The sequence below is a fragment of the Pyricularia oryzae genome, chromosome 7 (genome assembly GCF_000002495.2).
Source record: "Pyricularia oryzae 70-15 chromosome 7, whole genome shotgun sequence".
NCBI lineage: Eukaryota > Fungi > Ascomycota > Sordariomycetes > Magnaporthales > Pyriculariaceae > Pyricularia > Pyricularia oryzae.
Window position 1 is genome coordinate 3,241,553 of NC_017854.1, and position 134,871 is coordinate 3,376,423.

Below are 134,871 nucleotides of genomic sequence, written 5' to 3' on the forward strand. Positions count from 1 at the left end.
CGACTCTTCTCCCTCGCCTCTGCTGCTAGATTGTCCTGTGTTAATTAGATAGCCTCTGCGCCGATGTAGATGTCGTATTTGGGCCTATTGCGTTAGTTCTGGGGAGTACCGGGATTGCATTGAGACAATCGGCCATCTCTCCAGAAGTAGTGAGCAAACGGTGGGCGCCGAAATGCGTCACACCAGAGCAAGCAAAGTCTCGCTCAACTGTGCCTGGCCTACGAAGGTTTCGAAAAGGTTAGCATGTCCCTCTCGATTTCCTTCGATCCCAATTTTTCCAGCTCTGATCGCCTCATTAACCAGAAAGGGCTTCATGTGACATTTGGCGAGCTCTCGAGATCTCTTTTTAACCGGAAGGATTTGAACAAACTATTGATCCAAGAAGACCATTGCCAATAGTCCACCTGCAGGGTCCTTTTTACTCCAGATCTTGACATGCAAGGTCCTTTTGCAGCCGTAAAAGTAATACCCTCGCCGCTGGAATTCCGCGGGCTCGTCAAGTCTTACGTGATGTTATTACAATCTTAAGCAAGTAACAAAAGAAAGGTATTTTGTATCTTGTGGTTGTCAAGGCCATTCGCAAATTATATCAACGACCTTCATTTTCACTCCGTGCTCTTTGCTTCTAGTCGATTCACCGTCACAGTTCAGTATTTTGTTCCACTTGGTAAAGCCAAGTTATGTAGAGGGATAGGGACGGGCCGTTTACTTAGCCCACCAACGGCGTGGGGGTTTCAGCAATAATTCCTCACGTTTGTGCTTACGAACAAGGTGTGGCATGAGCAGAAGGAGGCAGGATCGGCTTCAGGAGGGTTTATCCACCAGTAAGAGCATTTAAGGGTGATAGCGCGGTGTCAGCAAACCGGTACGAGATCCTTCAAACGATTTTTCTCCAGACTGGGTGCTCAAGTCTGCAGTCTCTTTCAATCGAGGGATAGACGCATTTCCGTAAATGCCCCCTCCCAGCCTCGGGACCGAGCTGAGACGACCTTCCTGGATGAGAAGTCCAATGAGCCAACTAAAGATACTCTCACTTGTGCTCAGGGGAAGTGGAATTTCCCTGGGTTGGTGACTGTTTAGTAGTTCCTCTGGTTTGGCGGCGACACAGGGACATAGACTCGAATATAAAAGCCGGGCGTCTCCCTGGTTTAACATCAGTCTTTTATCCTCTTGTTCAACAACAACAACAACATCGAAGCAATCACAAACATATCCCAACGTCCCTACTCCTCACCCAAGAGCCAAGATGCGTTTCACTACCTCCGTCCTTGCCACTCTCATCGCCGTCGTTGCCGCAGCGCCGGCACCCGAGGCTGCCTCCGTGGACTCCAATGTTCAGCTCGCCACGAGCCTTGTACAAGGTGAGTCAAGTCGCATCAAAGTTGTGACCTCGAAGCTGCTTGTTTCCAGTACTAGATCCTGATCTTCCTTTTATGCTTGCATCAGAGAAGCTCAAGGCCCAGGGATGCCGGGATGAGAAGACCTTCCTACAGTGCTTGCTCAACGGCTGCCCGCCCATCATCCCACCTGGAGGCTGCATTTCCGAGATTACCTGCTACATCATCTGGTGTACCTAGGGGATTTGGTCACATTGAAGGCTCTGCCGGTTCTGCAATAGCACCGGGGAGACTGCAAGGCGGTAGATGGTCGTCTTGGCCTGGGGTCCACTGCACTCCAGCCTGTTTCTCTTCTCATCACTCATTACCAGTATTTTTACATGACGGAGTTTCCGACTACAAGACGGCAGTGCGCTTATAATCTAGCTTTTTTTCTCGTCCGAAACAAACCATGAAGTATATTAGAATATGCAACTAATTGCCCACGTTGATATGTGCCCAGTCTTGTTGGTTTCGAATGCTTATCTTCGACACCTTCAATCTTGGTACTAGATACCCTTATCTAACCAGGATCCCTGAGATTGTGAGACCTCCGTCACTTTCGAGACTTGGCGTGCTAGGTCCACCCTGTCTAACCACTTTATCAAGGGGACATGGGGCCGGAATGGCCGTCAATGCTATGACTCGGCCCACAATCCATCTCTCCCTCCAGGGTCCCCTTTCCTCGGAGTGCGGCTACTGCTGCTTCCTGGAGATCCATGGCACATGTGACTAGACTTTGCTGGCGGCATTGAGGTCAAAGCTAAGTTCAAAACGCGAGCAACTGATGGGCAATAGGGACCCTCAGTTCTGGAACAAAATAAAATCTACGCTGGACTAGGCCACTTTTGTTCGCCAAAAAATGCACCTCATGCCTCGTTGCCTCTGGCCACGGGTCGCACCCTGATCCTTGTGCGTAGCAGAGCCAGCAGTTGTCCGCAGTAAATCATGTGGTTAAATGTGTTAGTGGAGTCTTCGACGCCCTTACAGCCGTGAGGTTTTAAAGACAAAGCTGACATAGCTAAAAGTTTGCGTACATCCAACGAAGTACTTGAACCGATGTTAGGGTGATATGAGACCCTTTTCGAGAATTCTTGGTCAATAGCATTTTTGCGTGATCATAGGATCCGGCCTAAGACTGTCAAACCGCCTTACCTCGTTATATAGGCCATTGATTATAAGAGTAATCCTATAAAGGACCGCATTAAAGGGCATTCTTCCATCGCGTACAACTTCTGGAGTCAGACATTCTGGCAAGGAAATGAGGTATTATTCAGAAAGCACGCGTTATGCACATATTGAGTTTCATCAGTGTCCAATGACCACAGTCCTTGGCCCATATTCTAGGGAGAGAAAAGAGACAAACGATAGTTTAGATGTTGATATACAGCCAACATGAGCTGCAGAGTGCTTGGTGGCTTTACGCTTTGTGGAAGACCTTGATATTTGTAATTTTGATGGTCTTGAGAGGTCTGTCCGGAAGATTCAGTGCATTTGTTACCTCACCTCCAGTAGATTGAGCGATCTTTCTAAGACTATTCTTCGGTCTCTAAATGACCTGCTGCTCTTGAGCACAGTCGGCTTTCTGTTTCAAGCTGTATGACCTTGGTTCTTTCTGCTTCTTGCCATTTCGGCAGCTGCCCACACGCTTACGCAAGATATTTTCCCTCCACACCTGGCATGCAACTCCGCAAAGCTTGGTCGATTCAATCCCTAGACAAATACGCATGTACGGCAGTTCGCCGGATATAACCCCAGTCGCACAATGCCGAGGTCCTAACCGTAAAAGGAACCCATCCCCGCATGTATACGCTCTACCCCGGATTTCCATCGACATCATGCGGGGTAAGTGGTACGTTGTGCGAACGACGGGGAACCACTAACATGCGCGCCAGGCAGCGCGAGGCATGACGGCCAAGGTGACATTGGATGCCACTTGTAGGTCATATACCAGGCGACTGTGTGATTGATGAAAATGCCCCACCTACACATTCGGAGTTGTTGGGCCTCTTGCATGAAGGGAAATTGGCTTTCAAAAGCTTTTGGCTTATTTTGGAGTTCTTGTCCGGACTTCTTGTCCCCATCGCCCCAATCGTCCAACCCACACCTCCTTTCGCCGTTGCTGCCCTCACAGGTTTCGTAACCATGTCTGAGCGACCAGACGAAAAGATGACAGCCTCCAAGCCCGACAAGCCCCTAGGGGCCAGCGAGATTGAAAATGCCGCCAGCAGAGACGATTACGCCATCAAGGACTTGGCCATGGCCAAGCAGGCGGCCGACGAGGAGCACAATCTTGGCTTCAGGGAGGCCATGCGCCGCTACCCGCAGGCCGCCATGTGGTCGGTCCTGGTGTCGGCGTCCATCATCATGGAGGGCTACGACATTGTGCTCATCTCGTCCTTTTTCGCCCAGGAGTCTTTCCGCAAGCAATATGGCGAGTACCTGCCCAGGACCAACACGTTCGAGATCACCGCGTCGTGGCAAAACGGGCTGAGCAACGCCGTGAGCGTCGGCACCATCATCGGCGCCTTTGCCAACGGCTACTTTACCCACCTGTTTGGGTACCGCAAGGTCCTTTTGGCTTCCCTGGCGTCCATCTGCGCCTTTATCTTTATCTCATTCTTCTCGCCCAATCTGCCCGTCCTGCTCGTCGGCCAGTTCCTCTGCGGCATCCCGTGGGGCGTGTTTGCAACCACCGCCCCTGCCTACGCGTCCGAGGTGTGCCCCATGGCGCTGCGCGGGTACCTCACCGTGTTTGTCAATCTGTGCTGGGCCCTCGGCCAGCTCATCTCGGCGGGGGTGCAGGCCGGATTCTCAGAAAACAACACGCAGTGGTCCTACCGGGTCCCGTTCGCCATCCAGTGGGCTTGGCCGGTGCCTCTGTTCGTCGTGATCTGGTTCGCGCCCGAGTCGCCGTGGCATTACGTGCGGCTCGGCGACTACAAGCAGGCCGAAAGCTCAGTTGTGCGCTTGGGCTCGGCAGCGAGCGGCCCTCGCGCCAGGGAGCGAGTCGCCATGATGATCCACACCAACGAGATCGAGACGGAGATGGACGAGGGCACATCCTACCTCGACTGCTTCCGCGGCGTCGACCTGCGCAGGACCGAGATCGCCTGCCTGGCCTTTGCCGCGCAGCCCTTTTGCGGCTCGGCCATGGGCGGCACGCCGACGTACTTTTTCGTCCAGGCCGGGCTGCCCAACTCCATCTCTTTCCAGATGGCCGTCGGGGGCCTGGGCATCGCGTCCGTCGGCACCATCCTCTCCTGGTTCCTGCTCCACCGCTTCGGCCGCCGCACCCTCTACCTGTGGGGCCTCGGCGTCCTGACCGTCATCCTCCTGGCGGTGGGGTCCGTCAGCGCAGGGGCTCCAGAGTCGGAGTCGGCAAATTACGCACAGGCCGGGTTGATGCTTGGCTGGCTTGGGGTCTACTACCTCACCGTCGGGCCGATCTGCTACGCCATCATTTCCGAGGTTTCGTCGACCCGGCTGCGCAACAAGAGCGTGTGCCTGAGCCGCATCGCCTACTACGTGGCGCAGATCATATGCAACGTCATCAACCCGTACATGCTCAATCCTACGGCTGGGGACTGGAGGGGCAAGACGGGTTTCTTTTGGGGAGGCTGCGCCTTTGCCTTTTTCCTGTGGACGTACTTTCGGCTGCCAGAGACAAAGGGCAAGACGTTTGAGGAGCTGGATATACTTTTTGCGAGGGGAGTCCCGGCGGCCAAGTTTGCTTCGTACAGAGTGGATGCCTATGCTGATGGGCATCAAGTTTTGAAGGAGGGTTGAGTTGCTATGGCGGTAATGATGCAGTATGTATTACAGGCGAGCACTGCACTCCGTTGGGAGTCCGGTTCAACAGCATGGTTGCGCGTGTCACAGGCCCAAGCCCAGCCATATCGTTTATTCGTATTATTGCGTATTCAGTTCTTGAGATCTATTCTATTCACTTGTGCTGCCCAAAGGCAAACGGAAGCCGCTCCTACTACGTAATGAAAATGGGAAATTAAAATTATATGGTTACACCGGATGAGTCTCGATGCCACATTTCTCGTGTCTCTCCCTTGATCCTAGGTCCTCGGCATGCATTCCCCAAAATCCGTCCCCTTCACGTGCGATCAACTTGCCGAATTGCGCCTTCGTCAACAGGCCCCTCATACCTTTTGAGACGCCTCGTTTTCCGGTTGGGGCGCGTCTAGGTGTTCTCCGCATCCAGGTCGCATCGACGGGGGGGGATTTGCCCACGCAGGCTTCCCCGCAAAGTAACCTCCGACGATCTCCTCCCAATGCCGACCTTGGAATGCACAGGGGGGAAAACAAGATTCACAGTCCGTGAGCGGCACAACGTTGCGTCGATGGATGCCTGGCAACAGAGGTTCAGGTCGGGTGGGGAACTAGGCAAAAATACAGCTGCCTTTTTTGGAGCACACACGACGTCATGATGCTTCAGGGGTTGTCTGGCCAAAAAAAAGCTATAACACGTATCATGGAAAAGCATGATTGCCGTTTGTTCAGGAATCAGAACTCGGCACCTTCACGTTCCAAAAGACTTTCGTCCCCCTTTCAACCATGACTTACCTCGCGGCCCTCTCCGTCTTCTCTGCCCTGTTCATCGGCCCGGCGGCCAGCCTGGCGACGAGGCAATCCCCTGCTGGGACGGCCACCGTCGACCTCGCGACGTCCATCGGCCCAGCCAAGTTCCTCGGCGCGGGTTTCATCTATGGCTGGCCCGACAACGGCACCAGCGTCGACACCAGCATTCCCGACCACCTGGCCCGGGACATCAAGTTCAACTCGTGCCGCGCGGGGGGCGCCCAGATCCCCGCGCCCGGCTGGGCCGGCGGCTTCGACGGCTACGTGGAGCGCTTCAAGTCGGCGCTGTCCAACTACCGCACCACGCGCAAGTTTGGTGGCGACTTTATCCTGCTGCCGCACGACCTCTGGGGCGCCGACAGCGTCCAGGGTGCCGGCACGGCGTTTCCCGGGGACAATGGCAACTGGACCGAGTCGGACCTGTTCTTGAAGCAGGTTGCTGCGGATCTCAAGGCCAATGACATGCTCGAGGGGCTTGTGTTTGACATTTGGAACGAGCCAGAGATCTCGTCGTTTTGGGCGCGGTCGTGGGAGCAGTACCTCGAGTTCTACGTGCGAGCTCACAAGATTATCAGGTGAGTTTTTTTTTATCTCGAGCCCACACTAAAGTGTACTGTTCTTGTCTTGCCGACTCGACATCCGATTGACCTTCTTTCCCAGGGCCGAGCTGCCGCAAACTCTGATCAGCGGCCCCTCGTTTGCCGACGCCCCGACCCTCACTCATGACAAGTGGAATTCGTGGTTGTCGGCCGTCGCCGGCAACAATACGATCCCCGACATTTGGTCCTGGCACCAGATTTCTAGTGCTGTAAGCAGCAAGATATCTCACATTCTACACGTCCGTAAACCCTTCCCTCGGCCGCCATGCTAACAGCTTGCAGCGTGACCTCGACCTCGTCGTCCCAGACTTCAACACCCTCCTCGTCCAGCACAACCTCCCCAAGCGACCCATCGACATCAACGAGTACGCGTGGCCGTCGGAGCAGACCCCGGCCCACAGCGTGTTCTACCTCTCGCAGCTCGAGCGCCACGACCTCCGCGGCCTGCGCGCCAACTGGGGGTCCGGCGCGGCGCTGCACGACAACATGGCCGACCTGGTGTTCCACAACGCGACCACCGGCTCGTACAGCCCCAACGGCGAGTGGTACCTGTACAAGTACTACGCCGACATGGTGGGTGAGCGCGTCGCCACCGCTGCGTCGGCCGACGCCAAGTCGGACGTCTTTGCCGTCGTCGAGGGCAGCGGCGCCAAGATCCTGGCCGGCACGCGCACGGTCCAGGGAACCTACGAGGTGGTGGTCTCGGGCTTGAGCCGACTGGGCCTCCCGACTGAGGGGAGCGTCCAGGTTCGCACGCACCGCTTCGACTGGGCTGGCGCCAAGGTCGACGTTGGCGAGCCGGTCGATTTGGGCGTGGCTAATGTGGATTATTCCTCCGACACGGTGAGTGACACTTGCACCCCTTCATTTCATCTGCTCTTTGAGAGTGGGACTAACAGTAGTCCCTGCAGCTCAAACTTTTGGTCACTTATCCTACAAACTCGACGGCATTTGCTTTCGAGCTTCATGGCGCAAATTAGTAAGCCTGTTGTGTAAAGAGGAGGTATAAAAGACCCGATCCCCCGCACCGAGTCCATGGTTTGTTGTGACCTCCAACTAGGAGAACCGCATTTTATTATTTCTCGCATCAATCTATACAGTGTGCATGATTTAATAGCATTAGAATTAGCTATTCAATTCTATTTATTGGCATAAATACTAGTACAGCTCTAATTTTAGCTCTGGGGAAATTAATCAATTACAAAGTTACTTTTTATTATTATCTCTTTCACCCCCAACACGCCTCTTCTCTCCTTTTGGACCTGTCCTACTTATTTTATTATTCCAGTCTTAGAATGAAATCCCTGCGATTCGTATGCAGCCCGAAATACAAAGGCAATGGTTATCCCCCCTCCCCCTATACTTCGTTTAAATACGCCGTAAATGGATACGGTTACAGTGCTATTATCGAAAATACAAACTGTCACCAAACTGCGCGCGCGAATGGCGGCTTTTTACTGCAATGTACCCGGGAGCCAAATCTGCCGATTGCATAAAAACGGAGATTGCCGTATATATTATAGATTAAACCATATTAAAATGCAAACCTGCGACGATGTTATGACCTCAGACTACTATTATTTGCCGCAAGGAAGCATCGAAGTGAAAAATAATGCAAAGCATATATACATGCTACTTTACGCCGTCGTACTCGCGGCTTACCTTCAACCACAACAACACGTGAGCCTTGAAATCGGATTTTTTACATTGTTCTGTATTACCAAAACCTTTCTTGCATGAATTAGCGATATGCGCCCCTCTGCAATTTTCAATCTCGCTGCCATTCTGGCCTTTGGGCCGCAGGTCTTTGCTCAGCCTTTGAACCTTGGAAACGATGCCCAAATCGTCGATTCTTCCAAAGACAAGCTCGACAGTCTTCAAGCTCGCACTTCGATCCCTGGAATGGTCAAAAGGTCGGAACCTTCGCCGAAAAAGAGCAAACCGGACGGCCAATGCTACTTTTGCAAGGGGGTTGGTGGGTGTAAATCCGGTTGTACAGCTGTGGATTAAAACACATGTTCAGGCGTGGCAGGGAAAGATGTAAAAAGCCATTGATAGCCAAATCCTGGTGCTATTTGGGGCCGACTGACTTCTCGTCATATTATAAGGAGTTTTATATACTTATTTTGGAGAGAGACTGCACGATCTATTGCACCGGTAGATTTTGGAATTTTTGCATTTGTCCACACAATTAAGGGCTGAGGTGAGGACCTCCTACTGAGCTGAATATTTGAACCGACTGTTTTGAAACAGGTTATATGAGCGTGGCGGGTAAAACAGTAAGATTATTGGGATGCATGTATATGTTGAATCCCGCCTGAGGCGGTTATTAGCCGGGAATAGGAACTTAAATGTCTCTGAAACAGACGAGAATCAAAAACCTAGTAACTGCATAATTAACAATCTCCGGGCCTATGCCATTTTATCGAAGCAGGACGAGCCGCGCTCTGGATCCCAAGACTTGCGGGTCGCGCAAATACCCTGACCTCGGAAAAGAGGCAGCTTTGTGACAAAATTCCAAGGCTTCTATTGCTGAATAGAGGTAAAAGACAGCAGGACCACTAGGTTTTTATTACCGCGATTCAGCTAGCCTTCACAATAGGCGCTGCTCCAGGGCTGGTTGTACCGCAGACGTCGACGCACTTCTGGGGTCGCTTGGATTAACCAAAAATTGACAAAACAATGCAGTAGATGTTTGCGGAGCAATTGTCCCAAGAAATAAAGGGTCACGCAGAAGGTGATGGTCGGATACATTTTGTTGCAGTGTTCACTGGAAATTAACCAAAGAGTCCAGATTAAGGAAAGGTCTATTGAGAGATTAAAGCCAGAAGAAAATCAAAAAAAGCCAAAACTAATAACCAAGCAGCAAGACTGACATGTAGAGCATAACCCGAGCTCCAAAAGCTTGAGCTCAAAATCACAGCCACCACAGTCGCTTGCTAGGACAAAATACCAAATGCGCCCCAAGCCATGCTACCTCTTTCTCACCCAAAACCCAAGGAGCGCCCGTTTCCTGCAGTGCCCTCAGAGAGAAAACAAAAGCGAAAAACGCGTTTAGTGAGCCGCACCATTAGCCTTGGCGGCGAGGTCACCGGCCGCGCCGGAGACGGCGCCCGCGGCACTCGCCACACCATGGAGGGCGGCGTCCTTGCCATCCTTGCCGAGCTTCTCGCCGGCCTGGATGGCAGGAGATCCGTTGACGAACGCGGTGCCGCCGGCCTTGAGCGCCGCGCCGGCGTTCTTGGCCTCGGCGCCAATCTCACCGCCGACGGCCGCTGCGCCTCCGACGACAGCGCCTCCGACAGCCGCTGCGCTACCGGCGACGGCTTGTCCGGCACTCTTGATTCCTTCCTTGGCCTTGTCCTCGGCATGCTCGGCCTTGTCGTTTGCCGAAGTGGCGGCAGCACCCAGCGAACCCAGGAACAAGAAACGCTTGTGGTTCCCGTGGCCGTCGTGGCCCATTCCGGATGGGGCCGCGCGCGGGGCAACGTGGGTGACATCACCCTCCATGGCCAGGCCGGGGCTGCGAGGCGAGAGGGGCGCGGCGGCGACGGCGGTGGCGGCCGCGATGGTGAGGAAGACGGTCTTGCTGAAGCTAGGCATCTTGAAACTTGTTTTGGTGAAGTTGGTTGTTGACTTGAGATTGGTTTGTTGTTGCTAATTGGTTTGGCGAAGCCTTGCTTGATAAGAGTTCTTGAGCGAAGGAATAAAGTGTGATGATGTTGTTGAAATGACTGTGGTACTAAAATTTAATAGTAGTTGTGGTAGCGACTGCTGTGCTGAATGCTGAATGTTGATGATGATGATGAATTGAAATAAAATTGACGAGAAGAAGGACTCAATCTCTTGTACTTATAGAGAATCTCCTCTGGGGGAAAACAAACACGATGGATGACCTTAATTCTTTATCTCGACATCCTGGTCAGGAATCGTATCGAAATTCGTGATGGGACGGTTTTAGGCCCGCCACTCCTGTCAATCTATTCTGGATCCAGTTCCCTTGCTATGCTTGCTCCTCGATTCTATTCTGGGGTGGTTTTGGGATTGATTGATCTCCCCAGACGCGTCAACGCTTAGCTAAGCTTGTGACTCGGAGCGAGTCAACCAGGGGGTCCTGCCGCGGCGCCGTGCCAAGGGGATGCCGGCTTCTTTTATTTGGCATTGCCGCCATCGGTTCGCTCCGATTTTGTAAACATTCTTGGCAACATTTCTTGGCATACACTTGGGACGAAAGGAATGCAGTTAGCTCTTTAAACAAATCGAGATAAAGTTTATCGTATTTTTTCTGCCTCTAATGAAAATATCTATTCTGACCGCATCCTCGGGACCGTGAGACGCTCGCAAACTCGGCCATCTACTACGCTTACAAGTCAGGCAATTATGGACAGCTCTACCAACCTGAAAGTTGAAACACAGATTACGAAGATCCGCGAGTACATTCTTTTTTCACGGCAGTCTAGCTTAGATCCTTTAGCGCTCTTTCTTTTCTCAGCCGCTTCAAAACTGAACTCCAGAGTCAAAAAAAGACATCTCCTGAACAACTCGACTCGGCGCTGGATGACGAGGCAGGACTGTCGTAATCCCTCCCCGTCTTCTCAGGATAATCAAGACAGAGTGCGCGAGTTGATGACTCGCGATGGTCCCCGCATGCGTCCTTTGAATTTCGCTGGGGCGGACATCGCCGCTTCGCTCTCGTTATAGGATCACATACCATAGTATAATTGAGGAAAATAACAAAAATACCCACACAAAGCAAAATCAAATACGGGCGTGCTTGCATGAACCTGGGGCTAAATTTAAATGCCCGCTTCTATACCTAGACCCCGCTACCCTACCCCTGCGTGCCTGTCTGTCAATGCTCAATTCTAACAGTCCAACTACATTTAACCATTTGACGTTTACCAAACTGCGACAGATGTCGACATTTTGGCGTGTGCTAAACTGTGGTGCTCTGTGCAGCCGCACCTCCTTTGTACTTTCGATAATGTCCAACCCTAAGGATGGAACCAAGAGTTGCGAGTAAACTCGGCGTACGTGAGCGGCGATCGGAGGGACATGGGTTGCCAGTCGACTGAAATGGCTTTTGCTCACAGTTTTTACTCGGGCATAGCCGCAAAATAGTGCCAGCTTGTTTATAAGACGAGTCGACCTAGTGCAGATGACTCTTTATTTCATTTACGACACTTGTATTACTTCCTTCTACTGTAGAAGCGTCACGACAAACAGAGACAGTGTTTCACGTGTCGTCTGGCCCCTTGAAACGATGCATTGGTTGACTTGTTGGTATGTTGCATGGAGAGTGGCTTGTGTGTTATCTTCAGTACTACCTAAGTGCTCTTCATTTAACTGGGGCTTCGATACTTCTAAATGTAATGCGTTGTTCTATTGTCTCTCTTGTCTTTGCACCCTTGCCTCCGCTGGCTTTCCGAAGTGTCCCCCACCACGCCTTCATCTTCCTACCGATATGAATCCTGGCACCATTGCGTTGCTTGATGGCTTTCCAGCAGCGGGTGGTTCGAGGCTTTGGTCAACGAATTATGCGCTCGCCGAGTGCTTCTCAAGAATATCAGTGGCAGGACTGGCAGCGAACGAACTTTTATTTATCAGCTCTCCACCTCGGGGCTTCAGTCCACATTTTTCCTAACGCCGCCTCTAAGAGATCGTTGGCACAGCAATAGGTCCCCCTTTCACATATTCATGTTGTCCTGGGGCTTGATCTGCAGTCAGGAACCATGAAAAGATTATATTTTTTCCTGAAGGGACTGGGGAATCCTAGAGACTTGGACGGAGATTTCGAGTAATTAGTCAGGTGTGCAAAAGATCTAGACTCCGACCCGCAAACTTCCACTTTGGGCATGCAGGAAGTCGGTTCCTTTGTCTCCGGGACAACCAGGCGGCACTGTGCAACCAACACCAGGTGTTTAATATTGCTAGGGGATATAGCGAGGAATAATGTCAGGATCATGCAAGTGTTGGGCAGGGGTGATTTCGGTGCCTCCAAATGTGTCCAAGTAAGAAACCTGGCAAGCAAAGAGTAGTCGTCAGAGTAGTTTGAAGAACCTCACCACAACGGCCCTTGAAAGCGCTTCGCACGTCTTCTTGGACTGACCAGCTTTAATAAAAGGCTACGCTCTTGCGGCGGTCTTCCTCGGGGAAGGTGAGCAAGATACCCATGTCATTTACTCATAATTCTGCACAAACTTGCTGGTATCAACTGTCCGAGTTTCTCTCCTATCAGCCAGTGTACGGAAAAGGTGCCTAGGAACCACGTAAAGAGAAATCCAGGATGAGTTTTGTTCCTCCAGGGGACAAGAATCTGTGACAGTCTGCATTTTAATCATCTCGTCAATTGTATGCGTGCATTGCCAGATTCGACCTCCAGGCTACAGCACGACTATCCCCGTTGGGAAGCGGCTTGTCACAAAGCTCAGCGACTCTGATGACGTGAGCAAACTCTGCACGCAATAGACAAGGAGAATGATAGTGAGGTCTAGCTGCCGGGACCGACTTGAACAGGTGAGCGAGATTTTGCAAAAGCTTCACTTGAAATACGGGTAAAGTGTTGACTAATCTAGAGGTAAACCTTATTCCTGAGTAAAAGTCGAGGCGTCATTGTTGATATAAACCATTTTGCTCCCCTCTTAATATTGTCGTGGGCGGGGAAGCATGACCGCGCGCATTCCCAGCGGAGGAGTGATACACAGCCTCACGGCAAGTTCCGTCTTTGGTCAAAGGTTTTTTTCTTCTCGGGCCTATTCAGCGGGGAAATCGTTAGAGACGCCAGCCACAAAGAAGTCCCAGTGATGATGTTATACATCACGTGAGACAGAGCCATTGCTAGTGCGGCATAGCTGTCAACCCCCTTAGCGCTGGAGTAAAATGGGGATTGAGTTCAACCAAAGATTGACAAGTTCACGAATAGAAGAAGGAACCGATGCGCTGGCTTGTGAAGGAAGATCCCGACGCTAGCCAAGGCACCGACGGATGACAGGTGCTTCCAGTCAAGATCATTCGCCAAGTGGCGGCCCTTTATTACCGGCACTTTGGTTTCCGGGCCTTTTGTGGCTTGAAGATGACTTGAGGAGTAGCCGGACTGGCTTCAACGTGACTCGCTGGTGTGTGTTTGGACTCTGGTCAACTGTGCGGAGATTAGCGCTTCCTCGCACATAATAAATATACCATGTAATAACGCCGCGTATCGCCCTTTGTGTGGTTCCTTTGGTCGTTTTATACCAACATTCTCGTTTTTCTTTTTGAGACGCAACAGCAAAGCAACCCACAACATGCGTCTACTCCCAGCTCTTGTGCCATTACTGGCTGCTTTTACCATGCGGTTGCATCTAGCCTCGGCAGGCAGCAGCCTCATTGATGCAGCTCAGGCGCTTCCACAGTGTGCTGTAGGTAACAGAACATGATCCAGTTCGGGAGAGCCGTCAAGTGTTCAGCATGTGGTTAAGCATGTAGCTAACACCGGATCCGAACCTCTGCCAACAGCTACAATGTGCCCTCCCAGCTGTCCAGGCATCCTCGTGCTCCCCAACAGACAAGCAATGCCTTTGCAAAGACAGAAAAATGCTGGCCAGCGTCGGGTCGTGCATGTTGACAGCGTGCAAGCCGATGGATAGTCTAAGTGAGCTTGATCCCACGATACTGATCCATACATATAAAACAAAACGCAGTTGCCCTGGTCCCAAAGCAAACAACTGACGGGCGAATCGCCACCCACTCTTTCCCAGGCACCCAGAGAACCTTCCACGAGCTTTGCGAAATGCCCGCACGCGACAGGCGGCTGCAGTTCAAGGCCACCTCTTGGGCGCTCTTGGGGATCTGCATCGCCGCCGTGCTGGTCAGGCTGATGCACAAGTTCGCACACGGGATCTCGGGCTGGCGCCTCGGCCCCGACGGTCAACCGGTGGGTGCTGCGCCGCCCGGGCTGGACGACCTGACGTTCGCGCTCTCGGTGGCCACGTCCATCGCCTTTTGGGTCATATGCATCTGCGGCATCGACCCGACCATCGGCAACCCCATCGGCACCGACCTCTGGACCCTGTCGCACGACCAGGTCACGCAGTTCATCGTCATGATGCTAATCCTCGAGATCCTCTACATCACAAACATCTTCCTCCTCAAGACGTCGTTTCTGCTGTTCTACCTGCGCATATTCTGCCGCGGCGGCGCCGGCGGGGGCACCGTCCTCGGCGTGGACTTTGGCCGCGTCGTGCAGGCCACCATGTTCGTCAACGGCGTCGTCTGGATCGTCACCTTCATGCTGGTCGTCTTTCGCTGCTGGCCGATCCAGTACCAGTGGACCGGCTGGGACAGACTGCAGCAGGGCCACTGCAACATGGATGCCCACCCGCTCGTGTGGGCGCATGCCATCGTCGGGTTGCTGATCGACATTTGGATGATCTACCTGCCGATATCGCAGATCTGGGGCATGAAAATGACCTTGGGCAAGAAACTCGCCGTCTGCAGCATGTTTGGCGTCGGTGCCTTGTATGAAGAATCACCTGTCTTTCTTTCCCCGAATATCTATGGCTCACGCCCTACTGACACCAGCATCATATACAGCGCTACTGTGGTCAGCATCCTGCGACTGCGTCTGGTCTTCCGGGCCTCGAGCGACAAGCGGAACTCGACCTGGGACGACTTTGATCTCATTCTATGGTCATCCCTCGAGCTCGGCGCCGGCACCTTTTGTGCGTGCATGCCTAGCCTTCGTCATGTCTTTATGGCCTTTATCCGCCGCGGCGCGGACAGCCTCTCCGGGAGGACGTCTTGTTCAAGCCGCATCTCTGATCGGCGGTCGCAACCGTCGGAGAAAGGGTCGAGAGGACGGGCCGATACCACAGCATCAGCCAAGACATGCTCGGAGACGACCACGGGGTCGGTTTCCCCGTCCGAACTCGAGGAGGGCGTCATCGACCACGACAGACAAGTCTCTGGCGGTCGTGGTTGGCAAGGCTGCTGCCCTCCAATGTCTGACCGAATGGTGGATGATCCGATTTCCACAAGTACGTCAGAGCTCCGTCCGAGTTGACGGAAACTCCATGTTTATCTGGACCTTGGCCACAAAAGAAGCCGAGGCTGGATTGTAGCGAGTTATGGTTCATGGTACTAAAATAAAAGCAGAGAAAGAAGCTTTAATGTTGGACAACTTGGAATCGTTCGTAGCCGGAAAAGGCTAATCGTAAAATTAACACGCTATCTAATGAAGTCTATACCTATTCAAAACAAACCCGGTCAAGATCAACTCCGTGAAAAATCCCCGCCGTATTTTCCCCGTACCCTTTGTCCCCCGGATTTTAAAAAAAGCGCATTAAACACTAGCGACGAAAGTGGCAATCTGCGTCGTCACGTTCTTGGCGCCCTGCCACAGGGCCCAGTGGGAAGAGTCGACGGTGCCCCTGGTCAGCTTGTCAAAGTACTTCTCCATGCCGACCGACAGGCTGGCCGGCAGGGCGGTGTCCTGCGTGGCGGTGATGAAGAGGGTCGGGACCTTGATCTTGCCGCCGGCAGCCACGAGGCTCTGCTCGTCCTGCCAGTTGAGCTTGGCGGTGCGGTACCAGTGCAGAGGCGCGGCGACGGTGTTCCTGGCGTACTCGTTGACGTAGTAGTCGAGGTCTGCGGCGGACAGGAGAGGGGTCGAGCCGAGGGTGGGCAGGTTCTCAAAGATCAGGCCCTTCTCGGCCGTGAAGCCGGGCTGGCCCTGCGGCGTCTGGGCTCCGTAGAACGCCAGCAGCATCTGGCGGATCTGGTCCCTGGTCTGCAGCTTGGCGTCGAGGGCGGGGTCGCGCATGGCCACCTGGTAGCCAAAGTTGGTCAGCCCGGCCTTGACGGCGTCGGCCACGTCGACGTATTGTGCTGTCGGCGCCGAGTAAGGAGTGGTGACGGCGATGAGGCCCTTGACGAGGTCCGGGTTCCAGAGGGCGACGCGGTAGACCATGGCTGCACCCCAGTCGTGGCCGCCGAGGATGATCTTCTGGCCGGGGGCGATCTGCTTTGCCAGCCCGGCGAGGTCGTCGGTCATCTTCTTGAAGGTGTAGGCTCCGAGGTCCTTGGGCGCCGAGGTGCGGCCGTAGCCGAGCATGTCGGGGGCGACGACCTGGTAGCCGAGCTGCGTCAGGGCGGGCATCTGGTAGCGCCAGCCGTACGACAGGTCGGGGAAGCCGTGCAGAAGGAAGATTGTTCCCTTGGGAGTGCCGGCCGGCTTGGACAGCAGGTAGCTGTAGGTGTTGCCCGACGCGACGGTGGCAGAGTGGCGCATCGCGTCGACGCCGGCAGGGGAGCTGCCAGTCGTCTGGGGGAGGGCCAAGGCCAGGACGGCCGAGGCGAGAAGGGCGATGATGGACGAAGGGCGCATTTTGGCGGTAGTGGGTCTTACTCGAAAAAAGGAGTGTCCGAGTTGTTTGTCTGTTGTGTAAAAAAGAACGAGTCAGGTCCTCAAAGAGAGTGACCAGTTGGATTATGACAAGGAAGATAAGAAAAACGAACAAGAAAAGAAAACTAAAGAATGTTCAGGTAAGACCGCTGTGAGCGTGAGTTGAGAACATTACAATTGTGCTTCAAAGCCGGACATTGCAATCTTTTATAATCCAAAGACTTCGTTACGGCCTCGCCGATTAGGGCAGCGATCTATAAGCTTTGGACAAAAATAGTTTGGCAATTTCGCTGCATGACGGGGCCGGGCGAATATACACGCCATTCAGGAGAGCAAACGCGAGAACCCTTGGCGTCCGGAGTTGCCAGGGCGCAGTTCATTCCTTTTACGGGGGGTTTTCCGCTGCTACTTTGACGACCGATCCCGTCAAAGCTGCGTGCGGGGTATTGGAGAAGTGGACAAGGATGAAGTAGAAAACTATGCACAGCCATGGGTTCCCATCGGCGAAAAAAAAAAAGACAAAGATGTTCCTGTTGCCGCCCTAATAGACGCGACTCGAGCGTGTGTCAACAAAATAGCCGAAGGGTCCAGCCCTCATTGGCGAGAAGAATTCACAGAAAGTCAAAACTGAGGGGCAGCTCTGTCACGCCCAAAACAGGAGGTCTCGACGTGGGTGGATAGCCCCTAATGGCTCTACTGCCCAAAGAGGTACATATACGGCAACCCCGACCGTTGACACGTGAGGTGCGACTCTTGCTGCAACCTCCTGCCTTTTCTACCTACCTATCGAGGTACACGTTGGGCCTGACGCCGATTTCAGAATTTTTTACGTCCTAGAATTCAACTGAATGAACCTCGGCAATCATGCACATCGTGTCTAAAGAAAGTCGGTATGGTTATATCAGAAGACGGCTCGCTAGCCCTTGCGCATGTGGACGAGAGAAATATCTAATATGGACTACACAAAAATTGCTTTGGGACTTTGTTGAAGAGTAGGTATCGGAGACCCTGTACACCTGAATATGTGTTAAGAGACCCTGTACACCTGAATATGTGTTAATATCTGCAAATATACCAAGATGCATATTGTTTGCACTCGGAAGGTAGCAGCACTTTGTATTCAAAAAGGACTTAAAAGCCGAGGGAGGCTTATGCAGCCAATCCGGCAAAGCGTTCTCCCGAGGCCCTGCCTATATCATGCAAGGACGAGAAAGGATCTTCGGACCCCAAGCGGCCCAGAAAACTCGGTTGACAGCTCTTAGTTTGTTTCTGCACGATCGACAGAGAATATTTCTTTGGCTCAAAGATGAGCCCAATAAAAAGAATGGCTCTCTTACCAGGGCAAAACATGATATCGTCGAATGAGCAGGCAAGATTCTTTTATTGCAGTCTCGAACCCGACCCAACCTTCAGTAAAAAAAAACGCTGTTCTAGCTTGTACAAATGTTTCAAGTCGCTCTCTGTGTCCAAAAGAGATGGTCATCAAGAAACACTAGTTTTGCTTTTGTTCAAATATGACTATGGTGAGATAGGGGGTTGCAGGGCTCTAATTCATGCCATCGGAGCTGGCATTAAGCAGCATGAGGTCTCTCCACCTGGACCTGGGGATTACGGGATGATGCTTGAGAGGTAGCCGTGTAGCTGCAATGCGTGCTGTCACACTTATACCTGCAAGTCTTCCAAGTGGTCGACTCCTGAGAATATTTTCTGTGTTGGCACGGATACATTGCGGAACCAGTGACATGTAGTGCGCCTACCGGTAGGTGCAAGAAATGTCGCGAAAATGACATGACACATCCCTGGAGAACAATTTGATATCGATCTACGAGCGAGTGAGCTTGAACCCTGTCGGAGCTAAGATTGACTTTACCCAGTATAACTTTAACCCGATTTGCGCCCTCGCTTGTAGCTGCCTATATTATCAAATCCGTTTGACCAATTCCGCTTCCCAAAATGTCCGGTCGGTGAGAGTAAAGCACCGAAAGAAATGGTTCCGTGAAACCTTTGCTACCTGGACCCTGAGGTTTTTTTTTGTTTTTTATCATGTCCTATAGGCTCAATTTTGTCGAATCGTGTAGTATGTTGCAGCGCAGCGAATTGTAGCACCAGCACAGTATCCGTAACCTGTGCGACACTTTATCCACTGCCGGGGATGTCTCACAAGGCACGTCGGTGGCGCGCGGGGAAATGCAAAGCAACGAGACAACAGGTCGGCGCAGTATAACGGTTTCGTTCCCGAACGGACACAACCGGTGGCTGAAGCTGCATGTGTCCTGGCCTGTCCACCTTGGGTATATACACATAACTCGGAGAATAGGTACAAGCTTCTATGCAATTGGCAATGGAGTTCGGCTGCTGCCGGTCCCTGTTCATGCTCGTCCCGGAGTAACTTCTCATTGCCCACAACGTCCACGTTGACAGCAACAAGCATGGAAAATCGAGGTCCTAGACCCACCTTGGCTCGCTTTGGCCCCTAAAAGTTCAGCCCTACAAGAAAAGAAATGGTATCATTGATACAGACAAACGTCTTCAGCGTGCACCGAAGAGATCTTGAGTCTGCATGGAATCTGAGTGACGGTTGCTGCAGAGGAGGGTGGATAATAATTGTGCCTCATCAATTTTAATTTTTTTGTCGAGGCGGTGCAGAACGATGCGGGGTGAAGATCACCATATTTGCGCGTTCGTTTGCGCCCCGGTCTTGGTTGTGATCGACCCCACGATCGTTAGCGGAGTAGGCCGAGACATGGCAACCAGCACCGGCGAAAGGCTAGCATGCCTAGCGTAGTGGCTAGTGGAAGCAGCTAGCGAAGACAGAGTGTGAAAACCTGCCAGGGCTCAACGTCATCCGTTGCCGGCCGGCACATTTGGCTCCGGTCGGTACGGGCAAGTGCTCCGAACGGATGCCCAAGGTGGCCTCACTTTGCAGAATTCCTAGCTATCCTAATTAGACTAGACTAGTTCTAGTCAAGAGCGAAGGCGTTTTGCTCAACTTTTTTTTCTTCCTTCTTCTTCTTCTGTCTTTCGGTCAGCAGGCATGGAGCTCGAACGCCGATCCAACCATACAGGGCCACTACAACAGGATATACCGGTATTACGAGGTATCTGGTATGGAGAAGATAAGCATTCTTCTGTACGTAGTAAGATACTTCGTACGAAGTACATACAGGACAGTCAGTACAGCAGAATAATTAAGGGCCTGCCAAATTGGGCATGGCGTCATCATCGCTTGGCATGCCAACCGAGTCATGCGGGCCTTGATCTGTGGGTGAAAATTCTCACGTTTAATTTCGCGACCTCGTACTCGCACCCCTGCAGCACACATGCCATCTCGTGTGCAGAACCAAACCCCTCAATTAAACTTGACGATCACGATCTTGCGTTGTATTGATTCATTCAAGATTTCTCAAATGCCCTACTTATTACCGGGTCTCTGCCAAGTCAAGTCAGTGCATTTCTCGATCAAAATCAGTGGCGTCTCACTGTCATGATTGAGGGGCGGACCAACAACCCACCATACTTGCTCGGCCGACACGCAGCGAATAGCGGGGGAGCAAGCTCCGGTGCTCAAGATCCAGACCTCCAAGGAGAAAGAGTCGTGGTTGCTAAAGAGACGAAGAGAAAGAAAAGAAAAAACAAGGCGGTGCGCCTGTTTCGTTCGTCCCAAACCCCGAGGCATATGATTGGAGAAGCAGGAACATGCACGGGTCACCACCACCTCCATCTTGCCCCTATTGCCCGCATTTCTTCAACGAATTGGTGAGAATTGTCGATTTGAAACTGTTAAAAGAATGGTGGAGTTGACGCCTCGTATCCTGGCAGTGGAGTTGGGCTCAAATTTGCATGCTAGCCAGCTAGCTGCCCTTGCTGCATTATCTTATCTCGTGTTTTTTCTACTTCTGGGCCAGATGGCACGCAGCGCAAAGGCAGCGAGCGTCGCTCAGCTGGGGGATCTTCAAATTCCCCCCCCGTGCCCACAATAAATAATTAAACCCCGTTCATGCCAGACTTGGCAAAGAATTCTTACCATGCAGCCAAGGCAGGTACAGAGCTCTACCGGGAAAGCGGCCGCGCTAAGGTGCGCATGGCTTCTTTTGTCCACGACGTTCTGTCCGGCACCATCATGTAGTTATAAACTCGTCGCTGGGGTTTCCCCCGTGATGACGGTCTTGCTTCCCCCTTCCCCTCGCTCACTCGCCTCCACGCTCTTTTAATTGTCATTCGTTTTTGTTTGCTTGTTTTTTTCTTCCTCGGGGCAAAATGAAGTTTCTCGCTCTTGCCAGCCTGGCCACCTGCGTCGCGTCGGTGGCAGGCTCCGGGCCCGCTGCTGACGGCGCCCGGGCCGAAAAGCGCGAGGTCAGCGGCTCCTACATTCCCACCAAGGCGCCGTATGACAATCTCTGGCTCAAAGTCACCGACGAGGAGGAGAGGGATATCATAAGCTTCATCGACCGGGAGAGAAATGTTTCCATGTATGTATTTGCGAGTTTTCAGATTCGGTGTGATGAAAACGAAAAATCTTGCTAACGGAGAGAGACACGCAGTCCCTTGGGATTCAACTTTGTCCGATCCTCCATCTGGCTGCTGGCCCCCAACAAGACCGAGGCAAGTCTGTACCTGTCAGGCCAGGGCCAGAAGCCGAAGCGGTATGCGCGCATCATGGGCGACGGTGATTGCGTGGCCCGCGAGTACATGATCGGACCTCTGCCCGTCAGCAACGCGACGAGGGCCACTGCTCTCGACTACATGTACCGCGGCAACGCGACGCTGGTGAGCAACTCTCAGTGGTGTACCGGGTCGAGCAGCAACAGCAAGCTCCGCCGCGACGCTGCCGAGGAGGCCCGCGCCAGCAGGGAGAAGAGGACCCTGGAGCGTCGCGAGCCCTCCAACCCCTACAACGAAAAGATGGGCTGGAACGGCGACGAGCTGCCGCACGACGACCAGTCGCCCCCGGTGGCCATCCTGCCCAACGGCGCGCGCCACGAGTTCGACCCCGAGCAGAACTACGTCTCGTGGATGGACTTTACCTTTTACGTGGCCACGGGGCGCGCGGGGCTTTCCGTGCACGACATCCGATACAAGGGCGAGAGGGTCGTGTACGAGTTGGCCATGCAGGAGGCGCTCTCGCACTACGCCGGCCCCGACCGGGCCCAGACGTATGCTTCCTACATTGACGTGACCATCGGCTTCACGGGCTTCAACCTGATCCCCGGGTTCGACTGCCCGTCCTACGCGACCTACACGGACGCCTTTTGCCTGTTCGAGTTCCCCAAGGATTTTCCCATGAACCGGCACTACAACCGCCAGTACCGGACCTACGACGCGACCAGCAACACGGCGTTTATGCTGCGCAGCGTCAGCACCGTCGACAACTACGACTACATGACGACGTACGAGTTCCGGCACGACGGGTCCATCGAGGTCATCGTCCGCGCCTCGGGCTACATCCAGGGCTCCAGGGCCGTCAACGAGGAGAAGGCGTGGGACTACGGGTTCAAGATCCGCGAGGACCTCTCGGGCTCCATGCACGACCACGTGCTCAACTTCAAGGCCGACCTCGACATCTACGGCACCAACAACAGCCTGTTCAAGACGCAGTTTGTGCCCCACCAGGAGGTATACCCCTGGTCCAGCGGCGCCGTGGTCAACACGATGAAGGCCGAGCGCAGCTTCATCACCAACGAGGACCAGGGCAAGATCAACTGGGCCCCCAACGCCGCGGCGTCCTACGCGGTCGTCAACAGGGACAAGCCCAACGAGTTTGGCGAGTACCCGGGCTACAAGATCTACCCGTCCACCGGCTCGAGCATCCACGTCACGGTGCAGAACTCGACCGTGTTCCCGCGCGAGATCAACTGGGCGACGCACCACCTGTACGCCCTCAGGCGCAAGGACTCGGAGCCCGTCTCGGCCCACCCCATCACCGCCTGGGACAAGGCCAAGCCGCCGTTTGTCGACTTTGACAACTTCTTTGACGGCGAGTCCCTGGAGCAGGAGGACCTCGTCGTCTACTTCAACCTGGGCATGCACCACATGCCCGACACCTACGACCTGCCCGTCACCGTCTTCCAGGGCGCCCAGTCCGGCATGACCCTGCGCCCGCAGAACTACCAGCGCAGCGACGGCTCGCTCTCCACCAGGCAGCAGATATACGTTGACACCAGGGAGGTCAAAAAGTACGGCAGGGAGGATCTCGAGGGGTCGTACGACCTTGCCAAGGCCAACCCGCCCTTTTACCCTGGCCTGGGCAGCTAGCCTTGACGTTGACATGTTGGGGACGTTTTGTTTCTTTTTGTTTTCCGTTTGATGTCTTGTCTACGAGCGCTTCGGTTTGTGTTGCAGGGCTTGTTCTCAGGGTTGGGTTTTCATCGGTTACGGGCTGGGGTTGGATATACGATGTACTTTAAATCAAAGTGGAGTTGACCATGACGATCATTTTCACACTCCCACGTCTTGGTGCAACCGAGTTTATGCACACGGCGCCCTGTATACAACTACTGCTCAACTTGATTTGATAATATGTTACATGATACACCGTGAAAACAAAAGGCGGGATGGGATGCAGCTGATCATCAAGGCTCGACTGATCAACACTTGGGCTCAACTGCCTTTGGTCATCATAGTCATGCGATTTCGCAATCGCACCATAGGTCAGATTCGGTACCATTTCCTTACATTAAAAAGGCCAGCGTGTATCAAAGCTCTGCGCGGGATTTCCTAACAAATACAGGCATCCAATCCAGCGGCGAATCAACCTCGATGGTTTGCCCGCCTTCAAAGCTCTCGGCCTGTCCATTGTCGTGCTTGAAGCTGACCCAGCACTGACCATCCTTGAGCCGCGGCAAGTATACTCTGGCCACACGAGAACCTGGACTCAGCACCGGACAGCACAGATAGGCATCTCCGTACATGTACTGCTCGGCCCCCATCAGCCAGCACCTTGGATCGTCCGGGAATTCGTAAAAGAGCGGGCGGATCACTGGGCTGCCGCGCTCGTGCGCCTCCGCCATGCGGCGCCTGGTATAGTCCCGCAACGCCTCCCGGACAGCCAGGTACTTTTGGCAGATGCCGTAGACCTCCTCGCCGTAGGACCAGACCTCATTGTCGGCGCCGCTGCTGCTCGGCTCGGTGCCCCGCTTCGGCTCGCGATCGCCGTGCAGCCTCATGACGGGACAAAAGGCGCCCCACTGGAACCACCTCACAAACAGCTCCCTGAAGGCCGGGTCGTCGGGGTCGCCGCCGTGGAAGCCGCCAATGTCGGTGGTCCACCAGGGCAGGCCGGCGATGCCCATGTTCAGACCCGCGGCCAGCTGGTTGCGGAAGCTGGCCCACGACGAGGCGATGTCGCCGCTCCACACCAGGGTGCCGTACTTTTGGCTGCCCGCCCAGGCGCAGCGGATCAGGTTTACCACGTTTTCCTGCCCGGCTTGGGTCTGGCCCTCGAAAAAGGTGCGGGCGTACTCGCGCGGGTAGATGTTGCCGACGGACAGGTTCGGCCCCAGAAAGTAGCGGTAGTTGTCAAAGTCGTAGATGGAGTACTCTGGCTCGGCCTCGTCGAGCCAAAACGTCTTGATGCCCTTGGCATAGTAGTTTTCCTTGGCTTTGGCCCAGACGAACTGTCGGGCAGCCGGGTTGGTGGGGTCAAAGTAGACCGTCTGTCCTTGGAACTCAAAATTCGTGCGGACGCCCCTTTCCGTGCGCACCAAGAAGCCATGTTCCATCATGTGGCTGAAGTTGGCCGAATGTTTGTCGACGGTCGGCCAGATGGATACCATGAGTTCAATGCCAAGCTCTTTGAGCTCTTGGACCATCGAATCTTCAAAGTGGTGTCAGCGAGGCAGTCCACTTGATGGCGACAGAGACTTTTGTTTTCGCGGTGCATAGTATTTGGCAGAACCTACCTGGATCAGGCCAGTAGCGCGGATCGAATCTCCATTCTCCTTGGATGGGCCAGTGAAAAAAGTCTATGACTATGAGATCGAGCGGGAGCTCACGGCGACGATATTCCCGAGCGACTTGGAGCAGCTCCTCCTGCGTCTCGTACCGCAGCTTGCACTGCCAAAACCCCAACCCGTACTCTGGCATCATGGGCGGCTTCCCCGTGACGTTGGCATATTTTCCCACAATCTCGGCGGGCGTATCCCCAACCACCAGCCAGTAGTCCAGAGCCTTGGTCGAGTAGGCCTCGTAAGAGGTGGTGTTCTTGCCAAACACGACCCGACCGACCGCCGGGTTGTTCCACAGCATGCCGTACCCCAGCGACGACAGGGCAAAGGGCACGCTGGCCTGCGAGTTGCGGTGCGCGAGCTCCAGGTCCAGCCCCTTGAGGTCCAGGAACGGCTGCTGGTACTGGCCCATGCCAAAGATCTTTTCGTCGGGCGACTGGCTCTCGAACCTCGCCGTGAGGTGGTAGTCGCCTCCGCGCAGGGGCTTGAACTCGCGCGCCTCCACCTCGATGGCGCTGCATTTTGCGTCGAGCAGGTCGCGTCGGTTTCGCGCGTACTCCTCCAGCACGACGATGCCGTCTGCTTTGTGGATTGTGATCTTGCCGCGGCTGGTCACCACTGCTTTGACTTTGCCGTTTCGGATGGTCGCGGAGCCGTTCTCCGCCGTGGTCATCTCATGGTCGGCTCCCTGCGGTCTTTCGTCAAGCGCCCATGCCTCCAGTGGCATTGTGTGGTTCTTGGTAGCTCGGATCCGAAAGGCGTCAGGGCCCCATGGCTGGATCCATACCTCCTCTCCGTCGTATTTGTACACGAGGTGCCCATCCTTTTCGTAAATCATGGCTGTTCAAGGGCAGAAAGGATCACGTTGAGCTGCAAATCGGTGCAAGACCAAGTCACCAAGGTAACTCCGGAAAATGGGGGTTTCTTTCCGCACCTGGATGGGGGCAGATGGGCAAGAATAATATAGGTGAAAGTGCGGATATCGCCCCGCAGGAATAGGTGCGAGGAAAAGACTCTCATGTGGGAGTGTCGGTTAAATGGACAGTCCCCCGCAGAAACCCCTCAGCGGCTGTCCATCATGTCCGCCTTCTCCAAGTTTTCCCCTCTGCAGCTCTCGGACCTCTGAGCACAGCTACCTCAGGCTTGGAATTGCGCACAGTAGCTTGATGAGGATGTCATACGGTATATCAAACCATCCTTCCCCTATACACCGCGCGATTGGATACAACAAAGCCAGTCTATACTGCATTAGTAATACTAAGTATATCGGCGAACCCTTGCATTCACCATTCAAAGGTCCTCCTACAACGCTGCAGCAATAATCCTCCATGGTATTTCACAGCGAAACACCCACTGTCACGTTCTGAACTTTGCAGCCATTTGCAGGTTCAAGTTGCCGTCCGTCCAAGGCATCGGAAAGCCACTTCAATGCTCTTCTACCACCACTTATAGCCTCATCCTCGTGACCTCCAACTGTATTTCTGTCATACAGAACGTTTGCCCCAACACCGCATATCCTGGCTACGTGTTCATCTGTAGTTCGAATGTTGGTGTTCTCGTCATGTATCGCCTTGTATGCATACACCGGCATCTGGGGAATGCCGTCTAATGAATGGGTTTTGTTAGGATCGTTTTGATAAAAAGGGGGCAAAACCCAGGGCAAGACAACTCACGATAGCTCTCATGCCAGTTGTTACCAAACACCCGGGCCAGCTCAGGTGCTCTCATGATCTCGTCGCCGTTGGTGAAATAACCAAATATGTCCTGACCAGAGAAAAGAGCAATTGCTTCCGCGGCCGGGATGTGCAACGCACTGAGGAAGCTGGTCGCGTTATGTGTCCCCTCCTTGTGGAGGTGATCGACCAAGTATTGCCGCGCCTCTGGATACTGAGCGGTAAGACCGAGGAGCGCATACGGCACAATCGCAGCTACCGGTGACCCCGTGACGTTTTATATGATCTGGGTGAAGTTGGAAAGCACACCTCCGATGGCTATGCCGGCAATGTCGAGCTCGGGCGCGTACGAGGCCTGCAGCTCGCCCGCAAAGCCGCTGGCGAATGCGCCGCCCGAGTAGCCCCAGAGCGCATAGCGTGCGCTGTCTGGCTCCGTGAGATTGGTGAAGGACAGGACAGCTCGCACAGAGTCGAGGACTGCATGGCCGGCCTGAGGCCCCGCGGAGAATGCCGCCTCGGGTCCTTCAAAGTCCGGCACGCTCACGATCCAACCCTGACTTAGACCTTGTCGGACGTCGGCCATGATGTTCTCTCCGTATATGGTCGAGAGGCCATAGCTCGGGCTCTGGTCAACGTCAAGAGTGTTGTAGGGTATCTGATAGGAGAGCAACGCGGGTTTGTTCCTGCCAGCTCTGCTCTCCTCGGTTGGGAGGAAAACAGTCGTCACTGCCCACGACGGCCTGTATAGGGTGTCTGTTGAGCGAAACAAGAGCTGGTGCGCCTCTACTGAGTTGTTGGCGAGAGCGGTGATGTTTGGGGGCGCCTGGCGAGTGCGCAGGATTGTTCCCGGGGCTTTGCTTTCGAATCCGGGTGGTGCTGCGTACCAGGGATCTTGGCTCGGTGGAATCAGTTCCGTGGCTAGGACGGTGGTCAGAAGCCCATAAATGGGCATCCACACATTAGCAAACCTGCCCATGGTGAAGAATCCTTTTGGGTCGTAACAGGAGCCGCTGCTGTTCACCGCTGGACAGCTTCGATGGTAGAAGAACATTTCAACCGGGTCGATGCTGATAATCTTTATAATGCTGAACGCCTTCTCTTCCACACTCGTCTCCACGAGCAGGTTTGAGCAATTTGCAACATCCTGCAATATCCAGAGTGGTAGGTGGTGCCGTGAGTCGGATACTTTTTGGCCAATGATCAAGGAGTGCAAGCGACGGTGCGGCTTGGCGCTGACCAAAATCGCGGGGGCGGGTAGGTAGGCTGCAGAATAATTTGCATACGCGCAAACGTTGTCATTGCGTGACTAGGCACCCCCAAACATATCATTCATAATGGCAACTTGTTTGCTGCTTCCCAGCTCTCTGTCCTTGACGACCCTGAGCGCCAAATAATTCCCAGTCACGTAGATTCTGCCGTCATCATGTTCCACCGGTGAGTATTTCACAACCACACCGTTTGCAGCTCCAGCATATGTCACAAGTGCGAACCATCGGATGTTTTTGCCTTGCAGTGTAAGCAATTTTCCGCTTCTCAAACAGCGCAGAGGCAGTGGCTCGTCATGCGCCTCCTGAGCCTTGATATCCCGGATTTTCAAGCACAGGAGCCCATCCACCACGGATGCATGGCAACTGGAGCTGTCTGCCCTACCGATGCTCGGAAGGCCTGGCTCCTGCTTGTCGTACGAAGGCACCCAGCTGCACTCTCCATCCCACTCGAGCTCTCCGCAGCAGGCCAGGATGTTGGTACCGATGTGGCCGTCGTTTATCAGCTGCGTCAGCAGGTCTTTACGTGTTGTGATGCCTTCCAGAACTAGATTGAGCTTGATTCCGGCCAATGGCAGTGCCGCTCGGAACACCTCGTCTGGACTCGTGCTCTCTCTGGTCAACAAAGCATCCATGACGTTTCCGATTTGGACTATGCCGAACTCGAGCGCCTCCAGCCCTACACTGCCAAAGGCTGTGGGTGCGATTGCGTGGCACGCGGTAATACCACGGCTCTTGCCCATCAGGCATTTCCTGCCCACCACCCGTGACAGTGGCCCCAGGCTCAACATCAATGGCCAGGCGAACCCTTGAGTCTCCGTGTGCTTCCGACACTCGGCGGCCACCTCGACGAGGGCGGCATCCAGGCTGATGGATTCGCTGGGTCCCTGTATGAGCACGACGGGATGGTGGCTGCATGCCCCTTCTTGGTAGGTCCAGGCCCTAGTGTGCCACGCCGCCTCTTCCCAGGCCCTTCCCAGGTCGTCCCAGCCCTGGGTCACCGAGATGTCCTGCTGCGACTTGACCAGAACCAGCGTCTCGGCGGCTCGGGCGTATATATGTACCATCTTTGCCAGCTGGTCTGCCTTTTCCTCGTCGTCGAACTGGTTTATACACCACCTGTCCACCCAAAAGATCCCTTGACCGTCGGCGGCGTACCATCTCAGCTTGGCCCTCAGATGGTCGTCATCCCATTCCTTCCACACGTAGGACACCGCGCAGTACGGCGCCCCTCCTTCATACCTGCGGATCTGCTCTGTGGCCGAATCGTATATCCTGAGAGGTTGAGCTCCGTGGGCCACACTTCCCACGGCGCGCAGGCTGGCGCAATAGTCCGTCTGCGTGGGGGACATGAGTATCGGGCATTGCAGGGACTGCATGCCGCCCCTCGCCAGGACGTCTCTGGCAGCCACGGCTAGGTTCTTTGCCGCATCTGGTATCGGCTCCAGCATGCCAACCATGGTCACCACAGGCAGCGCCCCGCCCCAAGCCAACATGTCGCCCAGATCCTGGGCTCCAAGGCTGCCTTCCAGATGCGCCAGCCACCTACGGGCGAAGTCGCCCAGGGCCGATGTGTACTTTTGATAATCCTCGCCGGCGCAGGTCACGGCGACCAGCGCAGTGCTGAGCAAGGCCGCTGCTTCGGCTGCTGAGCTTTCCGTAACGATGCGTCCGCTTCTGCTCTGGGTCACGTTGCAGGTCGGGAAATAGCCGTTGAGGCCCACCTCGGCCACGCTTCCGTCTTGTTTATAGTCCACATACACGCCGCTTCCGTGGGGCATGGAGCATATCGCCCCGTCCCTCATCCTTCCCCATGACGACCACATGGCGTCGCCCAGCATGTCGTCTCCCCACGGTCTCGAGCCGAGTATCGTGATCAGGTCGATTCTGTGCTCCACCTGGAGCTTGTGCATTGTTTCCCTTCCAGCGTCAGGACGATCCGACATGATCCTACTGAGCAGAAGGACCATCTCCTTATGATGACCGGCGTCTTCTTCAGCTAGCCCGGACAGCATTCGCCGCACAGGGGCACGCCGGCCCGTCCTTGCAGCCTGGGAAGCCGTTTGCACCGCGCCAAACGCCCATCTTTCCGATTGCATGCGCCTACCCAACAGTCCATCTCGATGGCCGGGGAGCCCCGGTACCAAACGCCGGTGATTTTCACGACGTCTGGAGGGGATCGAGAATTGACCGTCGTCCGTTGCATCCATGATTGTTTGCTAATGTGAAGAATAATGACTCGCGCATCATTTCATTCAGGTCAAGGATGTGATGGGACGAACAAAGGAGGTGTATTAGTATGGCTGATTGTGCTCATGCAATCCACAAGTCGTAAAAAACACAACTCCCTTGCAAAATGCCGAACGAACGCATCCGCCCACAACTCCCAGGCCCCCACGTCGTACAACGGCTCACTCCCACCTTATCAATAAATACCTCTTATCTGCAAGTGGCCCTCGCACTTCTATGAAAAAGCGGGGGGTGCCCTTGGAGCGCCACGCCGTGACAAAAGATGCTGGTTCGAAGGCTGCTAATACAGCGGCTGTTGCAGCGTTATATTAGGTACCTTCGGGAATTCTCGGCTCATATGCTCGCGTCACCAGCGACCGTCTGCAAGGCCATAACAAAATACGGGCTTTAGCAATCCTTAATCATACGACTACAAACATACATTTGAAATGCATGAAAGGCGCAGCGCAATTCGCGGGGGCTAGAAAGGTCAGCAAAGTGCGGGGTTGGAATATTTTACCAACAGTTTGTTTATTTGCGCATGTGCGTACATGCGTGTTGAATCGTCACGTGCACTGCGGTGTGATCCCTAAATAGACGGAATGAGCGAATAGATTTGTTGCGATTAATCACGCCTTTTGTGAGCTCCCTAGGAAACGACTGTACTAAACGGCCATAGGGCCCAGTTACCAACGGACTACTCACCACTCGGGTTATACCGCTAGTCAACAACATCCCTGTCAGTCTCGGCAGTGCCTACGACCGCAAAGGGTACACGACGAACAACGAACAATACCAGGCTCGACAGCCTGACGATATAGATCTGCAGGAGCCGCATACCGTTTGGGAACACGCGCTTGAGGCAAGTATCGAGGATAGTTTCACCGAATCATGCCTGAACCACGGAAAACATAACCGATAGCCAGTCGAAGTCCCAAGGTACTGAGGCCGAGGAAGTGGAACTGGCTGACTGGGGAAAATTCTACCGTTAGGCGGCGCGATTGTATCAAAGTTTGCGGGAGTAAACTTGAACTGAGTTGTTGGAAAGTTGATGATTTATTTAGTCTCGGCCACGAGACCGCGGTGTGCTGAGTAGTAAAGAATCGCACGCACGCACTACTCGCGGAAGGAACTCGGCCCGACATTAGGCAGATCCCTGCTACCACGCGCATGACTACCTAGACACCAGGATCGTTCCTCGTCGGAAAATACGCCGGGTACTCCCACACGTCCTTCCGGCGTGTAAACAGCCGGACAATCCAGCGGTAAGGCAAAACAGCCACAAGCACCAAGACAGCTACTGCGAGCATAAAGACCTTGACCCAAGCGAGCTCATCCATGGAGCTGCGGCTCTGCGCCCCCTCATCGTTCCCATATTTCTTTCCTAGCGTCTTCATGTCGCCAGCGCTGAGTGCCACAAAGAGAAGTCCCGTAGCAAAGACTGCAGCACCCAAGGTGGCAGCTAGCCTGATGATGATAATCCCGTTCCCGATTACGAGCCTCGCACCTTTTGACTGACTGCCCGATCCGACGGAGTGGGTGGCCTGGAACCCAGTTTCGTCCAATATCTGCATGGAAAAGTGTCAAGAGATCAAGAACAAGCGCCAGGACAAGTTGGGGGGTTTTTTTTTCTTTTTTTAGGAAAGTGGAAAGTTCGGGAGATTGGACGGTGGGAGATCCCCAAAAAGATTAAAGTTTTCGGTAGATGGCCGAGGAGGATTTTGCAGGGGAAAAAGAGTGGGCAGTGAAACTCACATGCGAATCGGCAAACACCCCAAAAGTCAATCCCTCGAGATTTTGGACGGCGTCGGCAGAGTGCCCCGCGTACTCAAAGGCCTCGGTGCCGTCGCTCCCTACTACATCCTGGAAAGCATCTGCGCCGCCTGCAGAATCGTCGTGGAAGTTTATCACGTCGTGCACTGATTCTGTTCTTGTCAAAAATTTCCGTTTTGCATATTATAAAAATGCTGCGGGGTGGGATTTACCTCTGCCTTCAATGAAGCCCCAGAGGCTTTGCTTGCTCTGGTGTGTGGCGACCTCTGTCGGCGTATATAATGGCAAGCTCCCGTCGTTGTGTGCTGCCATGGTTGCGTATGATGCGACAGATTGGATCTCACTATTTGGAGTGCTCCGGACAACTGAGCCTTCCAAAGGCTGCTGTTCTTTATTTATTCTCCTCTGTATGCAGCTAGCAGGGAATCTAGTCACTCTGCCGAAAGTTTAGAATCAGGGAATGATTTATCTTTGAACCCAAACAAAAATAGCGTTCAGCGTCTGTACTTGTGCTGCTCTGTGGTTGGCCAAAGTAAATTACCAAAATAGGACGGGAATCAGAGCAAGTAGTGAAAGCTGTTATTCCGCTTCGATCAAAGTTAGTTGGCTAATCACAAAGTTACCAGATCCGCGGGATCACTACAGACGTCCTCCGCCAAGTTATCCGGACTAGTCGTTTTTACTTTTCCCAACATGGACTTGGTTTCGTTTTTGCAGCAACGGACCGATTGTGAACAAATACCACTGTTTATTTCTACACTACCACCCCAGCTTGCTCCTTGAGGGGACCCAACGCCAGCAAAGACGTTCTTTGGATATCAAGAGGACGGACTGAATGACTCGGGCTAATTGGGCCTCGAAAGATCTTGCTTGGTAGCAGCGAACTACCTACCTATAAACTACTGTGGCCATCCGAAACGAAATTTGTGTTGTGCCACACAAGAACCCCGTCCCGATCCGGTATTGCCATATTCGTACACTCGTTACAGGATCGAGATAGGTAACCCATGTTTATTTCAAATTACATCGTTGACGAAACTGTCAACCGGTCGTTGCTAAAGCATGGAAGCCGAGTTATTACAGTCGGAACTGGCTCGGTTACATCCGAGCGGAGCTTGAACACATGCCTTTTGTCCAGCCAACGACCACGATATATTAGCCTGGAGAACATCACCGATTTGGAAGCCCTCAAATCACGTGTAGGAGAGGAGTTTGGCGTAGTCCAGCCATCAGGTGAGTCTTTCTAGGCTGGTTGAATTCGCTTTTTTATCCACCGGGCGCGGGGGGTGATTAACATGTATTAATTGACATAGAAATCACCTTCCACGCCGGAGATGGGACACAGCTTCACTGCCTTGGCGACGTATCGCGGTGCAGGTCCACCATTGACATCCGTATCGCCAAGATTCCCATCCATTCTCCCCTCGCCTGTAGCCGCGACGAGTTATACCCAAACCTTTTCGGCAACGTGGACCGTCTATGCGCCCGATATGGTGCAAAGGTGATCAAGACGGACAACATGGGGATGGTGGCGTACTACAGCAACGACCCGGTCATCGCGCGGCATGTGCTGCAGGAAGGGGGATTTTTCTCCAAAAGGACGCCGGACCCGGGGGACCCGCTGCATTTTGTTTCCGATAGCGAGGCCCTGCTCGGCGACGGCGACTCGCCAGCCTTTGGCCCGTCGCACCACTTCATACCACCATGCGTGGCCCCCAAGGCCGTCCGCTATTACACGCCGTCGGTGCAGCGGTCCGTCGAAAAGGCCTTTTACATCCTGGACGCCATGTCGGACGGTTCGCTCGCATTCAACGTCTACCAATACATGTTTAAACTGGCCGGTCAAATCGTCTGGAAAACCGTCTTCGGCGCCGATCTGGGCCATTTCAACAGCATCGAAGCCAAATCCTACAAAACCATCCACCATCTAAGCGAGTACCTGGCCTTGAAACAACGTTTATCCCTCAGGCCGCCCTGGTACGCAAATTTGCCATTCGGGGACCCGCGGCGGATGCGCGAGGTACGCCACCTCCTCTGGGCGGGTGTCGACGAGGCTATCGAACAGTGTTGTACGGATGCCTGCACGGATGAAAAAGAATCCCAGCTGTACAAAGGGGCGCTGCACACCAACTGCCTGGCCGCCGATTTGCAGAAAGCGGTGGACGGCAAAGGCAATAGATTACCACGCGAACATTTGGTCAACAGTTGTCTAGTACTATTTGGGGCCGGGTTCGTCACCTTATCAACGTTGTTATCGTGGTGCATATATGCACTGTGCCGGTATAATAGCGTGCAGGATAGGCTTTTAAAGGAGCTTTTGGACCACGGCGTTGCGGAAGACAAGGCGTGGACTATGGATGAGCTGAATGATATGCCATATTTGGATTGGTTTGTCAAAGAAACGCAGCGGATATATAGCCCATCGCTGCAGACCGCGCGAGTCGCCCAACGGGATGTGGTTCTCCCCGGTGGGGTAATGATATCCGAGGGTTCGGTCGTCATCCCAACATTATCGCACCAAGATTCAGTCAGTCGGGACAGCCCCGTGCGGTTTGATCCGGAGAGCTGGGAGACCAAGGCCGCGAGGACGCTGCCCCAGTCCAGGGGTTGCGCTGGGTTCAGCCGGACCTTGTTGGAGGTCAAGATGGCGATGGCGCTGCTGGTGTATCGGTACGAATTTTCCCACGCCACTGTGGAGCCCGTTGTTTATGATGCCGAGCTTTTGGCTGTCCGTCCGGTGAACTTGTACGCGAGAACAAAGAGACGCACATGTTGGCCGGGGCCAAGCCCTAAAAAAGAGGACAGCTTCTAGAACTAGTTGGGACTAGGACTAGGCGAGCCTGTCGAAACTTGAGCTTGTTGAGGGCATTTAACTTGTAATATTATATTTGCGTATTTTTGCACCCAACAATCTGTTCAAATGACCCGTAAATGGATACCATCACTATGCTGTTATGGAAAATACAAATTACTCCAGCGATTTGAAGTATCTGTATATATTATTTGCACGCACAGTTTGTAACGAACGCACGCATTTCTCATGCAACTCAAAAAATTCGGAACAATTCTCCCGTCCGTGCATTGAGTTTGTGCAGCGCTAATAATACAATGTAAATGGTGCATTGGTGCAATATATATACATATTGTCACGGCCAGGGTAAGCATAGCACGGAAGCTAGTCTATTGGCGCCTATCGACGAAGATTCTACTCTGAGGAGAGGAAAGGAAACAAACAAAGTTCTGAGCTTGACGCGACGTCGATAAAGGTATCACCCTGGTGGGTCGTTGGTCCAGGGTCAGGGTTAGGGTCTGGTGATCTCATGGTCCAAATGTCACACTACCCCCTTCCAAACCTCGTATGTCGACGCAGGAGATCATGCGAGGCTCTTGTCAAGTTAACCATGTCGTCGCTTTTTCCTTTTACCGTTTAACTCTCCATGCTCCGCCACGTTATCCTCCTGATTCGGTTCGTCCAACTTATCCTCGGCAGCGGCTTTTATCCAGATTGCCAATCGCTTCGGCGGTCCTGCGGCATCTTTGTACTTCTTGTGGAAGTCGTCAAGGGCTGTCGCTGAATTCTTGAAGTTTTCAGCCGGGTACCACGTGTCGTCTGGATCACATCCTTGCCATGCGACCTGGTATTGCAATATCTTACTCCGGCCAAATAATCGGGACGCTAAAACTTTATCGACCACAAACTCTGGTTCTCCGTTGATCTCTTCTGGCGGAGGCGGCTCTCTTTTCTGTTGTGGTAATGGGTCCATTGCGGCTTTGCGGAGGCGGTCTGCGTGGAACAAATTTTTTCCTTTAAACGATTCAGGTACGTCCAAAACATAGCTATATCCTCGTTCTTCTAGAATCTGCCATGGTCCGGTCCACTGTGAATCCAATCTGGTCGTCGGTGCGGTCGTCGGAAACCCTTTTTTCTTGACGAAAACATAGTCGTTAACCCCAAAATCTACTGGTCGCCGCTTTTTGTTAGCTTGTTCTTCCTGCCTCGCCTGCGTTTTTAGCGCGTTTTGGCGAGCCAACTCTTGGACTTCTTTAGTCTGGCGGACGATCTGCAGCGCTTTTCGTTTCTGGTCTGAATCAACGGTCGTGGTTGGCAGGTCGGTGGACAGCGGGTTTCGGGGTTCGGTCCCGAGCACTACCTTTAACGGGCACATACCAAGGCTGGAATGCCACGCGGCGTTGTGGGCAAAATCCAAAGCAGGCAAATGTACGCTCCAACTGGTCTGGTATTTGTCGATATAAAACCGCAGCTTTTGGTCCAGTTCCTGGTTGGTTATCTCTACGGCACCTTGTGTTTGAGGGTGCAGGGCGCTGCCGTGTCGGTGTTTAGTACCCGTAAGTTCATTTATCGTCTCCATGAATTCGGAGATGAACGGCCCGGCGTTGTCGCTAATCCAAACGAAAGGTAGTCCTAGGAAACGGTATAGGTATCGGTAATATCGGGAGGCCAGGATTTCTGCTGTGTCGGTCTTCTGTCCTGGGATGGTGGCTATCAGGCGACTGAACTTGCAAACGAACACCCACACGTAGTCGTATCCGAACTTGTCTTTGGGCATGTCCTTTCCGTCAACTGCTACATGTTCCCAAACGTAATTCGGTATCGGTAGCGGATGCAATAGGCCCGGGGTCTTGTCGTGTCTGCCTTTATTTCGCTCGCAGTCGTGACAGTTTTTGATGTATTTCCGAATGGTTTGACTCATGCCCTCCCAAAAATACCGTCTTTTGATCATTTGTATCGTCTTGTTCTGTCCTGCGTGGGCGAATATTTTGGGCTCGTGAGCTTCACGGATCAGAGCGGTCCTCAAAAAAATCTGTCCGTCTAAAGTCGTTTCCGGGACGACTAGCTTTCCTTGGTGTTGGCCTAGCTTTTGCTTTTCGTTCTCTTGTCGTATTAGGTCTACCAAATCTGCGCCGCTCACCACGTGAGCGTTTGGGTCGGCAGTGCTGACGGCGGCCACCGTAGGTGTGATCTTCTCAGGTGGGATTAAAATCATTGTTCGTTCTTCTTTTTCCCGAGCTTTAACTGTTGGAAGGTCTGCCGTCTTGCGGGACAGGGCATCGGCGGCTATATTGTCTTTGCCGCGGCGGTACTGAAACGTAATGTTGAAGTTGGCCAGGAAATCTGCCCAACGCACCTGTCGAGTCGAAATGAGTCGTTTTGTGGAATAGTAAACTAAAGCTTGGTGGTCTGTAACCACGAAAAAGCTTGTCCCTAACAATTCTGGTTCGTAATGTTTCAGCGTTTGAACCACTGCCAGCAGCTCTCGGTCTTGGATCGGGTATGCGCGTTCTGCTGGGGTCATCGTTTTTGAGAAATATCCCACAGGCTTCCATTCTCCACCCGGTTGCTGTTGCCAAATTGCTCCGCCGGTCGCGTTGCGTGAGGCGTCGGTTTCTACCTTGGTCGGTCGGCCTGGGGTAAAAAATGCCATAACCGGTGCATCGCAGGCTAAACGTTTCATTTCCTCAAATGCTCGCCTCTGTTCGGGGCCCATAGCGAATTTGGCGTCTTTCTTCAACAGTCGGTTCAACGGCTCAGCGACGCTGCTGGCATGGTGGCAAAACATTCGAATGTAATTGCACAATCCCAAAAAGGAACGCACGGCTGTTTTGGACGTAAGGTCTTCGAACTTCCAATCGCTAATTGCCTGCAGTTTGTCTGGATCGATACGGATGCCCAGACCTGCGTCCATAACGATGCCAAGATAATCGACCGTGGTAACGTTGAATCGAGACTTTTTAATATCTCCCTGGAGGTCGACTCGGCTTAATCGGTAAATAACCTCTTCTACTTGGTCCCAATGTTCTTCTTCGTTTCCGTCGGAATAAACCAAAACATCGTCGGCGTATGCGCTGGCGAACAAGTCCAAAAGTTCATTTAGCTGAGCGTTGATAAATGACTGCCACCAAGCTGGGCCGACCTTTAGCCCAAAGGGAAGCACCTTCCATTGAAAGGTGCCTTGTCGGGTGCGAAAAGCAGTGAGGTACTCTGAGCCAACCGCCATACGTAACCGGTTGAAAGCTCGAATAATGTCGATTTTTGTAAACCTCTTTGCATTGCGACAATTAAAAATAGTTCCGTTGACATCCGGGGCTGGTACGAATCGATCTTTCAAAAATTGGTTGATCCATCGGTAGTCGGTGCAAAAACGGCGTTCTTTGGAGTGTGGTTTAGGTACAAACAGGACAGGCGCTGGGTCGGCCTGCATACAGGGTTCGATAAACCCAATGCGCAGCAGCTCGTCGACTGTTTCCTTTTCGAGCGGCAGGAATTCCACAGGTGTCCTGTACGTCGGAGGCGATCCTGTTTTCGGCTTGTCTAGCTCCAAAATTACATCGTGCCCTGGGCGATGTGGAGGCAGGTTGGTGGAAGCTGCTTTCGAAAAGAATCCCTCCAGGTGAGCGAGTCGGGATGGCAGTTTGCTTCGGACCAGTTCGACATGGTCGGGGTCTTTATTTTCCGGGAACGGGATTGGTTCTCCCTTGTTGGTTTTCCATTGGTACGAACGGCCGACGGCAGATAGGCTGATGGCGGGTTTTTCGGGTCCAATTTCTAACGTGATGGGCTGCGTGGGTATTGGGCACGATTTCCATCGCTTTTGTCGGGGGTCGGTGTCCAGTTTGTGTTGAAGGGCGGCTATGTTTACAACGTCTCGGTCCTCACCCAAGACGACCGGGGTCGTTGGTCTGGGTTCTAAAAAGGTTGTTTGGCGCCACGGTCGTCGAAGTATTTGCACCCTTTTGGTTTCCCGTTCGAATGCTCGGTCGCGCCGCTCTGCATCGGCTTGTGCAACCGGATCGGGCTTGTCCAACATGTTCGGAAGTCTAATGGCTGGCGAGAATTTTGCCAGCGACGGTGTCCTTTCAGGCCATGCGAACGTTTGCGTTTTCGGGTGGATCCAAACATCCTGTTCAACTAGCCAATCCTGCCTAATAAACATATCATGTCCACTTTCCGTCACGTAAAACATTTGGTTGCTGAACCGGCGTCCATCGATTTCCAAGGTCGCTTTTAGTTTGTGCGTAATGCGTCCTGCGTCCTGTTTGCGGTAATCCGACAAAAGTAGCGGGGTTTTTAACCTTTGAAGCCGGGCTCCTAGCCGTTCTGCGGCTTGTTCAGCGATTGCTGGGCTGATTAAAAGAGAAATGTCTGCTCCGGTGTCACAAAGAGCTTTAACTGATAGTGCTACGCCATTAACCTGTATCTGAGTTCGAATAATGAAAGATTTAGGTCGTGGGTTACTACCAATCTGAGCTATCGTAGACATCTGGACCACCGAGGAGGCTTGCGGCGGTCTCACTCTTTTCCCGATTCGTCTGTGGTTTCCGAATCTAAGCTACTCGTTTGTTGCTTCGGCTTCACTGCTTTGACATCCCTTATTCTCTCTTTTTCGGGACAATCTTTGGAATTATGGCCACCCCTTCCGCACATGAAACAGGTGTTGGCATCCCAATGCGCCTTTTTCTCCTCATAAGTCAGTGAGCGACCGGCCTTAGCCATTGTAATTGGTTCCGTTCTATCCCCTTGATAATCTTTGGGCTTGTAGCGCGAACGGACTTTCGTCGAAGCTGTTTTCTGCCTGCTCCGGGTCTCGTTCTTCGTGCTGGTTTTGTCGGTGCTCTCTCGGTCTTTGCGCCTTTCTTGTGCCAGTTGGTTGCTGTAGACGGCTTTGGTAACGTACTGGCAAAACGTCTCGTAGTCTATGTCGATGTTCTCACTATCGTGCAGCAGACGGTGATCGAGGTCGGCGGGTATACATCCCCACAAGGTTTGCTTCCAGTCTTCTTCCCGAACCTTTGCCTGCTGGGCTAGTGAATTAAACGTGGCAATAAACTCGTGGATATCTTGGCCCTTGCCTAGCTCAAACTCGTGTTTCTTAAGGGCTTCTCTGGCAGCTATGGACTGGTTGGGGTCGTGGTACATGGATTCTAGGATTTGGATCATTTCGGCTGCTGATGAAAAGGGGCGTGTAACTGAAACGTAACGAGTAATCATTGCTTTCTCGGCTTTGTCCTCGAGCAAATTCATCAGGTAACGCATCCGACTTTTCTCAGTCCTAAAAATGGCGACATCTTCTTCGAATTTGTCGGCCACCTTTATCAGCCAGCTATCAAATTGCGTCTTGTCTCCTGCGAACTTTGGGGGTGAATCGGCTCTGGCTTTTGCTTTGTCATTGTAAGCAGGGTTGATGCCGCCTGTTCCTTGGAACTCGGTAAAGGCTGGCCAAGCGGCCATCCCTTTTGCTTTGAAACTCGTTCCGCCGAATGCACTTTCCACTGATGGCTCTCGGTGCCTTAATTCTCTGTAGGGCCTGGGGCTGGGTGTGTCGTTTCTCAACGCGTTTCTTAGCCTAAGTATTTCCGCTTCTAGCCTAGCGATCTCGCTGGCTGGGTCGTTTGCGTCGCTCATCATTCTGGGGTTGTTTTCTTGTGCGTTCACGTTGAGCTCCGGGGACCGCGAAGAAGATGCAACTTCGATTTCGTCCTCGACACTGGACTTGGTGCCTGGGCGAAAGTCTGTTTCGCTTTCTGATCGGGTCGGGTCGTCGATGGGGCGGTCTGTTTGCTCCGTCTGGTTCGTAATCAATCTTTGTGATTTCCTGCTCGCAGGTGGGTGGTCCTTCAGCCTGGGCATAGGTCGGATCGGTCGTGGTCGGGGACTGGAATTGCCGTTCCTGTCGAACTCCGGTCGGGTCGGGTCTGTCGGGTGCGGATTTATTTTCGTCGCTCGCCAGCGGCGTAAAGATAGGTTGTTGCGCCTTATTTGTTAATCGCTAGGCCAGCGATTCTTTAGAGAGTAGAATTGTGTCACGGCCAGGGTAAGCATAGCACGGAAGCTAGTCTATTGGCGCCTATCGACGAAGATTCTACTCTGAGGAGAGGAAAGGAAACAAACAAAGTTCTGAGCTTGACGCGACGTCGATAAAGGTATCACCCTGGTGGGTCGTTGGTCCAGGGTCAGGGTTAGGGTCTGGTGATCTCATGGTCCAAATGTCACACCTAGAAGCGTTGAGGACAGGCGCCGACCGCCACCCCAAGCTGCAATTGGCCGAATGCGAAGAACGATCCGGCTATTTGTATTACCGCAATAGACTGTACGTACCCGATTCGAATAATCTGAAAGCCGAGATTCTGCGCCGCTGCCACGACTCCCCCGTCGCCGGTCACCCCGGCAAAGCAAAAACCTACGACCTGCTGTCCCGAGAATATTACTGGCCCGGAATGCTACATTACGTATCATTATGGGTAAAGAAATGCCAGACCTGCCGCCGAATCAACCCGTCCCGCGAAGGCCACCAGGGCCTCCTGCGACCCCTGCCCACTCCTGAACGCTCATGGCAACACCTGTCGATGGATTTTATCACACATTTGCCGCAAAGCAACGGCCACGACGCCATCCTAGTGGTCGTAGACCGCCTGACTAAGATGAGACACTTCGTCCCTTGTAAAGGGACCTGCAATGCCGAGGACACCGCCAACCTGTACCTACACCACGTATGGAAACTACACGGGTTGCCCCTGACGATAGTTTCGGATAGAGGCACCCAGTTCGTGTCGAAGTTTTGGAAACACCTGACAACCCGTTTGAAAATCGACAGCCTGCTATCCACTGCTCACCACCCCGAGACTGACGGACAGACCGAGCGTTTTAACGCGTCCCTGGAACAATATTTGAGAGCTTATGTGGCCTACCTGCAAGATGATTGGGAAAGTTGGCTTCCCCTCGCCGAATTCACAGCCAACTCCCACAAGTCCGAGACCACCGGAACCTCCCCGTTTTACGCGACTTACGGATTCCATCCCCGCATGGGATTCGAGCCGGTACCCCTGAACCAGCCTTTGCCCGCCCAGCGGGATGCCGAAAAGCTAGCCGCCCGAATGGAAGCCATTCTGGAACAAGCCCGCGCCGAAATAACCGCCGCCCAAGCCCGTTACGAAGAACAGGCGAACCGACACCGTACCCCGGCCCGCCGGTTTACCGTCGGCCAATATGTATGGTTAGACGCACGGAACATCCAGACCGCCCGCCCGCAGAAGAAACTGGATTGGAAGAACTTGGGACCCTTCCGAATTTCTGAAGTGATTAGCCCGTACGCCTACCGTTTGGACCTGCCGTCGTCTATGAGAGTACACCCTGTTTTCAATATAAACCGACTAAAACCTGCTGACGTTGAGCCCCTGCCGGGCCAACAACCTGCACCGCCACCCCATTTGGAAGTGGAAGGTGAGAGAGAATACGAAGTCGAAGAGATCCTCGACTCCTTTTGGGAAACCCGCGGCCGAGGAGGCCGCCGGCTGAAATATATCGTCCGTTGGGCTGGATATAGCGAACCCACGACTGAACCTGCCGATTACCTGGAAAACGCTGCTCAATTGGTAAAGAATTTCCACCGTCGATACCCCCATAAGCCCGGGCCCCGGCCGTGACGGAGCTCGGCCTGGAAGGGGGGAATACTGTCACAGACCTGAAGGACAGCCACTGGGCTGTCGCTTAGTCATGACCCCTGTCACGTGAAGGCGCGAGGGCCGAGCGCCTCGCGCGCGTATATCTACGCGAAATCTCTGCAGTCTCCGATATGTAGCTCCTCGAGCTACGTCTTCGTCAACAACCACCTGCTACCCTGTACCTGGAAGACTAGATAGCCAATATACTCTGTCCTGTTACCTGATCGCCCGCACCTACCTGTCCGCCCTGCCTGCCCGTGACACTGAGTCAAAGTATAAAAAAAACCTATATCCGGGCATTATATACAAGGGACGGGCATTCCGGGACCCGCATTTATGGTTTACAAGGTTATGAATGTGTTAAAAAGGATAGAAGGTTGCACCACATTTTCTAAGGAATTGTGGTTAAAAGGTACACCATTTCCAATATCATTTTACATCAAGACTAGCCTTTGATTACACTAGACCTAGCTTGAAAGTTCGACAAGCAGGAAGATATTTTCAAAAATTTCAGTCATGCAATTTTCTAATCTCTTTGCCGCTGGCACGACTATTTTGGTCTTCGCCTTGGGCGGTGCCCATGCTGCGCACCCCTTATGCAACGGGAAATCATCGTCACCACTGTCCGAGTACCATGATCAACTACGCTGTATCGTGGAATTTAGTAGGAAAGGGCTAAGGAAACAAGGGGAAATCTATTATGACTGCATAGGGCGAAGCATTGTACCCAGCGGGAGTTATATTGAGTGCACCCGGGGGGAGTATGTGGTCTACGTTCTAACAGATAAGAATTGCAATTGGTCACCATTTCGTGAAAGCAAACTTCCAGACGAGTCCAGTGAATGGGAATTCAGAGTACTCAGGAGATGTTATGCTGCTCAGGATAACCCCGACTTAACGAGGTCATGGGACGTCGGATATGGTGAAATTTTTTAGAGGGGGGCTTCGGAGTCTGAATCTGTTTCAACTTTTGTGTATACGATAAATAAATCCCAGCTGCATCTTTGTTTAAACTTAGTCCCGTTCTGCAAGGAGAGTATGTGCCAATGGGCAGTTATATACAGATATATTAAAATGGTTTGTTCAATGCGCGCTAGACCAAATGTTTTTTTTGTTGTTGTGTGCCCAGTGATGATGGGGCTTGCTTGTATGTTTAGCGCGGAGCATGGACTTTTGGTAGAGAGCCTTGTCTTGGTCGTTGATACCTGCTCCTGGGATCACGGCGGTCACTACGTCATCCACAGCTTCTTTTCTTCGTCCAAGTTAAAATTATACCAAGGCACGGTCCCTGTGCAAAATATCGCGTCGAAGTCCATCTTTGTGATTAAGCAGCTGTGTCTAACGCCTCCGTGTCGGTCACCTCTAGGCGAAGAGCCCTAAAGCCGAGGCTGCCTTGCACAGGAAGTACCTTGGAAATCGTCGCAGCTATCCACCAACGTTCGTCATGTCTGGCTGGCTCATATGGATCCGCGCCATTCTGCAAGCCAGCCACTGCGCGCTGGAGAATACACTGCTCACAGAGCCACGAGGGTCTGGTAGCCAGCCCTCCTTGTTCAAGTGATTCAGGTCCGTGGGAGGTTGTTGACGTGTTGTAGATGGTTCAATTCTCTCTGACGTTGAGTAGCTCTTTTGTCATGGCGTCGTGTTACTTTATGCCTTTTTGCTTCAGGCCTCTCTGGAAAGGCCCCTTGCCATCGTCGACCGAAAGTGTTCGGACAATCATCCGCAAATGGACTGATCCAATGCCTTCGGCACCTACGAGGAGCGTCATGACTCTGTCGCACCACGGATTGTCAAAGGTAAAGATGCTTGTGTACTCATTTTGGTAGCGACTGTGGGTTCTGTTCGGCTGTCCCATCCCTCTGTTGAGCGCCAAGTAGCCTGTTTCAGATCACCCCCGTCAATCCCCGCAGCCTTCGCAAACATCTCCCTCAAGAGTCGTCCTGGTACCCAAGCATGGCCAGTTCTGGTTGAAAAAGATTTCAAGTTCCGGGGCGATGAGTTCCTGGAGCGTCCGACCCCACTTGGTCTTCTACTGTTGCAGGGTTGGCTCATCATCACCCATATATGCGACAAGATGGCATATTTCGGTATATCGGGACCGGAGAACTCCTTGGTGTTCAAGGTTTCCGTGTTGATGAGGCACATGGTGGCGCTTGTGTTTGCTTTGCTCCAACTTTTAAAGTATCTCTTCGGTCGTAGGCCAACGATGATGGCGATAAAGATTGATTGATCAGGTAAGGAGTTGCCAACGTGGGGTACCTTGGCTTTGTTGCGTGCTGGTGTGGAATTGATGCTGTTGGGCGGCCCAGTCTCGGCCAGCCTTGGCGTTCCAGTTGCCACGCGTACGACTAATGTATTTTGGCTTGTTGGTGTTTACGAATAAATCAAGACATGTACCCGTATAAATAAAAGCTGTTCAGCGACTATTTCCTCTGCGGCCTGTGTGCTGGACCGTTTTACTTTATCCACCCCAACATCAGTCATTTACTTTCTCTGGTGCGTGGAATGTATGAAATGCTGTCCCCGGAGTATGCCAGTAACTGGCGCGCAAGTCTTACATGAAGCAATGTACAAGTGGAAATTTCAAACCAGAAATAAATCATTGCCTGGAATAGAGGAACTCACTCACACTTAGGCAGTTCCTGTCACCAGTGTTGTTTTGCCAAACCCTCACTGTATATCCTGCGGTTCGTTAATAGAGACAATTGGTAAGTTAAACTACTAGCTAGTTGAAAGCGAATTACCTGCTCGTTGCTTTCAGAGTTTGCGTGCGGGCCTCTGTCAACCACCGTCACTTGTCCGCCGGGTAGGGACCTTTATATGCCAGCTGGTCAACCAAGTAACGTACTCCACCCGTGTGCAGGCTTTTGAGACTCGATGAAAAACAAGGAAAGCAAACAGCAACTTTGGTTACCCTTGCTGTCGGCCTCGATCGACTCTAACGACTTTATGTCTTTGCTCTCTCCTCCAAGGGCACGCTTTTTGTAATGTTTAGGTAGTGTAAGGAAAGAATTGATAGAATCCTTATAATCTGCCACATGTTGGCTAGTACCTTTATGGTCACCTACAGGAACTCCATCAACTCCGGGAGCTGACATTGAATTTTGGTGCTTCGCTACTGACGAGGACTACGTGTAACTATTGTTATCCCAACCACAAGCTTGACCTGGCCGGTAGGCTGGATAATTCTTATCTTCATATAAGATAATAGGCCCCGGCTCGCGCGGCCATTCCTGGGGTCCCGGTCGTGGCGGCCTCTGCGAAGAGTCTAGGGGATGAAAAGCGATAAACTTGTAAGGGAGGTAGTTAGTACTTGTGAAGTTAGTAAATGGTTCGTTTATTAGCTGTAGTTGTTGGCCAAGTTTTGCATCCCGTAGTTTTTTTTTTGTTTCCATCCCGGCAAAAAGAGCTTGGTGAAGCTTGTTCAAAGGATTCCAAGAATTGTCTGGCTTGAAGATGTAATATTCCTGAAAAGGAATCAATAAGTCGGTCGTAGTTTGCGGTATCATATCCCTGCGAATTGCTGCAGACCTCTTTTTTTTGGAAGTTTGTTGCGCCACCTCGATTCCAGGCAGCCGATAGCAGGACTTATTGGACGCGATCGAACACGGCGATAGAGGCGCTGAGTGAGAGCAAATAGTAGCCGGAGTATTGAATGCCGAGGAGAGTTTCTGATTTGCAGGTTTTGTCGTAGCAAAAAGGCGTAGCGTTGGGCGGTTGGCCTGTACTTATATATCTAACATTGAAGGGAATAGGGTGCTGGGATGTAGGGGATTTAGGAAAAGTAGCCAACGTACCGGGTAAGGTGGAAGAATTTACTTGCTAGATAGGTTAGTGTAGGGACACTTGACAAACTCTGTTCTGAGGTGGCAGTCCTTCCATTTCGTTGAAAAGTAGGTAAACACGGGTTATAATATACACCAAAGTAATAATTTCTGGAACACTTGTATCTCATTATTCTGAGCCAGCTCCTGCGGGTGTTAATGGGGTAGCATCAAAGACAACAATAGCTCGGGAGCTCTTGATGCGAAGCTGGGAGAAAGGGTTACCAAAACTCCCCATGGTGGCCCCGATGCGGAAGGCATCTGGATCTCGACAGACAAACATATTGGCAGCAGGGCCTCCTATCCGTCATGTCAAAGTCCCACGGCGTGACCCGTATGCCCTTGCCCTTTTAAAAGCCGGGATTATGGAACTTGAGTCAATGTCTCATCACCCAGAGCGGGCCTGAGCTACTGCCGCCTACCATTTTGAACACCATTATTTCCTACCTCAACTCGGTGGCCAATTATTACCGTTCGGAGCTGCCTGGGCCAGATGCCTCAAGCCTGTACTTACTGTCAGAGGCGCCCACGAGCAGTTCCGGGCGACCCCTTTTCCCCAGGCCAGCTGTTGCGCGAGCCCGACTCCTGGATACCTCCCGAGCCGGTCTCCAGCGACTACAAGACCCGAAATGCGCTGCTCCACTCTTCCGACGACAAGATGTGCGCTCTTCCCAAACCCTCGAGCGGCGCGTTTCTGACCACGGCCTGCATGGCGAGGACGGGAACAAGGGCCGCGGCGTCGACGCAGGGTGCCGTCTGCCCCGGCATGATGTTGGCGTGGCAGTTGACGCATCATGTCATCGCTGCCGGGGCGCGGGCGAGCAACACCTGCTGCACGCGGCGCAGTACATGTACGCCAGGGAAACCTGGCCGATATGATTCCCTCGTACCTCGGCGACAGCGTGAAAAATGGCGCGCACCGTTCCGGTCGAGATGCACTACGGGGGTCCATCGTCGCGGTCGGGTTGAGGAATCGTTGGGGGGGGGGGGGGGGGGGGGGGCGACTTGTGGGAGTAGTGGTACGGGGAAAGAGAATCTGGTGGCGCAGCGACATGAGGAGGACGCGGGATGTTCTGTCAGAAATGTGGATCCTCAGGCAGGTCGCCAAGAGTTCATCACAAACGAGTGGTACGAGCGCAAGAAGCACGCCTTTTTTGCACCGTTGAGTCGGCCGAGAGCCGGGCCAACATGTCGCATGTTAGGGGTACCTGCTGACGGAGAGAATGGCGGCGGATTTGCGATGTGTTGATTAGGACTCGTGCAAGCCGGACCCTGAGGCCTTTAGGGCGCTTCTCATGGCCTGGGGTGGTGTTGATGGAACGACGAGGGATATCAAAGTGCGAAGGTACGGGTGTTCAAGCTTAAAAAATGAAGAAGTCAGGGTCGCCTCCTGAGTACCTAACTTGGGCAATTACCATGTGGAGTTTGTAGAGATTGTTGCAGGACAACAATCCAAGCGGCACTGCTGGAAAACCCCCCTTTTCTTCCCTTTGCCTCTAATTGTGAAACATTGATGTCGCCTCGTGAGTATACATCAAGTAGTTTTTGACAGCTGTCATCCAATCGCTGGCACACTACGAGTTCCTTTCGTAGCCGAGTTTTCCCCGGGGAAAATAAATGCTGTAAGTCTGTAACCCTGTCGACGGGTTCGTTTACAAGAAACATCGCTTATCTCAACGTATCCTGCATAACGTCCGACTTGGAGCGATTGGAAAAAGGGGGCGAGAAATTGCGATAATCCGGGGGCACTCTAAATACAAAAAGCATAAATAGAGTGCGGAACTAGGGGAAGTGGCCGGGAGGACTTGCCCAATTCCGAGTAAAGCTTTTTCATTGGTAGAGAATTCTCTAGAATCCTGGATCCATATGGCCGAAAGGAACCAAAATCAGGTTAATCCCTACAGATATTACGCGTTCATGACCAGTACAAACACGCATAATAATTATTACAGTCATCCAGCCCCTTTAATGGACTTGGGTTAGGATTAACTCTTGCGGCTACTACCTACATGCACATAGAAGCGATATCCCTCGGTAAAACTGAGCCGCGTAAGCCTGATCCATGGCGGAGTAGCATTCCACACACATACTAGTTATGTTATACACAAAGAAAAGAAATCACTCATGCATGGACCAGGTTCAGCATGGGGGGGTTAAATGGGCTTTGTTTCTTTTGTGGTTCTCGAGGATCCATCCCCCACGCGCGGTAAGCTTCCCAAGAAAAAGCTTGTTCCCCTCGCGTTGCTTATTAGCAACTCGCATCATTGGCTACTTTCATGCCGATGTTTCCACCCATCCTTACCAGGATACGCCTGCAAGTGGGATTCCTTTGTGCATGTGTCGTGTTATCACGGATAAGGCACGGCAAGAGCGACAAAACCAACCCAGCCACCTCCTAATAACGAAAACTATACCGCGTGTGATACCGCGTCACCTGGCTGTTATAGAAGGGGCGTATCTTTCATGTTGCTATTTTTTGTATATCATTTCCGGACAACTATGCGACTTGTGCAGTTCGTAGACTGCAAATTTACAGTGTCTTGTGTATGTATTCGTTTGTGTGTGTGTGTGTGTGTGTGTGTGCAATTTTACGTCTGTGCGTGCCTAAAAAAATGGTAAAACCACTCCATCTCAAGACTTGACGTCGCTATGATGGCGTTGAGCGATTTGTTTGTTGGCTGGGGATAGCTTCAAAATTTAAAAGTTTTTTTGCCGTTGAATCCGGAACCCCACTTCCATGCGCTAGGGATAACTGCTCCGAGTAAGCAACATTGGATGAAGCGGGGAGATTTGCGGCTAGGTGGTATGTTGACCGGCCAACATCCGCGTGTCGCGCCCAAAGACAAAAGAAAAAGGAAAGAAAAAAACAAATAACGTTAACTCGCAAATCAATGTTGATCCTGGATCTCATCAAATCGGCCGTTGGCATTTTGGCCCTACCACCTTCGAAATCCAGGGCACGTTAACCAAAATACAGGGCAAAATGGCCACTTGGACATGGAATGTTTTTCTATATTGACAAGGGGGGGGGGGGGGGGAGTGGATGACGAGTTATTCCCACCTGCAGTACGACGCCATGTGGTGCAAAAAGACAATCCTACCTCGATGCGGGACTTTCCGCGATTCAACTTCCTTGCGTCTATGGGTGAAGATTCACGAATCAGTCAAAAGATGATATGACGTATCAACGAAGCTACTTCGTACGTGACTGCGCAGCCTCTTCCAAGTAAGCTTGTTTTCGTTCGATGCTGCCAATGGAAAAAGGTTTACAGGGTAGTAGAGTAGCTGCAGCGATTAAATTTCACAAATGTCCGAGAATCGCTGCCTAGGTAATTAGGCAAGGCACCTAACTACTACCTGACTTGGGTAGGTACAGTAGGTCAATCGGTGAGGTTTTCTGGTTACGTTTGTTCTCTCCAAGATTCCCAGGCTATTAGGCGCCAGTGATCCACCATCTCCACGACCGTGCTTGAACATTTACCATAGTAGGTGCCTAGATGGAATGGGTTTGGTCGCGTTCGCCCCATTGTGCGGCTACTGCAATCAAAAGAGGTGGTGAGCGTGAATAAGCAGGAAATGCCGAGACAAGTCCTAAATCCCGAATCCCATCCCATATACTAGAACTAGAACTAGACCTAGGCTAGCTTGACGGCTAGTAAGACTCCAGACAACAAACCAGGACCAGGGGATTAATAAGCTACCCTGATTCGAAGATCTGAATTAGTCGTCCCCGCCCGGAACCGGACCCATTGAGGAAGGAAACGGGCCCAGAGTGGTGCCTCGACTACAGACTGCATGGGAGAGTAATTTAGCATCGGCCGGTAGGGAGAGCAATTGATGCAACCCACAACCCGAGCTTGGAAACACCACGCCGCTGCTTCGGGCAATTATGTGTGTCCCCATAACTTTTTTCTCTTCTGATTTCGTAATGCCACCAAGCAAGCACTACACCCCCACTTAGCCTTTGACGGCTGCAGTGACAGTGACAGTCAAGGATCGGCAGGCCCGTATGGGGCGGGCCGGCTTGTGTACCGGTTACCTGAACTGCAACCCATTGGGCTGCCGAATGTGCCAGCGCGGGATGACCGGCATCAAGGTGGCAATCATCTATAAAGGTCTTCCTGCCGCTTGATGCCTTTTTGAGTTTTTGTTTTCGTTACTCTTCTCACCCATCCTCATCTCATTCGTTCTTTCGCTGTCCTCTCGGATCAGTCTTTAAAACGTCCTTGCCAAACATCACCTGAGTTCTCTTAACTGAGAAACTTCCAGCCCAATACGTGAGAGAGATTACAACCAAAACCTCGACAACCTTCAAGATGAGACAATTCATTGCAGGACTGGCCATGCTGGCCCCGGCTTTGGCCGCTCCCGCGCCGCAGTAAGTTTTGAGACCATGGCTGGCAGACATGTTGGCGACGGGCAAAAAAGAAATTGCACTTCTAACATGAACCCAACCCCGACAGGATGCCCGCCAGCTACGGCCAGAACCCCGCTCCTCAGGGCGGCGTCACTCCTCTGCCTCCCGTCCAGGGCCCTACCGGCCAGCTTCGAGGCTCCATCAACCTTCAGGGTGGCATTGCTCCCCGCCCGCCCGTCAAGGGAGGTGACTCGGCCAAGGTTCCCAACCCCCAGTTGGTCACCGGCCAGGAGGCGGACTCCAAGCTTGGCCTCTTCCTCGACTTCAACAGCGTCGAGGTCCCGCAGCCCATCAGGGGTAGCAGGGGCTCTACCGACCCGGGTCCTCGTGAGTTTCTCTGCCCCGCCCCAGCCGGCCGGCCGGCCGGCCAAAAAAAGAAAAAAAAAAAAAAAAAAAAAAAAAAAAAAAAAAAACCGGGGGATCGTTGGCATCTTCTTGCAAGAACGGCGACTGACACCAGTGGCAACACTACTTATCCAGGCACCTACGAGTACGAGAGGCTCAACCCCGACCTCTTTGCTCCTCCCACCTCGGACAAGGGCGATGTTCCCAACTCGCAGTGGCCCATGTCCCTGAGCCACAACAAGCTCGGCAACGGCAAGAACTCGGGCTGGGCTCGCCAGCAAAACACCGCCGTCCTGCCCGTCGCCACGGCCATGGCCGGTGTCGACATGCGCCTCGAGCCCGGCGCGTACCGTGAGCTCCACTGGCACACCTCGGGAGAGTGGGCCCTCGTGCTCAAGGGCGGTGTCCGCGTCGCCGCCATGAACGAGGACGGCCAGAGCTTCGTCGACGACGTCACCGCCGGAGACGTGTGGTTCTTCCCGCCCGGAATCCCCCACTCGCTCCAGGCCCTCGACGAGGGCTGCGAGTTCCTCCTGGTCTTCGACGAGGGTGACTTCTCCGAGGACGCCACCTTCCTCGCCACCGAGACCATGATGCGCAACCCCGAGTCGGTCATCGCCAAGAACTTCGAGGTCGACATCTCGGCCCTCAAGGACCTGCCCACGGAAGAGCTCTTCATCTTCAACGGCACCCCCGCCCCCGAGGACATCCAGCAGCAAAACATCACCGGGTCGGCCGGCTCCATCACCGCCCCCAACTCGTACACCTACCACTGGTCTCAGCAGAAGCCCTTCCAGACCCCCGGCGGCTCCGTCAAGATCCTGGATCCGGCCACCTTCCCCATCGCCGAGATGTTCTCCGCCGCCCTCGTGACCGTCGAGCCCGGCGCCATGCGCGAGCTGCACTGGCACACCACCTCGGACGAGTGGAACTTTTTCCTGCAGGGATCGGCCCGCATGACCGTCTTCTCTGCCCCTTCGTCGTCGCGCACCTTTGACTACACCGCCGGAGACGTCGGCTACATCCGCACCGCCGAGTCGCACTACATCGAGAACACTGGCACCGAGGACGTCGTCTTCCTCGAGGTCCTGCAGGCCAAGAAGTTCAGCGACATTAGCGTGTCGCAGTGGTTGGCCCTCACCCCTCGCCAGGTCGTCAAGGACACTCTGCACCTGTCCGACGCTGTCCTCGACCGCCTGCCCAAGGAAAAGACCCTGATCAAGGTCGGCAACAAGAACATGACCGCCATTGCCAACCAGGCCAGCGGCAACACGACCGCCACCAAGCGCCGATGAATGCTGTCTCTGATCGGGCGGCCTCAGTTTTACTCGGGTTGGTGGGAAGCGATGTATTTATGAGGATATGCATATATGTAGAAGGATTTGATGGGATACCATACCTCGAACTAGATTTATGATAAAGCGATTCATTCGTCTAGACTTTGGAGTGCATCAATCTTTTTTGCAAAGTTCAGATGGGATGCGAAGTGCCCGTTAGCGGCGGGTAAACCAATAAGCTGTTCCGCAAGATCCACAGGTCGCGTTGAGGTTCGTGTTGTATGCCCTGATGTGAAAGAGCAGAGTGGTAATCTCTGCCAGATGGGATATCTGAGCCCGCACAAAGTTGGGTTTTCATATCTCTGCGTTAGTCGACACTCAACGCAATCCAGATTTTGGGCGACCTAGTAGTAGCATTTCATGGTCTGTACTCCGCGAGAACCTAATGATTCTTTTATCAAGATCTTCTTCAGTTGCAATGCGAGGCATGCGGCTCGAGGGAGTTGCGATACCTGCAAAACTCTCCTCCATGGCTGCGCTCGGTATAAGAACTGGGTTTCGAAGTGACTAGTTCTCAAACGTTACCAAATGACAAATTGTCTTTCTCTCTCTCTCTCTCTTTTTCTCTCTCTCTTTTTTTCTTTTTTTTTCTTTTTTTTCTTTTTCTCTCTCTTTCTTTTTCTTTCTTTCTCTCTCTTTTTCGCTGTTTGCGGACTATGGTAGATTCCAGTTCCGCCATATTCCAAAAATGTAACGCCAGGATAGGCATTACCGTCTTTGTGCTTCTACAGCACCTGTGGATTTTTTGTAAAGATAAGAAAAGTACCTAGGTAGTGACAGTCATGCGTGCTATCCCTTCGGTACCCGCCCCGGCCAGCCAGCTACTCATAGATGACTCGCTGAGGCAACCTGTATTCTGATTTCGTCAATAAACATTTAACGTTAAATAAGAAAACTTCTTTGTATGATTTATTTCAACTTAGAAGTTATTTTTATGCAAAATATATTGAGTTAAATCACTAGTTTAATAATAATTAATAGAAGCGTTATATATCCGATGTGATACATATGCATTTAACTTATTTATAATAATATATCATACAAATATTATTATGTTCGGCGCGTGTATGCGATTGGTATTGCGTGCTAGTCTTCCGTTTTGTCACTTAGGTCTCCAATTGTAAACACAATCGCCCCTGTATTACAGCTTCGTCCCCTTGGAATATCCTTTGTGATAGTAAGTTGAGTCCTAAGGTATTCCAAAACCCGCGTACGGGGGCCCACGGGGGGCCATGGGTTAAAACCCATCAGCCCGCAATTTATTTGCACGATGGGCTGGTATTTACAAACTTAATTAGCGGGCTTGGCCCGTGGGGGGTTTTGGCACGCCTTAAGTCAGTAACATCTTCCCCTGGTATCGTATTCTGTGGGTAAAATAAATAGAGGCCGCATAAGTGGCCGCAACTAGTTAAAGTTTCGCTTTGTACAAGGTTTTAATATTTAATTTACATGGCTGAGAGTGATAAATTTGGGGGTGCAGTGAGGGGATATATAACGTTAGCGGCCATTTGGCGCCGTGGTAATTACGGGAAAACTGGTCCCAATGTACAAATTTGCCAAAAAGAGGAAGAAACATTTATTTATATAATTCGAACTGCATTAACGTAAATCAAATCACCTCAGCGTTGCAATGAACGTTTGGCGGCGGCCGGTGGGAGAGTTCGTCGGGTAATAGTAAGTTACATTCTAATTATAGTGTGGACAATTTAAAGCACTGCACTCGACTTATTGTCACAACCGTCGTCCAGCTATACATAGTAATTCGTCAATGCTGCATTCTAACAGTAGCTTAATTTAGAACCTCAAGCTTGCATACAATTAAGCCGGTATTTTTTTCCCCCCTTCGACAATGAGATATATAATTTACTGTAACCGCCGCGACGCAATGGTGGTTAGTATGAAATGTAGCACTTTTATATTAGTTTCATATTCGAGCCGCTTCACTTTTTTCAATCATAGCCATGTTGTTCAATTCGATATTTCTAAGCTTCATTTCGCTGGCAATCGTAGCCAATGCTCAAGTTTCTGTTTTTGATGCGCCAGCCCGCGGTTTTCAATTTAAAGCAGCAATCACTCATAATTGGGGCCAGTATGCACCATTTTTCGTTGCACCGTCAGCACCATCGGATTATGATTCCTCTGCTACCTTGCCAGGGTGTAGCATTACGTTTGCCCAAGTCCTTCAGAGGCACGGGGCTCGATACCCAACCGCTCAAACCGGGCGGAAATTCTCGAACACGATTCACCGACTCCAAACCTCACGTACCGGTAGTGGCGTATTGAATAACTACATTAAAAACTACAAATACAATCTCGGAGTCGAGGAATTGAATGATTTGGGCCGTCGGCAAACAGAGAACTCCGGGTATTATTTTTACCAAAGATACCAAAATCTGGCCAGAAGGAACGAACCATTTATTCGCTATGATGACAAAAAACGCGTGTTTGATAGCGCAGAACTCTGGGCTAAGGGTTTCCATCGAGCTTCTATAACAGATAAAGGCCGGGCTAGACCAGAAACCTTTCCCTACAAAGCTGTGGCGCTCCCTCACGGACATGGGTTTAATAATACCTTGAACAATAAAGCTTGCCCGAAATTTGAAAAATCTTACTCCAAAAAATTCGAAAAGGAAGTGGTCGATACAATTATGGCCGGTCTTATACAACGCATAAACTCGGATTTCCAAGGTGCTGGGTTAACCGGTCAAGACGTTGTAAATCTTATGGGACTGTGCACCATGGAAACAACGGCGAACTTCGAAAAAACTGGCCAACTTTCACCGCTTTGCAATCTGTTTACGGAAGCAGATTGGGTAAAATATGGTTACTTGTCCAGCGTGCAAAAATGGTACAGATACGGAAACGGTAATCCTTTGGGCCCAACTATGGGCGTGGGATGGGTAAACGAACTTATTGCACGATTAACCCGAAGCCCAGTCCAAGATCAAACCAGTACCAATACGACACTTGACAGGAACCCGGAAACCTTCCCCCTACAAGGCAAATTGTATGCTGATTTTAGCCATACGGACGATATGATAGGGATTTACGCGGCGTTGGGGCTATTTAACGCCCCGGCCTCTGGAACAACAAAAATTCCCACCAATAAAATCGCAACCCCAAAGGAGCTTGGTGGATTTTCATCCAGTTTGGTATCGCCTATGGGTGCGAGGATGTACGTTGAGAAAATGATTTGCACGGGACATAAGGAAGAACTGGTGAGGGTTTTGATTAATGAACGGGTAATGACACTTTCTAATTGCGGTGCTGATCGCATGGGGAGGTGCACCCTTAGCAAATTCATTTTGAGCTTGGATTTTGCTAGGAATGGAGGGCGTTGGGATCAATGTTTTGCGAACATTTAGGGTTCCAATTTCAAATTTGCTTCTACTCCGAGTTATTTTGCTATTTTATTTTTGTTTGGATTTGGAAATGACGTGACATTTGTCAGAATAAAAGAAAATCACTGACGATGTAGACCCGAGAAACAAACCACGATAAATTCCTGAGAAGTAAATCCAAAACTCGAATGCAATATATAATAGACGTAATAAGCCCCCCCTAAAAAAAGAAAACAATCCTCACGTATCTTGGTTTTCTCGACGACCTCGACCAGTATCCTCGACACGCTCTGGGAGCTGGAGCTCAAATCGCACCAGTTGCGTCACTTCTTCCACTTCCCGCCCTCACGCAGCACGATAATGGCGATGGGTTGTTTTCTTTTTGTTAACATATTCCTGTGCAGCTGAAATCGCACAATGCTCTCCGGGGTATCGATTATTCCAATGACATGAAAGCTTGGCGCGTGTTATTTTGACGAGGTTACTCGTATTCGATCACCGATGTGCGAATATGCATAACCTTTGGAAAGTCGAAGGAGTTTCCCTGATATTATACTCTAATGCGGGCAGTGCCGCGGATTGGGTTTTGGTCTCATGTTGGAGAAACCGAGGTAAATATTGAGCCACACGCAATGCTGCTAAAATTGTTCATCCTAGATTATACTTTACCGAAGGGGCCAAAACCACCACAGGTCCGGACCCAGTAGGGGATACTACCGTTTCGTCCCAAGATGTTGACGGACGTTAAACTCTGTGCTAGGCAGAATATAACCTTCCCAAATCAGCAAGATTTAGCACTATACTTTAGCAAACTGAGGTGATGAAAAGCCTAGATCCTCAACATCGGCTTTCGATCCGGACATCTTTGACCCGATCCGTTATAGAAAATGCAGGATTGGGCCCCCTTCCCCCTGGCCCGAGCACATCGCTTTGTGTTTCATCATCTACGTCCTCCTAGTCATTCATCTGCGACCAGCGACCAGTCGAAATTTCATCATGTTTCTCCTACTCTTGAGCGCTCAGCATTTCCTAGCTGTTAGACGTGTCAAGCTCTACACCGACAGAACGGCACAAGGCGGGACTGCGAACGTCAGCACCCGGGACAGCAGTTACAAGGATAGATCGTCACCGCAGCAGACATGTCTCGAATGCGAATACTAGCGCTCCACGGGATGGGCTGCTCCGCCAAAATCTTGCGCGCCCAGCTCTCCGCCTTCATCCGCGCCGTGGACGACTACTACGAAATTGTGTGTATAGACGGCTTTTTTGAATCGACGCGCGGACCTGGTCAGTTCAAAACGTCTTGTCCAGTCGTCCTTCAATCGGCCTAATCGTCGGGGAGAAAACAAACAGGCATCGAAAAAGACAGCCCAGGTCCATTCTACACATATACACAGGGCTATGCTCCATCAGACATTCTCGAATCCCACAAATGTCTCCGCAAAGTTATTTCCAAACACGGACCTTTTGATGGTGTCCTCGGCTTCAGTCAGGGCGGGGCAATAGCACTTGCCTACCTATACCATCAACAACAGGATGGATTTACCCCGGACTTTAAATTCGCCATTTTCCTTTCCACCATCGTACCCTTTTCGGCCGATTGCCGCACGCTTGAGAAAGCAGCTCAACACCTCTGCGACCCTTTGCGAAACCCGCTGCCCCGAGAATCACACCAACATCGATTAGCATCCGAGTTGCGGGACGTCCTTCTGCATATATTCACAGTCTCGTGTAGCATCGGCGCCACGGCGGCCGGCTACGACAACAATTACTTCTTCCGACCAGGCGCCGACCCTGCGGAGGTACCGCGCCCATTGCACCCCCGCCTCATCTGCTTGGCCGATGACGCAAAGACTCCCGCCGATTTAAACACGAGGCTCGCAATACCGACCGTGCACGCCCACGGCCGAAGGGACTTTGTATACATGAGGGAGTCCGCCGAGGCTGTGCGAGAGTTGTGCGAGCCTCGCCTGGCCAGGTTTCTAATGCACTCGGGGGGTCATTCGCCCCCGCAGAGGCCAGATGAGGTCGCGGCGCTGGCACAAGCCGTCCACCGAGCCGTAAGGCAGTACTATGAGATTGCCCATTTGTGACGGAAAAGAAGACCGATGCATCAGAGGGAGGGGAAGCAGGTGGTCAAATAATGCCGGCTTTGCTGCCTCATATCTAGTTCATTTTACAAGGGCAATTTTGGGCATGTAAAGTTCAGCGATGTGTACCTAGGCTGCTAGGCAAATGTAATACTTTTAGCGACAGTAACCCTTCGGAGCTGTACTACGCTTGAATTTTACCATTTGCATAGGTCAGAATATAGGGCGATAAATGCTTTATATAAATAATTACTAAGTGCTTCGTGATGTGCCTACTTTTTCATTGTTGCCAGGGCGTCAAGGGTGCCCACCATGACTTGGGCTTAGATTGCGGGGGGTTTAGCTCCGCCTCCCTACGATCTTGTTCCCTTCGAGCTTGCTCCTCTGCCTGTAATTTCTGGTACCTGTCTTCGGCCTCTTTGATACCAATCCGGCCGTATTGGAAGTCCAATACGTGTTCATATCTCATATGACGACCGAAGTACCTGAATCCAAAAGGCATGTCAAAGCAGGTAGGCCTTAGGCAATCCTTGGATGCTTTGCAGATATATTCGTCGAAGCGGCCCACACCCCCAGGCGCTACATTCCCCATAAAGTATTCTTCCCCTGTGCCTCCAATCGGGTTTGTGGGCCTGTAAATAACAATCCTGCACGGCGCTTTATTGAGGTCATAACCAGGCGCGTACATTTGCGTGGCTTCTGGAACCTGGAACGCGTCCACGTGAGACGGAAGCGGTATCATGCCCCGCGGCGGCGGATCACGTTGCATGTCTTGCGCATACTGGTCGAGTAGTTTTCGATTTTTTGTAGGCTTGCGGCCCGAGAGTTGCTGGAGGGTCTCGATTGGCATGTCCTCCGAAGACCCGGCAGCAGCGGGCGTCGCTAGGGCGCCATTCGAGAGAAGGGACAGGATCGCAGCGCCGGTAGGCAATACGGTGGTGAAGCGCATCTTAGGGAAATGGGCTCGATATAGCTGTGCGAAGTAAGAAAACAAAAGCAATACGTAAATTATGGCCGGGGGGCAAAAAAAAGAACTAGAGTGAGAAAAGGAGTGACTGATTGGAGAGTGATGATGGAAAAGACTTGGAAACTTCTATGTTAAAGGGTCAGAAGGTAGCCTATTAATTCCTGCCCAAGTACAGTACAAATGTCAGTACTTGTAGGTAGATCCCGGGTCTTAACAAATCGAAATAGGTAGATTCAAAAAGCTTTTACAATTATTGAAATTTTCCAGGACGAGGGTATTGGCCTGTCCGTCGGGAATTTGAAGTAAATACCAATAATGGGGCTCATATTCTAAGATTGATAATTCTCATTAATTGACTTGTTATAGCTGTACTTGCCAATACTAATTTGCATTAATTCACTTTTTATAGCATTATCCGCCCATAATTATAGCATACTTTATGTTTAGAGAGTTCAATAGATTTCGGTCAAATCCGAAATCCAGTTTAGCAAGGTCCTCCTTACTGTGATATTCCTGGGTTTACACATAACCTGAGTCATTTTCGGGATTGGCGTGTGTCAAGAACCCTCAAAGTAAATTTTGTTGGGAGACCTTGATGGCACACGGCCTATTGAGAAGAAACTGAAAGCAGACACACTCTTTTGCAGAGGACTCAAGGTCAAGCCGGCCTGTTATTCGCACCACATGGAGTGTATGGTGGCCGAGAAGTTCAAGGCGTTGAGCAAGCACGAGTTGTTAGAGTAAGCCAGCGACCTCAAAGATGGTATTGTAAATGCATCGCCCGTCCTCAAGATGGGCTAGGTCGCCATCATGCCGCTGGAGGGGACCGCGCGTGTGCACAAGAGCGGCTAAGATGTGATGCCGCTTTTGTCAACTTGTAAAGACCGCACATGCCTCCATACAATTTTGAACGAACTATCTATATGCAATTTCTAGTGTTCAAATGCGGGATGCAACTCATCATCGATTGATCAAGAAATCCTCTTTCTTTTTGTGACCGACTCGGCGGTTGGGGACGGGAAGGTTACCGTCGTGTTCAGCATGATCGACGGCGGCAAGACGGTCTCGCACTCGGTGGTGCCCAAGCAGGCGCCCGTCCCGACGCATCACCACCTCCAGAGGATAGACGTTGTCATTGACACGGGTTGAAACAACACAGACCCAACTGAGATCCAAATCCTCCGTGAGTTGAACGAGGGTCGAAAGTCAGCCCGCTTCCAACAGCCCACGATGCTCCTGAACCAGTCCAATGATCCGTGGACTCAGGACATCCCTCGAGCCAGCCTTTGTCAGCATGCCAGGACCAGACGGACGGCCTGTTCCTCTGCGCGTCATGCTGCGGTGCGCACAGTCGAAGCGAGCAGGCGGAGGGCAGATTTTTAAACAAATGCGAGGCCCGGGCTTCGTTGGTTGGCAGCCCGCCAGGCGAGGCGGGCTTAGGATTTGGCCACGGCGAGACTAACAGCTACGGTAAGCTGGAAACGATGCCGCGATATGCGGCACGGGACGGAAATATTAGCTGCGATCTGACCGATCAAATAGAGATTGAATAAGGAAAGTTGTAAAGCGCATTAATTTCTTTGGATTTCCGGAGTACAGGAATGCTAACTTGCTCATATAATGGAAATGCATTAGAAATGCAATGTTACATGTAATCAGTTCCTTAACTCAGTAATTACAGTACATTTTAGCTTACCATAGCGGATCTCTTTGCTTGATAACACGCTATGCTATAGGAGTGAGCAAAGGCAAAGTAAAACAGCGTGTCAAAATTGGTAGTAAGAAATAATATATGAGGGCGCGTTAACCCGTCACTAAAAGGTAGATTTTATGCGAGGTAGTCGCCCGTTACTATTTTGACAGCATTGCTATTCTCTACTGTGAATAGAAACTGCCTTTTTTACGCTTATGATTTTCACACTCACTGTTATTTACAATGAAGAGCTCGCACATTGCTCAATTTGTTAGTCTTGTCGCAGTTTTGCAGGTTGGTACATATGCTTTTACGCAACCTAAGCAAGCTGAAAACTCGGATGAGTCAAAATATATCCCAAGTACCATACTCAGCGCAGAATGGGATACCGTTCAGTAAGTAAATACCTCGGCTCTGGAAAGCTGCAAGCTAGGAAATATTGGAGTATGTATTAATTCTTTCCGAGCAAAAAGTACCGGCAACATCCATTCTATGGAAAAACGTGCCCATATTGGAGAAGACAATAAGTGTACAACATGGCAAGAAGAAGAAATAAATACAGCTTTGGCAGGGTAGGTCAACCATTACTTAGAATATAAAATGTTGTTAACGTATATCCATTCAGCTGCGCTACACTATCTGCTTCTGCTTATCACGGCGTTGATAAAGATCCATAGCTGTTTTATGAGTTTTTCAAAACCAAGAGCGATGATTATAAGACAATCGTTCGAGATAGATATTGGAAAATGTGGCATGAGTGTCGGGGCGAAAGTTCAGACATTACTGTCCTCTGTCAGACTGAACTCTACAATTGTGCACCAAAAGGTACAAAGTGGAATGCTTACAGCCTTCCGAAGCAGCACAAAATTTATATTTGTCCAGGATTTTTTAAGCTTGAAGCCACGGGTAGAGCTCGTCGGGGTTATTACCAAGATGTTCTACTACTGCATGAGATGTCGCATGCCACTTTTGGTAAGTTTTTCCCCAAAGGTCGGACTTAAGGGGTTGCCAGATAATTCAAATTTCAATTCAAAGAGACATTTGCTAACAACTTTGTGCAAATTTTAACGGATATAGATGTTGACGATCATGGATATGAATGGGATGGGATTGAGGGGTAAGTCTTGTTTATTTTTTATTATATTTTCTTTTTTTAAACTTCTAACACCCTGTTATCATTTTCAGCCTTTCTGCCGAGAAAAGCATCGATAACGCCGACACTTATGCTCTTTTTGCCCAGTGTTACTATAACAAATGCTAAAAGAACATTGCCAAAAGCAGGACAAATGAAGTACGGATTCAAATTTATAAGCCCTTATTGCTAAAACCTATATTTTCTTCTTAAAAAAGGAAATCGTGGGGATAATAACAAGTATCACATTTGAGACATATCCCGATAAATGAAGATTATTTTTTATTATTTTTCTCTTGCACAATCTGAAAGTTTTATTTGATTATCAAACCAACCCAGATAGTTTAAATCTAACATGATCTTGATTTTGTAATTAAAGCGGTCATCGAGCGTAAAGTTGTGGCCTCGAACAGCTTTAGTAGGGGAACGTTTATACCCCAACGCCGCCGAATGGCGTTACGCAAGGCCACGAGTGTGGTGGAATTCCCGCCCAAGCGAAAAAAGTCGGTGTCGGGGGTGTACCCGGGGGACAATACACCCTGGTTTGGTAAATCTGGGAGTAAATCCATCCAAATGCACAGCAGCTCATTCTCCATCTCTAGTAGCTTGGAGTCGCCAGTGTTGCTGGTTGGTTTAGTGGGAGCCGTAGGCGGAAGTTGGATTCGGTCCAGGGAAGCACGGTCGAGCTTCCCGCTGGCTGTTGTTGGAAATTTCTGCAGAGGCAGGATGGCGGCAGGACACATGTAACTGGGAAGGGGAAGAGACGACGCCAGAGCCGCGAGGAAGGCAGCATCGCTGTCTTTCCTATCTTCCTTGCTGCCCTCATTAAGGACGGCGAATGAGACCATCATCTTATTTTCGCCAGTTCCGCGAACCGTGGTAATCGCTTGGGAAACTCTTCCTCCAGACGATCTGACTATTACGGACGAGACTTCGTCGAGCTCAATGCGGATGCCACGGATCTTAACCTGGGAGTCGTCCTGGATCCGTCCGAGGATGACGAGTGAGCCGTCCGGGTCGAGAAAGCCCGAGTCTCCGGTCCGGTACATCTTTGTGTTGCCGGGACCAAAGGTATCCGCGACAAAAGATGCACGGGTCAGGTCCGCTCGACCCAAGTATCCGAGGCCAACGCCCTCGCCGGCGATGTATATCTCTCCAGAACTGCCACTGGGGACGGTCCTACCCGCTTGGTCGAGGATATAAACACGGGCATTGGCAAACGGAGGGCCGACAGGCCATGATCGGCTTTCCTCATCCCTGTGATTACCCCAGTACTCAATGCGACCAATGTTGCTAATCATGCACGTCTCGGTGGGGCCGTACATGTTGAAGACGTCAAGCCTCCTGCCTGTGGCATTTTCCAAAAGCACAAACTGCGCGGCCAGCTGCGCTGAAAAGGGTTCGCCACCGACGCCCACGGTTTGCAAGTGTCTGCACCGCTTGATGATTTGCTCTTCGCCGTCATCACAGCCGGCGTCGCGCGGGTCGTCACGGGCCTGAAGTATCTGCATGACCTCGGTCTGCGTCCCGGTCATGACTGTGACTTTTTCCCTCTCCATGAGCAGAGCGAGCGCGGCCGGGTCGGCCCTTTGGGCGCGAGAGGCAATCACCAGCCGGCTTCCTGTGGCAAGGCAAGGAAAGATTTGGACCTGGGACATGTCGAATCCGGGCGAGCTCTGCTGCAGGACCGACTCGGAGCCGTGGCGCAGGGCGAGGGCGCGCGCTATCGAGCCTGAAATGGCCACATAGTTGCCCTGCGTTAATATGGCGCCCTTTGGCGTCCCGGTGGTACCACTAGTGTATATTATCATGGCCGGAGCGTCTGGTGTTGATCTGTTGACAATTCTTGCCCGTGGCGCAGACGTTGCCAAAGATGTATCTACAAGCTCGAGCTTGGAGTCCGAAGATTTGCTCGACAGCCACGATGCGACCTCAGCCGTTTGGCTGTGATGGAGGATGACGGTAGGTTTGCAGTCGCCAACCATTACAGCCATTCTTTCTTTGTGGTTTCTTGGGTCGATGGGCACGGCAACCCCAGCAACCCTCAGGACAGCCAGAAGCGCTGCAATGTAATCTGCTGAAGGCTCAAAGAGTAGCACACAGACGAAATTATCATCTTCTGAAGCAGTCTTTGTTTTCAGAAGTAATTCACAAATGTTGTCTACCTTCCTCATCAGTTCGCAGTACGTCAAAGTTTGGTCTCCATCCGATATTGCGGGGGCGTCGCGATACTCGTCTGCTGCATTATCTATTTGTCGGGAAATCGTCGATGCCCAGACTGGGTGTTCGGTGGCGTCTTGCAGTGTAGCCGGAATGGAAGGTCTGGGGGCAGACAAGGAATCCGAAATCTCCAGATTATCGATGGTCATGTGCTGGCTCTGACTGGCCATCTCAAGCAGCCGGCAGTAGGACCCAAGGACGCTCTCGGCGGCGTCGGCGGAGTAGAGCGACTCCCGCATCACCACTTCGATCAGACAATCGCCGTTGGGAGACTCGCTGATGTTGACACATAGATCATATGGGTTCCTGCTGCCATGCGACCGAACATATTTGACCTGGCACCCGGCGATGTCACCATGGGACAGCGCGCCTAGGCGGTAGTTGATGACCACTTGGAAAAGCGGGCTGTGCCGTGAGGTGCGTGGAACTTTGAGTTGGTCTAGCAGTGCGTCGAACGGGACGCCGGCGTGCGAAAGGGCTGCGAAGGCCTTGGACGAGACCCTCTTGGAGAGGGCAGCGAATGTATTTTGGCTCTGGTCGCCGTCAGGAGAAATAGACAGGACTATCGGTGCAAAGTTGATGAAGAAACCTGCCGTGCCGGAGAAGTCGGGCTCGCCCTCGTTGCGCATGCCCCGCCCCGAATCGCAGATGCCGATGCAAACCTCATCCATGCGCGAAAGACGGCAGACAAGAATCGCCAAAACGCCAAGGTGGAAATGAAAAGGTGTTATCTGCAGCGAGCTGCTTGCTCGGCGGACACTAGAGACTAGAACGCTCGTGAGCATGCGCTCGGAAGTGGCGTTTTTGTAGCTGTCGGTCGGTTGCCGGGTCGAGACGCGAGCCATGGGGAGCAGTGGCATAGCCATGCTGCCTCTGTGGCCTACTTCTTGGGCCCAGAACCGGACGTCGTCGGCAAAACGTCCCTCCTCAACCAGATGGCGTTGGCGGACTGCAAAGTCTGCGTACTGGAGGGGAGGAGGAGATGGTATCGATGCCGGCCCTCCATCGAGTTCGTATTCCCTGGACAAGTCGCGCAAAAGTATGATCCAAGTCATACCGTCCATAACAATATGGTGGCTGCCAATTATGAACATGTGTCGGTCGTGGGTTAGCCTGATCAGTGTCACGCCTGTGCAGACCCCGTTCTCGAGGTCCCAGTGGCGCTCCCTAATGGCTTTGTACTCTGAATCTATAACATTGGCATGTTCATCAAAGCCTCCGTTTGCATCCACGAAACGAAAAGTACAGGCTGAGACGGCCCTAACGGTCTGCATTGGAAAATCCGTATCGGGGTCAGTGTAAAAGCTGGTCCTGAGAATCTCGTGGCGTCGCGTAATCTTGTCAAACGCTTTTTGCAGCCTTTTGTGGTCCAGATATCCATTCAACTCGTACATGGCCGTCTCGTTATACGTGGTCGGGTCCTGCAGAAACTGATGCATAAACCACAAGCGCTCTTGACCAAAAGACATTCGAACCGTCCGTTCGACAGCAGAGGGCTGGCTTGAATTCGTCCCTTCCCCATTCTTGTTGGGATGAAGAGCGAGGTCGTCAGTCTTTGAGTCTGAAGTCTGGGATAGTGTCGTCAAGGGCGTGGTAGCCGCAGGCGAGCTTTCATTGGCGTCTGTGGCTTTTGTTGTGGATGCGTTTGGAGACGAGAAAACGTCCATGTCGGTGCTTTGGAGGCAAGTTTGAAGCTTGGGGATTACAGCGGCCCCGACCTTCTGACTAGTGTCAGGAGCCGGCGACAAGTCGACAGTGGTAACTTTCTCTGCAGAGGCTCTGACCTTTGACAACAAGCTGGCGGCAGAGGACGAGCAGATGGATTCACCAGTGGCACCCCCAAGGATCTGCAATACCGAGACCTCTGCGCCGACGGTATTGCGCAGCCACGAGCCAACTTCCATGGCTAGCAATGAATCAATGCCGAGACTGATCAGTGACCCATCCATGTTGATGGAGCCGGGTTGAAGCTGCAGCAAGTTCTCTAGCTTTTGTGCCAGCGCTGCCTTGATCCTGACAATAAGCGTCGCCTCATCCATGGTCGCAGAGATGGTTGCCAGTGTGGCGCGGAGATCGTCGAGGGGCGAAGAACCCATACTTTCAGCATCTCCCGTAACTTGAGAGACACCGTGGCCCAGAATAGCTGCGCTTGGCTTTCCTTTGACGAAGAAGGAAAATCGAGGTTCGGCTGCCCAGAACGGCCGATCCGCCTCGTTGCGGCTCTCCCGGAGACCAGTAATAACCTCCACATCGCCGATAGTCTCCTGGCTGGCACGGCCGGCAACGATTGCCTCTGCAAATATCACGTGAAGCTCGTCCTCCGACATGGCCAACACGTTCATGCTACACATATTTCGATGGACCGAGGCCTCCTGGCGCGCCACGTAACCCAGCTCCGAAATGAGCCCGATATCGAGGACGGAACCAGCCAGACCCCTGCGTCTGCGGTCTACAGCAAGGCATGTCATGAACAGGTTTGCCATGTGGTAGTTGGACTGGCCCGGAGTACCAATGACGCTGCCGGTGGAGCCAGTCATGATAAAGAAGTCGAGAGGGCCGCTTTCTCTCTCCAGCTGCGCAAGGGCCCGATCGAGGTTTAGGCTGCCATCGGCTTTGGGCTTGAGTGCTGCGACTACTTGGTTCACACCAAGGCTGCGAAAGAGACCGTCATCAAGCACCATGGCACCATTGCAAACGCCGGCGAGTGGTGGCAAGGCTGCATCGTTACTGATGTCGTGGATTGTCTGCTGAACACTGGCAAAGTCGCCAACGTCCATGGCGCGCACGACTACTTTGGCGTCGTACCTATCGGCCATATCCCGAACAAAGTCATGACTGACGGAGGGATGGCGGCTCGCCAGCACAAGGTGTCTGGCGCCGCCCTGGCGTATCATCCAGGTGGCTAGAGAGAGGCCGACCTCACCTGTGAGTCCGACCAGGAGGTAGCTTCGGTCGGGTCGGAAAAGATGACTCCCAACCAACGGTTGGACGCGGCACGCGACTTGGCCATTCTCTTGTGGTTGCGGTCTATTTTGATCATGATGCGCAGTCAGCTCATAAAAACTCGTCAATGAGATCCAAGGGATTTAAAACGGATTTACCTTTTCAACTTATCCTTTTGCCAATCTAGCGTTGGGATTGAGAATTCTTGGTCAAGGGCCAGTTCCTCGAGATTTCCGAGCGTGTACGTCTTGGTTACAATTGCCATGGCCTCACCGGCTATGCCACTTGCACTCTCAACGGCGGATTTCAAATCAAGCACATCGAAATGATGTTCGGTCGAAGCGCCCTGGGCATATTCCCACTCGGGCACCCCGGGAGGGCTGAAAATCGATCCGCAGATTAGTTTCTCGACTTGGACGGCTGACTGGTAGCTGGGTGGCAGCTTGTCAGGTCCTTCGTCGGGTGGCCCGGCCGTGATTATAGCAGCGACCCGTCCAGGCAGCGCGTCGCGGATCACTCTCGCCGGTGTGTGGGGGTGCAGAAGTTTGACGCGGGAACCGGGGGGAGAAATCAATGATGAAGTCGAAGTGCGGAAAATACGGACGCCCTTTTTGGTGGCGGTGCGCTCAAATATTTGCACGACAACGTCGGGGAATTCTCCGTGCATCCAGACAACATGGCCGCGTGGAGCCAGGCGCAGCCAGGTGGCTGCCAGCAATGAAATCCCGACGAGTGCAAGAGCAGCATGTGCATAACTTGATAGACTCTGGTCGAGACCTGCCAAGGCTTTGGCAAGCTCTTTGGCCATCTTGCCGTCCCCCTCATCAATTGGAAGCGTGTGGTGGGCAGGGACCCACACCACTGACGCGTTCAGTGGGAGCAACGCTAAAACAGACCTCGATTGGGCCACCCCCAACGCGAGGTACAGGGGCGTATGCAGGGGGTCGACGCTTGCCACAGGCACCAGTGTGGAGAGACAAACGTCGATCGCGATATTATCGGAACTTGCCCACTCGATCCTCGGCCTCGAGAACAGCTCAAAGCCGGAGCAAGCTGAACTGGGAAGCTGCTCTGCAGCGGTACCTCGGGCCTTGCGCGAAAGAGATGGCCGCACTTCGACGGTGCTCTCCGCCATGGATACGATTTTGGTAATTGAGCGTCGGCCCGAATTGATTCGGTCGTTGCGCTCGCGGTCATGCCGGATGCGCGGGATAAATAGTTTGTCCCCTCGAACCCGCAGCTCCGTCTCATCGGTCCAGCAAATATCATCATCTTTAACCATGGCAGGTGTCAAGACCAGGCGGAGCAGGAGTTCTACAAGCATTCTGGCGCCGAGGCAGCCTGGGCTGGCGCTGGGTTGCGACTCCTGGCACTCGTCTATATCCACGACCTGGATCCGCAGTGACCGGTGTTCGGTACGCAAGCCACGTGCCAGGCCGTTGATCATGCGCGAAAACGGATTGTTTGACTGCGCATTCTTTGTTACTGCAAGAACTGCGGCGGCGCTCGAAAAGAGGCATTTTAATCCGTCCAGCACGGAATCGTCAACGGTGGTTAATGGCGCATTTCCGTCTTGCTCAAGTTTGAAGTGAGGCCTGTCTAGTTCGGACAGCAAAAGAACAGTGGCACCCTGGGGCAGAGTTTGAGGGCTTGTGTTTCGAACATCGGCGATAAAGACTGGTTTGCGGCGTATCCCCAACGGTTGGAGATGGTTTTCGACATGGTGTGACAAAGTGGCCCCGCCTCCAACGATAACTAATTGCACCTCATCGACTAGACCATGGCCGTGACCCAGTGGGTCCCTGAGTGCCATGATGTTGCCGTTCACAGCCTGCGTCACAAACGATGTGCAGGTACGCAGGCGCCCGTCCGGCTGGTCGCCCTTGAACACATCCAGGCCAGAAAAGCCCGCCTCACGCAGCTTGATATCCCAGGCCTCCTCGCTGAGCAGTGGTCCCCTTCCCATGCGGCACTCACGATCCTGGGCCTGCCACCAACCATCTAGTCCGCCCATGATGACCTGGATACGCGCCAAATGTGATGTTGGCTCCACGGCGACAAGAAAGCCACCTGGCTTCAGCAGGGACCTGATGCGGACCAGGGCGGCCGAGATATCCGGGGCGACGTGGATCACGTTTGCGGCAATTATAACGTCGTATTTTATGTCGTCAGAGAAGCCCTGGTCCTCAAACGGCAATGTGATGTCCAGAAGCCTGAATGCCATGCGGTCAAGGTCGTGACCGGCATCTTGGACTCGCTGTTTCGCCGTCGGGAAAAACCCCATGGACACGTCGGTAAACGTGTACGACCCCTGGACGTCTGGACCAATGGCATCCAAAGTCGCGAGCATGGTTGCCCCGGTGCCAGCTCCCAGCTCGAGAATATCGGCGTTGGGAAATCGATGCGATATGGCTTTTATATACTCGGACACCTGCCTCTGGGTGTTTCGCAGGCCCAGGCCCTCGCGGTAGAACTCGCTCAGCATGTCGTTGGCGAAAAGGACCTCCAACATGCTCTTTTCGTTGCGGAAAACAGGACCTATTTCATCGTTCACCGCCTTGAGAACACGGAAATCAATCTGGTGTTTGTGCTGCTCCAGTATCATCTCGATTGTTTCTCTGGTGTCCTGGGCAAGCCACCAGGCCTCGCACGGGTAGAGTTGACCGTTTCGCGCCGACACCATCAGGTTGCGTGATTGTTCGACAAAAAGCTGCTCGTGCGGCTTGAGGTTACTGACGCCAACGGCTTCTGCCTCGGACACGATGGTTTGGCAAACAAACAAGGAGACGCGCTCTGCCGCTTCAATCAATGAATCTTGTGGTGGGTTGTAGTTAATTGGGAATTCATTCTCGCCAACCATGATGTCGGGCTGCCAGACTGTCGCACTGAAGAGAAGACGGTCGTTGGACGGCGCGGCCCTGTTTAGTGCGGCCAACCGTAGACCCTCGATCTGAACCAGAGGTCGGAGGTCACCGGGCCTCCGCCCTAGGATGTACATGGTGACGTCGCCTTCAAGCTTTGTATGGTCCTCCATGGTGATGTTGGCGTCGGCGACAAGTTCGACTCTGGACAAAGACTGATCCGAGATCAGCGCAGAACGGTTCGGATCCACCAAAATCCTGTCTATCCTTTGCGGCATATATGCAGTCCACAGCTTCTCGGTCCGCGGGTCCGCCATTGCCCCCAGCAGTGGTTGGATACCGGTATCAAGCAGTGCCGGGTGCAACTGGTCTCCCCATCCGTCGAGAATCTCAGCTCTATCCCACGACGCGACGCCCGTGGCAGCTCTGTGACGACGTTTCAGGGAGTCGAGACGGCGAAAGGGGCCGCCGTACTCGAGACTCAACCCCCTCAAGCAGCTGTAAAAGCCTTCGATGTCAACCTGGGAGGTTAGCTTCTCGGGTATGCTGCGAGCTGGAATGACGGTTGCAACACCCAGAGCCGCAGTCGTTTCGTCGCCCAAGGTCAGGTGCACAGAGCAAAAGGCTGTTCGCACAAGATCACCAGTGTTGGGGTTTGTGCAGATGTAAAAGGTAATCTCAGCCTCGACGATGGACGATTGCTGCCCTTTGGCCTGCGTCCTCTGTGATACCTTGGCCGAGGTGACAACCTCAACTGGGCTGCCTCCATCCGGCACGTACAAAGTACGCTCCAAAGTCAACCCATAGGCCTCCATGGACACGAGTCGATGGCCACCTGCGCCGCAGAAAGCCGCCAGGTGCCGTGACACCTCGTCAATCATGACGATGTAGCCCATGCCCGGGAACAGCGCGGCACCCTGGAAGGAATGTCCGCGCAGCCACGGCATGTCCTTGAGGCTGAAAAAGTTGCGCCACCGAGGCTCCCAGTCCGAGTCGTCCGGGCACCGCTGACCGATGAGGGTCTCACGGAATGAGGAGGGATTGGGCCGTATTGTCTCTGGTGCTTCGCGCAGTCGGTGGTTTCGCGAAATTCGCGACTCGCGCCAAAACATGTTTTCGTCGTGGTCCCAGGCGTATGGAGGGAGTTCGGGCAGTACTTGGTGCTTGCTGTCCTCCCCTCTCGGTCCCTTGGTAAAGTCGACAGCTGTGCTGCCGAACCGACACCACAGGAGCCCCAAAGCCTTGGAGATGCTAACAAGGCCGTTTTCGCCGCGGTTCAGAGCCCCGCAATAAGGCAAGGCTTTGCGACGGGGCAGATGTGGCTGGATGGACTGGCCAACCGGACCCTTGAGGGCCGGATGCGGGCCAACCTCAATACATGCGTCAAAGGGGCCTCCGTTAGTTAGTGCAGCGACGATGGCGTCCTCGAACAGGACGGGCTTGACCAGGTTCTCGTTCCAATAAGGGCCGGCGAGTGAGGTCAGAAGCTCCGCGGTGCCGTCGTCGCCGTTACGACTCGCCCAGTATCTGTTGGCGTGGCCGTCGACGCTGGAGATCCAGACGCAGTCTCTGCGTGCGGGCACCCTTGGCTTTATCCCACAAGCCCTGAGGGAATCTAGATAGGCGTCCGCACAAGCCTGCATGTGAGGAGAGTGGTAGGCCTTGTCTGTCTTGAGCCTGCGAGCTGTTGTGTTTTGTGCCTTCAAGACCGCTTCTGCTTCCGCCACCGCACCAGCATCCCCCGACAAGGTCACGCTCGACGGCGAATTCTTTGCGGCCCGCCAGAGCCTGCCTCTAAACCTGTCGCCATCACAAAAGCGGGCCGCGGCGTCCCATGACAGACCCACGGCCAGCATGGCACCGTTGTCATTAGCCAACCTCGATGCGTGCAATCCACGGTAGTACGCGATTCGCACGGCATCCTGCAGTGACAGAAACCCCGCCGCGTACAATGCGGCCATTTCGCCCGAGGAATGGCCCACCACGGCGGCAAAGCGGATACCTTTCGACGCCAGCACGTCGACCAGGCCGATCTCGACAGCGGTCGTGGCGGGCTGCGCAAGCACCGCCTCGGACATGCGGCTGTCTTCTTGGTCGGTTTTTAGGAGCTCCGCCTTGAGGGACCAATCCGGTGCGTCGGGTAGGTTGGACAAGGCAGCTTCACATGCCTCGATCGACCTGCGGAACACAGGCTCTTGTAGAATAAGCTCTCTCCCCATGGCCGGCCATTGCGCCCCTTGGCCGGTGAAGACACCAAGCAGCCCAAGGCCCTCTGACGGTGAGACGAGGGGCTGTGGAGGGGCGTGGATGCATTCGACTGACTTGTCAACAGCTGCCGTTTGCAGGGCCTTTTGCAGCTCGTCATTGGATGCGCCTGAGATTGCCAGCCGCACGGGGAACTGATTTCTGCGTGTTCGCAGTATCCAAGCCAGATCTCCCATGTTGAGGTCTTGGTTCTGTTCGAGGTAGCTGGCCAATCGTTGAGCGTACCTCCGCAGCGAGGTCTCGCTGCGGGCGCTAAGCAGGAGCTGTGTTGACAGCAATGGTGACGGGCAATCTCTTTTTTCTTGCAAACCCGCCACAGCCGCCACGCCGCCATGGAACCCCTCGACGATGACGTGCGCGTTGGTTCCGCCGAACCCGAAGCTGTTGACGCTCGCACGCCTTGTCCCTCCCGGACCGCCAGGGTCGGGCCAGGCCAGGGCCTCGGTCGGTACACGCAGCCGGTGGCTGAACTGGACGATCTTGGGGTTGAGCTTCACAAAGTGCTTGTTTGGCGGCACGACTCCGTGCTTCATAGCCAGCAACACCTTGATGATGCCCGCCAGGCCCGCGCACCCTTCCAAATGGCCCAGCACGGTTTTGATGGAGCCGACCAGCAGCTGCTTCCCATCATCATCCTCCAGGCGGCCATCGCTAACCTCGTGACTGCCAGTAGAGAAGAAGTCATCGGGTTCACCGCCATCGCTCTCGGTGGAGAAGAAGGCATCAAAGACGCCATGGGCCTCGACCGGGTCGCCGGCTTGCGTACCTGTGCCGTGACTGTATTGACAAAAGGGGAAAAAAGGCTTGACGTTAGCAAAAGTTGTGCGGGTGGGACAGCAGACATAAAAACTAGGGTTCGTAACAAAGCAAAAGCATGGAACGTGGGGCGACTTTTGTACTAGAACTAGCAACATACGCTTCGAAATACTGGCATCGATCTTCCGGTTTGAGTGGGTTGAGACCAGCCGACTTGTACACGTCCTTTATTAGTCGTGCCTGTGCCCGATAACTAGGCATAGTAATGCCCGGAGTGCGGCCATCAGAGTTGACACCCGAGGCCCTGATAACACCGTGCACCGGATCACCGTCTGCCAACGCCCTGCTGAGAGGCTTTAGAAACAGCGCGGCGGCCCCTTCGCCCCTCGCGTATCCGTCCGCGCTCGAGTCCCACATTCGACAGTGGCCGGTAGGCGACAGCATGTGCAGTTTGGATTCGCTGATAAACATGTCCGGGCTGAGGATGAGGCAGGACCCGGCCACGACCGCCATGTCCGCACAACCCGTCCGGAGGTCCTGACACGCGAGGTGAAGGGCAACCAGAGACGAAGAACAGGCGGTGTCCAGGCAGACAGATGGTCCGCGAAGGTCGAAAAAGTGAGATATGCGGTTCGCCAATACCGCGCGCGACGTACCCGAGGCCATGTAGGTAGAGACGTCCTCGACGTCGCGCGTCGGGAGTTCAGCGTAGTCGGCCGTCATGGCGCCGACGTACACGGCGCAGTTGGCCGCCTTGAGTTTATCCAGTGGCATACCCGCACTCTCGCTCGCCTCGTACACCGTCTCGAGTAGCATGCGCTGTTGCGGGTCCATTGCTTCCGCCTCGAGGGGGCTGATGCCAAAAAATGAAGCGTCGAAGAGGGCCGGGTCCAGATCTTCCGATAGGAAGTATGCCTTACCGACGGGTGTGCGGCCGTGTCTGTCTCCGTCCGGATGATAAAACTTGCGCAAGTTCATCCGACCTGGCGGGGGCTCACGGGAGAGGTCCGCCGCCTCGGCGGAGGCCGCATCCTTGAGGATGGTCCATAGCCGTGCGGGGGTGTCTGCGCCGCCAGGAAAGCGGTTGGCCAAACCAATAACGGCAATTGGCTCAATCATGGTTTCGAAAGCTGGATATTCCTACCTTGGTGGCGAGGACTGGGTTTTGCGCCCGAATTGAGGACTTTTATAACTTATAACAGGGGTACTGGACAGAGAATGTTGGGCGGGAAATGTGGCATTTGTGAATTACGAATTTAGTTCATCGTTATTAGAATCATTGGTATTAGCTCTGAGAGTGAAATGAGAGAAATAACATTTGCAGTACTTAACAATCCAACGAGATTCGCCTCGGCCCTGCTGTACGTAACATGTGCGCAAGAGGGTTGTATCATATCACACCCTACATTGAATCAGACATGACTGAAGAAGCCACATAACTAAAATCGCGGTTTGTTAAGTTGGAACCTCCTACGAGCCACCTGTTTCGTTGAATCGCGAAACGCGCGTTTAGTTTAACCAAGGTTTTAACAAGCTGTTTCGTGCGGATATTCGGGCAAACCAGGCTTTTAGGACGGATTGAATCAGGGTTGAAACCATTCCCTTGTCGTTATATTAGCGCTGGATGAATAACATCTAACATATAAGTAGGGTTATAAATTAATTGAAGGCAATTAGAATAAAGGGGCCTTCACTCACAAAGTTTAACAAAGTAAGGAAAAAGTTAATTTCAAGGCTCATCCCTCAAACTTAACGTTCCACAGTTTACTCCATGTCGGTATATCCCTTCCAGTGTGACAGTTAGTATTATCCCAATAATTACTTTGCTTTTTTTAATCACTTGTATTAAATAGTTTCCTTACCAGGTTAACAGTCTGGCTGTAATAAGGTATGATAATTTACTACCTGTAACCTTCTTAGGAAAAGGTTGATAATATTAATATTAAACTTCAACCGCTGCTGCGTATAATCGTATAGTCTTAATATTTAAACTAGGACCCCCTTGCTGCGCAGAGGGCCGAGCGCTTCGTATACCTTACCGGACACATGGCTTTTTAGTAGTCTCAGGGCTCATCCCTGAAGCCCGTAGCTCCGCAATTGAGCCTGTGGTTCAATTGCGGCTGTATAGTGTATATTGTACTTGTGGGTCCAAACTAGTCTCAGTGCTCAGACTAGACCCCTTTGCTGCGCAAGCTGGACCGTGCGCTCCATGTACCTTACCAGCCACATGGCTTTTCGACCAATTACATTGGCGGAAAAGATAGCGCGCTCTGAACCGAAGCGATCTTTGCATGGACCCACAGGTACATTGCAAAGCCGCAATTGAGCCACAGGCTCAATTGTGGAGCTCGGGCTTCAGGGATGAGCCATGAGACTATAAAAATATAAAGGTGTGCATTTTTTACAACACGCTTGCTGCCTCATTCTGACAACGCAAATCCGCAAAAAAACGAACCATCCACTCTCGGAAGCACTCGTCCACCCAGTCAACCAGCGCCCTTAAATTTGCAAGCAGCTTATATATCTCGGAAAGCTTCCACGTACCACATATGGGCCCGAATGGAACCATGTCAATCCTCTCGCCGCGGTCACACGCAAAAAACAAACTCCAGTTGTAATGCGCAACCAACAGCACAGGTAGCGTAACGAAGTGCTTGCCATGCCCCGGCGGTATAAATTTGTGCATGCGGACGTGCCACGCCGCGGTCCACACGCCCAGCTGGACCAAACCGTAATTTTCATCGCCTTAAAAAATCTTGGTCTCAATCGCAATGTTACGACCAGACAGTTGGGCCGGTACCAGAGAGGCCAGGTGGGGTCACACCCCTCCTGACGACACCCGCCCAGAGAAATCACCGACCGGCAGAAAGAGGATTACATAAGAAGGAATCACGTGACCTCACGTGATTGCCAAGAGAGTGATCTCAGTGATCATTGAGGGATCACAACAGATCAAGGGAAGTGATCTCTGCGATCTGTGACAGATCAGGAGAGATCACATTCGGAACATAGTCTATATAAGGCACGCTCATTACCATGTAGATAGATTCGATTCTAGGATTGCTTAGCAGCAATCAAACTCTAGTTAACCTCAATACTTACTTGAGAACGATCATAACTTCACCCCCAGTCATTGAGAACCCCAGTTACCCAGTCAGACGCTCAGTTGCTTCAACCCACTGTACTTTACCATAAGAACAGGTTACCCCGATACCTTGATCGTAACATTTTGATTGCTCCTGTTCAGTACTTTGCCTTGAAGCATACCGAGCAGTATCCGACAACATGTCTTCCCAGACGTCTAAAAACAACACTCCCAGCACCCCGGCTACAAGCAGCAAGGCGGCCCAAAAAGCCCCTGCTCGGCCCAAGGACGATAGCGACAGTGATGACGAGGAAGACCAGCTCCGTAGGCAGGTTGCTCAGACCAACCAGGAGCTCCACGAACAGACGCTCCGCGCAACCCAACTCCAAGAGGAACTCCAGGCTCTCCGAGCCAGTGCTAACGTTACCTCAACCCCTCTTGATGGGCGCGAGAGACTCAAGTTTAACCCCCCAGCCACATTCGATGGCACACCTGGACAACTTAAAGGGTACCTTGTACAGGTACGCACCTACCAAGCATTCCATTTGGAAACTTTCCGCAGTGAAACAGAAAAGGTGGTACACGCGGCCACTTTCCTCCGAGGACGAGCCTTGTCTTGGTTCGAACCTCTGTTGCAGGAATGGCTTGATGTACCCCCCGAAGAACGACGCCAAGAAGTTACCGACATTTTCTCAACCTTCGCAGGGTATGAACGCACCCTCCGTTCCTTGTTCCAGGAACCCGATGAGAAACGACAGACCGAACGAAACTTGGCCAACCTACGACAAACCAAGTCAGCCTCCGCTTATGCAGCCGAATTCAGAAGGCTAGCAACAAGGCTGGATATGACCGAAGAAACCAAGATCCTCCAGTTCTACCAGGGACTGAAGTTAGAAGTAAAAGACGAGGTATCCAAGCTCGACCGACCCGAGGATTTCCTCGAGTACGTCGAACTTGCCATCAAATTTGACAACCGGATTTACGAACGCCGACAGGAAAAACAAGGCGGACAGCGAGTGTTCGTCACCTCAATTCGACAAGCCAACACGGGACGCAAGTACCAACACCCCCAACCCACATACCACAGAAACAATGGTGGATGGCAGCAGCCCCGTCACATGGCACCCCAGACCTACAGTACAGTTTATGGTACCCACAGTGGACCCATGGACCTTAGTGCCACACAACACAAGAAGCCCCGTAAAGACCCCAAAAGTGGCAAATGTTTCAAGTGCGACAAGACAGGGCACATCGCCAGAAATTGCCCGAGAAACCAGGAAAATATCCCTGATTTTAGGGGCAAGACCGAAAAACCACGAGGATTTAATGCCACCAATCACCAGCAATTACGGCCTGACCAACACAGCACGATAAGCTGGACCACCTGCTACGATGACAATTGCATGGTACACAACAGCTCCAAAAACGACGCAGGATGGTACCCACAGAAGCCCCGAGGCACTCGAACCCTAGCAGTAGGAAACCGAGTACCCCTAGGGACAGGACAACCAACGAAGTTACACCGACAAGAGACCCAACTACCCGAACTCACGGACTCGGATGCCTCCGGAGAATCGGATGAGGAACCTTTGGGACAAACCCACCACATCAGGACAACCAATCAATCCTCAACACAAGAATCAAGCGAGGATTCCGAGGAAGAGTCCAGCGAGGAAGAGACCATGCCCTCGAGCCAGTACAACGCAGCAAGGGAAAACAACCCCTACATATACGAAAAGAAGCATATCGATTTATACCGAGACGACCAATTAGTACAGTTTCCCGGATTGCCACTTCAGGCACAGATCCGACATCCTACAGGACCAGTTAATGCAACTTTTGGAGACCACCCGACCTTGGACACCAAACACCCTCAACACGCAGAAATCTTTTGGGCAGAATGTTTCCGAAACAACTGTGGACTCCACTTAAACAGGAAGATAATCCACAACTTTTTCCCACGACGACGCAAAGCAACAGGCATTTACGAAGTACTTGGGGGCTGTTCGTTGTGGGCCCCCTCAAAGAGGGGGTTACAAAACCTTGATTTTCGAAAAAACCGTGGGCCACCCCGCATTAGTTTTTTACCTAGAAAATCGTTAACAATTTAACTTATGCCGAGTGTAATCCCGTTCCATAACAACACAATTGCACTTACCGCAAATATACCTATATCATGACGTCCCCAGAATCTCAAGCTATCTTAGGAGCCCGCATGTATGCCCAATATGTCGAAACTCACCGCAGTAGGGCGGATACCGCGCGGGAGGGCAGATCCAAGCCAGAATCGCTACGATCGTTCTGTAAAAGGAACGGTTACCCGTATTCGAGTACTCAGCGGCATGCTCGTAATCTCCTGATCAATGGCATTCCTAAGATATCGATAAAGCGCAGCGGGCGGCCTTCATTGTTGACTGATGCTGAAGATCAAGCTCTCGTTGCGTATATCATGCAGCTTGATAAACTTGGTGCATATCCCGACTCACAACACGTAATATCTGCGGCCAATCTGATGCGTCAGTCACGTATACCGCCCTGTGGTCCAATTCAAATGAACTGGTACGGCCGTTGGCGTAAAAAACACCCGGAACTGCGACTTACCAAACAACAACCCGTCGAGATTACTCGCCTTAGTTGGGAGCAACAGATCGATCTTGTGGAGGCCTGGTATCGCCGCACGGCGGCTCATGCGGTAGAGCTTGGGATCACGGCTTCAGCGGCCTGGAACGCTGACGAATGTGGTACTAGAATCGGTGTGAGAGATGGCCGGATACCGGTATTGGTCGTGACGAAAAAGAGGCATGAAAAGCCACGCACCGCGGATCCGGCTAACCGTGAGAGTTGTACGTTGATAGGCGGTGGCAACGCTGTTGGGCAGTCGCTACCGCCCTTCTGTATCTTCACAAAGTGGCCAACGAGCGATTGGCTTGATCTGGATCTGCCTGAGGGTATCGTTTTTACGCGGTCAGAAACGGGGTTTTCCAACGGAGATATCCAGCTCACCTGGATACAGCATTTCAACCGGTATTCGTGGCCAGAAGTTGCTGCCGTGCAATCGATCGGATCTCCCACGTTGAAAGAGTGGTTTGGTCATGACTTTGACGTCAGATTCGACTTTGTGAACCGCACTGCGGCCAAAATCGATCCAAATTCACAGCGGGCCAAAACACGTATTTGGAGGTGGCTTTTTCTCGACGGCTTTACCGGCCACTTTGGCATGGAGATACTTGATTATTGCCTCAGATTTGATATCGAGATCGTTATTTTACCGCCTCATTCAACGCATTATATGCAGCCCATGGACGTATCCGTGTTCACTCACCTGAAAAACGAGTTGCAGGCGGTCCTGCATGAGCATATAAACACCGGTATTCCGGTGTTCACCCGCTCAGATTTCGTTGCTGCGATTCGAGTAAGTCGTTTTCGATCTACAGGTTAATTTAGCGGTAAACTGATATATCTTCCCTTAACTTAGCGCTGCTGGCAAACGGCTTTCACAACTGGCCACGTAATAAGCGGTTTCCAAGATACAGGCTTGTTTCCTGTCGACGGCACCAAAGTGCTCGCCAAACTGCGTGGCCACGCCACGGCAGCGAATACACCGCGATATCCGGACTCCCTTCCTACCGCTGAACGATTTTCACGGGCCAAATATGCGGCAAGCCGTATGGCGGCCAAGGCGCACCACTTTAGTTCAGATACCGTTGATGCTATCTCGGATTTACAAGCCGTTGCCAACGAGGCGATCATCCTACAGCAACGCGTTGCCCAAGAGCAGACGAATAAGCAAAAACGCCTTCAACGCGCTTCACGTTACAAAGTCAAAATGACGTTGAAGTCAAAAGACAAGCAGTTCCAGACCGCTAATACGTTAGAAGATATGCGGGTCGCTCACGAAGCCAAACAGGCGTTGATCGAGGAAACAGCCCTATACCAACAAGAAAAGTTCGTCAGAGATGCGTGGTATAGGGATAAGAATCAGGCTATTCAACGCTGGCGAGAAACAGAGGGCATGCCCAACGGGATTAAGATACAACAGAAGAGATATCTGGAGGACCTCGGCTTCACGCCGGAGAACGTTCCGGCGGTCAGGGAACGCCCTGGAAAAAGGAAGAAGACCGATTCACAGCCCTCACAGTCATGGTTCGTCGATAAAGGGCCAATTTCAGCTGGAAATACAAGTACCCAGATCAATATTACCGTGGATACCGACTCTGCCTGTTCTATCAGCATATGCGTATCACGATCCTCGCAATCAGCCTCACCTCCCGCCCCAAACAGGCCTTCCAAACCGTTCCCACGGTATATACCATTGGCTACACCCTCTCCCCGTCAACTTCAGGATACGAGACCGCTTGAAGACCGTTCCTCGCCGCCAATACCGGGTGGTAGAAAGGATGAGTTGGAAGTACCCGGGTCGCCTTGTGACCGCTTGAGCGACCGGAAAAGGGCGATTGAGCCAAAACTCCAGAAATAGATATCTACAGCGCAATTCACGGCTTCAATTTATCTGCAAATTCTAACCTTTTTCGTGGGTGTAGTGTTTACGAACGTGAATCGAACTTTCATGAGCTACTTTGTTAGCGATCTGCTAACAAATTTGCTGGCCCACGGTTTTTTCGAAAATTAAGGTTTTGTAACCCCCTCTTTAAGGGGGCCCACAACGAACAGCCCCCAAGTATATACCACAACCGACCTACCAAATTGGGAAATTAAGATAAGACTCAACACTGAGCCAGCCGCAATTTTCACGCCTAACGACAACTACCCCATGGCGTGTTGCAACCAGAAACAGTTCCCATGGTATGAGTGCACCCGAAGCGTATGCAGAGTACATATGCTAGCCAAAGCACAGGCCTGGCACGAACAGAAATCACGGCAACCAGGACCTGCACCAATGACCAGAATTGTGTGGAACCCCAACGTACGAGATAACGAGATAACCACGAACGCACGCAAGACACCCGTGCCAGCGAAGCACCCACTTGACCTAGTCGAAACAAGAAGTAGCCACACACCCAGGGATAAGAAAAACAAGGACCCACGACGCGAGTCCAGCAAGTCAAAAAACTAAGACAGCCAGACGGCACAGGGCACCGAACGGCGACAACAGGAACGAAACAAAGAACCCTGAACGCTACATAAGACACCATAGCAGCACATGAACATATATTTCTCGACATACGACTCGATGGCAGACCTATACGAGCACTCCTCGACAGTGGAGCATAAGGCAATTATATTTCACCAAGGGTCGTAGCGAAACGACGGATACCTTGGCAGCAAAAGAAGGAACCATACCAGTTGCAGACCGTGGAAGGAGAGGCAGTTTTATACGGGAACGGCACCATCGAAACAGAGACCGTACACCTCTGGATGGAGAGCTATGGACGAAAGGAACAAATCACCTTAGATATTACGGAGATAGGGGACAAAGACGTGATATTAGGAATCCCCTGGCTCAGAAGGAGCAACCCCCGGATAGATTGGACAACCGGCCAAGTCCAATGGGAAGAGCCGTTAGCCTCTGAAGGAAAATCCGAGAAACGGACTTCACGCAACGAGCGTAGGGCACAGGAGCGAAATCAACAAAAAATTATGGCGCTATTGAGGAAAAGCGAGCCACGCCTGGAGCCAACATCGGAAGGATCGCGACTATCTATGAGCGAAGAACGATCGAACCTTACCACATTGATCGACAACATCCCGGCCGAATACCGGATGTATGAACGACTATTCAGCCCCGAACTCGAAACAGGACTACCCGAGCATAGTCCGTTCGACCACGAGATACTATTGAAAGAAGGAACATAGCCCAAGTTCCACAAGATATACGGTTTGAACCCGACACAAATGGAGGCATTAGACGAGTACCTCGCAGAAAACCTCAAGAAAGGTTATATCAGACCATTAATATCACCAGCAGGATACCCAATCCTCTTCGTACCAAAGAAGAACGGAAAATTACGACTATGCGTGGATTACAGACAATTAAACGACATTACCATAAAGAATTGCTACCCACTCCCACTAATAGGAGAATTCCGAGATATGCTCTATTAAGCACAGTGGTTTACAACACTAGACTTTAAAGGAGCATACAACTTGATCCGCATGAAGGAAGGCGAAGAGTGGAAAACAGCGTTTTGTACCCGACGAGGATATTATGAGTACCTAGTAATGCCCTTCGGTCTTACCAACGCCCCAGCAACCTTCCAAACTATAATCAACCACGTTCTCCGGGAATGCCTAGACATTTTCGTCGTTGTCTACCTGGACGATATCCTTGTCTTTTCCAAGACGTTGGAAGAATACAAGCAACACGTTTACACCGTCCTACAAAAGCTACAAGACGCTAAACTCTTGGTTGAGCCCGAGAAATGTCTCTTTCACAGCAAGCAAGTCAATTTCCTAGGATACACTATCGCTCCTGGAGAAATTAGGATGGAGAAATCGAAAATCCAAGCAGTAAAGGAATGGCCTCAACCACAGAACGTAAAAGACGTTCGGGCATTCCTCGGATTCGTAAACTTTTACAGAAGGTTCATCAAGGGATACGGCGCGATTGCCACCCCATTGACCAATATGACCAAAAAAGACCTAGAATTCCAGTGGACGGAACAGACACAACAGGCCTTTGAACAGCTACGAGACGCAGTAGCCAGAGAACCAATTTTTAAAATACCAGACCCAACGAAACCTTTCGAAGTCGAGACCGACGCATCGGACTATGCGATCGGAGGACAACTTAGTCAGCGAGACGAAGAAGGACGGTTGCATCCTTGCGCCTTCTTCTCACAAAAACTATATGGACCAGAATTTAACTACCAGATTTACGACAAAGAGCTTATGGCCATCATTCGAGCATTTGAAGAATGGAAACCACAATTATCCGGAACTAAACACAAAGTGTTAGTTTACACGGACCACAAGAACCTGACCCATTTCACCACCAGTAAAGTGTTGAACAAACGGCAAATCAGATGGTTAGAATTCCTGTCAGAATTCCATTTCAGGATCATCTACCGAAAAGGGACGGAAAACGGCAGGGCCGACGCCCTTAGCCGAAGACCAGATTACGAGAACACAGTACCAGAGGAAACACGGGTTATTCTCACCACAGACGGAAACGGAAACCTTTTACCAGCACACCGGAGCCTTATAACAACAAATACGGTAACCACACCAGAAGAGATACGGAAGATCCACGAAAGCAAAGCTCACGGACACCAAGGAATTTCCAAGACATGGAAACGGCTAAAGCAACACCATAACTTCCGAGGAACGCGACAAGAAGTACGAGAAGCTATCAAGGATTGCGAACTTTGTGCCAAAAGCAAGTCCGCAAGACATAGGCCTTACGGACTCCTACAACCCTTACCAGCCCCCAGCAAGGCATGGCAGACCATTACAATGGACTTTATCGTCAAGTTACCTCCTTCGGAAGAACCACTCACTAAGACCAAATACGACAGCATACTGGTTATAGTGGACAAGCTTACCAAATACGCCTATTTCCTACCATATAAAGAAAGCAGCAACGCCGAAGAAATCGCCTACACATTCCTACGAGTGATTGTCAGCAATTACGGACTTCCAGAAAACATTATTACAGACAGAGACAAGCTTTTCACATTAAGATTTTGGAAATCCCTGATGGAATAGCTAGGAACAAACCACAAGCTATCCACAGCATTCCACCCACAGACGGACGGACAAACAGAACGAGCCAACCAAACACTGGAACAATATCTAAGATATTATGTGAACCACAAACAAGACAATTGGGTACGGTTGTTACCCACAGCACAATTCGCCTATAACAGCTCAGAGAACGAAAGTACCAAGATAACCCCGTTCTACGCCAACTATGGATTCAACCCTACAGCGTACGGAGAACCAAAAACTACAACTACGGCACCGCGAGCCGACAAACAAGCGAGCGAGCTACGACAGCTACACAAAGAACTCCAGCAGGAACTAGAGTTCGTACGAGAGAGAATGATGAAATACGCCAACCAGCATCGGATGAAGGGACCATCCTTTAAGGAGGGAGATAGCGTCTATCTCATTCGACGCAACATCAAAACACAACGACCTAACAGCAAACTCGATTTTAAGAAGTTTGGACCTTTTAAAATCAGCAAGAAAATCAGCGACACCAACTACAGACTGTCATTACCAGACACCATGAAAATTTACCCCACATTTCACGTATCACTACTGGAGCCGGCACCACACGGCACCAGCACACAAGAAACGATCGAGATCGACGCAGAACAAACCTACGACGTTGAACGAATACTCGACCACAGACGAAACCACGGCAAAACAGAGTACCTTGTTAAATGGGAAAACTATGGACACGAAGAAAACACTTGGGAACCCCTCAACCACCTCCAGAATTGCCAGGAATTAACGTTGCGTACCCCCTGTTCGGCACCCCCCCTGTTCGGCACCCAAAAATAACAACACTTTTATTTTTATCCTCCAACTTCTATTATAAATATCTCGATGAATCTGTCACTTTTGGATTTACTTTTTTCTGATTTTAATTCTCCATTTTCCAATGAAGCAATATACTGAAAAACAGCTTATATCTGCAATTAACGACGTCAATAATGGCAATCCAATTGCAAAAACCTCCCGAAAATGGGGAATACCTAGGTCTACACTTCAAAGTCGACTTAAAGGTTTTCAACCTTATAAAAAAGCACAAAGCCCTTTTCAAAGGCTTTCCACGGAACAGGAAAAGCATTTGGCTGATTGGGTACTTACCCAAACAGCTTTAGGGCTTCCGCCAACGCATCAAGAATTACGCTTTTTTGCCGAACGAATTCTTCAAGCCGCCGGAGAGACAAAAGGCCTTGGAAAACGTTGGATAACTCGTTTTTTGGCTCGTTATCCAATCCTTAAAACCCAAAGGCCCCGTCGAATAGATAACGCCCGGGTTAATGGCGCTACTACGGAGGTAATTAAATCTTGGTGGCTTTATATTACGAACCCGGTTATTAACGCTATTAAACCGGAAAACCGTTGGAATATGGACGAAACCGGTATAATGGAAGGCAAAGGATCTAATGGCCTAGTATTAGGGCTTAACGGGATCCGGCCGTTGCAACGAAAAGAGCCCGGAACGCGTGGTTGGACGACTATAATCGAATGTATATCGGCTACGGGCGTTGCCCTCCCTCCCCTCGTTATATTTAAGGGAAAAAACGTACAACAACAATGGCTTCCCACGGATTTAAGCCCTTTCGATAATTGGCAATTTCATGCAACCGAAAACGGGTGGACAAATAACCAAACGGCTATCGAATGGTTAAAAAAGGTGTTTATTCCGTATACCCAACCTTTAACCCCTGAAAAGCGGTTATTAGTTTTGGATGGCCATGGATCACATATAACGGACGAATTTATGCTTCTTTGCTTGCAAAATAATATTCAACTCCTATATTTACCCCCTCATTCGTCACACGTTCTTCAACCATTGGATCTATCGGTTTTTGGGCCGTTAAAAGAAGCTTATCGACGTCAACTTGGATTTGTTAGCCAATTTTGCTGTTCAACAGTTATTGGAAAACGAAATTTCCTACTTTGTTATCGAAAAGCCAGATTAAAAGCATTTATAGCAAAAACCATTCAATCTGGTTGGCGTACAACGGGGTTATGGCCGGTAAACTTGGTTAAACCACTTTTAAGCCCTTTTTTGTTAGAAAATAGCAACGCCAACGTTATAAAAGATAAAAACAACGGTTTGCAAAGGGATAAAACACCGGAAAGCCCAGCCCAAAAAATTAACGACCCGTCTTTACTTATTTGGAAAACCCCTAAAACGACCCGAGATATCCGACTTCAACTGCAAAAACTTTCCCAATCCAACAAAACCAACGCTACTTCACGTCTTTTATTTGCAAAAGTCCAAAAAAGCTTCGAAGCCAAAGATACCCTTTTGGCTAGCGCCCAGCAAAAAATCAGCTTATTGGAAGCACAACTGGAGGCAATACGGCCGGTTAAAAGGAGGAGGGTGGTTCCGGATCCAAACGAGCTTTTGGTTAACAAACAGAACATTATTGGATTGCAGGAAAATGATATAGAAAATTTGGAGCCTTTAGCTGATGAAGAAGAGGTTAATGAACCGGAGAAGCGTGAAAACGATTGTATTTTTGTCCGTTGATAATTTTATATTTAAATCAGTTTATAAAAGTAGGCATTTCGTTGTTAGATTTTCAGGGTGCCGAACAGGGGGGGGTGCCGAACAGGGGGTACGCAACGTTACCCAATCAGGCGCTCAGTTGCTTCAACCCACTGTACTTTACCATAAGAACAGGTTACCCGATACCTTGATCGTAATACAACGGTCCCACACATGGTCGTCTTTTAAAAGGCTATCAAGGCCTCCGAGATCCCCGTTGCTACCATAAGTTTATAACCGTGGCTGGATCCTACATGTCTTTCCGGCAAACGGTTTCCCTAGACCGGAAGAGACTCAGGCGCGAAGCTTTGATGCATCTTATGGGTCATGGACCGGAACTAATGCAGGCACTTCAAGTATAAAATTGAGCAGTGCGGCGTGCACACCATGTACAAGACAACAGTTGATGCAGCCCATGGTATTCACTCATGCCAGCATGCTAATATCTTTGTTTAGTTTGGATAGGTCAGTTGATACTTGTATTTTTCCGTCACTCACACCGTCCAATCACTGATGCTCCCACTCGTCAACCACCCCATCCCTGGCCACAGCATATCTAGCCTTTACCTCGAGCAGTCAACAATGGCCCCGAGGCCCCTGGCAGGATACAGACCTGCTGTGCCAGAATCGACAGAAACATGGCTTCCACGTTTCAAACCCGTACATATTTGCTGTTCGGACCCATCTCCAAATACTCTGCTTCTGCTGTACCTAGCCCCACTCAACATTCCTTCGACAAAGCTATCTCGCCGATCCAAAAGGCCTTGCAAGCTTGGAAACCACCACGGGCGCGTAACGCGTTTTTCAACGTCACCATTGCCGACTGCTCCTCCGATTGCGGATTCGGCGACAGGACGAAAGATGACAAAATATCAGACTCGGAAAGCAACAAAAGCACCTCCACTTCTAGTTCTGCAAGCAGCACCTCTGCTTTTTCGGGATTTCGATGACAACATATGCTGGCCGGCCGCATTCAGCTTTCGAAACAATAAAATGACTCATTTTTTACAGGGTCCTGCTGTCCTTTCCCATGCCGAAAGTATCTCAGACACACCCATCAAGCCCCAAGTTCGGGATGGAGGCGGGCCCTCGTTCCAGGGGGAGCTTCCTTAGAAAAAGCAGCAGGCAATGAACGACCTGTTCCACACCGTGGGCTTGACCACTCTTCGTTAATAACAGGGGGACTCTATCACCAAGGTCTTGCTCTCCATGTCTCTCGCCGAATAGCGGTCCGGGAACCCCACACGTGCGGCCAAGTTCGCTCCGTGGTCAGGATGAGCTGTTGATTCCGGTCCAGTGCTCCCGGAGACGACGGCGTTGTTCTGTCAAAAGGCACACGATGTAAAGACACGGGATTTTGGAGGGCAGTGTGTCCATGTTGTGATTGCTAACGCAGACTATCGGCCTATTCCAACCATCGTCATCATCTGCCTCTGTTTGTTATGGACGCAGTCATGCTTTGACCGGCCGTTTGTTTCGAACCCTAGATGCCCAGGCGTCCCACTTATGGCCCTGTATGCACCCAATGGGAAAGCTCGCCTTGTAAACTTCCAGGTACAGTAGACTTGTGTCCGGATCTGTGGATAATGTCGCCTCACTAATCAGCCCTCGACTGCGACAGTGTGGCCACCACAATCGGTACAAGGGTACCTTCAGTTTGCGCTGGCGTGTTCCCAACGCTGCCGCTCAATTTTCTGGTGCTCCAAGGTTCTCAACCAAGGTTATTGTTGTAGTTCCAGCCCTTTTGGAGTTGGATGTCATGATTGCATTGCAGATGTAAATTGATGCCGCCCTACAGCGCCAATTGCGCCCCGTCCGTATACGGCCTAAGGTGCGGGTCCTCTGCCATCCTGAACAGGTAGTTGAGTCCCCCGTCCATGGGGGAGAGCGTGGTTATGTCGCCGACGTGAGACTGGCCGAGCTTGGGATCTAGGTAGCCCTTGTTCCTCAGTGCTTGCTGCTTCAGCATGGCCACCTTTGCCGGGTTGAGGGAGTTTTTGGTGGTCGCCGCGCCCGCGTTGATGATGGCGGTCCCGGATATGGCCACCAGGGGGTCGCGCAGCGCGCAGGTCGGGTCGAACATCAGCGGGTAGGTGCGGGCGTCGATCGCTGTGGACATGGCGGTTTTGTGGGTGCCCATATTGAGGCCGTCCTCGTTTATGGTGCGACCGAAATCCGCCGGTTTTTCTTTTTTTTTGGATTTTTCCCGCCTCGTGGGGTTGGCCTCCTTGGGCGGCGTCGCGTCCGGGTCCTGTGTGGCAGCTGGAGTTTGCACCGCCTGGCGGTCCGGCGGGGTTTCGTCGTCCGTTTTTCGCTGCTTGTTGTCGTCGTCGTCGGCCTTTTCCTCCGCGTCGGCAGTTTTGAAAGCGGCGATGGCGGCCGCCGTGTTAACCTTGGCGTCCTTTGCCTATTGTGCTATCGTTTGCTACGGGACTTTTCCGAGTTGACGGTAACGACGGTCTGGCCGGCGTACTTGTATTGGATGTTGTACGATAAAAGGCGCTGTTGGTATATCGAATACGTCGTAATAAGCACCTGGCGCGCGGTCCTAGGCTGATATCACCTTTTCGGCAAACATACCTACTCTTGGCCGCTTCGCCACCGTCGCCGCCTGCGTGTGTCCCCGGGGCCGCGGTTGGCAAGCGCCTTTCGTCGATTATACCCGCGCGAGTTGTTGTACCGTTTAACGTAAAGGATGTCGAAATAAAGTTGCTTATATCCTGTGGGTCCGACCAAAATCGCGCTGGATCAGGTCTCAGGCCACTGTGTCGTTTTTCGCCGTTCGTGGTTGAACTGTCACCTGTTTAATTATTAAATAAATAGTTCACTCCTTTATAATAAATTAAATAAAAATCGTAAAAATATACGGTCTGTACGCTGGATATAGCAATTACCCAAATTTCTCACAACGATTTAATCTTTATTTTTAATATGCGAATTGGTTGATTTTGGAATAAAAATTGGTTAAGTTTGTTAATAATTTCCAAAACTTGTTGAAATACTCGAATTTTGAATATTTAATTATTTTTTTAGGTTTGGATAAAGTTTTACCATTTTTGCGCGTTAGAGGTAACATATATACATATAAAGATATACGTTAATGTTAATATTTTATAATATAACGTGTCAAAAAACTAAATAGGTAAAATAAATATATAAAATAGTAAAGGTTACAACCGAAACGGGTTTATATATTTACCAATTTGGGCAATATTAAAAACAAAACTTCAATTGTTAGGTTTTAGAAAGAAGCAGACGCTTATATAAAATTGGTTTTGCCAAAAGAGAAACCCCAAAAATGGTTGTTTTATTAATAAAAGATTAAGCAAAATTTGTGCATGAATTAAATAAGAAACTAATATAATAATTAAATATAAATGTGAAAAGCTCGAAATTAATATTGTAAAAAAGCCCAAAAGTTCAATTATATAAAAGTACTCGGCTTATACATTCAAAATTTAAATTCGACTTTCTATCCAAGTTTTTACTTGTATATATATAATGTATAATAACCTAACTGTATAGCTTTTTGCCTGTACGGTGCGCGCACAGGGCGAACAATGTGCAAATCCGCTGTCGAACGGCCAAAAGCGACGAAATGTTAGTCTCACTGCTCAGACTAGCCCACCCTTGCTCTGTAAAGGTGGCCCGCGCGCTCCATGTACCTTACCAGTCACATTGGTCGAAAAGATAGCGCGCGTTTTTAACCGAAGCGATCTGTGTTTGGACCCACAGGTACAATACACAGCCGCAATTGAGGCACGGGCTCAATTGCGGAGCTACGGGCTTCAGTGATGAGCCCTGAGACTAGTCTAGTTCTAGTTTTGCAAAAGGGATTGACGGGGGCCTTCGGTTTGTGCTTATCACGTGCCTCCCAAATAGTAACCCATGTACCGACACCATTTGTGGCGTCGCAATTGTCAGGTATTTTATACTGAAGATAAAACCAAAGTCACTGTAACGTGGCCCATTCGGTAAGGATCCAAAGTTCCATGATTGTGACATAACTACAGCATATCTTATTCCATATTATATATACGTCAGGACCATAAGGAAATTCAAGCTCGTAACCAACGGTTGAACACATTGACCGAAGTCCAAATACTATGTACGGGGTTGCATTGCCGGTCTCACACAAGGTTAGTCACTCCGCCGTTTGAACTTTATTCTTCAGGTGGCTGGGATACGGCTGTAACACATCCCACATGCGAGGGGAAATGATGACTGATGACGATGTGGATCAACATGTACCGGTGCAACAGGATGGCCGCGAAAGAAACGGGCGCTCGAAAGCAATCAGCTGTACGGGGGACTTGCACGAATGGGCCGAATTTATCTGGTGGCATTAATTCCCAATACGTCAAATCTCACCCTGTAATACTTGACTTGGAATTAACTGGTATAGCATTTTGGTTCGGGCTGATCTAGAGACAGCGGTTCACACGTGTATTGGCGAGAAAAAAACAAGTGTATGCCCATTGGCAAACGCCGTTGCCACCATACCCAGGCTATTTCCCAGGAGTTAATGTTATAAAGTAGTAGCCAAAACAGGGCGGCGTCAGTACGTCGAGTCATGCATGCTAGGTAGGGATGAATAACGTTTGCCGCAGAATCCATATCAAGGCCCGGCCTCGCCTCAGTTATCCACACATTTGATCCTCACTCGTGCAACTGTTCGCTCCATACACTTTATTCGAACTTCTATTCCACTTCGCTCGGCAGCTTTTAAACCTTTTTGCATTCAACTATACAATTTCAACACTGAAAATGCGGTCTGCCATTATATTCCTCTCCGTCTTCGCGACCGGCGCCCTCGCGTTGCCCGCCAACCTTTGCGCTGGGCCCGGCGACACAACCGTTCTCTGCACACGGGAAGACAGCACCAGCACTGACCGCACGCTCGAGCGTCGAGAGCCTCTCAATGTGTGCCTTGGCCCGGCCCCCGAATTGAAGACCTACTTTTGTTAAACCAGATTGACGACAAATGAAAATCCTGGAGGCAGTCGACACTCTTGTGAGGCCCAACCCGAGACCTATCAGTGTTGGGAAGCAGCAATACAGAAGCTAAAGCCATAGGAGAGAAGTCGCGGTTCAGATTGTCGGAAACCCTGCTAGAGGTTCCAAGGAGTTCCCAGCCCGGGACGCAGAGGAAGGATATGGAGGCCTAGTCGGAGTGACCGAAAGATAACCAGCGTTTCACCTTGACCTGAATCAAGTCAGCATGCTAGCCTGCCTGCCTGTTCATTATTATCGTGCAATGTGTTGTATTAGTTCAGCTCTATGATTCGTCTTTCGCGGCGATTGATCTGTTGAGATTATATAGTTTATTGGTCCGGTCAACTTCGAATCGCCTTATAATTTGCCGGTAATTTAGTAAGGGAGGGGGGGGGGGCGGGGCAGAAAGCTAATTATCCACAATAACAGGGTGACCGACCATCCTTAGGAAAAGCCATCCTTGCCGCTGGAAACGGCAACAAAACAAATACATTACAGCAGTGATATGACACATGACACCACCCAACCCCATGAGACTGCCAATTACCTCGCGTAAAGCAGCTCCTCACTTGATCACCGTTCATCGACATGATCCTTGTATCCCGACGGGATAAAGACGCCACAATTCAAGGGAATTCAAATCATGCGCCGCATCGCGCATCGCGCCTCGTAAACAAGAAAACGTTCCCAACACTCAATAGTTTTTCAATTGCGATATACCGGAATAGGTTATTTTGTCGCTACTATAGGGTTATAAGGAACCAACCCTGAAATAATTGGAATACCGAACTGGCATTAAGCATTACAGATTTGCTATGCATTCCGCCGAGACCTTGTTGACGTGTCTGTCAAGAAGAGCGATTGGCTCACACTGGGTTGAATACTTGAGTAATTTATCGCCCCAAAAGTCGTAGTCGTAAAAACAAAGCCAATGATCGGATTGCTACTGGCGCTACAAGATTATGTGGAGCCGGGGACAAGCCTTGTTTGATCTCCGGTCGCAGACCCTCTCTGTTCGCCATATTCTTTGTGGAAGTCGGCTCGGGAACCGAAGCTGTAAGTGAGTCGACAATCACAACCAGCACCTGATGTTGCACTAAAAAGAAACACCGTTAAAATGAGAGCTCCCGTAAGTGGTTAGTGCCTGGGTAAATATAACCTGCAACACCTTTGGCGCAACCGGATTTTCGGCGATGCCATGTCACCGCTGCGCGGGCTGTTGGTCAAGTCCAGCAGTATCGAGAATTGCAAGTCCACCAATAAGGCACAGCAGCCCCTTGCGATTGAATCAGTCTGTCCTGCAGATCCCGGAGGAGAGCTCAGATACGCAAACAAGGATTTACGCCGAGCAACAAGATTGTTTAATGTCACCGAAAACGATGTTATTTACGGCAGGTTTCCTGCGACCCAGAACAGTGCCTACGGCTCGCGCGCCCTAACATTATGGATTGTAAACTCGGCGTCAATCTTTGGGCTGCCAACAACGAATCAACGTTTTTAAAAAGGCTGCAGCTGTGGAAAGTCGAAATATTAACAGTGGCATCCCCAACTTCAGCTCCAGCGTTGCCTGCGACGCAAAAAAAGCCATGGACAAGAAGCTTACTCCTAGCCTCTTGAAAATTGCTGCCGCTGCAGAAAAAAAGTCTATGCTAACTTTACGCCTGGCACCATTGGGGATTACCCTTACTCACGGCTCAAGGACCCGAATATCGACCTGTTTCAGTTATTAATTAGCCTGTACACAGCCCACGCTGCGGCAGATATTAAGCACGTTCGCGTCATCCAAGCCAGGACTCTCACCTCGGGACCGGAATTTACCGGTGAGGCAGTCAGTTTGAAAGGCATTTCGAAATACCATCTCCTGGTGCAGCAGCAACTTGCCATGTTGCCGTACATATTTACCTAGCTTTAGTTGTGATAATATCCGACCAATCCAAGCAAATTGCTTACGTAGGAACTCCAGAGACCGCTATAAAGGAACAACTCCAGGCGCGCATAATCACGGGCACGAGGCGAAAGGCGGCGGGTGGTGGTCGGGCCACAGGTAGTGCCGGATGCGGCCGTAGACGGCTTCGTCTAAATATCCAAATCCCTCGCCACGGAGATCCCAGATGATCCAACTGTCGTTATAGCTCCCTTTGTGGCAGGGAATAATATTTGGCTTGGATTGTTTTGGCGAGCATGGTCGTCATCTTTATCATTGTGGGCCACAAAAGTCAACATGGCCAAACCTTGTTAAGTTGTGTGAAGAAGTTCTCACAAGACCTAGATCATTGCAGCAACCAAAGTTATGCCCGGCGCCCGCAACCTCGGGGCTGTTTTGTTTTGCCACCGACCATTTCATAGTAGTTGGTTTAAATAATATACCGAGGGCCAAGTGGATGAAAATTGCGTTTCCATTCCCGGGCGATCCGGTCGTTTAGGCATAGCAATCGACCGAGCCTAGCCCTTTTCAAGTCTGCGCCAGCAACTCTGGGAGAGGGGGATGTAACTACCCCAGCAGGGATGCCGGAAAGCATTAATATTAGCAGTTTAGACCAAAGTGTCGTAGTCCTTTCGAGGTTTGCGACTCGGCACACCGTGTAGCTTCTTCGTGCTGCTGCCCTCGCCCCCTGACGGCCGCTGCTATTGTTGTTGCTGCTGAGGCTGCTGTTGAAGAAAAAGGCATCCGCCGGCCGCAACCTGAAAAGATCCAAAATTCCACCCTAGAAAGGCGGGGATCGCGTAAGCCGGATTGCCTCCAGAGGTCGGAAATAACTCCCCTCTCAAAATATTTATCCTCCCATCGAGGCAATGAGGCTGGAATGGCCACTTGGCATCTTGGACGCCACAAGGCAAATGCTGAACGAGGAGCGTTTCCCTCCTTGTCGTACTTCGCAATATCGCCAGGAGTCCATTTCAGCTTTGCGTTCGATAATATAAGATAACTATGCTATCCACGCATGGGTGAGGACGATGGTCAAAGACGGCACCGCGGCATCCCCCTGCAACACGGCAGCTTTTTTGCGGTGCCGCGGTTCGTCTCGAATACCATCCGGCGCCGAGAGCCGTCGTGGTGCCATGTGCGGCGCACTCTCGCGGCAAACCTACAAAGGTCAAACCACTCTTCCAAGCTGACGCAAGAGGATATGGCTCAACGCTTTTCAGCTCCGAATCACCTTCCAGATAAACCGCCAAACAAAAGCCCAAACCTCATCTAATCACTCAAAAGCAAAGCTGGCCGCAACCGGTCGTCCGTCTTCCGTCAAGACAATATCCACTGAAAACAAGCAAGCTAGCGTCCTTGCTTATGCCTTGTACGGATTCCAGCTTATGTCCAGTCCCCGGTTGCATACCACTTGAACGAGGGATGTGATAACCAAAACTACAAAACCAATTCGGATCCCTCCGACGATACGCCCCACGGTTTTAGGTCTGATATCGGCGCCTCCGCCGTTAATAATGCTGTAAGCTTAGAGCAGTTGGCGGCCGCGTCCGTCGCTGGTTTATCCTCACTAGGCTAGGGAGTCGGCTGTCGGCGCTGGCTGGCCAGGCACTCGTTTATATTCTAAAGCAAGGCAAGAATGTCCTTGGTTTGGTATGTACTGTCTTGCCACAGTAACGTTTAATATGCCCTGGAAAAGGGCGAAGACGTTGTCATCCACGTCCAGTTTTTACCTAGCCAAGGCGCTGGGGATGTGTGGGATAGCGTTTCTTTGGTGTTGGGCGACGAACACCTGGTTATAAATACCGGATGGCGACGGGGACGGAGGCGGAGACGGTGCTGTCGCAGTTGGGCAGACAGTTTGAACTAGAGATAAAAGCTCAAAACAGTTTAAAAACAGTTTCCTGGTGGTTTTATAAGCTTGTTAAAGTTGTTCCGAGAGCAGGATATAGAATTCGGTACTTTTAATAAATTTGGTCTTGAGGGTGTTTCCGAAAAAAAAGAGACGTAAAAGCAATATATAACTGACTCCCAGTTAATAGTGCCTGGGTCGCAGCATCGGTCCACTCAACCCCCAAGAGTCTTTCGCGTCAGCGTATCGTGCATATTTATACTTTTACAATTGGGGCCCGAATTCGCAAGATGAAGTCGGATTCCAGCCCGCCCCACGATCTGCTGAATGAATATAATGATATGCCCTTCTGTGCCTTTAGAGCCTTTTTGGCGTGCAAATCCCCGAGATCATCTCGGAGGAGAACTTCGGTCGCAAGCATCTTTCTTTTCTAAGGACATAAACAGCGCACCAAACCGCCGCAGGCCAAGGACAACTACAATCAGAGTCCCTCTCGGCCGCCTACCGCCACTCCAGGCTGAAACCCATCGCACACCCAGTTCGAGGACGTCTCTTTCAGCACGTGCAATCCACTGATACGTGACGTCCTGCAGCCACACAAATAAGAGCCTCGTCCCTGTTGCAAAGGTATGGCGCTTTGGTGATACGGCTGGTAATATAACTTTAAAGATTTTTCACTATCAAGTGCCTGACTTGGATGTGGTAAGAACAGAGGCGTACGGTGCACTGCCGTGTTCCTTTACTAACACCAAATCCCAGATTAGCTTTCTTTCATCCGACACTCCGCAATTTTGAGTCGAATCCTTCCTCTGCCGAATCTGGATATTACACAGCCCAAGGGCGTCCTGCTTGGAGCCCGCCCGGTACTAGGGCGAGAAACTTGCACAAGAGGTCTATATTGAAACCCAAAGTTTGCAGGCCAGCTGCATAGCTTGCCTGAAACCTTCCGGGTGGTCCTTTACTTTGTTGGCATTCAGGGTGGTGGACTTGGTGGGAAGAACACGCGGGATGCGCCCAGCGTGGAGAAATCCCGACGTCAAGGGCGATTAACCGGGCGAGAAATAAATATGTTTAAGCATTAGAACCCCGATGGTATGGATGAGTATGTTGATTGTTTTTACAAAACTAATCTATTTCCAGAAGATTTACGAATAACAAGGTATCGCCCTGGTTTCCACCGTGCGGCAGAGAGAAACATCGTTCAAATTTGAAAGCCACCGGCGAACACAGTTTTTGCCTGTTACCAAGGAACCTGCGGCCACCTAGAGCACCTTTTAGTAAACCTCGTCAATTTCCTGGTTATATAGCGCGTAGGCCTCTTTGCGCGCGATGGATTCCTTGTCGGTCCGCGATATGAGCTTGCCGCGGGGATGACGACCATGGTATAGGCCGAGGCAGTTGGCACTTTTGCTGGTAATTGGCACCGCCCTCTTATTAGGATCTAGTTCTCGGTCATTTTCACTGCCAAGCGAATGGAACGCGAGCAAAGTTAGCTAATGTTTGCCGGCCGTTTCGACGTAGAATGAATATTCTGCAGGAGATTCTTTCAACATCTAGGTCAAAAATGTGCTTTAATAACTTGTAAACATAAGAGAATATTGTTACCTTACTAAGAAATTTCTTCCGTTACGGGTATCGACATTTCAAACGAGTACATTATATTTGCCACCAAACCCCGTCGTAACTCGTAACGATGTATTCAACCATAATATAAAAAAGAATCACCGCGGAGGACCTCAGATTGCGCAGGGGCAAATGGAAGGTAAACAATTGTGTGGTGGTAAACTGGGGTATTGGGTACCAATGCAGGCAGACCGATCTTGGTTTTTGGACCGTTGCATTGAACGGTGCGGTAACTTTGCCGCATCCACCGAATCAAGAGCATTGTTGCGCTCCAGGCAATAGCTACACCTCCGCAAGGGCCGGGTTAGGCAGCGGCATGAGCTTTTGGCGGCTGAGAGGCGTTGTAATTGAGTGGCTAATGCTAAATCGAACGAGTGTCGACTACGAAATTGGCTTCAATTTAAAAAGGCGCCTGCAGTGGGCCGAACATTATATAGCCAGTGCTCCACCTTCTTGGACACCAGATCGAGGGGCTCTTAATTTTTTCTCTCTTTTTTGTGTATTTGGACATCAAATACAGGAAGAGAGCAGCACTGTGTATCTCCACCTCATCAACTTCAGTGCGGCGGTGGAGAAGATGATAACGACCGACTTCGACAGCGAACATAACGTACGCAAGTTAGTCAATCGTGAAAAGGAAGCTGTGAGCCTTGCTAAGAATCTTTGGTCTTGCAGTACTCCAGTGTCTCCTCCTAAATAAATGACTAGAAACAACCAAAATAGACCATTAGTGTTTCGCGGAATGCTCCATGGTACTGAAAAGTTATTTTTTGAGAGAATAAGGCGGCGGCCATGGTCACTAAATACAACGGTTGTCTCAGGCAACCACTGCAGACTACAAGACAAGCATACAAAGGCCCCGAATGTTCTAGGAGATCCTCGAATATACAAGTGACCCTGCAGCGATGCTGGAAGGCTAGGCGTGAAAGGCGAGCTTCACGCGCATGTCAAGATTGTCAAAAGGCAAAACAAACTTCATTTTTTCATTGATAGTGTAAATGCATGTGACCATCGTGATAAACGCTATGCCCAAGCCGTGCGGTCCATAGCCAACCATTCAGCCTTGCAGGCTGCGTTTCCCGGAATTCCTTCGGCGAGCAAGAAAACCCCAAAAGCAGGCCAAAGTTTTCAAAAGCATCGTCCCAGACGGGGAACAAAGAAGTGAAGCTCGCCCAACTCAACGGCCAGGATCTCAGTGGCCTCAGGCGGCGTGGCTGCGGGTGGTGGACCAATCTCCCGGTCCTTTCCCCTCCTCGCCTTCGTTGGTGTCACCCCGGTTTCCAGAGTTGGGAGCCCGCCCGTGGCGGAGGTTGAAGATATTGCTCCCTTGAAAACATAACAAAGTCAAGGATACTCTCGCCTTTGACAAGAATGAAGTCTACCGTGATCTTGAGAAACAGCAGAAGAAAGTATGAAAAGGAGAGAACAGTCCTTTTGACCCAGATTGGGTAGGCAGGGAAGGGAAGAATACCAAGAACTGATTGAACTGGGTGTAAACCCAAAAACCTTTTCGAAAACGAAAAGCCTGAAAACGTGGAGAATTTGATCTGGCAGAGGACATGGTTGCGAAAGTTTCCACATCGGACATTTTGCGCCGCTCCTCCACAACAAGCTCTTCGAACCCGCATTGCTTTCTGGACAGGATCATCGGGGGGAAAGCCACCCGCGGCGGAAGCTGGAGGGCTGAAACCCGTGGCAGGAGCCGGTTGCTGCTTCACAAAAAGCTCCTCAGAATCAGGCATCGCTTTCGTCCCCTCCACGGTCATCCGGCTCTGAGAAAGGGCTTCGCCCTCAGCCTTGAGCTTTTTTTGTTCGGCCGCCGGTGTTGTGGTAAATCCACTCCTCCGCCGTCATCCGGCTCTCAGGTCCCATTAAAGGTAAATGTCAAAAAGCGGTTCTGAAGCTTTGGTACCTCGGATGAAGGTAGCTTGTATTACCGGCTACTCTCAGCAGCATGGGGTCGTGGCCCTGCAGGGGCCCCTGGGGTTCAAACACTTTTCAGGCGAACTCTGCGTAGACTGAATGTGTGAGTTGTGAAAAAGACAATCTTCCGTTCTGACGTACTAATGACGTGCTCCTGGTTAACTTACTGACAGCAAAGGCAAACATCATGACAGTAGGTAGCCCCGTTCAGCCCTCTGGGCTCCTCGGAGTCGTGGATATGCTCGGCGATGATTTGCGTGCAGAGCTTTGGCAACCGATACGACAAGATGGAATTTGTGCCGGGGCATTTGCAAAGGGGGCAGGGCTTCAAGGTTGTGGCGGGATATGCAATTCTCCGACTATGGTTGGTATAAGTTAAACGTTCTCAAAGATTTGGTAATGACTAATGATTGTTTGCTCTTCAAAAAACAATACGAAAGGTGTGCGGGCTTACAACTTTTGCTTGCATTCCTCCTTGCCTTCCCTGTCGAGACTGGAAGAAAGGAAGGGAAGAAGGAGAGAGCAAAAAAAAAAAAAAAAAAAAAAAAACAAGCGAAAGCATTATAACGACGCCCGACGATTCCTAGAATGTCCCACTCCAGCAGCCCTTCGGTCGAAATATGCTACAAAAAATGAAGGTACCCAAGCTTGCCAAGGTAAGCTATACCAGGTACATAAAGTTGCATGAACAAGGGAGCCGCCCAGCAATGGGATCATCCTACCTTTGTGTTTTGGAAGCTCCTGCTGGACACAAGATACCTGCTGCGACGTGCCTCCCCTCGTATTCCGGGCAGTCTCACGGCGCAGTTAAAGAGGGCATATTTAGCAGTCACATCGGGCTAGGCAGCCGTCACTTTACTCCACTACCTAGTTCGCACAACGGCCGTCTGCATGGGTAGGTAGGTAGGTACCTGCCCTTGTGGAGGAGTTGTCGGCCCAAGCCAGACAACGTATGAATTAACAAAAACGCTAGCGACCAAAAGCACATAGTGATCAAAGTGAGGAGTATCACGTAACTTGATCCGATTGAACATGAAAAAGCGGTCGCAAATTATTTACAGTCCGTGGCCAAGCTGGGCATTTCGTCATGCGCAGGCTCACCACAGGACGGCACAGATTTTGGGGGTTTTGGGTGGGGAAAAGTTCCAAAACGTATTTTTTTCGATTTATTGGATGGTCCAAAGTGACTGCTGGCTACCGGAAGGTGACTGCTAAACAGTCCGAGCCTTTTCACATTATAAGTTTCTTTCGAAAAGAGTGAAATTCTGAATTTGCGTAGAGCCATCTTCATGATAATAGGTAGGTACCTGCCTATGTAATAATAATAAAAATGGCTATATTTGGTTTAACTAAGGTAATGCTGCATAGTATGCTTCGGACATGCTTCCTCCGCACTGGTGGTTATTCCGGTATACTTTTGTCGACCATGGTCTCCTTCTAACCCAAAATGCGAAACCAACTTTCAGAATCCTTGAGCACGAGGCCATTGAGTTCGCGTTTTTGTTTCACTTGTTGGTCGGACGGCGGAAAGTGTTTCCAGGTTCCAGCGAATGTAAGGCGGGTCCGCGTGGATGGATTTGTGTTGAAAGGGAAGGCTTGGTTTTAAAGTTACAAATTACTGTTCTAAATTGTGCACTGTTAAGGTGGATGATCTAGGCAGTTAGACGCCGCTGCCGCTGCCGCCGTCGCCCCAATGGCCCCATACCATCAAGGCTGCAAGGCGGTTGGGGAGCATCTCCCTCCACGAGTGATCGTGGTCTCCCTAGGTCATGGACCAAAGGAGTAGGCAAAGTTGGTGACGGAAAGTGCCGGACCGACCCTACTACTTGATCTTCTTCTTCAAAAGCACGGTATTTTGGACCTCTCGTTGGGGTGCACATTAAAGCTGCCACTGTAGGATATCCGCGTGGGACCAGTACTAACCTTGCTGCACGCAACCCGCATAATTACCTCCGACAATGTGGCAATATAAGGACGGCGGGAGGTGCCTATTTAGCACCAATGTGGAAGCGCTTACGTCTGCAGTGGCGACGATGGCTGAAAGCCTGTCTGTTAACCTCAGAGGCTACGGTATTTGGGGGAGGACACCGCGTAATATAAAGGTAAACGCAGTACTTATGTACTCATACTTGGTGTTTCTCGAGGTTGTGAAACATGTTGGACAAAGCTTTTGGCGGCAACCATGTTTGGGCTCAAAAACAGCTACGAAATATGACGAGCGCAGGGCCAGCTATATAGCTGCATGATTAATGGATACATATAAGTGAGACGAAAATCAAACTCCACGCTGGTTCCCGCAGAAAGCCACGGCGCTATCCTCGGTGTGTGCTACATACTCCAGACCAAGGGCGGCGGAATAGTAGGTCCCTCGCGTTGCAGCGCTCATCAGAGGATTCAAGACATGCGGGCAATGGAAATCGTGACCTAGACTTTACCCGCAATTTCAAGGCACGCCATAACTATTAGAGCTGATTAAGTATTACGTTGGTACAAATTTACATGCAAAGTCGCCGGAGGATCGCGCACGCGCAGCTGTCGGTTTGTGGAAGGCTATATGTGAGCCCAGTATTTCCGTCTTGCACGAGTTTTTGTCGGCAAAAGCGGTAATAATATCGAATAGTACACGGTTACAGCCTTTCAATCGAAAGCAATCGAAAAGCTTGCATTGTATTCGGCGTGCAGAGCGACGAGTGAAGGATGTCGATCGGAGCTTGGCGCTAATGAGGCTGCATCGAAGTGAAGGAAGGCGGCGTCATATTCTTCGGGTGCCCCTGGGATGTGTTTTTGCGGTTGCTGTCCACAAATGTCATGTGTTCAATTTGGACATTCGAGTGATGTGGTTGACATGCTGTTCCAATTAATGTGCAGCAGTTCCGGGAAGCTAACAGGGGAGACCTAGAAGGTATAGGTCAAAACCGTGTTGAAGTGTGGGGATGGTTGCGACAAGGGCGCTGGCACAGCTCCATTTCGACGCGTGAAGATCTGGAGTACAGCTTGGAACTGGTCCGGGGGTGATGGAAGAAGGCGTTTAAAGCGCAGTGGAAAACTGTATGATCAATTTCGTGAATTCTCTTGTGCCAATTTGACCTCTGCGTGTTTCCGCAAATGGGCATGGTCCGTTGTCCGAGCTAGTCTTTGATGAGCGTGGTTTTCTATCCAAGTTCTCATTGCTGGTCCACGGGCACGGCGGTCTTATTGTAGCTGTAAACCGCTTCAACAGTACGGTATTACCCGTTAGGTTTAGGTTCGTGGTGATGGTCGCATGGGAGGAAGGGAGGCGTTCGGGCAGCGCTTGGCCACTTCGATCGAGGGTTCGGCCTGAAGGAGGTAAGGGAGGTATGTATTGGTCACGCCCTCATGGCGATCGTCGGTCGCATCGCTAATGGGATTTGGCCCTGTCTTGCCTGTGAACTTGTTGCAAACATTGGTTAGCAAGCATACCTGTGACATTTGGACCATGAGATCACCAGACCCTAACCCTGACCCTGGACCAACGACCCACCAGGGTGATACCTTTATCGACGTCGCGTCAAGCTCAGAACTTTGTTTGTTTCCTTTCCTCTCCTCAGAGTAGAATCTTCGTCGATAGGCGCCAATAGACTAGCTTCCGTGCTATGCTTACCCTGGCCGTGACAATACCTAGGTTTGGACAAACGAAACCATGGTTTGTTTTCTGGGGACTTTGGCAATTAAATAGCCGCCATACCGACGCAACGATGTTGCTTGTCCAGAAGGCCAAGTGGGCCAGCGCCGACCTCTAGACTGGAAGCAGAGCTGCGATTCTTGTCTGGGGGTGTTTTTGCGTCACCTTGTGCTGAAGCCAAATGCCAAAAGTACGAGTCGAATTGTGATATTGCGTAAAAGAGCCCGAAGGGTCGCAACAAAGCGCGCAAGCGTTGAGGTGTCGATGGCTTTAGTCTCAAAATATTGCGCTATAACGGGTATGTGTCGTTATTCTAGAGGCGCCAGCGTTTTCCAGGCGACATCAACGGGAGCAAGCAAGGGAAAGTACGTCGCGCACAAGCGGGGAAGACAAGGTACCCACTATCTAGAAAGACATGTGGACTCTGTAGTTTACTCCACTACATTGGAGAAGCTGGGGAAGGGGAAGGGGGAGTGAGGGGGCAGTTGGGGAGGGGGCAGTTGGGAGTTGGGGAGGGCAGTTGGCGAGGGCGCAATTGGGGAATCTTGGGGTCGGTTGATTTTGCTAGCCGCCTTGCCGCGAAATGGTACATCCGCACATGAGCGGGTCGTTACGGGCTTCCCCAAAAGTTCGGTACCTGTCGTTTATGCAGAGCGGTACCCATAGCACATGGATTGCTCCACAGCCCCCCTCCCCCCTGCACTATTTTGTGGGGAACAATTTGGAAACTGTGCTACTACAACCTGCGTTCCTCTCGTTATCGCTGTCACAAGCTCCTCGGCATTTGCACCGACCTACATAGCTGACATTTTGTTACTTCGTAGCTCATGTTCTCTCCCACCCCGGAAACTTTGGGTTGGTTCAGGGTTGATGAGGGGGTAGTTCGAGTCTAAGGTGCCAAGGTACGATATCTTGTTTCGTACATCCTCGGTCGCGCAGCACCAGGAAACCATAGCATTGCAAGACACCAGCCAAAGTCTCAGGAGTTTGCATTAGTTGAGGTTTGGCCTCTTCTGTTTTTGGGTGCTATCTACGAAAGGATTGGCAGATGCTGGCGATGCACCAGAATCACTTGCTCAGAGGTGACAAGCGTTTGTATTTTTTTCTTCTTTTTGGTTCGACGTTTGAAACATCGTCAAAATCTTACCAGCCAATTACCAGTAATAGCCCTGCCAACGCACTCACGCCCCTACGATAACGTATTTGCTTTTTGGCCCCAAGTTCAGTTTTGAAGGATACTGTCGATAGGATTGCATGCCCCCAACTGACCAACCATTGAAAAGGTCGTGCAAAAAAGGTCGTGCCTAGGCACCTACCTGGTACGTATTAACTAAAGCAAAAAAAAAAAAAAAAAAAATCAATACCCGATCAGCCTTCCACCATGCATCATCTTGGGTACTCTATCTTGCACACTCTCGAATCGTATGTAGCCGCAAGACTCGCTTTCCAGGTGGTTGACGAGGGATGCCAGGGTTCTGAAGTCGCGACGGCAGGTCAAGTTCGGACAGTGGTAGTAGGCTTGCTGGTCTAAAATCCACAACTCCCGCGTCGATCAGTACCATTTTCATTGCCGCCGACTAAATTGAAATGTAAAAAGCAAAAAAAAGGCCAAAGACATAATAAATACAATATAACGGGCGACTTACGGGCGGGAGAGTTCAGATGCTGGCTTAGGCTGTGAATTTGATGGAAAACACGGTGGCAGAGGTAACACTCGTAGCCGTATCCATTCCAGGTATGATGCGTGGCCTCGTACTCGACATCGCCCGTCCAACCGATTAGCTTTTTTGAGATGACGCCTTGTGGGTCACGGCTGCGGACGAGCCGAAAAACTTCGTCTCGCGAGAGGTTCTGCGCGTTGGGGCAACTACCAGATTCGAGGTGGTAGACTATGCCGGTTGCGGTGGTATATGCCTTGCCACACAAAGGGCATTGGATCGAATAGCCGCGGTGGGTTCTGGAGTTCAAATGCTACATTCGATAACGAAGGCCGAGTTAGACACAAAGTTCGATTCTTCTTGCGGGCCTGCGAAGGGCTATGGACAGGACTGGTTAAATAACATGGTCGTACCTGGCGGGCATTATTAGGACTTTGGAATTCGCGATCGCAATCCTCGCAGTATGCATGCTGATCCGCCTCGTGGTCAATGCGGTCTTGCGCATTGTTAAACGTCTCGTAGCAGCGGCGGCATTCGGTGTGGCTGGTGCTTTGGCAGTGCTGCCCCAGCGCGACTGGTCCCGAAGGGAAGTATTTGCCGCATTCCCAGCACGTCGAACCCATAGTAGGGAAAGCTCGAAAAATCGCGGAAAGAAATAGTAATAATGATTGAGGGCCCTTGTTCCACTACTCGATTTGCACAGACAAGATATTTGAGTCGGTGACCTGCTTCGAAGCAATGGAGTGGAAGCCAAATGCATTGCCTGGCATCACACCTCTACCCTTGAACGAATCCGGATTTCCACCAGATAAGGCTGATACTCGAATTTACCCCGTACCTACATGTGACTTTCTGAGCCCCGCTGTGTACTTCACATGTCGTTTGTCCCCATTTAATGCACCAATACGAGATGCTAATTGGTCCCAAAGATCCCTCCCTGTTCGTCCAAGGTTCAGTGCTCAAACTATAGTTCTAAACCCTGCGTTTCAGGTGGACCGAGCGCTCCATTCGCGTCCGATAATCTGGCGCTGTGCAGGCCGCTGCGGGCGCAACGAAATGCTGGCGGGCACTCCTCCGGGACGCGAGCAGCGCTAGAGGCCCTGTATTTTGAAGGCGGAATTCCCCTGCAACCAGCTCGGCGTCGCCTCCTACCCGCTCACTTTACGGGCTCACAAATGTAAAACTCTCGTATGGCCGCAGCTGAAATTCAGGTGAAGTACCTTGGTGGCTGGAGTCAGTCCGCCCCCGGTAAAAGTGCAGCCCCAAAATGCTCTCCGCGACGGGCTTGAAATGAGACCATGATGACAGACAGTCTGCGCTACATATTTTCGTAAATTACTACTTCAAGTAGCTTATCTAAGCGTTCTACTCTCGCATAATAATTTTCTCTATTGTATAAACATATTCTGGTCTGTTTACCTTGTTTTGCCATCAAAGGCCCCGATTATCGGCATGGTTATTATAGACAAGAGCACGAACAACTGCTGCAAAATCGACAATGCCTTTTAAGGACAGGCGTTCCTGCAAAAGTACTGACACCCAAACATGGTTCCTTAATCGTAGTGTGGACTTACTGCAAAATGTCTATCGGGCAACACGAGATGCCTAGTCCCGTTTATTTATTGTTCGGTGTATTATTAAGAATGTTATCAAGGCCGAGCTCGATCTCAATTTATTAGAAACTAGACTAATGCAGAGAGCAAGAGAAGAAGAGGAAGGAAAACAAGGAAAAACAGAAAGAAACAAAGTCTTCCGAAAAACTTACATATAAAGCAACCAACAGCTGGGCAGCAAACATACTCCGTAGACGGAAAGTGCTCAACAAAACCAGCATACTGCTCGCGATCACCCGTTGACCTCTTGCTTTTCTTCTCTGCCCGCGCCCGGCCTCGCGGCCCCCAACACCGACTTAATAACTTCAAATATCACCATCGACATTTCCCACTAAAAGCGATTGGACGCCCGCAAATACTTTGGCCTTCTCTGGCCCATTCGCCGAGGAATGCCCATTTTGGACCTTGCGAGAGCCCGTACTAGACTTATATCGAGGACTTTAACAGCTCCGCGACGTGTGCACTATACAGGGGGAATCCCCGGCCCCAAACAAATTAGTCTGTCAAAAAGGTGTCGTGTAGTTCGCTCGAGATTGTGGAATGAACAAATTTAATCGAGCGAGAATGGACTAAAACACTCACCAAAGGTCAAAATATCTTTAATTCTAAACATCGCGCCCTTGCACACATGGCCCTCTTCTGCTGCGTCTATATCTTCGTATTTTTAACCCTTGGGCCGTTCTTGGAAACCCGGTATTCGCTGCCCGTGCTTACTTCTCGCTCATGGTCAACAAAAGCCCCCGGTTCTCGCTCTTCTGTCGCCCTTGGAAATCTGGGACATGAGTGCTCTCAATAACCCCAAAATTCCGCAAGGGGCTAGGCCTTGGGTGATCCCGAAGGTCAAGCCCTATTTTTGCGCAGCCAATGGGACAGCGGCAGTCAAAGACGGTGCAGAGAGCGCAGTGCGCGTGTACGTGCGAATCCCACAGTAACCTTATCAAACACTGGGAAAGCCCCAATTGAACTGTAGCAATAGTGATCCCAGCGTCGGATGGTTATGTTTAATGATTGGATACCAAGGTACATGGGGCTCAAGACAATACTGCCGGCAGCAAGTCTCCTGTGCGGTGGAATGAGGCGAAGTGGGTGGCCTGCCAGTCGGTCTCGGACTCCACGCATGACTTCGAATATGAACGATGCCAGGATTCACGATATAGCTTTAAAGGTATAATGGCCTTAAAGGCAGAAAAGTCTCAACAGTGAATTCTGCCGGGTGACTGGCGCGGTAATGGGTAAAGGCGCGAGATAGGTTAGCTGCGCTGCCGTCTTATTATTGCTACTATAAGTCTTATAGCCCTTGACTGGCCAGATTAGTTCTCCTCTATAGTTTGACCGTTCCAAGTGACTTGTCTCGGGCCGAAGCCCAGAGGTGTCAAAAGGCTCGTGTTCTGCAAGCGGCGAAGTACCCAGTCAGGAAAGCAGGAAAACGTTTCATGCGTCTGTTCAGCACCCTGGAGGCACCAGCGGCGGCGGGGGATTAAGCCTTCAGTTGTAAACAAGAGGTAAACATATGTAAAAAGCAGTTTTTTCCATCTGCTCCTAGATCCGGTGCAGGTTGGGCCGTAATTAAATGGTGAGAGTTTCTTTTTAATGTTACAATACGATTTAACCTGGCTTTGTGGAGCAGCACGACGCTCCTGCAAAGTTACGACGGCATGGAATAGGATCGTTTTATTGTCAGATTTATCTGCTGCTTTCTTTGAGAAGTATACTGACCCAAAATCAGTTGCCAAACTAGGTGAGCAAAGTTTGGGGAAGATAACATCTGCTGGACTCTAATATTAGTAAATGCTACATTCAGAACGTTTCAATGTGCTTTGCAAATTAAAACACCATATATAAATATCGTTAACTATTGCTACTCAATACACTTTACTGGTGTCTTTTTAATTTGGGTTAAAAGATGCTGTTGGGTTTTTGTTTGACCTAAAAAAGACGCAGTAAAAATGAATCGTCCCGATCAAGATTGACGGTGCTCGTATTTCAGCCTCCACGAAACCATATTATAACACCGATGACCGCCATTGTTGTGGCTGTCCTGACACACCATATCCCTGTGACGGCGCTTGCTTGTTGTAACGGTAGGTGGGCGCTCCTGATTCCTCAAGTTCGAGCCAGAGAAGAAGGCGCCACCTCACTCCACGGCAACTCTGAGGTGAGGAACTGTCCGCTATCGGTAACGTCAACGGAGATCGAAATGAGGATAAAAACTCCGTGGCTAACGGGCAACACTGCTGCCATTCGCTCCCAGGATCTCGAGAATCGAACTTTTGGTGGCTGGCAAAAAAGTTGGACACGAGCAATTTGTGTAATTCTGGGCCGTGTGCTAACGTCTCGACCAAAAAAAGTGATATCATTCAAGTCAGGGTCGGTCTGTAATATGACTGTCCTCCCATCTATTCAAAACTTGTGGTCACACCACAACGCCCGGCAAATGTTGCGGCTTGCCAGTGGGAGATGCTTTGTAACAGCAGCAAGCCGCCGTCGAGTATGGCGTGCCAGAAAGCTGCGTTGCTATACGACAAATTCTAAGTCAGTAGACCTACTGATGAAACTAAGGAGGCGAGATCTGAAGCTGGACAATCTTTACACACTTTGAGAAACGCGTCGATCGCCTGGTCTTTCGCGCATCGATCTAATTCTCGCCGTTAGGGGCTGCTGAAAGAAGGGCAGGATTTGCCAACGATGTCAATTGGTCAATTTACTTACATTTTGTTAGAACAATAGAGATGACTGGGTCGATCAGGATGCTTAAACTTTGTTGCTCTCATGTTCCTACATGGACATAGGCACTGATTTTCATCAGAATAATGTGTGCAAAAACATTGAACGACCTCTTACTTTTCCTGTCTTACAACACATCAACCGCCTCTTCTGATGCCGAAACTGCCTACCTGGTCGTATACGAATAGAGTTCAAGGGTGTTCGTAAATAGCGCGACAAGATCTAATAAAATAATCAAGGACCCGACAAATAATTGCAAAGAAATGGTGAAATATAAGATAGGACTAGACAGGGCAAGACAGGAAAATTGGTTCACCGTGAATACAGTCAGCGCGCTTGACACAGGCTGCAGCATAAAAGAATACTGCACAATACAAAGACACAAGCAGACAGCAGATAGCCAAGCTTGTCATTTTCGCAGTCAGGCATTCCAGCCGCACACGATTAACGAGGTAGGCTATAGTCCGGCCCACAGGCGTCAGGCAGCAAACAAACCTGTTGTTGACTGTGGGCTGCGCAGTAGTGTCCCTTGCCCCAAAATCCTCACGCCGTCAGCCCAGGTGGGCTATGTCTAAGAGCCAAAACCAAGATATCACTTTTGAACAAATATCATGAGCAACAAAGGCTCTATCAAGTCTGTCTCTATCGATGTACGTAATGAAAGGGGCAGAGTCAATCTTGGGGCCCTGGGGAACGGTGATCGCGGTGAGGTAGAAGAGAAAAAAGGCTCACCTCTAGCTATCCGACTGGTGGGTAATACTACGCCGTCCTGTATATCTTCATGTTTTGCACTCTTGCACATGTATGAGGCTGCCATCCATCTCCATATCATTGTGTGCCGCCCATATACCGAGGCTTGTGCTGTCTTTGAACAGTGTTACAGTCACCACTTGCTTTAGGGATCACAATATCTAGCAGTCAACTCCGCTCAGTCCAGCTGAAACAACAAGAAGTTCCGGCACGGAGGCTGCCTGAGTTTTACGTTATAAACTTTGCACTACAAAATGTGCGTTGTGAATATTGATGCTTCTGGGAGCTTTGGTACGATGTTGACACTGACTGGGCCGAAAGTGACTGCTGGCTAGCCTGGTCCTGCTTTGTTTCCTGCAGGGGTGGTGTGTTCTTCGAACTGTGTTTTCCGCTCTGTATTAGCTCTGCCCACTAGGGGCGGCGAGCGTCGCGTGGCATGCGGTGTCGCCACCATCCTTATAGGTAGCTCGATTGGCGGCACCCTGAATCCTTTACACAAGGTAGGTACCTAGATACCTAGCATTTCTAACATGACTTCATACCGCTAGGCATCCTCCTATAGCCTTATTGTAAGCCGGGGCAGCAGTATCAGCACTGGCTTTGAGAGATTAGTAGGCAGTCAGCAATTTGATACCGAGGTTCTTCCATGTGTGAGGATATGAGAATTGCTAGACCACTTGGTGATGAAGCTCGCTGGGAGAAGCCGAGAAGGTTCTGGAGCGTGTGCAGTAACATCGTAGCAGGCACGGGCTCGCTGCAGCAACCACTCACAAGATGGTGCGGTAATCATATCCTAATGCATCTAAAAATTGAAACCGAAAAGGAGAATGAATCTGGATATCGAAGCTGTGACTGCACTTTTCCCCTACCAAGCTAAATGGTGACGCTCGCCTCATTAGGTCACTCTACTATCACCCAGAACTTCAGCGCTTGATCAACATTGCAAAAAAGGCCGAATACAAACCAAGCCCAACAAAAACACCAACAATAACAACGAAAGCTAAACCCACAGCCCACCGGCTTCTTCGCATGCACCGTGGAGTAGAGCCGAGGTCCCCGTCATTCGTTTTACTTTCATTCACCGGCAAACCTTTACCAGCTGCTTCCCAGGGTCTCGTATAATAAAAGTCCAAACATTGCAAATGTTCTTCGAGCCTCAGAGTCCCCTCGAGCCTCTGCTGAGGCCGTGGAACTAACCCCAAAAACGTTAACTCGTGTGCGGATCCATCGTAAGGCAAATCCCGGCGAGGCCCGTGGCGAACAGCTTCAAGCTTTTTAAGATCCACGGGAGGCGCGCGCATTATAATAGGCTTTCCTGGTGCTGGCTGCTGAGCATGGGCCTGTTTGCCAAAAGATCCAAATAGTTTCAGCTATTTTAACCTATGTTAGCAGGACCTTGCAAAACATTAAGAATGTGGTGAACTGTGAGCTAACTAAAGAATATCAGGGTACTATGAAGAAGGAAATGTCCAAATGAAGTCATACTAGATTGGATAAAATTGCGAAATGTGCTGGATTTGTAACAACGACCCTTCTCGAAAGGGCGGCACAGAAACCCGGAAATGTAGTGAACCTTTTTGGGAGCAGAGTTAACAAAGGCTCCGGTTAGGCCTCCTGTGTCAATACCTCAGAGAGGTGAACCGAGGCGAGTGAGCTCAAGGAACAGGTCAAAGACGATAAAAAAGGGAGAAAAAGTAATTATTAATATTTGATGATTATTCGCGGGGGAACATGGAAAAAAGATGGAATGATATTAATTCTCATCAGCTGGAATGTGTATGTTGGTTATGTCAATCCCATGCGGTCGCTAATTACTTTCTTAGCTTGCAAGGGAGAATGGTCTTCGTTATTCCAATCCTATTCGGTGGCATATCCTTTCCTAAATCTGCAAGGGAGTTTCTAGCCACAATATTTGACCACTTATTGCCAATACTCGGCTTCACGGAAATTAGATCAACAATGAATTAGGATAGAACCGGACCAGGCAAATTCACTTGTATATTTTGCTTGCGACTGGAATTTTCCGACGTGAATTGTTTAATACAAAGGGAGCACAACCAGGGCCGGTTGTTTGGGGCTGCAAAAGACAAAGAAAAAAACTCCATTCGGGTTTTGGGGAGAATTAAACGCCGATGATAACATCGGCCTTGGTTGTCGCTCGTGAAGTGAGCGCAGCGACACGCTTGAGATTGTGGCAGTTGGAGGTACATGTGTTATGATTGCTGTCTCGTCTCCCAGGGGTCGGGAACCTGCAAGCAAGCGAATCGGATTGTAGGGCCGAGACAGGGAGGAGCAATTGCTCCGTAATCCAGCCGAACGATGGGAGACCAGGACATTGATGCTTTGCCGACCAACGACAGACCAGCAAGTCCACTAGGGCCCTTGAGCTGGGCCGTCTGGATATGTTTCAGGCACTCACCTTTCTTTTCAGCTCTGCATGCCTTGCTGCCTTTCTGCATATGCCTCATTACAATTGTTGTAGATGGTGCTATTGTTTTTGTCGCCTGCACCTGATTTCGTTTGGGGTCTGGGTAGCTCCTACGAGATGATTTGTACCCAAATCTACCATACAATGCTGTTGGGTTGTCCGGAACAAGAATGAGGTTTCAATTTCCAGTTTGTTTTAGGGCTGGTCTATCCAAGACTCACTAACTCCACCCAATGATAACATTGCACAGCTACGTACCGGGACTTATCCCAACCAAACGCCGCCCAAATTTGTCCCACGACGTGTTGGATTTGTAAACCGAATTCTCCCACACGACAACGCGCTACATGAAACTATTCACAATTTCCAAGCGTACAAAGTACAACGTATAGCGCACCACGCACTACTCTTTTCGTTAAACCCAATCACGTAACCTCCATCTTGCTGCTTTTGTTGCATGGCGCCTTTGTTACCACACTTCATTTCTGATTGAGCCGAAAAATCCACCCAAGAAATACCCAATGCAGACAAACTATCGCTGTGTGGACCGGCAAGTGGACATTAGTGAGTGCTGGCTAGCCAAACTTGCGTGCTGGATAAACCAGCCTTTATCTTATTGTGGCATACCTATGTACTTACAGTCCCACATTCCACCAAGTGCTTCGTATCTGATGACTCGGGCAGTACTTGGAGGTTCTTCGCTCCCACCTAAGATTTATATTGATATACAGTCCGAGCCCGGTAGGGTCCAACACGAATAGTAAACCAAGCACCATGCAGCTTGCATAAGAGCCTGACGACTGCACGCACAGGAACGTGTTTAAATCGGTCAGACTCTGTGTCCAGCTGAACAAAGCCGCCGTCTCCGGTGATTGCCGGGGCAGAAACCACAGGCATATCTGTACGAGTTTGGAGCCGGAGAAACGTCAAGAGTGTTGCCAGGCTAATGGGACTTGTGTGGATGACGAGAATAATAAATACGTCAGGAGATGTACTGGAGACTTTTGGTGAGAACGGCAATATAGATATGTCATGTTGAGGTTAAAGGTTTAAAAAGGACCAAATACACTAGACTCAAACAAGGAGAAGGCTGCCTCCCATTGTGCGTATAACAAGGACATGCCTTTGCCACGCTAAAGGAGGACAAAGAAGCAAGAGTTTTCTCCCCCAAAACTGATAGTTGGCATGCTCTGTTTTTACCACAACTATACCAAAATTGCATCCGGTATAATAGCAACTATGTTGGTGTGATAGACATAGGAGCCATGGAATTTGTGCGTGTCTGGTGGACCTATATCCGACCTTCCATGTACTTTATTTACGTTATATATGTGCGGGATCTAAAGCCTTTACTGCTAGGTACCAGTTACAATTCCAACCACAACGAGCCCTTACCCATCCCCTTGAGTTTCCAAAAATCTCTGAAGGGGGTTCGGCTCGATCCTGACCCGGGTTCATCTATGAACTCGCTATCCACAGTATTGGCCAATTTTACGAATCAAGTTGCATGTGTAGTCGTCAGCATGAAGAGAACCTTGTAGGTGCACTTTGCCTCTTTTTCTTTTCTTTTCTTTTTGCCGAGACTTTGTAAGCATACATGTCGTCTCTTGTTTTGAAGAGCAGCTTCCTCCCGCCCGTCTTTCGCGTCTTCAAAAGTCCCCCAAACCTTGGTTCTCCTCGCAAAGTTGACCTAGTTTTCCCCTTTGTTTCGCGTTATCTACTCTTTGCAGCCCAACCGTGAACAAACTCGTCCCCTATGCCGCTCCAATTGCGTCCTCGCCACGCAGATGCCGGATCCGCACATTGGACCTGCAACTCATGAGACCAGGCTCCCTGCAGCTCAAAAACCGCACGTTGCATGAGAGGCCCAAATGGGATCCTTCGGATTCTACCCCCGGGGATGTCCTGGACAAATTTTGGGTCGATCAGGATGGCAACAAACGCAGAATCCAGCTCCCAGCCCTAGGTGTACCGTGTGGTGGACATCAGCAAAACTGACGCGGCATTGCTGATCTACCTCGCTGGCGTGCGGACTCCATCTTCGCACACCCTGGAGCTTGAATGAAATGGGGCCGGTTGTGGCAAACAGCCACAAAAGCCGTGGGGGCCCAACGAAGCGTCACGTCACAACATTTTATATCTGCCTGCTAGGAACTTCAGCAAGTACATCTGGAATAGACTTTAAAGAGCAGGTAGGGCGAAAATGGGTCCTGCAAATTAATTTCAACCTGGGAAAGTTACTGGCGTTACGACGTATACCAGAGGCTAACATGCTGCTACGAATAGCCATTGTGATTTTCTCCCGATCAGCGAACCCAATGAGAAAACAAAAGTCAGGATTCAGCCGGGGATTCCGTGACAGAACAGCGATCCGACGTTCTATTAAGGTCAATGACATTTGGAACATGTCCTGCCTGCAAACTGGACAGACAATCTAACTGCTGATAGCGACTTGCCTCTCCAAAAACAACCGTGAGTGAGCATGTCTCATAAACCGGCAGCAGATGGTTCTCCCTCCGGGAAATTGGCCACGCAACTAAGCTGCCGAAATAGTTATTGGGAGTCCCCAGGCGAAAAAGTCCAATGCAAAAATATAATAAGTTTGATGTTGGTCCCTTGTTTAGATTTTACTGAGGAAGTGGTTACATAGATTTACGAACTTGAAGGGGAGAAAAAGAGAGGGAGAAAAGAAAAAAAGTGGTTTTCAGGTTCCCTCCATCGGCATATCCGGCAATTTTGGCGTCTTTTGTTTTTGCTTCTCATCTTCTCAGTCTTCCTTGCATATTCCGGGAGCCCGTATGTAGGTTATATGTGTAGTACGGCTTGGCCGGCGGGCCGAGTGTAAAAGTCCCTGATGGTGGCCATATATGTATCCTTTGCAATGACCCGATCATGGCAAAAGAATGATTTCAGCCGTTTGCTCGCTCAACTATTCATCTCAGTTTTGACAGCTGCTTGAGAACGAGAGATACCGGTATGGATCGCACGATTTTCGCCTTGCTGTCGATCAAATCCATTTGCAGCCGAGCCCAATCGCATCGACATGCAAGATCTGTATACGACCAGTCGATTAACAATGCCTATCGAGTTTTCCTAAGGTTTTCAACCATCGGCAACGTACGGCTGCTGCAAAGAATGCTGGTACGTTCCCCCTTGCCTTCGTTATTGGCTTGCATCTACAGTGGACAAAATTCTCCAATTATCCCCAGCATACTGACACTCAGTCCTGCTTTTTCTGTGTGTGACCTTGCTGTACAACAGGCTGCACTGAGGAACTGAATTGCAATGCACATTTACTCCGCCAGGTATTTACCCTGTTACTCGTCAGTGGGACGGACAGTCATTGCTACTTCGCGTACAAGGCGGGCGAAAGGCAGTTTGCGCATACACAAGCCGGTGTTTTGCTGGTAGCGCCTAATCTCACGCAGGGCCAGGGTTCCGGGGCGGTAACGTCGAGGCTTTTTCTGCGGTATTGGATTGCCGGCTTTTTTCGCCAAAACAGTGTTAGCTACATTTGATCACTAAACAGGAAAAAGATACAATGTCGGGTAAACTGGTACGGAGTAGGACTCACGCATGACACCGCTGTCTCTTGAGGCGCCTGGAACTGGCTTTTTCCCTCCAGGGCGTGTAGAAAGCATCGTGCCTTGCTTCGAAAGGATCCCGTTCTAACAGATGGAAATGGATGTGAGCGAGACTGCAGTTCGCCAGTGAGATTGTGACATGAAAGTGAAAAGTCAGAAAAGGGGAGCAAACGTGTGAGGCCGCTCAAATTCATAAACGACTGCCAGTTCTGCAACCGAACAGTTACGTCACAGCAACCAAGCCAGTGTATACCTTTTCAGGCTTTTCTGGAAACCAGCAGCACGTAGCAAACATCAATTTCAGAACATTGCGACAAGCCAATGGTCAGTTGGTCACTAGGATGAGACTCGGTGGCAGAACCCTTTTCCAAAATCCTTCAAGAGCTCTAATCAAGGATTTTGTGCATTTCGTCACCATTGATCCTCGCCGCAGCTGCCAACCATTACGACCGCGGTGCTGCACACTGAAACCAAGCCATGACTAGTGAAGAAAATGTATTGAACAGATAGAAGTAACTGATAAGCTCGCCCGGGTGACTTGGAGCGTTTGTTCACAGAACTAAGCTAGATAAAGTCGCATTACGAATGCATACCAAGTTTGGGACTTACTACCAAGGTCCAAAACAGTGGATTTCACACAGCTCGAGGCCAGTACTTAAGATTCTACGAGACGCACCGATACATTACGACAGCCTGACATGGTCCTTCGTGGCGAGATATACAAGAACCGCCCTGTCAGAAAGGCCCAGCAAAAGAGAGCTATGAAATATTTTGCATCCCATTGCATGAGAATTTCGATGTGTAGAAGTCCCTTATCAATGATATTATTAAACTTGGCTTAACAACACCATATATACCATCTACCACTGCTTCTTCGTGCTTCTGAGCTTGCCCTGACAGGATATTTGGCCGCATTAGCCGCGCTGCACTGAGTCGCGAGGCAAATGGGGATGGATGAAGCAGCGTAGAAGATTTGAAGGCGCCTACAGATCTCACAGTGCTGAATGAACAAGCGGATATTTTAGCTTGCGGTAACGTTGCGTACCCCCTGTTCGGCACCACCCCTGTTCGGCACCCAAAAATAACAACACTTTTATTTTTATCCTCCAACTTCTATTATAAATATCTCGATGAATCTGTCACTTTTGGATTTACTTTTTTCTGATTTTAATTCTCCATTTTCCAATGAAGCAATATACTGAAAAACAGCTTATATCTGCAATTAACGACGTCAATAATGGCAATCCAATTGCAAAAACCTCCCGAAAATGGGGAATACCTAGGTCTACACTTCAAAGTCGACTTAAAGGTTCTCAACCTTATAAAAAAGCACAAAGCCCTTTTCAAAGGCTTTCCACGGAACAGGAAAAGCATTTGGCTGATTGGGTACTTACCCAAACAGCTTTAGGGCTTCCGCCAACGCATCAAGAATTACGCTTTTTTGCCGAACGAATTCTTCAAGCCGCCGGAGAGACAAAAGGCCTTGGAAAACGTTGGATAACTCGTTTTTTGGCTCGTTATCCAATCCTTAAAACCCAAAGGCCCCGTCGAATAGATAACGCCCGGGTTAATGGCGCTACTACGGAGGTAATTAAATCTTGGTGGCTTTATATTACGAACCCGGTTATTAACGCTATTAAACCGGAAAACCGTTGGAATATGGACGAAACCGGTATAATGGAAGGCAAAGGATCTAATGGCCTAGTATTAGGGCTTAACGGGATCCGGCCGTTGCAACGAAAAGAGCCCGGAACGCGTGGTTGGACGACTATAATCGAATGTATATCGGCTACGGGCGTTGCCCTCCCTCCCCTCGTTATATTTAAGGGAAAAAACGTACAACAACAATGGCTTCCCACGGATTTAAGCCCTTTCGATAATTGGCAATTTCATGCAACCGAAAACGGGTGGACAAATAACCAAACGGCTATCGAATGGTTAAAAAAGGTGTTTATTCCGTATACCCAACCTTTAACCCCTGAAAAGCGGTTATTAGTTTTGGATGGCCATGGATCACATATAACGGACGAATTTATGCTTCTTTGCTTGCAAAATAATATTCAACTCCTATATTTACCCCCTCATTCGTCACACGTTCTTCAACCATTGGATCTATCGGTTTTTGGGCCGTTAAAAGAAGCTTATCGACGTCAACTTGGATTTGTTAGCCAATTTTGCTGTTCAACAGTTATTGGAAAACGAAATTTCCTACTTTGTTATCGAAAAGCCAGATTAAAAGCATTTATAGCAAAAACCATTCAATCTGGTTGGCGTACAACGGGGTTATGGCCGGTAAACTTGGTTAAACCACTTTTAAGCCCTTTTTTGTTAGAAAATAGCAACGCCAACGTTATAAAAGATAAAAACAACGGTTTGCAAAGGGATAAAACACCGGAAAGCCCAGCCCAAAAAATTAACGACCCGTCTTTACTTATTTGGAAAACCCCTAAAACGACCCGAGATATCCGACTTCAACTGCAAAAACTTTCCCAATCCAACAAAACCAACGCTACTTCACGTCTTTTATTTGCAAAAGTCCAAAAAAGCTTCGAAGCCAAAGATACCCTTTTGGCTAGCGCCCAGCAAAAAATCAGCTTATTGGAAGCACAACTGGAGGCAATACGGCCGGTTAAAAGGAGGAGGGTGGTTCCGGATCCAAACGAGCTTTTGGTTAACAAACAGAACATTATTGGATTGCAGGAAAATGATATAGAAAATTTGGAACCTTTAGCTGATGAAGAAGAGGTTAATGAACCGGAGAAGCGTGAAAACGATTGTATTTTTGTCCGTTGATAATTTTATATTTAAATCAGTTTATAAAAGTAGGCATTTCGTTGTTAGATTTTCAGGGTGCCGAACAGGGGGGGTGCCGAACAGGGGGTACGCAACGTTAGTCAGAAGGATCCCGAACATGCTTGGAAATCAAGCCACTGCCCACGACTAATGTAACAGACAAACTCTCTACTGTACCAAGGTTTATAACGTAGCATTTTGGTCGAACTTGCGGGCACTTTATGCATAAACACCACGAACTAGATTGCCAAGTTGCGATACGGGTATTTGACAATGTTCAGCTTAAAGCCAATATCCTAAAATGCGACTTCTCGTCTGCTTAGGTAGAGCTATCTGCCACAGTGTAGGTGTAAACAACGTTGAGCATTGCCCTAGTCGGCAATGCAATTATATAGACCTCCGCAAATAAAGCCGGTGCCACATCTTGTTTACCACGTATAATAATTGCTTCCATTATAATAGAAAAATATTTACTTTTGACTTATACTTTAAAAATTAAAAATATTTAAATTTATATTATAAGTTTGTTTCTTTTAATGTAAAGCAAGGTTTTGTAATATTTATTTTTACGCGTGGTAAATATATATTAGCGTCGCAAATTTAGAGCTTATCTTACAGCATCCGTCGAAAAACACCTTTTTTATTCTCCCCAATTTATTACCGAAATCGGTAGCGCCCACAAGGCCCAGACCATTAAATAGTAAAACCAGGGGAGGGATTTCCACTTTTTCCAATTGTACGGCTTTATTTATAATATAATAATTATCCAATTTAATAAACTACGAGAAAAATAAGTATAAAATAAAACATAACTGCAATAAATATAACAAATAATATTTCAGCTTTTACTTATAAAGTCCCCAATATTATTATTACGGCATAATACGTCCAAGGCATAAATATAAGTCGCCAAAAATATCTATTTATATATATTTATATGCGTAATATTATGTCTGACGTTAAAAACCTTGCCCAAATAACAATATTGAAAAAATATTTAAATATAAATTGTTAACTTTTACCTTCCATCTGTCACGGCCAGGGTAAGCATAGCACGGAAGCTAGTCTATTGGCGCCTATCGACGAAGATTCTACTCTGAGGAGAGGAAAGGAAACAAACAAAGTTCTGAGCTTGACGCGACGTCGATAAAGGTATCACCCTGGTGGGTCGTTGGTCCAGGGTCAGGGTTAGGGTCTGGTGATCTCATGGTCCAAATGTCACACTACCCCCTTCCAAACCTCGTATGTCGACGCAGGAGATCATGCGAGGCTCTTGTCAAGTTAACCATGTCGTCGCTTTTTCCTTTTACCGTTTAACTCTCCATGCTCCGCCACGTTATCCTCCTGATTCGGTTCGTCCAACTTATCCTCGGCAGCGGCTTTTATCCAGATTGCCAATCGCTTCGGCGGTCCTGCGGCATCTTTGTACTTCTTGTGGAAGTCGTCAAGGGCTGTCGCTGAATTCTTGAAATTTTCAGCCGGGTACCACGTGTCGTCTGGATCACATCCTTGCCATACGACCTGGTATTGCAATGTCTTACTCCGGCCAAATAATCGGGACGCTAGAACTTTATCGACCACAAACTCTGGTTCTCCGTTGATCTCTTCTGGCGGAGGCGGCTCTCTTTTCTGTTGTGGTAATGGGTCCATTGCGGCTTTGCGGAGGCGGTCTGCGTGGAACAAGTTTTTTCCCTTAAACGATTCAGGTACGTCCAGAATATAGCTATATCCTCGTTCTTCTAGAATCTGCCATGGTCCGGTCCACTGTGAATCCAGTCTGGTCGTCGGTGCGGTCGTCGGAAACCCTTTTTTCTTGACGAAAACATAGTCGTTAACCCCAAAATCTACTGGTCGCCGCTTTTTGTTGGCTTGTTCTTCCTGCCTCGCCTGCGTTTTTAGCGCGTTTTGGCGAGCCAACTCTTGGACTTCTTTAGTCTGGCGGACGATCTGCAGCGCTTTTCGTTTCTGGTCTGAATCAACGGTCGTGGTTGGCAGGTCGGTGGACAGCGGGTTTCGGGGTTCGGTCCCGAGCACTACCTTTAACGGGCACATACCAAGGCTGGAATGCCACGCGGCGTTGTGGGCAAAATCCAAAGCAGGCAAATGTACGCTCCAACTGGTCTGGTATTTGTCGATATAAAACCGCAGCTTTTGGTCCAGTTCCTGGTTGGTTATCTCTACGGCACCTTGTGTTTGAGGGTGCAGGGCGCTGCCGTGTCGGTGTTTAGTACCCGTGAGTTCATTTATCGTCGCCATAAATTCGGAGATGAACGGCCCGGCGTTGTCGCTAATCCAAACGAAAGGTAGTCCTAGGAAACGGTATAGGTATCGGTAATATCGGGAGGCCAGGATTTCTGCTGTGTCGGTCTTCTGTCCTGGGATGGTGGCTATCAGGCGACTGAACTTGCAAACGAACACCCACACGTAGTCGTATCCGAACTTGTCTTTGGGCATGTCCTTTCCGTCAACTGCTACATGTTCCCAAACGTAATTCGGTATCGGTAGCGGATGTAATAGGCCCGGGGTCTTGTCGTGTCTGCCTTTATTTCGCTCGCAGTCGTGACAGTTTTTGATGTATTTCCGAATGGTTTGACTCATGCCCTCCCAAAAATACCGTCTTTTGATCATTTGTATCGTCTTGTTCTGTCCTGCGTGGGCGAATATTTTGGGCTCGTGAGCTTCACGGATCAGAGCGGTCCTCAAAAAAATCTGTCCGTCTAAAGTCGTTTCCGGGACGACTAGCTTTCCTTGGTGTTGGCCTAGCTTTTGCTTTTCGTTCTCTTGTCGTATTAGGTCTACCAAATCTGCGCCGCTCACCACGTGGGCGTTTGGGTCGGCAGTGCTGACGGCGGCCACCGTAGGTGTGATCTTCTCAGGTGGGATTAAAGTCATTGTTCGTTCTTCTTTTTCCCGAGCTTTAACTGTTGGAAGGTCTGCCGTCTTGCGGGACAGGGCATCGGCGGCTATATTGTCTTTGCCGCGGCGGTACTAAAACGTAATGTTGAAGTTGGCCAGGAAATCTGCCCAACGCACCTGTCGAGTCGAAAGGAGTCGTTTTGTGGAATAGTAAACTAAAGCTTGGTGGTCTGTAACCACGAAGAAGCTTGTCCCCAATAATTCTGGTTCGTAATGTTCCAGCGTTTGAACCACTGCCAGCAGCTCTCGGTCTTGGATCGGGTATGCGCGTTCTGCTGGGGTCATCGTTTTTGAGAAATATCCCACAGGCTTCCATTCTCCACCCGGTTGCTGTTGCCAGATTGCTCCGCCGGTCGCGTTGCGTGAGGCGTCGGTTTCTACCTTGGTCGGTCGGCCTGGGGTAAAAAATGCCATAACCGGTGCATCGCAGGCTAAACGTTTCATTTCCTCAAATGCTCGCCTCTGTTCGGGGCCCATAGCGAATTTGGCGTCTTTCTTCAACAGTCGGTTCAACGGCTCAGCGACGCTGCTGGCATGGTGGCAAAACATTCGAATGTAATTGCACAATCCCAAAAAGGAACGCACGGCTGTTTTGGACGTGAGGTCTTCGAACTTCCAATCGCTAATTGCCTGCAGTTTGTCTGGATCGATACGGATGCCCAGACCTGCGTCCATAACGATGCCAAGATAATCGACCGTGGTAACGTTGAATCGAGACTTTTTAATATCTCCCTGGAGGTCGACTCGGCTTAATCGGTAAATAACCTCTTCTACTTGGTCCCAATGTTCTTCTTCGTTTCCGTCGGAATAAACCAAAACATCGTCGGCGTATGCGCTGGCGAACAAGTCCAAAAGTTCATTTAACTGAGCGTTGATAAATGACTGCCACCAAGCTGGGCCGACCTTTAGCCCAAAGGGAAGCACCTTCCATTGAAAGGTGCCCTGTCGGGTGCGAAAAGCAGTGAGGTACTCTGAGCCAACCGCCATACGTAACCGGTTGAAAGCTCGAATAATGTCGATTTTTGTAAACCTCTTTGCATTGCGACAATTAAAAATAGTTCCGTTGACATCCGGGGCTGGTACGAATCGATCTTTCAAAAACTGGTTGATCCATCGGTAGTCGGTGCAAAAACGGCGTTCTTTGGAGTGTGGTTTAGGTACGAACAGGACAGGCGCTGGGTCGGCCTGCATACAGGGTTCGATAAACCCAATGCGCAGCAGCTCGTCGACTGTTTCCTTTTCGAGCGGCAGGAATTCCACAGGTGTCCTGTACGTCGGAGGCGATCCTGTTTTCGGCTTGTCTAGCTCCAAAATTACATCGTGCCCTGGGCGATGTGGAGGCAGGTTGGTGGAAGCTGCTTTCGAAAAGAATCCCTCCAGGTGAGCGAGTCGGGATGGCAGTTTGCTTCGGACCAGTTCGACATGGTCGGGGTCTTTATTTTCCGGGAACGGGATTGGTTCTCCCTTGTTGGTTTTCCATTGGTACGAACGGCCGACGGCAGATAGGCTGATGGCGGGTTTTTCGGGTCCAATTTCTAACGTGATGGGCTGCGTGGGTATTGGGCACGATTTCCATCGCTTTTGTCGGGGGTCGGTGTCCAGTTTGTGTTGAAGGGCGGCTATGTTTACAACGTCTCGGTCCTCACCCAAGACGACCGGGGTCGTTGGTCTGGGTTCTAAAAAGGTTGTTTGGCGCCACGGTCGTCGAAGTATTTGCACCCTTTTGGTTTCCCGTTCGAATGCTCGGTCGCGCCGCTCTGCATCGGCTTGTGCAACCGGATCGGGCTTGTCCAACATGTTCGGAAGTCTAATGGCTGGCGAGAATTTTGCCAGCGACGGTGTCCTTTCAGGCCATGCGAACGTTTGCGTTTTCGGGTGGATCCAAACATCCTGTTCAACTAGCCAATCCTGCCTAATAAACATATCATGTCCACTTTCCGTCACGTAAAACATTTGGTTGCTGAACCGGCGTCCATCGATTTCCAAGGTCGCTTTTAGTTTGTGCGTAATGCGTCCTGCGTCCTGTTTGCGGTAATCCGACAAAAGTAGCGGGGTTTTTAACCTTTGAAGCCGGGCTCCTAGCCGTTCTGCGGCTTGTTCAGCGATTGCTGGGCTGATTAAAAGAGAAATGTCTGCTCCGGTGTCACAAAGAGCTTTAACTGATAGTGCTACGCCATTAACCTGTATCTGAGTTCGAATAATGAAAGATTTAGGTCGTGGGTTACTACCAATCTGAGCTATCGTAGACATCTGGACCACCGAGGAGGCTTGCGGCGGTCTCACTCTTTTCCCGATTCGTCTGTGGTTTCCGAATCTAAGCTACTCGTTTGTTGCTTCGGCTTCACTGCTTTGACATCCCTTATTCTCTCTTTTTCGGGACAATCTTTGGAATTATGGCCACCCCTTCCGCACATGAAACAGGTGTTGGCATCCCAATGCGCCTTTTTCTCCTCATAAGTCAGTGAGCGACCGGCCTTAGCCATTGTAATTGGTTCCGTTCTATCCCCTTGATAATCTTTGGGCTTGTAGCGCGAACGGACTTTCGTCGAAGCTGTTTTCTGCCTGCTCCGGGTCTCGTTCTTCGTGCTGGTTTTGTCGGTGCTCTCTCGGTCTTTGCGCCTTTCTTGTGCCAGTTGGTTGCTGTAGACGGCTTTGGTAACGTACTGGCAAAACGTCTCGTAGTCTATGTCGATGTTCTCACTATCGTGCAGCAGACGGTGATCGAGGTCGGCGGGTATACATCCCCACAAGGTTTGCTTCCAGTCTTCTTCCCGAACCTTTGCCTGCTGGGCTAGTGAATTAAACGTGGCAATAAACTCGTGGATATCTTGGCCCTTGCCTAGCTCAAACTCGTGTTTCTTAAGGGCTTCTCTGGCAGCTATGGACTGGTTGGGGTCGTGGTACATGGATTCTAGGATTTGGATCATTTCGGCTGCTGATGAAAAGGGGCGTGTAACTGAAACGTAACGAGTAATCATTGCTTTCTCGGCTTTGTCCTCGAGCAAATTCATCAGGTAACGCATCCGACTTTTCTCAGTCCTAAAAATGGCGACATCTTCTTCGAATTTGTCGGCCACCTTTATCAGCCAGCTATCAAATTGCGTCTTGTCTCCTGCGAACTTTGGGGGTGAATCGGCTCTGGCTTTTGCTTTGTCATTGTAAGCAGGGTTGATGCCGCCTGTTCCTTGGAACTCGGTAAAGGCTGGCCAAGCGGCCATCCCTTTTGCTTTGAAACTCGTTCCGCCGAATGCACTTTCCACTGATGGCTCTCGGTGCCTTAATTCTCTGTAGGGCCTGGGGCTGGGTGTGTCGTTTCTCAACGCGTTTCTTAGCCTAAGTATTTCCGCTTCTAGCCTAGCGATCTCGCTGGCTGGGTCGTTTGCGTCGCTCATCATTCTGGGGTTGTTTTCTTGTGCGTTCACGTTGAGCTCCGGGGACCGCGAAGAAGATGCAACTTCGATTTCGTCCTCGACACTGGACTTGGTGCCTGGGCGAAAGTCTGTTTCGCTTTCTGATCGGGTCGGGTCGTCGATGGGGCGGTCTGTTTGCTCCGTCTGGTTCGTAATCAATCTTTGTGATTTCCTGCTCGCAGGTGGGTGGTCCTTCAGCCTGGGCATAGGTCGGATCGGTCGTGGTCGGGGACTGGAATTGCCGTTCCTGTCGAACTCCGGTCGGGTCGGGTCTGTCGGGTGCGGATTTATTTTCGTCGCTCGCCAGCGGCGTAAAGATAGGTTGTTGCGCCTTATTTGTTAATCGCTAGGCCAGCGATTCTTTAGAGAGTAGAATTGTGTCACGGCCAGGGTAAGCATAGCACGGAAGCTAGTCTATTGGCGCCTATCGACGAAGATTCTACTCTGAGGAGAGGAAAGGAAACAAACAAAGTTCTGAGCTTGACGCGACGTCGATAAAGGTATCACCCTGGTGGGTCGTTGGTCCAGGGTCAGGGTTAGGGTCTGGTGATCTCATGGTCCAAATGTCACACCATCCCTTTACGAAAAATACTCTGTTTCCATTATCCATTCCTCACTATTTTAAACTAATCTCTCACTCCTTGGAATTGACCAAACTTGCAAGTTTTCTTTACCTGTTGATTTATCACTTTAGCAAAATGCTCCCAGGTAACCTTTTTATGGCTTTGGCCTGTGCTATTTCGGTTAACGCCATGCCCCCTTCTCACAAACCTTGTCGTTGCCCTGCTGTTCGCGCCACCGGTCACCCCGCCGGTCACAACGTTGGTCATAGCGCCGGTTATAGAGGCCGTTCACTTGTTCCGAGGAATGACCCCAAAAAGAAGGACGATGATAGTAGTGGCGGTGAGGATAGCGACGACCCACCTTCTAGCAGCGATGACGACAGCGGGGATAGCAGCAGCGATTCCGAGAACGAAGCCCCGGGAGGCTACGATTGCGGCTGGTGCGAGAACTTAAGTTCACAAGTTTGCAGATATGGGTAAGTGTAACTGTGTTACTTTTTATATACCTGTTTGCTAAAAATTTTACAATAGTTACTGCGGAGTTAGGAACTACCATTACGGACCACGTTAACTTGTGGGACTGCCGTATTTAAATTAAACCCTGTTATTTCCACCCATTGTTAATATTAACGTGGTTCATCAGGACCCCGGACATATCAGGACCCCGGACACTTTTCCTGCACAATACTACTTCCAATTTCAATTGCAACGCCAGCGTTGTTCAATTTACCTCAATGCAATCGGATATATGTACATCAGACATTTCTGCATCCTCCTGACAGGTGCGTGCATTATGTCCAGGTTTACCGCAGTTGCCGCAACGTCGTTTAGTCGCCGGCTGCGCACTACTCCCCTCCCCATTTTCATCTTTCTTTTCGTATATTAGACCATCGGCACCATTTGATTGAAGCAAATTCTGACCCTCTTGTATGGTAAATGACCCTCCTTCGCGGATACGTGTTTTTTGAGCCCTGCGCCGCTTGCTAAGCGCTTCGTTGGCCTTCCGAAGGCTGTGGTTCTCCGCTTCCAAAAGTGTGGTTCGATGAGCAATCGACTCCAACCCTTTTGCTAGCTGCTTTACAGCATTAAAAATAGGCGTTGGCGAGCTTCCCTGATGACAGTTGATTCGACTTTTAACAAGGGTAGATTGATTAACGGCTTCTGTCGGGTTGTGCGGTGTTTGAGAGACCCAGGTTTCGGTGCTGGAAAAATCAAGCTCTTTAGGTGACGGCGTCCGTAGCCTAACATCCAGCTTAGATATGACCATTTCCGGGCTATGGGGGATAATTCCCGCCCCTCGAAAACCCCCGGCCATATTTTCTTTTGTCATTGACTTTTTGTAAGCCGCTGCAAAAGCCAAAAAGAAGTCGACTTTGCTGATGTTAGTGATGTGGGCCCGGATAAAGTCGTTAATTTTTTGACCGTACGCCCGCTTAAGGACGTTAAACACTCCGACATCAAGTGGCTGGGTTAAATGAGATGAATGAGCAGGCAGGTAAAGTGGAATAATATTGTGATCTTTGCAATAGCCCTCGAATTCAGGGGATCGATGACTGCCGTGCCCATCGAGCACTAACATCCGATATACGCCTTTTGTCCGCGATTTTGTATGGTTGTCGAAATGCTGAACCCAGTCGAGGCCAGTCTCGTTGTCGGTCCATCCATTAACGGTGGGTTTGAGGCGCCACGTGTCCGGAAGACCGCCTTCTGTATACCAATTGGACAAATGGTAAAAGCCTTTGACGATGATATACGGGGGTATATCGTAACCGTCGCCACTGATGCAACAAATTGCAGTCGCCCATTCTCGATTGCCAGGCTGTACTTTTTTCCTTCTTCCGCGTCTTTCGGACCCAGTTACGACCATTCCAGCGCAAATCTGGCCCATCATAAAGCCGGTTTCGTCGAAGTTGTACATGTCGCAGTCTTGGATGCCATATTTGGCCCTCATATTGGCCACCAATTGAAACCACGCGTTTAACGCGTCAGGATCTTCGCAAAGAGCTCTTTGGAAATCGTAAGCGCGAGAAAAACGCGTTTTTAATTCTGTGCGTCGTTGTACGAAGCGATAAGCCCATTGCTTGCCGACCGGTCGCGCGTCCCGCGCAGCGAGAAGATGATCGGCCATTGCGGCCACATCAGCGATCTGGGCTGGAAACCCTCGGGAATCCAGGTCCAGTATATACTGGACAATTACTTCCTCTTCCCTTTCCGTTAGCTTTTGGTTGCCTGGCCGACGATTGGCCAAAGAAGCGATGCCGTTTATTCTGTCGTGTAGTGTCGATTTTGGGACATTATATATTAATGCAACCTTTCGTATGCTTTTCTTTTTGCTTGATCGGAGCTCATTTAGAGCAAGAATGATTCGCGCTTCGCAATTTGATGATTCCATTACTGTTGGGGGAAAGAACACGTGTGGAAAATAAAGGATGAAACTGGGTTGAAAAATGTCCGGGGTCCTGATATGTCCGGGGTCCTGATGAACCACGTTATCAAATAGCAGAATAAATTTCCTCCCATTACTCCTTGGCGAATATACTTAGGGTATTTGATTATTTTTAAAGTTAAATATAAATAATTACAAATATTATTCGCATGTCGTACGATTGAATAAAAGAAAATTGGTCCGTAATTTAATTTATATATTAAAGTTAAATAAATGGGTAACATTACGGGTTAGTTTTTAACTTGAATAAAAAACTTATAAGTATTACCAAATAAATAATTTTTCCAATATAAATAAATTAAAACCTCTGGTTCCCGAACACCCACGGTCCCAGAAAACGCGTACAGGCGTTATATAGCTTCCTTAGGCAATATTGGCGATTTAACAGTGCTAGGAAACCGTTACTTTTTACTTTGTTATTATAAAGCCCGTGTCCAGGGACTTGCCGCTTTAAAATTAAAAAAGCGGGTTTTAAAGCGGCCGGGTGATGGCCGGTAAATCTCGCCAGACCCCTAATGAGCCCTCTCCTTCTCGAAAACAGCAATATACGCAAAGCCAAAGCGAAAAGAACCTATTCCGAGGTCCTGGCGAGGGGAAGAAATATAAAGGGTACCATTAACCCCGATATTGGACAATTAGCGGTTTTTTGGGAGACACCGGTGCGGTCGAAACAGCTTGGCGATCTCGTTACAACCTGTAGACGCAAATACGTATACGATTCTACTGTCCGGCTGTTTTGTAACAAGTTTCAAAAGGGTTGGGATGTTAAAAATGCAGCATTCGCTCGAAAGCAGCACGAAATTAATATATTAAAGGTTTAATTGGAGGCAGCGCGGCCTTCGAAAAGAAGGAAAGGTGCAAATGGACCCCAAAACCCTTTTTGTGGATATCCAAGATGTTAGGCGCATATAGGAACAAGTTGCAGGAAACTCAAATATCCCAGAAGAATCTCTAGCTTCTAATAATAATTCTAATACTACGGATATTTCAAATGTAAACGAGTTAGGTAGCGAAATCGACGAATGCAATAGGAGAGTTGAAAACACATTTATTTTTGTAGGATGTTCGGTGACCGGGGCTGTTCGGGCACCAGGGGTTTTAACTAAGTGTTGGTATTATAACCCCAGGTAAAGTTAAATATAAATTAACCCGCTTGTACAGGTTTCGTTTTTTTTTTATAATTATCGCCAACGGCCATTCGTTACACAGTCTTCCGCACCATTCTTTACACGATTTGAATAATAATATTCGCGCGCGCGATTTTTTCTTTATTCTTTTGTAAAAAAAAAAGTTGGTTAGCTTTTTTTAATACGGCTGTTACGGAATGGCGTGCCTGGGCGACTACCAACCGTGACTAGCTCCATCCCACGTAATAAAATACCAATGTTCGTTATTATATATTTATTTAGGCGCGTGTACGCGATTGGCACTGCGTGACCTTTTCTTCTTCACATTTAATTTTAAATTTTCGAATAAAATCGCCCCTATATTACAGCATTATCTTATTGGAATTACTATCGTAATACCAAAATCGTCCTGCAATTTACAAAGGTATAATTACTCTGTCAAATTGAAATGTAAGATCCGGGGGCAGTTCATCTAACCAGATAAGATTACAGTCCGAATCTGCCCTCACACGATAACGTATGTTATTTCGGTCAAATAATACTGTAAGTTCCCTGGGAAAGTCAACCGACCACTGACGAGAACCAGGATTAATTACATATCGACAACGTGTTCCGTCCCAATCGTCTGCTGATTCGAAATTCTCCGCGGGGAATACTTTAGCAGATCGTTTGGCCACGACGGTGTTTATTGGAAAAGTTACCAAAGCGGAAACGATGAAATAACTTCTGAAACGCATATTGACGCAGGAAATCGAATAGATTTTATATTCCAGCGCTTGATATATATCTTATAATAATAAGAAAAAGGATCCGGATTGCTGACCAGAATTGAAAAAAGTTACAATTATAAAGGCAAATTGCAGAGGAAAGGAGGAAAGAAATTGTAAGAAATGTAAAACATTTAATATGAAGGTAAAGTTAAAGAGAGAACAATTGTTTTAAAAGATATTATAGCAAAAGAAAATTTTAATCGCGGATTTAAAGCGACTTAAATATTTAAAAAGGGTTCCACTATTAAAAGAATTAATTTAATAGCCTCTAAGCAAACAATCGAAAATTTTTCGCTCAAATAACTAGTTATATTTGTAATTAACAAATAAGTTAATAATCGATGGATTCCCTGTCAAGAGTCTGGCATGGAGTATAAACAGGTAACGTAATATTAGGGAACCGCGGCCATCCTAGGTATTAGAAGAGGTTAATTATAACAGGCCACTTTTAATATAGTAGGTCGTCTTATAAATTATAATATATAAATAGTATTTTTAAACTTTAGAAACAAGAGTTAAACTAGTTATTGCAGGGATTTATAATTTATTCATTATTTAATTATATATCTGTTATACCTGCTTAAAGTTTAATCGTATATATTTTTTTCAAACGCTTTAAATAGCTCCGACTGTCACTTTGTCGAATGTTTGCTAGTTTGTATTTAAAATATATACGTATGGACGATTATATATTAATGCAAAAAAATCTCTGCAAAACCTAATAATAGCAATTATTCGAACCGGTACAAACAATGCGGCTTTGCGGTATCCTGGCGCACAAAAGCCACCCCTTAATCGATGGACAAACAGTGTAACAGGTGGATGAGTTAGCATTTAAATAATTATATTAAATCGCACAATGCGTATATCGGATGCAAATGCTCGACGGGCACGGCAGTTATTAGTCCCCTGATGTTCAGGGCTACTGCAAAGATTACAAAATTGTTCAGTTTTGCCTGCCAACTTAGTTATTTTATTTAACCGATCCATCTGACGCTGGATTGTTCGGTATCCTGAAGCGGGCGTACGCCTAAGAGATCAACTATTACTTGTTACATGTAAGGATCAGGCCCCCAGACCTACCCTTAGAATTACGACTCGGCTCCACCAGCCACGCCGAGTCAGGGATCGGACAAAGGGGTCTCTCCAGCGCGCCGTCAATTTTGTTTTCTCTCTTCTCTTGAGTTTAGAATTTTCGTTAATAGCGCCCAACAGACTAAGGTTGTCCAATATATACCTGGCCGTAACAGTATTTTCATTACTAACTCGTAATTTATCAACTGCACTATATATAATATTTATATGCTAGACTAGGAGGTAAGGGGTGGTCTAGGGTCTGGCTGCGAGCCATGCAGTCCTAGCATTATAGGGGGGCGTCGACCCGGGGGTGCGGGCGAGGGCAAACGCATGGTCGTTTTCATCTTTTTTAATGCACATGCAGAGGTACGGAATACAGAAAGGTAAAGCGAATGGGAATATAAGAGGGGGCGCAGGAGTTTGCGTTGGTTATATGGATAATGCTCGCGACCATAAGTTATTAATGTTTAAAGGAGCCGCTGTACGTAAATGCTGTTGTTTATCGATGACAAATTTGCAGTGTGTAATTATTATCCTCGTCAGCCTGTTTGTGAAGGAATGTGCATTGGCTGTTGGAGCATTGCTTATATTTTGGCCAACCCGATCAATGTTAAATCGAACTTAGTGCACGCCTCGATTGGTCCCAGACGACTGAGCAATATACGTAGATAAACAAGGGTCGATGCTGAGTCCGCTGGTAGCCCAGACTGCGGCCAACATCCGGGACAGGGGAACCTTCAGTGCTCAGAAAGCGGTCGAACTGCAGTGGCTGCCATTGCCGACAAACGCTTAGTCGATTTCCGCAGATACTCGTGTGCTGCCAAGACGGGTAATACGGACTCCAAGATTAGAGGCCCAAGTTCAAGTCCAGGCGGCGGTGCTCGCCCTTTCGCTGTCGCCCTTGACGGATCTGTTTATTGTGGGCGGGGGCGTTGCGACATCCAACGGTTAACCAACGGCTCTCAAGCGCCACACAGAACGACCGTGGAGCATACGAATCCTCCTTTCCCAGAATGGCGAGAAACTGGCCCATGACGCCGAGGCCGCCGGGCGACTGCCCCTGTAGTTATTGTGTGTTGCATCAATTGGTATTAATATTAACTCCACTTGAGCCGCTGATGTAAGATTGTGACTGGTAGTCACAAAGTCGGTAGATCTTCTCTGTCGTCAATTGATCAATCCACCTAATATCTTTACAATAATTATTGCAGCTTATGTATTTTGATGTCACAGAGCTAAAAACAGCCAGATTATCGTTGAGGGCACAATACAAATTATCTGCAGCACGCTTCAACCTAAACAACACTACTTGATTCAATAAATAACTTTGGTTATCAAGATGGTTTGGATGTCACCAGCGGCGTTCACTAACACAACTGGGATTCCACCAATAAAAAATATAGTTGCCGCAATTAGGCGCTTGGGATACATTATAGGCCAAATAATAATAATGTTTGCTTCTTGAATAACTGCCTTTTTCTTCTTTTCTGGATTATCGCTACGTCTAGACGCTGAAAACATTGCAGCTGACGTTACACGAGCACAATAGCACGGCCCCAGAATTTCGTAAATATCATGTCACTAGAGAGAGAGAGAGAGAGAGAGAGAGAGAGAGAGAGAGAGAGAGAGAGAGAGAGAGAGAGAGAGAGAGAGAGAGAGAGAGAGAGAGAAAAAGACCGAGAGATAAGAGTTGCACCCACGGGGAATGCCGAAGAAGGCGAGAAGGTGTGGTCTGCGGAGCACGATAAGGCGCCAGCTGCAATGGAGGTTAGACGAGCTGGGGCAAGCTATAAGGGTTTATCGGCAGGCTGTACAAGTAGGTAGATACTCGCGCGATCCAAAGTCTTACCGCTTGTGTAAACAAGCAATGCGTTTTGAATAAGTCAATGATCGGCTGAGCCTTGGTCTTGTGGTCCTGGATTGGCACGTTGGATAAGGCGCGGGCGGTCGTGAGCGAAGTCAGTGGTCAAAGCCTCGCATAAGCGTGGCCCTGAGAAACAATATGTGTGAAAAGTGTCTGAAATCTGTAAACTAGCCTGAAGGCGCCTTGCACAAGAACTTACGGGCCGGTCATATGTGCGATGTTGGTCCCGACAGCGTAGTTTGAGGTGATTGTCGTTGTCTTGTTCGCACATTTTGAAAATTGGTGCCGGCACGTCCCCGAGCCGTCGCGCTTACACTTCGTATGGTGGGTTTGGTTTACCCACGGATTATTGCACTATGTGTGATATTGACGATGGCCTTCCCCAGTATGCTCTTTCCATTGTCCTCTAATTCTTTGCGGGCCTTTGCCGAACGGGCCATGTGGTACGGCTGGAGGAAGAGGGAAAAGGCGGCGGCCGTCTTACTGACAAAATACGTACTAAATACGTTTGATGCCTACCTTAGCCGGGCTAATAGCTTTCAAAGGTACAGACAGGATGGATTATGAGTGTTACGATCAAGGTATCGGGTAACCTGTTCTTAGGGTAAAGTACAGTGGGTTGAAGCAACTGAGCGTCTGGCTGGGTAACTGGGGTTCTCAATGACTGGGGGTGAAGTTATGATCGTTCTCAAGTAAGTATTGAGGTTAACTAGAGTTTAATTGCTGCTAAGCAATCCTAGAATCGAATCTATCTACATGGTAATAAGCGTGCCTTATATAGACTATGTTCCGAATGTGATCTCTCTTGATCTGTTTGATCTGTGATTCTCAACTGAGATTCTACAGATTATAGAGATCCATTCCCTTGGCCGTCACGTGAGGTCACGTGAGATCTCGTGGCCTTGTCCTTAGGTAATCGTTGTTCTGCCGGTCGGTATCTCTTTTGGGCGAGTGTCGTCAGGAGGGGTGTGACCCCACCTGGCCTCTCTGGTACCGGCCCAACTGTCTGGTCGTAACAATGAGAGGCAATTCAAGCGATTCCACTAGAAAACGTGGCGGGCCACCATGGAGGGCAAGTAGGGAGCTGTAACAAAGGGTTGGAGCTTCTGACGATGCCGTCAGGCACCGGCTAATTGTGTATTGGTTTGCTGGAGGCATCCTGATCAGCGAGTTTGGCGGACGAAAAGTTCACCGTGTAACCGGCCCGGGCTAAACGTCCTATAACTCCGATATTTAAACCGCTGAAAAAAAATGCAACCATTGATTTGGAACACGTCTTCTCTACTCTTAAATCTTGCGGAAAATAAATGAACATTGTTCCGGAGCAAATGAACCAACCGGCTGCTCCTTTTTCATTATGTCCATGGAGAAATCGGGCCTCGTCCTTTTGTTGCTGCTGCTGGTGACAACCTTGGGTCGTCTATAAATTGGATAAGCTTTCACTGAGCCGAACTGGCAGGATTTGGAAGGGAATTAGAAGGAACAAAGAAAAAAGATAATAGGTCAAGCCTGCCTATCTGCCAGGCGTCTCATGCCTTTTTCGAAAGATAGACCCCCCATGCTACCAGGATCGGAGGTGATCACTACAAGTGGGTGGCTCGCATCTTACCGTGTACATATAAATATTTGAAAAATAAGCACCTCAGTAAGAAGCCAAGGAGGTAAAAAAGGGAGGCTTTCAAGTTTGAATGATTGCGTACTGGGTGGGGGGGGGGGCTGTGTTTGTGATTTTGGTAGTGGAAAACCTGCCTTGAAACCAGGCGGACCAACTTGTGGTAATGTTGACAAAACCGCAAAAAAAAGAAAAAAAAATTGCCAAGATTACTCACGATCGCACACTACCAAGCCAAGAGTACCAATGTTAATGCAACAATGACGGCCGTCGTACTACTGCTGCAAATGCGATGGGCAATGGAGTACCTGTCAAATGCATGTTATTACCCGGCAAGAGACAGGTAGCCGTCCCATGAGGTCATCGCCCACCATTTGGCCCTCAGCTGTATGACCAAAAATGAAGGGAACAACATTAAACATGACGAGTAAATAAACTCTTGAGGACGCGACGAGTTGCTCATGCTAACTTCCAGAAAGCGACCAATTCGAAATTCGGATGAAAAGGCCCCTGCGGCGCTCCATTCACCCGCTGTCATAGCCGTTCTTCTGGCTCCGGCGCATCCCCAGGACGAGACAGGCAACGGTAAAATATAGAATCTCAATACATAAAATGTTTCTAATTACGCACGTAGGAGCAATCCTTCAAACCATTCCCTTAAATCTTCGTCTACCCAGCGCACAAGGAGACGTAACACCCCCAGCACTTTGTAGGCTCCCGTCAAAGTGGTGGTATCCCCCATCGGAATTTCGCCTACACATGTGATAGAGTCGCCTCGGTGGCAAAAAAACAGCAGACGCCATTGGTGTCCATTCACCAAAACCGCCGGCACTGCTTCGAGCATTTGAAACTCGGTTTGTCGGTATGTTAATAGTTCTAATAATTGTTCCATCCGTCGAAACCATGCCGCCGTCCATAGAGCTAATTGAACGAGCCCATTATCTGCTGCACCGGGGCTTTTCGTTTCGATACTGACGCCCAAAGGTAGGGAACGGAGAGGGCTATAACTGCTGTGGTTGACGGAACGTTGTTCTGACTGTAGGACTAGAGCCGATATCGCTTTTTCGAGCGGTGTCGACTTGGTCTCCATAAACAAACCAAAGTCCACCATTCTCCCGGCCGCAACATGATTATCCTTCTTGCGGGACGCAGCAGTTGAGCTGGTGCTTTTAGACGATACCGAGGACGGAGGGGCAACGTAAGATTCTGGGAACTCGCAGGTGGCGCCGTCGCCGAATGGGGGCAAGCACAGATTTGACACGCGAGCAGAGATGATTTCGTATCGGCTCACACCAGGGGTCTTTCGAGTCGCGAGTTTGAGCAGAGGTGCATGGACTTCAATGTTCCAAGAAAACTCCGACAAACCCTCTGTAGAGCATTTGTTGGCATCCGCTACGATTTCGAGTAGAGATTCAAGCTCCCTTTCTGCTTCTGCCACTGCGTGTGCATTTTGACCATCCTTTTGGCCCTTGAAAATCGTGGGCGGGAGCTCCGCCATGCGTACATGTTCCCCGAACGCCCGTTCCGCCTCGATTGGCACGATTGCGATGGCAAAATCGACCATTCGAAGTACGCTGCTGTATAGCTCCTGCGCTTTTGTCGGCAGCAACTCAAGGGAAGGCTTCTTGATTCGGATAGGTTTCTCTAGCATTGCGAGCTCGTCTGTAAACTTGATTGGGCTGAGGGAGCGCTTGGAAGGCCTGGACCGCGACGGAGTTTGTTGGAGCGAAAGACCTATATCGAAAGCGAGGTGGCGCGAAGGTCGTGGGGTTATGTCGAAATCGACATCTATCGGAACCTTATCGTCGGGAC

General features: G+C 50.4%; 35 protein-coding genes across 36 annotated transcripts in view; 18 read left to right on the forward strand and 17 right to left on the reverse strand.

The window, feature by feature from the left end:
• Positions 1 to 1,246: 1,246 nt before the first annotated feature.
• MGG_14053 (uncharacterized protein) lies at positions 1,247 to 1,577 on the forward strand (the record flags this gene model as incomplete). The annotated part of the gene is made up of 2 exons (XM_003721433.1): positions 1,247 to 1,361; positions 1,411 to 1,577. The coding sequence occupies 2 exons, from the start codon at positions 1,247 to 1,249 to the stop codon at positions 1,575 to 1,577; spliced, it is 282 nt and encodes a 93-aa protein (XP_003721481.1).
• Positions 1,578 to 3,521: 1,944 nt separating this feature from the next.
• MGG_09607 (maltose permease MAL31) lies at positions 3,522 to 5,165 on the forward strand (the record flags this gene model as incomplete). The annotated part of the gene is made up of 1 exon (XM_003721434.1): positions 3,522 to 5,165. The coding sequence occupies one exon, from the start codon at positions 3,522 to 3,524 to the stop codon at positions 5,163 to 5,165; it is 1,644 nt and encodes a 547-aa protein (XP_003721482.1).
• Positions 5,166 to 5,945: 780 nt separating this feature from the next.
• On the forward strand, positions 5,946 to 7,548 carry MGG_14055 (uncharacterized protein; the record flags this gene model as incomplete). The annotated part of the gene is made up of 4 exons (XM_003721435.1): positions 5,946 to 6,544; positions 6,630 to 6,777; positions 6,851 to 7,411; positions 7,480 to 7,548. 4 exons carry the CDS (start codon positions 5,946 to 5,948, stop codon positions 7,546 to 7,548), a joined length of 1,377 nt encoding a protein of 458 aa, XP_003721483.1.
• Positions 7,549 to 9,622: 2,074 nt separating this feature from the next.
• On the reverse strand, positions 9,623 to 10,171 carry MGG_09605 (uncharacterized protein; the record flags this gene model as incomplete). Its single annotated transcript, XM_003721436.1, has 1 exon — positions 9,623 to 10,171. The coding sequence occupies one exon, from the start codon at positions 10,169 to 10,171 to the stop codon at positions 9,623 to 9,625; it is 549 nt and encodes a 182-aa protein (XP_003721484.1).
• Positions 10,172 to 14,336: 4,165 nt separating this feature from the next.
• On the forward strand, positions 14,337 to 15,608 carry MGG_09604 (uncharacterized protein; the record flags this gene model as incomplete). The annotated part of the gene is made up of 2 exons (XM_003721437.1): positions 14,337 to 15,064; positions 15,140 to 15,608. 2 exons carry the CDS (start codon positions 14,337 to 14,339, stop codon positions 15,606 to 15,608), a joined length of 1,197 nt encoding a protein of 398 aa, XP_003721485.1.
• A 279-nt stretch (positions 15,609 to 15,887) lies between these two features.
• MGG_09603 (uncharacterized protein) lies at positions 15,888 to 16,931 on the reverse strand (the record flags this gene model as incomplete). The annotated part of the gene is made up of 1 exon (XM_003721438.1): positions 15,888 to 16,931. The coding sequence occupies one exon, from the start codon at positions 16,929 to 16,931 to the stop codon at positions 15,888 to 15,890; it is 1,044 nt and encodes a 347-aa protein (XP_003721486.1).
• A 3,339-nt stretch (positions 16,932 to 20,270) lies between these two features.
• On the forward strand, positions 20,271 to 23,486 carry MGG_09602 (uncharacterized protein). Its single transcript, XM_003721439.1, has 3 exons — positions 20,271 to 20,705; positions 20,769 to 21,418; positions 21,491 to 23,486. Exons 2-3 carry the CDS (start codon positions 21,207 to 21,209, stop codon positions 23,199 to 23,201), a joined length of 1,923 nt encoding a protein of 640 aa, XP_003721487.1. The 5' UTR covers positions 20,271 to 20,705; positions 20,769 to 21,206; the 3' UTR covers positions 23,202 to 23,486.
• Positions 23,487 to 23,641: 155 nt separating this feature from the next.
• On the reverse strand, positions 23,642 to 25,730 carry MGG_09601 (alpha-xylosidase; the record flags this gene model as incomplete). Its single annotated transcript, XM_003721440.1, has 2 exons — positions 23,642 to 24,762; positions 24,848 to 25,730. The coding sequence occupies 2 exons, from the start codon at positions 25,728 to 25,730 to the stop codon at positions 23,642 to 23,644; spliced, it is 2,004 nt and encodes a 667-aa protein (XP_003721488.1).
• A 386-nt stretch (positions 25,731 to 26,116) lies between these two features.
• MGG_14057 (lipase 5) lies at positions 26,117 to 27,600 on the reverse strand. The gene is made up of 3 exons (XM_003721441.1): positions 26,875 to 27,600; positions 26,566 to 26,772; positions 26,117 to 26,497 (listed from the first exon to the last, which is right to left on the reverse strand). The coding sequence occupies exons 1-3, from the start codon at positions 27,539 to 27,541 to the stop codon at positions 26,229 to 26,231; spliced, it is 1,143 nt and encodes a 380-aa protein (XP_003721489.1). The 5' UTR covers positions 27,542 to 27,600; the 3' UTR covers positions 26,117 to 26,228.
• A 271-nt stretch (positions 27,601 to 27,871) lies between these two features.
• MGG_09600 (uncharacterized protein) lies at positions 27,872 to 29,929 on the reverse strand (the record flags this gene model as incomplete). The annotated part of the gene is made up of 1 exon (XM_003721442.1): positions 27,872 to 29,929. One exon carries the CDS (start codon positions 29,927 to 29,929, stop codon positions 27,872 to 27,874), a length of 2,058 nt encoding a protein of 685 aa, XP_003721490.1.
• A 1,308-nt stretch (positions 29,930 to 31,237) lies between these two features.
• On the reverse strand, positions 31,238 to 32,144 carry MGG_09599 (uncharacterized protein; the record flags this gene model as incomplete). The annotated part of the gene is made up of 4 exons (XM_003721443.1): positions 31,238 to 31,500; positions 31,567 to 31,627; positions 31,815 to 31,984; positions 32,045 to 32,144. 4 exons carry the CDS (start codon positions 32,142 to 32,144, stop codon positions 31,238 to 31,240), a joined length of 594 nt encoding a protein of 197 aa, XP_003721491.1.
• Positions 32,145 to 32,839: 695 nt separating this feature from the next.
• Positions 32,840 to 34,644, forward strand: MGG_09598 (uncharacterized protein; the record flags this gene model as incomplete). The annotated part of the gene is made up of 2 exons (XM_003721444.1): positions 32,840 to 33,065; positions 33,146 to 34,644. The coding sequence occupies 2 exons, from the start codon at positions 32,840 to 32,842 to the stop codon at positions 34,642 to 34,644; spliced, it is 1,725 nt and encodes a 574-aa protein (XP_003721492.1).
• Positions 34,645 to 43,734: 9,090 nt separating this feature from the next.
• Positions 43,735 to 44,523, forward strand: MGG_09595 (uncharacterized protein; the record flags this gene model as incomplete). Its single annotated transcript, XM_003721445.1, has 2 exons — positions 43,735 to 43,825; positions 44,120 to 44,523. The coding sequence occupies 2 exons, from the start codon at positions 43,735 to 43,737 to the stop codon at positions 44,521 to 44,523; spliced, it is 495 nt and encodes a 164-aa protein (XP_003721493.1).
• A 2,087-nt stretch (positions 44,524 to 46,610) lies between these two features.
• On the forward strand, positions 46,611 to 47,366 carry MGG_18090 (uncharacterized protein; the record flags this gene model as incomplete). Its single annotated transcript, XM_003721446.1, has 1 exon — positions 46,611 to 47,366. One exon carries the CDS (start codon positions 46,611 to 46,613, stop codon positions 47,364 to 47,366), a length of 756 nt encoding a protein of 251 aa, XP_003721494.1.
• A 2,821-nt stretch (positions 47,367 to 50,187) lies between these two features.
• MGG_14061 (oxalate decarboxylase oxdD) lies at positions 50,188 to 52,378 on the forward strand. Its single transcript, XM_003721447.1, has 3 exons — positions 50,188 to 50,495; positions 50,581 to 50,861; positions 51,015 to 52,378. The coding sequence occupies exons 1-3, from the start codon at positions 50,434 to 50,436 to the stop codon at positions 52,172 to 52,174; spliced, it is 1,503 nt and encodes a 500-aa protein (XP_003721495.1). The 5' UTR covers positions 50,188 to 50,433; the 3' UTR covers positions 52,175 to 52,378.
• A 1,799-nt stretch (positions 52,379 to 54,177) lies between these two features.
• On the forward strand, positions 54,178 to 55,581 carry MGG_15390 (3-phytase A; the record flags this gene model as incomplete). Its single annotated transcript, XM_003721448.1, has 1 exon — positions 54,178 to 55,581. One exon carries the CDS (start codon positions 54,178 to 54,180, stop codon positions 55,579 to 55,581), a length of 1,404 nt encoding a protein of 467 aa, XP_003721496.1.
• A 1,115-nt stretch (positions 55,582 to 56,696) lies between these two features.
• MGG_09592 (uncharacterized protein) lies at positions 56,697 to 57,650 on the forward strand (the record flags this gene model as incomplete). The annotated part of the gene is made up of 2 exons (XM_003721449.1): positions 56,697 to 56,804; positions 56,955 to 57,650. 2 exons carry the CDS (start codon positions 56,697 to 56,699, stop codon positions 57,648 to 57,650), a joined length of 804 nt encoding a protein of 267 aa, XP_003721497.1.
• Positions 57,651 to 57,927: 277 nt separating this feature from the next.
• Positions 57,928 to 58,596, reverse strand: MGG_15391 (uncharacterized protein; the record flags this gene model as incomplete). Its single annotated transcript, XM_003721450.1, has 1 exon — positions 57,928 to 58,596. One exon carries the CDS (start codon positions 58,594 to 58,596, stop codon positions 57,928 to 57,930), a length of 669 nt encoding a protein of 222 aa, XP_003721498.1.
• A 1,059-nt stretch (positions 58,597 to 59,655) lies between these two features.
• On the forward strand, positions 59,656 to 60,167 carry MGG_14063 (uncharacterized protein; the record flags this gene model as incomplete). The annotated part of the gene is made up of 2 exons (XM_003721451.1): positions 59,656 to 59,758; positions 59,881 to 60,167. 2 exons carry the CDS (start codon positions 59,656 to 59,658, stop codon positions 60,165 to 60,167), a joined length of 390 nt encoding a protein of 129 aa, XP_003721499.1.
• Positions 60,168 to 61,240: 1,073 nt separating this feature from the next.
• MGG_18091 (uncharacterized protein) lies at positions 61,241 to 61,597 on the forward strand (the record flags this gene model as incomplete). The annotated part of the gene is made up of 3 exons (XM_003721452.1): positions 61,241 to 61,279; positions 61,385 to 61,424; positions 61,572 to 61,597. 3 exons carry the CDS (start codon positions 61,241 to 61,243, stop codon positions 61,595 to 61,597), a joined length of 105 nt encoding a protein of 34 aa, XP_003721500.1.
• A 112-nt stretch (positions 61,598 to 61,709) lies between these two features.
• On the reverse strand, positions 61,710 to 73,603 carry MGG_09589 (polyketide synthase; the record flags this gene model as incomplete). Its single annotated transcript, XM_003721453.1, has 3 exons — positions 61,710 to 66,686; positions 66,761 to 72,505; positions 72,645 to 73,603. The coding sequence occupies 3 exons, from the start codon at positions 73,601 to 73,603 to the stop codon at positions 61,790 to 61,792; spliced, it is 11,601 nt and encodes a 3,866-aa protein (XP_003721501.1). The 3' UTR covers positions 61,710 to 61,789.
• A 1,216-nt stretch (positions 73,604 to 74,819) lies between these two features.
• On the reverse strand, positions 74,820 to 75,170 carry MGG_18092 (uncharacterized protein; the record flags this gene model as incomplete). The annotated part of the gene is made up of 2 exons (XM_003721454.1): positions 74,820 to 74,858; positions 74,940 to 75,170. The coding sequence occupies 2 exons, from the start codon at positions 75,168 to 75,170 to the stop codon at positions 74,820 to 74,822; spliced, it is 270 nt and encodes an 89-aa protein (XP_003721502.1).
• Positions 75,171 to 86,402: 11,232 nt separating this feature from the next.
• MGG_09583 (uncharacterized protein) lies at positions 86,403 to 86,714 on the forward strand (the record flags this gene model as incomplete). The annotated part of the gene is made up of 1 exon (XM_003721455.1): positions 86,403 to 86,714. The coding sequence occupies one exon, from the start codon at positions 86,403 to 86,405 to the stop codon at positions 86,712 to 86,714; it is 312 nt and encodes a 103-aa protein (XP_003721503.1).
• An 842-nt stretch (positions 86,715 to 87,556) lies between these two features.
• MGG_09582 (uncharacterized protein) lies at positions 87,557 to 88,342 on the reverse strand (the record flags this gene model as incomplete). Its single annotated transcript, XM_003721456.1, has 2 exons — positions 87,557 to 88,171; positions 88,328 to 88,342. The coding sequence occupies 2 exons, from the start codon at positions 88,340 to 88,342 to the stop codon at positions 87,557 to 87,559; spliced, it is 630 nt and encodes a 209-aa protein (XP_003721504.1).
• A 720-nt stretch (positions 88,343 to 89,062) lies between these two features.
• Positions 89,063 to 90,142, forward strand: MGG_18093 (uncharacterized protein; the record flags this gene model as incomplete). The annotated part of the gene is made up of 5 exons (XM_003721457.1): positions 89,063 to 89,065; positions 89,152 to 89,166; positions 89,290 to 89,364; positions 89,861 to 89,903; positions 90,027 to 90,142. 5 exons carry the CDS (start codon positions 89,063 to 89,065, stop codon positions 90,140 to 90,142), a joined length of 252 nt encoding a protein of 83 aa, XP_003721505.1.
• Positions 90,143 to 91,957: 1,815 nt separating this feature from the next.
• Positions 91,958 to 94,262, forward strand: MGG_15392 (uncharacterized protein; the record flags this gene model as incomplete). The annotated part of the gene is made up of 6 exons (XM_003721458.1): positions 91,958 to 92,252; positions 92,403 to 92,649; positions 92,714 to 92,803; positions 93,311 to 93,483; positions 93,683 to 93,853; positions 94,069 to 94,262. The coding sequence occupies 6 exons, from the start codon at positions 91,958 to 91,960 to the stop codon at positions 94,260 to 94,262; spliced, it is 1,170 nt and encodes a 389-aa protein (XP_003721506.1).
• Positions 94,263 to 95,809: 1,547 nt separating this feature from the next.
• On the reverse strand, positions 95,810 to 96,192 carry MGG_18094 (uncharacterized protein; the record flags this gene model as incomplete). The annotated part of the gene is made up of 2 exons (XM_003721459.1): positions 95,810 to 95,996; positions 96,146 to 96,192. The coding sequence occupies 2 exons, from the start codon at positions 96,190 to 96,192 to the stop codon at positions 95,810 to 95,812; spliced, it is 234 nt and encodes a 77-aa protein (XP_003721507.1).
• Positions 96,193 to 97,717: 1,525 nt separating this feature from the next.
• Positions 97,718 to 98,180, forward strand: MGG_09581 (uncharacterized protein; the record flags this gene model as incomplete). The annotated part of the gene is made up of 2 exons (XM_003721460.1): positions 97,718 to 98,023; positions 98,082 to 98,180. 2 exons carry the CDS (start codon positions 97,718 to 97,720, stop codon positions 98,178 to 98,180), a joined length of 405 nt encoding a protein of 134 aa, XP_003721508.1.
• A 5,071-nt stretch (positions 98,181 to 103,251) lies between these two features.
• MGG_15393 (uncharacterized protein) lies at positions 103,252 to 105,392 on the reverse strand (the record flags this gene model as incomplete). Its single annotated transcript, XM_003721461.1, has 8 exons — positions 103,252 to 103,301; positions 103,371 to 103,695; positions 103,796 to 104,068; positions 104,225 to 104,319; positions 104,603 to 104,700; positions 104,957 to 104,966; positions 105,148 to 105,290; positions 105,355 to 105,392. 8 exons carry the CDS (start codon positions 105,390 to 105,392, stop codon positions 103,252 to 103,254), a joined length of 1,032 nt encoding a protein of 343 aa, XP_003721509.1.
• Positions 105,393 to 108,867: 3,475 nt separating this feature from the next.
• MGG_18095 (uncharacterized protein) lies at positions 108,868 to 109,770 on the reverse strand (the record flags this gene model as incomplete). The annotated part of the gene is made up of 3 exons (XM_003721462.1): positions 108,868 to 108,958; positions 109,241 to 109,271; positions 109,434 to 109,770. The coding sequence occupies 3 exons, from the start codon at positions 109,768 to 109,770 to the stop codon at positions 108,868 to 108,870; spliced, it is 459 nt and encodes a 152-aa protein (XP_003721510.1).
• Positions 109,771 to 110,682: 912 nt separating this feature from the next.
• On the reverse strand, positions 110,683 to 111,794 carry MGG_18096 (uncharacterized protein; the record flags this gene model as incomplete). Its single annotated transcript, XM_003721463.1, has 4 exons — positions 110,683 to 110,865; positions 111,119 to 111,250; positions 111,537 to 111,605; positions 111,708 to 111,794. The coding sequence occupies 4 exons, from the start codon at positions 111,792 to 111,794 to the stop codon at positions 110,683 to 110,685; spliced, it is 471 nt and encodes a 156-aa protein (XP_003721511.1).
• Positions 111,795 to 113,830: 2,036 nt separating this feature from the next.
• Positions 113,831 to 114,538, reverse strand: MGG_09578 (uncharacterized protein; the record flags this gene model as incomplete). Its single annotated transcript, XM_003721464.1, has 4 exons — positions 113,831 to 113,949; positions 114,019 to 114,073; positions 114,257 to 114,381; positions 114,472 to 114,538. 4 exons carry the CDS (start codon positions 114,536 to 114,538, stop codon positions 113,831 to 113,833), a joined length of 366 nt encoding a protein of 121 aa, XP_003721512.1.
• A 9,678-nt stretch (positions 114,539 to 124,216) lies between these two features.
• Positions 124,217 to 125,155, forward strand: MGG_15394. 2 transcript variants are annotated; one of them, XM_003721465.1, is made up of 3 exons: positions 124,217 to 124,639; positions 124,695 to 124,737; positions 124,807 to 125,155. In XM_003721465.1, exons 1-2 carry the CDS (start codon positions 124,299 to 124,301, stop codon positions 124,732 to 124,734), a joined length of 381 nt encoding a protein of 126 aa, XP_003721513.1. In that variant the 5' UTR covers positions 124,217 to 124,298; the 3' UTR covers positions 124,735 to 124,737; positions 124,807 to 125,155. The 2 variants fall into 2 exon arrangements, with proteins under 2 accessions (XP_003721513.1, XP_003721514.1); XM_003721466.1 differs by having other exon boundaries at positions 124,695 to 125,155.
• A 5,275-nt stretch (positions 125,156 to 130,430) lies between these two features.
• On the reverse strand, positions 130,431 to 131,718 carry MGG_15395 (uncharacterized protein; the record flags this gene model as incomplete). The annotated part of the gene is made up of 3 exons (XM_003721467.1): positions 130,431 to 130,643; positions 131,284 to 131,370; positions 131,647 to 131,718. 3 exons carry the CDS (start codon positions 131,716 to 131,718, stop codon positions 130,431 to 130,433), a joined length of 372 nt encoding a protein of 123 aa, XP_003721515.1.
• A 1,963-nt stretch (positions 131,719 to 133,681) lies between these two features.
• MGG_15396 (uncharacterized protein) overlaps positions 133,682 to 134,871 on the reverse strand; it is a gene marked incomplete at its 3' end in the record, with an annotated part of 1,255 nt that continues 65 nt past the window's right edge. The window contains exon 1 of the mRNA XM_003721468.1: positions 133,682 to 134,871. This exon is cut by the window's right edge and continues 65 nt beyond it. Within this exon, the coding sequence (XP_003721516.1) occupies positions 133,682 to 134,871 (1,190 nt within the window).

Excerpts from the sequence above, each read along its gene's own strand:
- MGG_09602 (XM_003721439.1), top strand. The coding sequence starts at position 21,207 with ATGAAGTTTCTCGCTCTTGCCAGCCTGGCCACCTGCGTCGCGTCGGTG. Across the intron at positions 21,419-21,490 it reads CGGGAGAGAAATGTTTCCAT|TCCCTTGGGATTCAACTTTG; the intron begins GTATGTATTTGC and ends AGAGACACGCAG.
- MGG_14057 (XM_003721441.1), bottom strand. The coding sequence starts at position 27,541 with ATGGGCAGGTTTGCTAATGTGTGGATGCCCATTTATGGGCTTCTGACC. Across the intron at positions 26,773-26,874 it reads TGCCGGCATAGCCATCGGAG|AGGCGCGGCAATACTTGGTC; the intron begins GTGTGCTTTCCA and ends CTCAGTATCCAG. Across the intron at positions 26,498-26,565 it reads CAACTGGCATGAGAGCTATC|ACGGCATTCCCCAGATGCCG; the intron begins GTGAGTTGTCTT and ends CCCATTCATTAG.
- MGG_14061 (XM_003721447.1), top strand. The coding sequence starts at position 50,434 with ATGAGACAATTCATTGCAGGACTGGCCATGCTGGCCCCGGCTTTGGCC. Across the intron at positions 50,496-50,580 it reads TTGGCCGCTCCCGCGCCGCA|GATGCCCGCCAGCTACGGCC; the intron begins GTAAGTTTTGAG and ends CAACCCCGACAG. Across the intron at positions 50,862-51,014 it reads CTCTACCGACCCGGGTCCTC|GCACCTACGAGTACGAGAGG; the intron begins GTGAGTTTCTCT and ends CTACTTATCCAG.
- MGG_15394 (XM_003721466.1), top strand. The coding sequence starts at position 124,299 with ATGCTCCCAGGTAACCTTTTTATGGCTTTGGCCTGTGCTATTTCGGTT. Across the intron at positions 124,640-124,694 it reads TCACAAGTTTGCAGATATGG|TTACTGCGGAGTTAGGAACT; the intron begins GTAAGTGTAACT and ends ATTTTACAATAG.